The sequence below is a fragment of the Diadema setosum genome, chromosome 9, assembly GCF_964275005.1.
Source record: "Diadema setosum chromosome 9, eeDiaSeto1, whole genome shotgun sequence".
Taxonomy (NCBI): Eukaryota; Metazoa; Echinodermata; class Echinoidea; order Diadematoida; family Diadematidae; genus Diadema; species Diadema setosum.
In genome coordinates, this window is record NC_092693.1 from 6,215,596 (window position 1) to 6,359,774 (window position 144,179).

General features: G+C 38.4%; 3 protein-coding genes across 3 annotated transcripts in view; 2 read left to right on the plus strand and 1 right to left on the minus strand.

Annotated features, from left to right (window-relative positions):
* Positions 1-317, plus strand: part of LOC140232648 (ubiquitin-conjugating enzyme E2 C-like) — a 13,660-nt gene extending 13,343 nt beyond the window's left edge. The window contains exon 5 of the mRNA XM_072312749.1: positions 1-317. This exon is cut by the window's left edge and continues 2,067 nt beyond it. The gene's annotated coding sequence lies outside the window, so the exon portion shown is untranslated.
* Positions 318-9,997: 9,680 nt separating this feature from the next.
* Positions 9,998-98,491, minus strand: LOC140233514 (ran-binding protein 9-like). Its single transcript, XM_072313632.1, has 12 exons — positions 98,290-98,491; positions 59,356-59,467; positions 37,277-37,335; positions 35,430-35,597; positions 33,498-33,520; positions 28,141-28,242; positions 21,233-21,315; positions 20,007-20,119; positions 16,111-16,824; positions 15,421-15,572; positions 13,204-13,315; positions 9,998-10,177 (listed from the first exon to the last, which is right to left on the minus strand). Exons 1-12 carry the CDS (start codon positions 98,483-98,485, stop codon positions 10,047-10,049), a joined length of 1,965 nt encoding a protein of 654 aa, XP_072169733.1. The 5' UTR covers positions 98,486-98,491; the 3' UTR covers positions 9,998-10,046.
* A 13,592-nt stretch (positions 98,492-112,083) lies between these two features.
* LOC140232628 (translin-associated factor X-interacting protein 1-like) lies at positions 112,084-126,079 on the plus strand. The gene is made up of 16 exons (XM_072312729.1): positions 112,084-112,360; positions 114,655-114,796; positions 115,319-115,567; positions 116,190-116,324; positions 116,958-117,122; positions 117,645-117,829; positions 118,607-118,718; positions 119,401-119,462; positions 119,935-120,024; positions 120,504-120,654; positions 121,437-121,565; positions 122,046-122,216; positions 122,833-122,922; positions 123,400-123,552; positions 124,274-124,380; positions 124,995-126,079. Exons 1-16 carry the CDS (start codon positions 112,314-112,316, stop codon positions 125,206-125,208), a joined length of 2,202 nt encoding a protein of 733 aa, XP_072168830.1. The 5' UTR covers positions 112,084-112,313; the 3' UTR covers positions 125,209-126,079.
* The last annotated feature ends 18,100 nt before the right edge of the window (positions 126,080-144,179 follow it).

Here is a 144,179-nt window from a genome sequence, read left to right on the forward strand (position 1 = left end):
TTAAATCTCAAGCGGGAGAAGGGGAGATTTTGCAAAAATGGGCTTTCGGGGGGAGATTTCCCGTCGAAAGAGGGAGAGTTGGAGTCTCTGTGTATGTGATTTTTTTTTTTTTTTTTTTTTTGTATGTAGTATATTTATGTTGGTATTGCAACCTGTAACTCCCACGTGTGATCTGTGCCTAGTGTATGCTATAACTGTTATGTGTGGTACGATTTTCATCTTTTTCATCCTGATTTTGAGTTTGTATTGAATAAATGATCAAGTGGACTCATTTCCAGATTTATACAATGAAAGAAAGCTTGAGCCTCAGTTTTGTATATTTAAAGTTGCAACAATTTTGTTCCAACAATTTGATATGGAGGGCGTTTGGGGCATTGGCGGCCTTCAGAAATTTTCTACAGTACATTACTATGCACAGTCAACTCTGCTTTTATTCTGTCTGTCAGGGCAAAAGAATAAGCTTCATTATGAAATGGCTATATGGATTTTGATCAAATGGTTGGCTGAGAGCAATCATGTGACAAGTCTTTGATTTTGCCTAACATGTCCGGTGGGCATTAGTTTTTGCCATTGACCACCTACTAATGACCGGTAATACCGACCACTCAGATATGTGTATGTCTGTGGCTTGCCGTAATCATGCTCAATGACATCACAATTGCATATTTCAGCAATGCGCACTCAGTCAGTTACAAGTGCACGCTCAATCACCTATGTAAATTACCGGTATATACTCAACAAATTCGTGTTCAGTACAGTACGTGTACCAGTGTGTTTGGTTGGGGCATTTCTTCACACATCTTGGCTCTTTCAAAAGCAAGTGTGTCACAAGTTCTACACGTTGGTGACCGGTATTTACCCATAAAGATAAATGATAAATAATTCATAGAACCATTTTAAAGGGATGGTACAGTATTGGTGGAGATGAGAATTGGGCTTTTAACTTTTTGTGAGATACAGTACCAAGAAAACACTTATGAGATAGTACAGAACATACCATTTTAACAGGAATTCAAAGTTTATTTTATGAAAATCAGGTTTGGAATGATTGAAACATCCAAAAACAAAGTAAAACAAAGCGATCGTAATAAAGTATGGGTCCCACACTTAATTAGAATAGCTCTTTTTTGGATATCTCAGCCATTTCGAAAGCAATATTCATCAAATTAACGTTGAATTCCTCGTAGAATTACATGCTCTTTCATATTTCATAAGAGGTTTCTCATTATCTCACCAAAAAATGTTAGAAACATGAAATTAGGTCTCAACCAAAACTATACGATCCCTTTAAGAATCAAATCATGCACAGGTTTAGAGGTTCATGATGTTAGAAGAGATGCAGGTCACTCTCGGGTATTCACAATGTCGTGCAACATGCATTCGGTTGCACCTCATGCATGTTACACCATTGTAAATACCCTCACGTGCTGCATTTCCACTAACGCCCTCTCACCTACATTATTAGCATACCAATACATCGTACATGTATTGGCCTGTGCACTATGTGACTGCCAGAATCGACTGTGTAACAGTAGGCCCAACGTGTGTATAGTAATACATGATGAAAATATCCTATTAGAAGTAAGACTGCAGCATTCATATGCATATCAACATTCAAATTGGTTCAGGTTCAATGACAGTTACATGTACATGTATTTCCAACATTACTCTGCATGAATATCCAGGATGTGGGTCATACACATTGTGCATGTGTGTGTGTGTGTGTGTGTGTGTGTAAAAGATGTATCTACAGCCAACCTTTAATAACTTGACCTTGCAAAAGTCAAATAATTGCCCAAGTTGAAGGTCTCTTCAAGTCCTCTTTATATTCTATTGATTTCAATCCCTCATAAGTCAAATTTTCTCTCAAAGCTATTTCATCAGTCGAAATAGATCTAAGGTGAGGTTGACTGTATACAATACAGTTGTATATGAACTTGTGTGTGTGTATAATGTATATTCACACATACATGTATATACCTAATACTTATTATATACATACAGATACATAGCATACAATTACATACAGCATACATATAATATATATATATATATATATATATATATATATATATATATATATATATATATGAAGATAAAAAACAAAACTGAAACAAAGTTCATGGTGTATTCACCAACGGTTTTATTTCTGTACACAAATTTTCGAGCTACTCGCTCTTTCTCAAGTGTTGATACTGAGAGAACAATAACAAAAATGTATTTTTGTTATTGTTCTCTCAGTATCAACACTTAAGAGCGAGTAGCTCGAAAATTTGTGTACAGAAATAAAACCGTTGGTGAATACACCATGAACTTTGTTCCAGTTTTGTTTTTTATCTTTTTATCTTGCAAACACGTGGACAACCTACTCATATATATATATATATATATATATATATATATATATATATATATACACTTGTCCTTTAGATGCTTCAACTTCTAATGTAAGGAAGCTAAGAAATGCTACCAGCTACGATAAACATAATATGAGCAAGGGCATACAGATGAGTGCACATGCATTTACGTGTGTGAGGTGTGTGTGTACATTTATGGATGTTTGCATGTACAGTCAGCCTTGCGTAAATTGGCCTCGCATCAAGTCAAATAATCGCCTAAATGAAAGGTCTTTTCAGGGCCTCTTCCCTTTACATTCTGTTGATTTTCTCCGAGTCAAAGCTATTTGTTCAGTCCGAATAGATTCAACTTTGGCAAGGTTGACTGTATGTACCTGTATTTAGGTGTACTTGCCAATGTGCTTCTTTGCTTTCTCTCTCTCTCTCTCCATCTCACTCACATACACTTATATGAATGCAAAAAGAAATACATTTCAACAGCTTATTTCAAGTCATAAACATTTTTAATTTTATCATTTTTTTTCAACTCATATCATATTTCTCATGAGTTTTTTAAATTTCACCCCTTGAATAGCTCCTGTACACTGACATGCACGTAAATAGAAAAAGAAAAAAAAAATCACTCTACACAATTCCAATTTCCTTTTCACAATTAATGAGGTACAGCACTTACAAATCAGTGAAAAAGTGGCCAATTTTGATGGTTTCACCTAACACATAATACAATGATACTAAATTTGGGCAAAATGTCACCAGTGCCGGACAACACTGCCATTGGCTTTATTACATTTTTCTTTTCGGACATTGTGTCCATGATGGGCTCTGAATCACTAATCAACAAGTGTGAGGGGTGCCAGACAAAGAATACCCAGAAAATGTACATAAATTAGAAAGAAAGAAAGAAAGGAAATTAAAAGATGAGAATAATGCAGAACAATGTTTTCTATTGATACCCCACAGGGAAATAAATATTGGTGACTTGAAGTGATAATTGGTAAGATTTTAATGTGCTGATCATTCCTTCAAGATATTCTTTGAAACCAGCGACAGTTCTGGCAAACCTGCACAGTAGCAGAGCAGAGTTGAGAAAGACCTGTCTAGTTTGGAAAAATTACTCGTACCAAGATATACAGTACCTTGGTACAATGTTGTACAAGAATTAATCCTTCTTTGCACCTACAAAGTCCACTACCATTATGCTGTGAGTGAAAGGTAGTTTGTATTTTGCCTGACAACTTTTAACTGACAACTGAAAAGTAGATCTAGTTGTCAACACATTATTCCTTGTCTGAAAAAAAAAAAAAAAATCGCCAATTACAACATACCTCAAAGAAATGAGATTTAACTGAATTTGCAAAAGCCCACTCTGCCTTGCAGCCACATGAGAAATAAATGATGTGGACTAGTAGGATAAATTGTCATTTTTATTGTTCTTTCTCCACTTCATCCTCTTTTCTTTTCTTTTTTTTTTGGGGGGGGGGGGGGGAGATTGAAGATGGTAAATATGGTGGTTTGGATGTACACTGCAATCAATGACGATATTGTCATGGAACACCTTTTCCGGACTGCACCTGAGGGACTGGTGTGTAGAAGTATGACCATAAGGTGTCACATGTTTATAAACACAGCCACTGGGATGGACTCAAAGATTACAACATTTTGCTTTAATAGATAGACACAAATTCATTACCTAATTGAACAGAACAATTGCCTACCTACCAAGCTTCACAATGATTTCAAACCAAACCATACCATACGCATTTCCTCTTTCCGGCTCGTTATTTCTCAGACTTTTATCTACACACAAAATTTCCATGCCATTGATAATAAATACAACATATCTCACTTCCGTGTCCTCGTCACTGAGTGCATTTCCAAACAGAAAAGGATAAGGTACAAGGAAAAGGAAAAGATAGCAACTTCATTTTGGTTATAAAACCCTGACTCAGACTAATAAAAAAAAAAAAAAAGCAAAGTTCATTTGATAGTAAATAGTAATAACATAACAATGATAATAGCAATCCATAGTTTTCTCATATTTTTTTCTCTAATTGTAGCATCATAGTTTGTTGCATTAGCTTTCATCTTTGTCTTTTTCTAACACGAAATTTGTACACGAGAATAGAGAAAATAATGCTCTATATATGTTCATGTCACGATACAGCTGCAATCAGCTCGCGACACATCACTTCCATTCCAGGGCGCACTGACCGACGTAAAATTTTGTAATGTACATTGTACAACATATGCCATCCATACATCTTCCTCCCCTGCCGTGGACATACAAAGCTGCATCGCGTCATTTGGCTGCAAAGTCCAAAACCGTGGCCTGACGAGAAGCCGCTACCACTATCCAAGGCCACGGGGCAAGGCCCACATCATCCGTTTGTCTCCACATGCGCTGACTCAGTGTACTATACAGAAGAATAGCGACACTGCCTCGGTTGGTCCAAACTTTGAAGCAAGCTAAAACGTTTCACAGCAGATGGTACCAACTCCACACGATTCATGCAAAGGAGGCGTTAACAGATGAAGGTACCTGCTGGATGAGACTTGCAAACAGAGATAATGTTACAAAGCACACACACACACACACATACAATGTCTGGTGGAGTATGTGTGAGCTGCCGATAATCCTTCTCTCTGGGTGGCAGTTAAAGCAGTCTTCTCCAGTGTGTTGCCGTATTTCTAACTAAACTTAGCCTGCTCCCGGGGAATGTGGGGTCTGACTAACATGTGTCGAAGCATGCCTCATGGTGTGCTAGAACATGCATCCCAATCCAACAGACAGAACCGTTATCTGCCTGGAAGCCGTCTTTGCTTTAATACTCTACACTTAAACTCTCTGTCTGGGCATTTTTACATGTATTCTTAGTATCTAGACATTACATATAAACATGTCTTTGGAGGCTCCCTGTGTCACACAGAAATACAATAGTCCAATACGCTGCTGAGGTTGAACTAACCTTCCAGTCCATACAAATAGTCTGTGGTGTGGGACTAAGGGCCGTGATCCAATTACAGCATGGCCAATCCATCAAATCTAACCGAATCCTCCCTCCACGAGCTCTTTGCATGTCATGCTTCAAATCATTCCACCATAACAGTGTAAAATTTCACACTGTAAATTTGTTTCATTCTACTGATTGCAGAGAACTACTTCACAAGTCTATAACTTTTCTTGCATGTACATATTTTCATATCCCCCAAGAATTTTTCCATGTGTTCATTTCAGCCCCAGCTCATGAGAGCAAACACCGATGAAAATTTCCCCGTCTCAAAATATTCCACATTCACAGTATAACAGTCATTACTGGCTATTCACTGTGTAATATTTGGTTACAATTCCCAGGCACATGGGTGAATAAACATTTGACCTTGCCTTCATCCAAGGGCTCTCCAAAATTAAAGACAGCCACTCTGGATCACACCCCTTACAAATTCTACAGCAATGTTGTCATATTCATTCAAATGGGACCGTTCACATTTGAAATGTGCATAGATCTATTTTTCATGTTTTACACAGTAAATTTGAGTAAGAGTGGCGTCACAGCTACTCTGCAGTAAACATACCCTGGCGCAGAAATACAGGACTAAGTGCAAGTAAGGGAGAACTGTGTTTACACTGCTGGCTTGTTCACAGAGTGTGCAAAGAGGAAGGGTCTATGAGGGGATGATACTATATCACAAAAGTCTGAATGTGAAAAGGGTAGTGTTGCAAAATAGTCACATCTTTTTATCCACGGACACATGATGAAGCTTGTGATAACATGTCTGTCCCATTCATACTGCACAATGGCCAGCTCAACACAAAAATGAATAATTATCACCTCTCCTGACATGGATAAAATCTACACTTATCTCGCATGATTTTTCTTCTATTTCTCACTACACACCTGGAAATGGAGAACAGTACATAGAAAATGACAGCATACGAATGCTCCTCAGAGGTAACAAAATAACAGCATAGAAAAGTCACAGCTAAAAAATAAATTTGCATTATAAAGAAGATGATAAAAAAACAAGCAAAAAACACTATTAAAAGAAACCGTACAAAACCCACAGAAAGAGAAACAGCAAAATAAAAATGTTTCGAAAAGAAATTCTAAGTCAGAGTTTGAATTAATATCAAAGAACAACCAGAGCTACTGCACTCCTACAAAATGAAAGTCACAGAGGACTACACACAGTAAGAGAATAGCAGCTCGTCACAACAAATCTTTCATTTATTGCCATTCATCAAATAACTTCCATTCCAACTTAACTAGTGACACATTCTCGCATACAAATAAATATCAATCAAGAAGATGGACTGTGATGGGGATTTTCTAACACTGGCCATCGAAGTGGAGTGTGTGCCCGGAACAAGGTCATATGTGATGTGGAAATATGACATGGCATATCTGACGTTCCAATTGCTTTCAGTACTTGATGACGTAGACATGATGGCCTATGACTGAAATGTTGGTCATGCCTTTGGGTTAGACATCTGAGCTGGTTTTTATACTTTCTTACCATGACAGAGATTCAGGCTTCTCAATAATCCCCAAAGAGTAAACTAACTTTGATAATGATGAAGGCTGTGAGTCTATCAGATAAACTCTTCACTGGATGGCATATCCTGTACTGTAAGGGGGAGCAAACAAAAAACAACAACAAAATGCTTTCAATGCCCTTGGCCTCCTGACTATTAAAACTGTCACTGAATTTTCAAATATATGTGCAAACCAAATGCTCAAGTGCACATGATTTGAAAACCACCACAAACAATGTAGCATGACTGTTTGTGACTATTCTGACACACTTGGAACAAATTCCCCCATATTTCCTTGGAACACTTGTGTTTGCTTGTGATTACAATGCGCTCTGATCTGTAACGCATTAACCGTCAGTCTCCCATACTGGATGTCATCACCAAATCAGTGCTGGAAAAGGAGTCACTGCAGATTGGTTTCACACTGTGGTCTCCTCTGGCTAAGGAGTAGGGTCATTTATTTTCACAGGGCAGCAAGCAGATAAAGTTGTTTTTAAAATGCGAGTATGACTACATAGGTGTGTGCACGTGTACATTGTATGTGTGTGTGTGTGTTTGTGTGTGTGTGTGTGTGTGTGAGTGTGGGTGCACCTTCCATCAACATGATTCCCTTATCGTAAGACTTGCAACGTACATGCTCAGATGGTACCCCACCATTTGTCTGTATACTATACACCACCTTCTACTTAATGCCGAGGCAATCCACGATTCCTGAGTCTTCTGCTCTGCCACTAAAACCCCATATCTGGATCGCGTGATTCTTGCTGGCTATTCCAGATCAGCTGGCCTCCAGGTTGACTAGCCCGGATGACACAAAGTCTATGAATTTGAGCTGATCCCCGAGGCAATGTCAGCTATGCTCTGGTCAGCAATGGAGATTCGCGTCCATTCCATGCAACCATACAGTACTTTCTGCAGGCCTTCGTTGGCATTGGGGGCTGAGGGTGACTTTTGAATATATGCACTGATCCTTTACACAGAACACTGATGGTGATAGGCTGGGCACGCCGAAGCTTGATAAACATGAGGAGTTGAATATACTTGGGTTACACAGCTTCCGCTTTTCTTACAGAATGTCTCTCTTCTAGGAATTAAGACGACCTTGCTCTCAGCGTGATCATCAAAGCATACTTGCCCTTTTAGCTTCCACTGCTGCACATATACGCAGAGCATCGACTGACTCCCACTCCTTACTGTGTAACTGCTACTGGACCCACGGGGCGAACTGATGTCACAGTGCCATGAAAAGAACCAAGAGCCAGCCACCTTGCTCACGTACAAACTGTCTCGACACGAGATGATTGTTTGGTTGGCATTCACTGCATGGATTAACTTTCAGTTGCCAACAGCCTGTTGCAAAACACACGTTTAGCTGCAGGAGGTCTCTTGATGGCTTAACGATCCCCGCGAGAGTAGGTTGGGACGACAGCGCTTTCTCTGCAGCGTAGAGGCAGAGGTGTGACAGTCCCGGCATTTTGCGAACTTCAGGACGAGAGTGTCAGAAGTCAGTTCAATTCACATGACAAGATTCATACGATCTGAGGCAGCTCATTTTAGGCGATATTGAAAACGGAGCGAGGCAGGAATACGGTGGAATCTCGGGTAAGGAGAGTATGGCCAATGTGGGGGAACAGGAATAGATACGGGGGGGGGGGGGGAGGAGGGGAAGCGAGTGACATTTTAGGAGGTGCAAAGAGCTCATAGGTAGAACAGTAAAGGCAGATGAACTATGATGGGACAAGAATTTAAGTTTTGGTTTTTTTAACACAAGTAGACATGTCCTTATCCACAATATTGTCGTGTGTGTGTAAACAGCTATATCTGAAATACAGGGAAGCACTTACGCTGCAAAATCTAAACACAAGATGTTCGACTTCCTCACTTCAGGACGACCTTTTCAGCCCATCAACATCTAGTCAGATGCACATACCAACCAATGGTGGGGTAAGTCATTCTGAAAACCATTTCAGAATAATTTTGTGAGGGAATACAGACTGGGATACCTCCAGGTACAGCTATTCAAAAAGTCTACTATCCTGTCTGAATGCAATCGATTCATTGAGATGAAGAGAGCCACTGGCAGAAAGGCAGGTGTGACATCCACAAGTACCTTAACCTGATCATTACTTTTCCTACTTAGATACTGATCAAAAGATTTCTGGGGACATGATCTGTCAAAATGTTGCAAATGTTCACCGGCACACATCAGCTTGGAGTAAAGGGGCTCTAAAGTAAGTGATACTTTTTTCAGTGCTCTGGAATCACTGCTGTTGTGTTGTAAGAGGGGTATTCAACTAAGAATCTACAGTTACACTCGAGAAAGTGATTGTTTACGGAAAGAATGGTTAGGAATGAAAATGGAGAATCAGGATAAAGTGAATATGTAGTGGATAGAAGGAATAAAAAAGTAAATAAAAGTCATTTGAACAAGACAGGGGGAAACTGGAGAGAAAAGGCAGAACCTCTATATTTTCTAAGCATTTCACACACGATCCCAGATTTGCCTACACTTAAGGTTAAATGGACAATGTCACCACCATTTAGAATTTGCAGTCAGTTGGTGTTAGATATCCATTCAAGGACTGAAGACTGCATGCCATGCAGTGAAAATATTGAAGATATTCACACATTGTGATTTCTTGACATGGGACAGTTTCAGGAGAATCCCGACCAACCAGATGACAATATACAGTATGTACAGACCATGCTCACAAGGACTTCTTTCTTGTTATTCTTCAGACACAGAAGAAAACAATGGATTGGCGGCTGACAAATTTGTTACCACGTACAGACAGACCAAACAGCAGACTCTCGAGGAGGGGGAAAAATAAAAATAGAGGAATACAACAGACCCTGGCAATTGGAGGACCCAAAGGACGGAGGGTGATAAATGCATAGGGCAAATTAGAAACAGATTATGGCCGTGCATGAGTGAATGTTGTGGAGGGGATGATGAACTGTGGGGGGGGGGGGGGGTGGAGAGATGGTTGATGGGGAGAAAAGTGGGGGAGGGGACGGAGATGAAGAGGCAACTAGGATGCTGGAGAAGAGGAAGGGTGGGGAGGCAGATGGGGAGGGGGTAATGGAGGGCTGGGGGGGGGGGGGGGGTTATGGGGAGGCTATGGGAAGGCCATGCGGCGGAGGAAAGGCCAACGTTAGTTGAGATAGTGGTCCACTCCTGAGAATGCACAGGACCCCGCGCCGTGCTTGGACATCAGCTTCATGGTCTCCGTCACGTGGCAGAGGGCAAGCTCTAGGGGCGGGTGCTTCGGCATATTCTGGGACTCTGCAGAGAGGGGAAAACGAGAGGGAAGAATGCACACTATTCACACCACAACACAAGTAATATTCAATGCAATGCTGAAGGGGTATTGAACGGTAAACACTACATAACATGACAATGTAATATTCAGATCTTGTGAAGTTGTGTCAATTAACAGGGTGCCATGATACATGACACTCAGTATCCTGTAATTTCCAAGAGCTCTTTACAACACATCTATAGATAACTTTCATTCATATAGCGATATTTATCATCCCTGTAAATATCAGATTTTCTACTGCAGCATGAGGAAGGCCTATGTCATTCTCAGGCTAGCCTGTCCTTGCTTCACAAAGAATATCACTCACACCAAAAATCCTCACACCAACATCATTAGAAGCTGCATGAAGTCGGTTGTGTTACCTAGATAAAAAATGCAGGCCCTGGAGTTTGGAATGACAATTTATATGACACTTTGTGCTGTTTTCCTCCATATAGGCCTTTGCAGCTGCTCAAAAAATGAATGTATCTGACCAGTCAGTTCAAATATTGCCGTAATGTTTATGTTTTTTTAAAAGATAAAATCTTGCTGATAATTTTCATTACTTTTGAATAATACCATGGACATCAGTTTAGGGGAATATCTGCTTAAAAGAGGTGCTTGTTCTCATAAATGTAACTGCTGAAGCCAATGGGCAAGTCAACAAAACATGGTTTCACAATCTATTTGGCAACTTCTAGCCATTCCAATATGATTCTTTATACTTTGCACTAGTTCATGTACTATCACTAACAAACTGGTCATCATTCACCCCACCTCCCCTCACCCCCCCCCCACCCCACACACACACACACATACAAACACCTTCCCATCCTCTGCACATAACCACTGAACATGACTTCAATCTATGTAAAGCTTCACTCCCACTCCTAACATATCTTGCAACAGAGCACATTCATGTCTCTGCAACATGAGCCTTCCTAATACAATCCCGAGCTGTACTTTTATCTCGGGTCCCAAATCATAGGAAGCGACAGCAAGCAGCAAATAGAGTGACTTAGAGGCTGCTGCATAACCAGAGAGCAATTTGTTGTGTATGGTGCAAAAAGGGATTTCATTTGATGTGCACGTTGGAAATTTTTTAGCTATTGCAATCAATATCTCCTTCTGCAGTTGGCTCTCTGGTTTAAACATTGGGCAGACTGCTTTCTCTCTTAACACTTTCACTGCAAGGGACTTTGGACAGTATGTACAATGCTATGGGGATTTTCTTTGTCAATTGCCATTCAAAGCATACAAAGGATACTGTACGAGCTGAAATTTTCGCGGTGGTTTTATTTTCGCGAATTTCGCGAATTGCCTTTGAACCGCGAAAATAACAACGCGGGAAAACAAAACATGTAATGTATCCCGTCCTGTGCTGCGCCTAGCTAGCCTTCAACTTGTCGACTGTGCACGCACGTCGCACGGTACAGCTAGCTATGACTATTTAAAGTGCGTTCAGTCTACTCTTGCAGCTGCATTCTTGGTGTTCGCCTGTCGATGTCCGGCACGAATTTTGAAAGTCCTTGTAAAGTATTTCTTTTTGATATTTGTTTTACTTTCAAATTGAGAAAGTACTAGTACTTACACGTGTGAGGTACTTTTAGTTTAGACAACTATAGTTTTTTCGTGAGAGTTCAAGTAAGTTCAGTTAGACCCTCACAACCGCGAAATTAACAACATGCGAAAATGTCCGAGTAGCAATTCGCGAAAATATCTGTAAGCGAAAATTTCAGCTCGTACAGCAATAAGTATAGCAACTGTCAACACCAAGAATGAATGCCTGCCTGCCTGCCTGCATTTTTAAAACCAGCCACTCATGTTCATCTAAAGTCTCTTTAGTCTATTTTTATGCACAAATATTTCTCTCTTTTCAGTTTACTGTTGTTTTAAGCACTGGTGCTCTGTTTGTTTTTGTTTTTCGTTTCTTGTTTTTTTTGGTGCCACTGTACGTCGGCACAAATTAAAATGTTCCAGTTTCATATATAGGGGTGCTTTCTCTTCACCTACACAACTCAAACAACGATCACCTACAGGTTTCATGTTGTTTTGTATGATAAAGAATATACCCAACAATAACATGAAGAGTTTTGATGACGTCTTCCTTTCACATATTTCATCCAGATTAAAGCCCGCCGCACATTAAACAATTTAGATCAGACGCATGACCTTAAGACCGGAAGTGTGATGTCACCAGCCTTGCCAGTTTCTAGTCACGCGACTGGGTTTTAGTGCCAGTCGTAGAGATTTGACATGTTGAATTTCCACGACCTGTCGTGGGCTTTCAGTCAATCACGATACAGAATTATGTAAAGAATATAGAATTGTACGCAATGCATACTGCATGCAAGCCAGAACGCTTGTAAACACAGTTGTGTAGTCTGATCGTATAGTGTGTGTTGGCAGGTCATACAACCTGGGGCCAGTTTCATAAAACTTGTCATCAATGACAAGTTGTCATAGATGTGACAAGCTACTGAAATCCTTGCATCTGATTGGTTGAGAGCAAATTTGTCATAGAAATGTGGCAGTTGTCACCGATGACAAGTTTTATGAAACGGGCCCCTGGTCTCATGGTCTTGAGGTCGTACGATCTCAGGTCGTATAGTGTGCGGCGGGCTAAGAAACACAATTGATTCTTGCCAACTCTTAATGCATTCATTCAACTACACTTCATGTAAATACATGAAAAAATGCACATAATGTAGTTTAATCACTTTAGACAAAGCTGTAACATACCCTTTTAATAATCTATGCAGCCTAATTTTAATTTTCCTTACCACAAATTACCTCAAGTCATGTCTAAACATTTCAAGAACACAACAGCCAGCACAATCTTTTTTTTTTTTTTTTTTTTTTAGGGGTGGCAAGGGTGGTGGATAAACTAACATATCAAATCAATATAATGACCGCTTGACTGAATTCAACTGGACGACAGCTTCTTTCCAAGCTGCTATTCGTGAGTACCAACGGTTGTGAGTTCACTTGATATATCATGGTATCTCACCTAATATGGCACTATTTAAGGCAGCACAGACTGGTTCTCGTAATAAGGAGTCGAGTTGGTAACCCACGGGACTGTTCCACGGGTCTGCATAGGCTAACAAACTAAATGCATCCTGTGGATGGAGAAAAAAGGTAAAGGTGGAAAAAGATACACAAAAAAAAGCATGAGACATAGAACAGATACACAAGGAAATGTCTTTCTTTTTTTTTTAATAGAACAGTTACAACCACACCATTGTAAACGTTTCCAACACAAACAATCACTTTGACCTAGATATACACTAAGTTCAGCTCAAAGGTCCACTCACTCAAATATGTTTTGAGGGGTAGTGTTTGGTTGGTTCTTGTTTTTCCAGTACTCATTCTGCTTTTTAGAATCATTTGCCCTTGGTAGAAAAAAAACAAGGCAAGTGCCGTAATGTGTCTCGCCCACAAACGTACAACACCTTTTTAAAAAAATTTTGTTCACAAATGGACCTATGGATCAAAAGTTAGGAGTCATAATTAAATGCACAGTACATTGGGCCCTAAAAGTTCATTGACCCCTGCCTGTGACCTTTGACCTCGTGGTGACCATCAACTCCCAAAGGTACATCTACCATCCAAGTTTGGTCATAAAAAATAGACTTACAGATCAAAAGTTATAGCCCATAATCGAAACACGCCCTAAAAACTTAATATTGGGCCCTAAAAGTTCATTGACCCCTGCCTGTGAATTTTAACCTTGAGGTGACCTTCATGCTTGGTAAAAGGTAAAGCTTTGTATGACCACTCTTCCCTCCAAGTTTGATTCAAACTGAAGCCCAGAGTACAGAGTTATTGAAGTTTTTATAACGTTACGGACAGACGATGGACGGACGGACGGACGGACGCCGCAGGCGATCCCTTAGTCTCCCCTCACCTCTGGTGGGCTCGACAAAAAAAACCACAGCTGTCACAGTTGGTTTAGCAGGCTGAACAGGAACACGACTTAGAATTTGTAATTGCTAAGTTCTTTTGGATGTTTGTTTAGCCCTCATACAGTATGATAAGTTTTCAATGTCTAAAGTATGGCACATAATTGCATAAAGAAAGGTGTCACCCAATAGCATGAGACTGATCATCAATTTTTCATCAGCCTTAGACGGAAATCAAACAGACCCTAATGTTTTGTGTGAACCATACTTTAACTAGTCAGATAAAGTTGAGTCAGGAAAAGCTATATGCCAGTCCATCATAAAAGGGACTTTTAGTGCATTAGGTATTTTTGCCAGCACAACACCCCAGCTCTACTCCTCTCTCCCCTAATTAATAACAATAATGACAACAACAACAGCCCTATTCACAATTGTAATCATGATAAAAAGTAATGAAATAAATAACCTGTGCATGCACTGGATCTGTATGACCCCTATATATACTCCATCTAACAACGAAGCATGCTAAGCTTTTACATGGAGCCAATTTTATGCGTTCTTACTTTAATGGCAAAGGACCAGGCATTCAAGCTGGTGTAACGACTGAAATAAATGCAATGTATTCAAGTCAAATGTACCAGCATCTTTATGATTCTCCACCTTGCTCTTGTGTTGACATTGTTTCTCAAGGACACCAAATTTATGAATTGGTGAATTGGAGTATTTGATGCAATGTTCTTCAGCCTACTGTCATGATTGACATGACACCTAACAGTAATGTGTGCACATGCTCTAAAAAACAGAAATTAAGTCTGTCTTGCAGTGCATCTCCAAAATGTTTTGGTGCACATTCTTTTGCAAAAGTACACTCAACTGCATCTTTCTATCATAGCATTCTGTGTGACTAATGAACAAACACAAAAGGTCAATGTCCTATGGTGACTATCATGCTGCTTATATCGCACAAGTTTTGTTACTAAGCCCTCATCTTATGGTCTTGAAATGAATACACTGCATTCGTTTGAATAAACTTTAAATGTGGGAGACAATGTGCAATTGAATTTGTAAGGGAACTGAAATGGACACAGTTGAATAAGAAGTCATGTCCCATTGGATTAGATTTATGGAAATCATGAACAGAAGTAATAATTTTTGCTACAGGTCCAGCAAACAGTGCCAGAGCATTGCTGAAGTTAATGGGCTGCTTTATCATGTGCCAACAGCCATGAACAGCTCTATGGCTCTATAATCTTCACAGTATCTGTGAACGCATTTGAGCCTTCAACCACCTCTGGAAACATTCACTAGGGAGCACGCTATACCTGTAACGCCTTCTCGTTGGCTTCGTTCTTGCCGTTTTCTCTCGTGAGCTTGTCGTAGGTGCACTGGAGCTCCCGGCCAAACTTGAGCATCTGTTTGATGGCCGCGTGGCTCCCCCCACACAGCTGGCGCACCGGAGGTAAGGACGACACTTCTAGAATGTGTATAGAAATACACACAAAGACATGTGAAATTTCCAAACCCAGTCCGCTTAAATAAAACAATATTTGCCCGAGGAATACCTACACATTGATAAGATTGTCTTGAATAAAGAAGGCAATTAAGTACTTATATAAAAAATGTGTATTCAAAATCAAATGTAGTAAAAAGAGCTGCTGAAAACTGCTTACCCACTGAAGGTGAGCCAATGGAGTATCTAAATGACTGAGCATGTTGACAAGTGTTTGATATCATTATCTGGCATGTGTCATAACATTTGACTTGCTCAACAAAGCATTGTAGTTGCCCTAGCCAACCCCTGAGAAGATATAAGGAAAACAAACAGTGAGGTACCAAAAATGAAACACATGAAACATTCTTACATGGCTACTTAACAAAGACCTGCAGTCACGACGAAGACCACGGCTCCATCTTACCTGTCATAACGGCACATGTATCAAGATAACTCATTCTTTTACCCTTATCCCTTGATGCGGTTGCCAAGGGAACATGCAGGCCAAGATGATACTGACCTACATCATCTGTTTCCATGTCCTCCATGGGTGGGCACACACCGTTCACAGAAGAAGTTAATGATTTTCCATTTGTCACAGCATGTCCGTTACTACTACTGCTACGACCGCTCGTCGTCCCATTGGTATGCACACCGTTGGTGTCCAGGCAGTCTACATCCATTTCTATATCTGACTCTGTGCTTATCAGGCGCGAACCGTTCGTGATGCTACCATTTGTCGTCAGATTGAGTGCATTCATCGAGGCAGTCGATGAGTTGGGCATGAGTCCATCTTGCTGCTGTTGTTGTTGTTGTTGCAAGTTCTTAGGACTCTTTGGAGATAGCGGTTTGGAAGTGTTCATGTGGCTACTGTTCCTACTGCTACCACTGCCCCCGACTCCGCTCGAGCTCCCTGAATTGTGCATGTGCATGGGATCTGCCAGTGGTGAGGATATACTGAGGTGTGACGATGACGACGACGAAGAGGAGGACGACGAGGGGACTGTGTCTCTGTGCGGGCTCATGGCGGGGCTGGCGTGCCGGCTGCCCGGTCGCGAGCGGGAGCCGCGCGGTTGGCGGATCTCACTGTCCGTTCCGCTCACCATCTCCACAAACTGCCGACACTTGAGCATGAACTCTAGGTTGGGGTTCTGTTGTAGCAGGGTGGGGTAGAGTCTTTGAGTCGTCTCTATTGCCTCCCCCATGCGACCAGCTAGTACTAGCCTTTGTAGTCCTGTGGTTACATGAAGGAAAGGTTGCAGCAATCAATACAACATATCCACTTTCGGACATTGATACAAAGAATCATATGTTTCACATAATCATACTTGTAAAACCTTACCCTTTCCCATTTTCCCATCCCCCCCCCCCACCTCATGATTAAAGTGGGTGCATTTGATGTGCCTTGATGTGCCAATACATTGTGTAATACAACCCTTCCTAATCATATTATGCACACACAGGGCTGCCAACTCTGCCAATTACAAAACATGCTGATGCACTAAAAAAAAAAAAAAAAAAAACCCAAACAATTACTTATGAAGGCAAAAATGCAATTTTGTGGTTTAAAAAAAAAAAGGACACACACACACACACACACACACACACACACACATACAAAACTGCATATATACCAAGTATGCATGATCGAATTCAGAGAAAGATAAAAAATTCCATGCATATCCTAGTATTATTGAAGAAGAAATGATATAATAAATTTTGTAAAATCATACTAGTTGGAGGATTTGCGAATGTAAGCCAGTTGCACTTCAGATTTGGGTCCATCTATGAGTGATGTGTTGACACATCATTGTAACCACAACGGCTACCATTTGGAGGCACTTAAAAAAAATAGCATTTAGTTAGGATTCCAGAGAGTCCTATATTTCAGACTCGAATGTTGTGAGTGAGGTAAAATATGGGGAAAAAAGGGCAGTTCTACACTTAGATCTTCATACTATAGGGGGCCCCAATGGCTTACAGCGGGAAGTCATTATTAACAAGGATAAACTCATTACTGTAATAACACGAGACCTAGTGAAAGGGGAAAAAGCCTTTTGCTATGACGACCAAAGGAAGGGACAGCACTGTGTACCACTCTGGATCCCACTTGGAATGGCGCTACTGTGTCAGCAAAGAATAGAGATGTTTCTTCCAGGAAAATCTGATGAGCGTCATATGATCTGCGTTCATCGTGCAGAATTTCATACCCAGGGCGACGGATTAGTGCAGGACGATTAGTGAGAGCACAGCTCTCTTCGAATTTCTGTGCAGGACACATTAAATCTCACCAGCTAACCCATCAAGTACCAAACTCTACATTTCTGTGGTTTGTTGTTGTTTCTTTCTATCAAAATTTTACTACTGATTGTTAGTTGTTCACACAGTTAAAAAGAAAATTCTCTTTTATTGCACGGGTTTCTTTCTTCTTTATTTTTTTTTTTTTTTTGGCAGAATTTCTTAAAAACCTCTTTCCTGATAAATAAGTCATTCTTTAACTGGCAAGACATTTCTTCAAAAACAATGTTCCTGTTTCCTTCTCAAATTGGCAAATTTTTGAAAATTCCTTTTGATTTCATGCAGACCGAGTGGATATAAAGGGAACCCATTGCTTTTCATCAAAGATATCTTGATTTGCCTATTCACATTCACAAATGAAGGAAAACGTACATTTTACTCTGCACATGTATTGCTCTTGAAAGGAGGGCTAATACAACTGAGAAAAATCTACATCTTGAAAACTTTTTTTTGGGGTGGGGGAGGGAGGGGGCACACTGTGCTGAAATTGAGATGATCTTGCCATCCAGATGTTGATTATTTGCCTCTTTACTTGTACTCGGTCCTTCTACATCTGCATGGATCGTAAACATAAATAATTCATACATTCTGCTTCCCCACAATGAGTCAGTACACATAAATTACATTCAGGTGGGCACAGGGAGGGACTGTACGTGTAGCATTTGCATTAACCTTCAACGGCCCGAAGTGTCGGAATATGCCTCCTGGGCTTGTCCTAATTTTTCAAGCCGTGCACAGAATGATTAATTCGTTGCCATATTCTCAGCAGGCTTGTGCTTACCACTGTGAAAAATGTCACATAGGCCAATGAAGTACTGGATATATATGTCTCTACAATGGTCTTACACAGCTGAACATAACACATCATTGTGTCTTATCATTTTTTTTTTTGTTCTTGTTGATGCAAAAAAAAAAGAAACTTTAACATCAATGCTTTTCATATACAGATACTGCGTAACACAGTGAATAAAAAGAAGCATGTATATGTGCAGTTTAAAAGAAAAAAAAAAACTTTACAAATTATGAAACCACTATACCGCAATGTAATACACACACACACATGAAGGTGATGCTCCACCTAATAAACTGTTTTGATTTATGAGAAAGAACTCAAGGTAAATTCACCTACTGGAATTGCTGTGTTCAAACATTCTGGAGACACTACTACAGAACTCTCCTTGTAGGTTTTGTCTTCACACTCAAAATGTTATCGTCTTGCTGTACATATGTGGGCTGCACATCCATGGAATGTCAATACAGATGTATCATAAAGGAATGACAACAAAACAACAGAAGCTCGGAGAACTCGAAATTCCCAAAGTGGACTTTAAACCCACACTCAATGAAACTGATTCTGCCAGCGACCATTAAAGGGATCGTATAGTTTCAAATGAGACCCAACTTCAGGTTTCTAACGTTTTTGGGTGAGATAATGAGAAACCTCTTCTGAAATATGAAAGAGCATGTAATTCCATGAGGAATTTAATGTTTACTTGATGAAAATCGGTTTTGAAATGGCCGAGATATGCAAAATAGAGCAATCCTAATGAAAGGTGGCACCCATCTTTTAGTATGATCGCTTTATTTTACTATGTTTTTGGATGTCTCGGCTATTCCAAACCAATTTTCATCAAATACACTTTGAATTTGTCTTAGAATGGTATGCTCTGTACTATTTCATAAGTGACTTCTTGGTATCTCACAAAAAGTTAAAAGCCTAATCCTTGCCTCCACCAATACTGTACCATCCCTTTAAAGGGTGAGCATTTTTCATGGTGCTTTGTTCATGATGAACAAAGCCATGGCTGAAGTTACAACATAGGTAACTGGCGTGATATTTGTAGTAGCAATATGATGAACAAACGGAGGGGCATCATAATATCAGAATACTGTATGCTCAGCACATTACCTCCAGTGTTAATATAACTGGTCAATATTGAACTCACATTTGCCTTTTGACGCTGATACAAATGAAAGTGTTCAGTTTCACTGATTACGCCTCATGACTACACATATCAGCACTTTTAACTGTACTTCAGGTTTTGTACATGCTGTGCCACACATCTGTGTCAGAGTGCACTTCAGGCTGAGACACCCTTCATCTGCCGCCATACTCACTTTGTCTGTTTTTGATTGATATGACTTCTTCTGCTATCGTCTGTCGCGTGCTCTTGGCGAAGCTCTCGGCAGTCGCGCAGTAACCATGGTGGACAAGATACGTTGACACGATTCTGTTTGGAAAGGATGAGAGGAAACCACAATACAAGCATCAGAATCAGTCACAGATGACATTTACCTATTACCAAGAGGACTCTGATGGATCTTAATCTTAGCAGGAACTCTTCTTCATATCTAAGTCACCTTCAATGACTGGAGTTGAATAAAAAAAAAAAAAAAGATTAAGACAATACAAAACTCTCACTAAAATCACAAAAAGGAAGAGAAGAGAACAGGATTTTCGAGTTTCCGTTTCTTTTTGATAAAACAATATCAGTCATGATTACATCTGCCATGCAAACACCGTGAGGCAGTGATACCACTATCCTGCAAATTGTCACTGTTTTCTGAATGGATAAAAATGTTAAAAATTATTTTTCATATTTACGATTTGGAGGTTAGCACTCGTACTCGAAAGGGAATTCATTGCAGAATCATTATAACTCTGATCTGACACAAAGGAGATGACTTTTATTCATGTTAAATTTATTTTTAAGAGACTTGAGACGCAATAATACCATCACTGCACCTATCTTGTGTGTACATGTGATCGAGACCAATATCACATTTTCATATTTTTGTCTCCTTTTTAATGGAACTCTCAGTTTTCTGGTTGTTTGCCTGCACTCCCATCTTACCCAGTGTCGACTTGACCACATGAGTGCAATCAATTTCTCTTTCACTCTGTAGGACGATGGCACACTCAATGCAACTTTGCAGACAGTTTGTTCATCAGCTAGTCACTACTGTGAAGTGAAAGCCCAAGAACAGTTGTGATGCAACAACAAATTACCAACAGCAAAATGTTTTTCACACTTAACAAATTCCTTGATGTTCTTTGTTGCATGTCAGCATGCCCTAAGGCTACAATCATCTGTTCCATGAAACCATGTGAGCCATAGACAAGCACTGAACAAATAATTTGTAATCATATGCATTGGCTTTTCATACAGCCAGGGTGGTGTGTTCAATGAAAATGAATAAAAAGGGAAGAAATGGAAAGAGGTGTTAGCCATTGAAGGTCAGTTCACATAATAAAGTTAATTTGATGGAAAATGTAGCATCACTGTGATTTGAAAGCATATCGTAATGACAGCCTGCACAAGTTCTAATTTTAGACGCCGTACCTGTGTAGAACTGATTGCCACTCTCCCTGGTCATCTGGGACTGGATGTCTCTCTATGGTTGTAGCTGTCTTCATTCTCATCTCCTGTAGAGTTACAAGGAAAAATGACACGTATCCTCAGTTGTTACTATTATCATTATCAAGATTATAATATTTGTCATTATCTTAAATTTTGTATTAATTCAAATTAACTGTATCTTTCTTTCTCTCCCCCCCCCCCATCTGCAATGTTGTACTTCAAATACTTTTGAGAGAAGAAAGAGAGAGAGAGAGGGAGAGAGAGAGAGAAAGGGAAGAACTTACAGGGCAATCAACCACAAACATACATTTGGATTCAGTGAACACAGAAATATGAAAAGTACACACTAATAACGCTGAGGAAAAATGAACGGTCTGTTCAATGAAAGTGGGGAATTTATAAAGTTTTGGTTAAATCTGTGTCATCATTGCTGGATAAGAAGACTACAATAATTTGTGACGTCACAGCAGAGCAAAGGTATTAATTTCACAAAATGTAATATTTCGTGAAAAATAAACATTGATTCCTTACTGATACATGTTAAGTGATATTACTCACATGTTCTTCAATTATGCTAGGAAAATGAAAATACCTTGAATTCTCTTTATATTTTGTTCAGATTGTATTCTGGACTTTTTAACGGATCATTTGATTTTCCTCAAACTTTACTACTTATTATACTGTTCAATGCAGTCACTGAATCCTCACATAAAAACACATTACTTGGGGTAAATTTCCCTTTTAAACAGATGTAAGATAGGCAGACAGAATATGTAAACAGCAATTAGTTAACCAGTTCCTTCCGCAATTCACCGAAAACCTGCAATACCCCCAAACAAGACTCTTTTTGCCCGTCAACAAAACATGGACAGGTTCGTAATCCGCGGCGCCTGTGCAAAAGCAGTCAAGCATTACATGTATTCCCTTTCCAGTCAACTGCATGTGCCATTGAACAATGCAAGATATCGCTCAGATGTGATGTATGAATACAGCATACACTGGGCTCGCAAAATCTTTTGTTATACACAAGAGCACCCAAATGGGGTCAGCAAAAGTCAAAATCTGGTGAGCTCAGCCTCGATAGCTACGTACGTCAATCAGCAAAGCAAGCACACGACTACATTGGCAAAGGTAAAATTCCGCAAAACTGCACACAATTCTGAGACAGAAAAATAACAGATATTGATAACAGAAACTCTACCTTTCCAGTAAAATAATTTTTAAACTCAGTATAGTACTCTCCGACATGAATCTAGGTCACTGATGGTGACAGTCCAGAGTTCATTTTGGGAACCTGGTATACTGGGTTCCTGTCTATGAGTTGACACTAGGGGAACCTGTTACACCAGGTTCCGTAAGAAAAGGGTTAAATAATGGATGAATTGTTGACAGATGTCAAGATTTTGATTTGTATTTCTTGTACTGGTAGAGCTTACAGACAAGAGGAAGGAAATTCATTGTATACTTTGTATTTGGCATTTCGGCAGTCAACATGACTTTGTTTCAGATCTGTGGTTGATATGGAATCTGGCAGCATTGATCGCCTGTGACCTCTGAATCCACCAGGCATTACGCCAATTGGTGCAACCAGTTTGCAAACGAGCACTTTATAACAAAAACAAATGAGTCAACTGCAACTCATTGAAAGTAATTCTCCTTCTGCAACCCTCTGTAGTTAAAAACCAGCTATGTCCCTTAAAGGTCCAGTTTACCTTTGGGAGCAGTGATTTCAAAAATGTTCAAGATATCACATTTGATGCATATGTGTAGGTCTGTTGTATCATAAAACATCCTACCATATGAAATATTTGCAATAAAACCTAAAATATAAGGAGATATCAGGGTTTTTCTCAATAAACCGTAACTGTATACGGTTTTGTCTGGAAACATTTTTATTATAACTATTGTTCACATTTTGTGTATTTAACAACACTTAACATCAATTATATGGATTCAAATTTTGACAGAGGTTGTTTTTATCCGTAACTCACATTTTACAACTATTTAAAGCACTAATGCTGGGTTTTTGTTTCATCTGCAAATGGTAAATTATGCCTTTAAAAGATCAGCTAACACCAAAAATACAAATACATAAAAAGGCAATAAAAACAAAATTTTTATTACTTTATTCATCTCACTATATGGCACACGAAGATGAAACCCTTATGGGAAATCACAAGAAACAAAAAAGCCATGTAAATGTGATGTCCAAAGAAAGGCATCATAACACTGCTCAAGGTTCAAACCTGTAAAGTCAAGAACATTATTCCATTATCTACATTCTGAATATCATATACAATATAAAATAAACAGTCTCACTACACCGTACAGCTGTTAAATGAGTGAGTCGCTGAGGGGAGGGGGGGGGGGGAGTATTCACATTCAACCAATCCTCCACTGCGAGTATTTAGGGATAGAGACCATGTATGGACCATTGGGCTGAGGTTTTTCTTCTACATTTTGTAAGTACATGTGTGTGTGTGTGGGGGGGGGGGGGGGGAGACAGATAATGAAGTCATAGACTAATTGACGGCTTGTAAGAAAAATCTGAGCTGACTTCCTCATCACATTCTGACCATCTAAATGAGTCACTAGCACACTCACTACACTACTTGCCATGCCTCTTATTTATTTTAATATTTATTTATTCATTCATTCATTGCTTTAACTATCTCTTCTAGTCACATAAGGATTTCCATTGTAAGCCACAGCTATCTATGAGGGGATCTCAAGTACAATCTACCTTATTGGAGCAATCACTGAAATCATAGATTTTTTTCAAACAAACAGGGTAAGGGAGGTGAAAGGTGTCTTCAAAAATGTCAGAAAGACATCAGATGAATCTTTTGTACTTTCGTAAAACATATAGCTAAAGCCATGGGGGCGAGCACTACTGTTTCATGGATATAATACAATATCATGTTATTCATGTTTTTCTTCATAGCTCTGTTACATTTAGTGTAGTTAATTTCTGTAATTAGAAAGACAGACATGCCTACAAGTTGTATCTCTGTCTGTCACTGAGGACTCAAACTGTGTATTTTGAGGAGGTGAGGCAGTAGCCCTCTCAAAACAAAAACATGGACAGGTTTGGAAAATAACTACTTCAATGTAGATAAAATCCAGCGCATTCAGTATACATAATAACATTCAGCATAACATGTCAGCCAACAAATACCTTATCAGCATCACAAACTTGAAAGATACCCACCCCCTCCAAAACAACAACAACAAACAAATACAGGTACACACAAAAGGTTTATTAAATATACTCATTCTATACTGTTAATGCTATGATGCAGAACAGGACACATCCTATCCTGAAAACAGCAGTCATCTTTTCTTCAAATTTGATGAAAATTGGGAGGGCATGCAAAAGGGGGATTTTACCTTTGAGACATTGATCTTTGTGGTGGGTGCATTACCGCCATGTCTATCTACAGTGTATACGGTAGGCCTACATTGTAAATCTGCACCCCTACATCACAATTAATCTCACAACATCTTCATCAGTGGAATGACAGGGCAGTCGTTCAAATCCGTTAATGCAAGCCATAATTGCAGTTTCCCTGCCTCTGATTGACACCCGAGCTTGCTTTGGTCGAGAATGAGAAATGTGCCACACAATATTTTTAGTGCCGCAAGCACCGCTGTGCTTCTATAAACACAATCTTGCGCTGTGTCATGATAGAGTATGCAAGAAGCATCATAAATGACAAGGAACCCCCTGCCCCCGTTTACTGCTGTCACTAAAAAGCAAAAATGACTTGCTTGGAATGGCACTGTCTTATTTAGAATCTGATGAGGAGGAAAAGGAAATTACAATTCTGACATTACAGCTTTTCAATATATCTCATACCGTTTCCTCATCTCCCCCCCCCCTAAAAAAAAAAAAAGAAAGAAAAAAAAAAGAAGAATAGCCCCAATTGTGCTGTCATCATCTGTTCTGAGTAAACAATCACTGAGAAGCACAAAATTACTTGCTAAGAATGATACTCTCAATCTCAAGATGAGAGGGAGCTTAAAGGTCCTGTTTACCTTTGGGAGTGGTCAGTGATTTAAAAAATGTTCAAATTTTCACTTTTGATGCATATGTGTAGGTCAGTTGTATCACAAAACATCCTACCATATAATTTTTTTTTTCGTAATAAAGTCTAAAATACATGGAGATATCACTATTTTTCTCATTAAACCATAACTGTAGACAGTTAAGTCTGGAAACATTTAAATTATTGTTCACATTCTGTATATTTAACAATACTTAACATCGATTATACTGGTTCAAATTTTTACTTTGGTAGTTAATGTTTCTATCCCAAACTCACACTTTAGAACTATTTTGAAGCACTAATGCTAGGTTTTTGTTTCATCTGCAATTGGTAAATTATGCCTTTAAAATACTGAGTGTCCATTTTACATTACTGAGTGTACATTTCACATATCTCATGTTACTATCATATCAGCAAAAGTGCTACCACTACCTAATCTCAGCTTGTGATGTATGCAGATCGGAGAAGCTGAGGAATACGGGACAGAGCCACATTTGATGCAATAAAGCATGTCAGCAAGATGCAATCTGTCTCTCTCAAACTTCACGGTAATTAGTACAGTTTGTAAACCAAGGATCAGAGTTTCCTGTCCTTCTGTAATAATATCTCATAGTATGCTGCACTTTTACAGGATTGCTGTACATGAATATGCATTGAACATTAACATACAATTTACATACGTGTCCCTCCTCAACTCTCCTCTGTCTATAAAGCTCTTTTTCTGCCAAGCAACGGTCCCTGCTAGGACTACACACACATGGTGTTAACCTGTTGAAGACGAGTCCCAAGCATACTCGGGCAGGTGTCTATGGGAAATGCGTGTTGTAGCGAAATCAGACCGTCCTCAATGGGTTAAAGCAAACCTTTCTCCCTCACATACATGTACACTGAACTGACTACTTTTTAGATGGTTTTTCTGCAGCATTTTCTCTGAAATACACCCATTATTAGTCCTACACATGTACAACTAATCTTTGGTTTTCGTCCAAAAATTAAGAAAACACGGGCAAACCTGAAACCTTGGCTTATGTTGAGTCTTGGTCTCGTCTGTTCTATGCTGTCTCTACAAACAGCCTGTACACATGTTCTTACTTCTTTTTTTCTTCAAGGACAGCTAAAATTGGGCAAGCTTTGAGTCATCCTGTGATTCCTGCCGTACTCATACACATTTGTGAAGCAATGGGGCTGAATGTTTCTGGGACAGAGCCATAGACAACGTGGCAACCACATGTTCAGCCCTTTTGTGACAAAATTTAGAGTAAACTGAATTATTTTTGTAGCTATATCCCTTCCATACCTTCTTTCCCCCTGGAAGGCAGCTTCCTCAAACTCTCAACAGGCACTTTCACACACACATGAATTGTCCGTCTTCGTATCACGATTCAAAATTTGATTCTAATCGTCACTGCCGTTTACATTTAGCTAAAAAAAACAAACAACAAAAACTATCAGCTGCAAGCCATACACTTAAAATCTCTAGACTGCATATGCTGTACATAATACTGTATACGCTGTTATTTTCGCGTACAGATATTTTTGCGAATGAGGAGGTCACAGGCATGTTGTTTTCGCGAACTGACGCCGATGCTAATGCACGATATGCGCTATTACCCTAGTGCATGGAGACATTTTTGCGTGTTGTTAAATTCGCTACCCAACTGAGATTCACAAAATTTGCGAAAATTGAACCCTCGCGAAAATAACAGCTTATACAGTACCCACTGCAGTGTGACACTGGGAACTTGTGCATACAGCTTCAGTAAGGATCATGGGATTGAAAAAATGCAAGAAGTGATTTTTCATCAATTGCCCTGGGCACAATGGAAAAAGATAGCAAAGTCTATATAAGATAACGAAGTCTTTGCAAACTTTGCTTCTTTATCCACACTGGCAGCCAAACTTCTCAATCTTTAAGTTCTCAAAGTTTGGGTCACTGGTTTGTGATTGCACGAAAAAAAAAAAAAAGAGCACGTCATCTGACAGCTGGTGATTGTGATGTAACAATGCACACATGTACATTACAATGACTGCACGCTTCAGAGGCTACGCCCACAAACAGATGGTTGACTGGTCACATGACAAACTTTGTGAAGTTTCAGTAGCTGTCATTCACACTGCCCAAAGATAGAAAAGATTGGCGGGTTTCGGGAAATTTCCCTAGTTTGAAAGGGAAGTTTGCAAGAAGTTTCGGGGGAAGTTTGCAGTCACACTGGCAAAATTTTGAGATCTTAATGATTGTGATCTTAAACTTCACAATCTTTTGCCAGTGTGACTGCGGCTTATGTGTCATTCATACAAACTGTGCAAGGTACACTATTGTGAGAGTTAAAAAAACAAAAACAGTAAAGCCTGATTTTTGCTTCATGAGGTAGATTGCAATAGCTAATGATTCTATGTGTGTACACACACAAGGATTAATGTTTTGTTTGATGTGTTTAATAATCAGTATTTAAAACTAGTTAACCCGTTCCAAACTGCATTCTGAAGTGCAAATAGACTTAATGCACGGGCCATCAGGTTCCCATACAGAACAGGTTAAGTTATTACCATTTGTTTGTTTGTTTTTTTCTTTGCCTGCAAAAGGGTTGAGGATCACATCAAATGGCAAAGCAACTGTGCTTAGTCAAAGGAAAGGCCACAAAATGTTCTTTCTGCAGACATGGGGTGGGTATTTTTTTAATTTTTTTGAATTTTTTGCTGAGAATTACGATACACTCGAGAAACATGATCAATAGAGGGCGCTCTCCAGCTCATGCCCCCTACCTACTTTCTACCACAATGTGGGCACTCACAGGATTGTATCGTATCATATTACTGATGTAAATGCAGTTAATATCTTACCTGCATGAGATCTTCTATGTTGAACATGAAGGGGCTTTGACCAAAGTTTGTGTCGACCACTTCACCGGGTGTCTGAAGACCAACAGTTGGGTACAGGTTGCTCTGTGAATTACAGAAAATGTGAACAGACACATAGATCATATCACTACTCTGCATACCATGTTTCTTGAAGATCTTTCATATAATTTTCCCGCTACAGCTTTGACTCTCTTCCCATTCCCAAACCCAAAGGAAAAATGTATGACAACTTTATGAACAATGAGTAGGAATACATACACCTAAACCACGAAAACTGCAAATTGAAACGTCCCGAGACCGATATCAGTTACACACAAACAAAAAATATTTATCACAAATGCCACTTCGTTCATCAGACACGCACGCACAGAACCACATGCATTAAGCAGATTGTGAGCATTGAGATCTATCCACAGATAGGAGGTGATAGATGAAACTTTGATGAAAGGTACAAAAGTGACAAGAGAGCTATCAGTAGTGAAAAAAAAAAACAACTGACATAAGGACAAAAGCAAGTCAAGTAAATATAAAACAAAGTCTACTGGGACAAACAACCAAACATACAGAATGGGACTAAAAGCATGAAACAACTGCTTACAGCCATATTTCTCTGAAAAAAAAGAAAAATGTTCTTTCAGTGGTGATCCATTTATTTCCGTCTGGTGTTCTCCATCCTGACAGCTTTCTCCATGAATTGACGAAGATGAAGGAGAAATCTATCAATTCTGGTCAGATGGTGTTTGATCCCTTCCAGATCACATGTAACAAGTGGCGAGATCTGACCGGCAAAATCCTGAAGAATTATCTCCTAGGCCTCACCAACCTCACAGAGAGTCACACCTTCTTCCTGCCACATTGCCCCTTCCAAAGCCCCCTACAAATGAGCGGTTACATGACAACGGGAGAAATTAGCGCCCAGCCAGAATCAGACGGATCAATCCAGTACGTAGCGCTCTGGTGAGCCGGAGTGCCACGAATGGTGGCAGTCATCAAGGGTATGTGTCATGGCGGAACACATTCGCTCTCAAACGCCTCTCTGATCGCAGCATCTTACATCATGTCTCATGGGGGTCGACAAAAAGTTCCAGGAGGTGCTTGGCCCAAAAAGGGGGAATTGAAACCAGGCCGAGAAAAAGGGCACACAGTGACGGGCAGCAATGTTTCATTTCACCACAAATGTTGGAACTAAATGGGGGGGGGGGAAGAATGTGTGTAAACAAAGCAACAATAAGATAGGAGAAAAGCGAGAAGGAAGAGAGAATCTATGGTCTTGCTAAAAATAAAAAGAACAAAGAAAGAAACCTTCCATAAAGAGGAAAGAAATAATTTTGGCAGGCTGTTTTTGAGCCTTTTGTGGCTGGAAATGAGGATATTGGCCATGTTGCAATTAACATCAGCAGCTGTGTCGCAACGCTGTCAGCTGCACATCGAACAAACATGCCTTCTTATCCACTCCATCAAACTACTGAAAATAAAGTCACTCCAGAAATAAGTAATGCCAGCACCATCCTAAAACCTCAAGAAATAAATTGTGTGCAATGTGCGTGACTCGCTTCTCATAGCTGGGGTTCATAATTGATGATTCAACAACATGTATTCAAATGCCACACATGTTAAAAAAAAAAAAAAAAAAAAAATCTCACGTTTTGCTTTACAACAACAATGGGATTTCTACCCACCCATCAGAGCAAAAATAAATAAATAAACACATTAATAAATAGATAAAATATCCCTAAGTAGGAACACCAATTTCAAACCCACCATATTTCTGATTTGAATCTAATTAGATCTCTGTTCAATTCAGGTCCCTAAGAACGAGTGCATGCAATTTGACAACCTTCATGAACTCAAATACAACACACATTATATGTGAGCCATACATTTCAGAAATGATCTGTCACTTTAATATTTCCCTCGTTACAGTGGATGATATCAAGTCAGCAATGGCTACAGAATGCATTTTACATAGCATCCACAATCTAGCCTCATATTTTCATGACAACAATATGAAAATCATGATATATTGAAGTACTGTACCTACAATGCATTCTTGACACACAGACACAACCTGGCCATTGAATGTCACGTTCTGCTCTTCTGTGGCACCATTCGTGACAATTCAATGCAACTCTCACAGTAACGCACCAGCAGAGTCTCCATTTCAACACCACAGAGAAATCCCCCACCATAAACAAGCCACAACACAAGCACGCTTGCAGGAAATATCCATGCACTTCCACAGGAAAGCAGGAGTGGAAAAGGGGACAGCAATACATATAGATGAGAAAATCTGAACTATCCAAACGCAGAGCCTCCCTCCCCGACCAACAAACACGCACACACTTTAATACAAACTTAAATATCCCCACGCTGATGGCTATCACCTTTCATAGTTACTCCCAAGATTCCCTGAAGTGCGAAACGAGCAAATCACACAGAGTTGTATCATACCCGGTGGTTTTGGCATTCAATTAGCAGTATATCTCAACCGATGTGGAAAGCCACAATGCTGATCAATGTGATTGTGAAAGTGCAAACTGATGATATACTCAACCGGGTCTACTTAACATTTCTATATTACAATATTCCTCAAACTTTCAATACACATAAAAATTAGCTTTCTTTCTTTCTTTCTAGAAGACAAAGGCCTCTCAAAAGGAGATTGCATTTGAGATGAATTTAATGCTTGCATTCACACACCATAGCTGGTTAATACTTCAGCAAGAAAGTGAAAAATCCCCAGCTAACCGCCATCCATCCATCGAAATGGAAACTGGAATATGAAGCTACAATAGGATTTCCCTGGGAGAATAAACAAACATTTTAATGCTGGCCAGTCAAAGCTGACAATCTTATTATTCTAGTGACCGATATGATAGACATCTCAGGACTGATACAGCATATAATACCTACTACATCTCCCTTTGCTTTTTGTCTATAGACAATAATGATACTGTATAAGCCGTTATTTTTGCAAGGGTTCAATTTTTGTGAATTTCGCGAATCACTGTTGGACCGCAAATTTAACTTCAAGCAAAATTGTCGCCCATGCACTGTTAGTGCATTTACGACAGCTTTGTGTCAATTCGCGAAAACGTCTCGCGAAAATGTCCATGACTTCCCCATTCGCAAAAATATCTGTACGTGAAAATAACAGCTTAAACAGTATCCATATCATTGGTACCTGATACTGTATATCTTTAATATTGTGGCGAGGATTTCATATTTTTTTCTCAAAGGCCAAAATCAATAACAGTTTAAAACCAATCGACACTCATAGCAATAATTTTCTCAAAAATAACAAATAAACAGCAAGCAAGTGCAATCTGTGAAAATCTGTACCAAAGGGCCAACCACAGAAACCATAGCAGTCGCCTTTATAGCAACATGACCTTTCTCTACAGAGTCATTATGCAATTTGCATTTGAGCAGACCAATTCATGATGGAATGAAGATGTTCTGAACTAACCTACATGCGGAAATGAGTGATTTTTCACAATGCATAGTAGCACACCTGTAATATGCTGAGTTCTAATGGTTGTTTGTGCACTGATAAATGCTGACACCAAATGCTTGTAAAAGAAAAAAAAAATGCGGGGTTGCTTTTTTTTATCATATGTTGTATCGGTAGGGGATCTTTGTGGCTGTTAATGATGACAAAATAATGATAAAATGATAATAAATTGACTGAACTTGTCAAATCACAACACACACAGACTGCTTATTATCAGCATTGCTTGACACACACACACACATACACACACCTACATGTAAACAATAAAATATAGCCCTGTCCAAAGACCCTTTTAACTACACCCACTTGACCATGGTGGAATCATGGACCACAGACTTTGAGCCATTATAAACTTGAACTTTGATTTTGGAGGGGAGGTTTCCAAAATTGGTATATTGTCATCAAATAAAAGCAAGTTCACCTACAAATAAGACGTCTGTGATGTTTGAGCTAGAATAGGTACATACAAATCTACATCTTAAAAAAAGAAGAAGACAGAATCGGACACACTATTCATCATGCATGCCATCATGTCAAACTTCAAAAGAGATGGTACAGTACAGACTTTTTACTGTTTTAAAAAAAAAAAATGTGTCTGTCATCATTTCCTAAAGTAGTACAGAGAACGGGAGAACGCACTTTACAAGGGCACCGGTGTGAATCCTTGACACACTTTGGACTGAATCAAAACTGAAACCTCTCTATCGAAAACAAAAACTAAAACACAAATAATTATACACATATCTATTATTGCAACCGATTGACAAATTGCCCAACTTCGACGTAAATAAGCACTGAATAGATCAGTGTTTTAGTAGTAGCCATGATAAAAAATCATGGGCGTACATACTCGAGCAGGATTCGAACCTACGACCTCCTGATCACCGGACAGGCGTCATCTCCACTAGCCCACCGAGCTTTCGCCGGGCAGCAAGTATTGGTTCTAATCCTTATAGCATGCAGCGGGTACTGCTTTATTATTCAAATTCATGAAATTCTTCCGTTGAGATGTTTTCATTGCAACCGACTGACAAATTGCCCAACATCGACGTAAATAAGCACTGAATTGATCAGTGTTTTAGTAGTAGCCATGATAAAAAATCATGGGCGTACATACTCGAGCAGGATTTGAACCTACGACCCTCTGACCACCGGACAGGCGTCATCTCCACTAGACCACCGAGCTTTCGCCCGACAGCAAGTATTGGTTCTAATCCTTATAGCATGCAGTGAGTACTGCTTTATTATTCAATTCATGAAATTCACTACTAAAACACTGATCAATTTAGTGCTTATTTACGTCGATGTTGGGCAATTTGTCAATCGGTTGCAATGAAAACATCTCGACGGAAGAATTTCATGAATTTGAATATCTATTATTGTTATTATTATTACCATTTTTATACAGTGCATAATACCTTTGGCAAGGTCTCTATGTGCTTAATATGTATAATCTATACATACATGCATAAAACACACATACGCTACACATCAAAGAATAGAACATACAATAACAAAAGGATGCAAGACCATGATAACATAACTAAGGTTCCCAGGAGAATTTTGATCACATGATCTGCCATTTAGTCAAACAGACATAAATGTGTCATCATTTGTCTGACATAAATACATTTTTTTTTTAAGCGGGTGGGGGCTATGCAAGTTTGAGCTGCTCTTCATGCACTTCTGATATCCAAACATCTTACAGTTCACCATTTTGACAACATTATATTATTATGTTTTATTAAATTGCCATTTAAGCATGAACAAATTAAATGAACTGAAAGTGAAAACTGATATGGATAAGTCTGTCCAGTGTACTTACGGGAAGGTCTGTGAATGCGATACCTGTAATGAAAGCAGAGCACACAAAAATAGCAGTCAGTTCATGAAAGGTTCACAAAATGTCATATGGGCAATTTAAAACATTCTAGCACTAATCTGTCTCAAGTTCAGCCTATCATACATGCAAAGCATCCCAATAAATTTGAAGTACCTAGACCTTATTTGTTGATTACATTGGATATAGTGACAAATATGACTTCTGGTCAAGGGACATGAATAAAAAGTTGCATTATACTATCAAAGTTAAAGGTGGCACACTCAGTCGTCCTGGGGCCATTTCATGAAGCTTTTTGTCATTTGTCTGACAAACTGTTAAAAGCTACTGAAATCCTTGCATCTGATTGGTTGAGAGCAAATTTGTCTGACAAAGTTGTCAAAATGCTTCATGAAATGCCCCCTGGTCTTCTAAGCATCTTTAGGGGTGCATTTTTATTCAGAACTTGAACAATAACTGATTCTTCTGCAAAAAATGAATAAATAATAAAATAAATAAATAAAACAAAAAATCCCAAATGTGTGTAATCACCAATTTTCACTGATGGTGGTGGTAGATTTAAAACACACACACACTCCAAAAAAACAAATGTCATCAATGTATCTCATTGAATCTTATGGCTCAGAGACATACTGAACGGTTTTATCATTTCCTTGTCCTGTTTTGTTTTGCTCTGTTTTGAAATGAAAGAGAATAAAATCTATCATCCCTGATGTCTGGACCAGGAGATAATGTTATCATCACATTTACAATCTGAGCTGTAGACAGTCAAAAATCAAGGACACAGGTTGCCAGAGATGGGTTGCAGTGATTTCTGTACAAACAAGTTGCCATTGAGTTGCAACTTGTGGCAGAATGTGCTAGTCACCATAAATGCCACTCTATATTGGACAAAGGCACAGAATGCAGTGGCGGATCCAGAGGGGGGCACACCAGGCACGCCCCGCCTCTTTATATTTTGTTAAAACAAAAGAAATAAAAAGAAAAAATGGGGGACACACGTGCTCCCCCTTTGATTTTGTATTAAAAGGTGTTTCCCCTTTACGGAATTCCTGGATCCGCCCCTGGACTGTTTGTCCCAGTAGCTGCTGCAAGTGGCTGTGACAGAAAGCATGAGGCTCGCCACTGGTTGTGGAAACCTCTATGATTTAAGAGTCATGATATCTTGCTGGTGGTCATGTTGCAAATCCACCACTGCTTTCCCCTCTTTGCCACCTTTCTGCAACCTGCCCAATTTCAGCCACATTTCTGTCAAATGCTAAAGGGATGGTATAGTATTGGTTGAGGTGAGGATGCAGCTTTTAATGTTTTGTGAGCTATTTAGAAACCACTCTATGACATGTTAAAGAGCATACAATTCTAACGGGAATCAAAAGTTTATTTGATGAAATTTGGTTTTAAAATGACCCGAGATATCAAAAAACAAGGTGAAACAGAGCGATCCTAATAAAAGTTGTGGCCTGTTGCATTTTATTAGGATCACTTCATTTGAATACCTCAGCCATTTCAAGATCGATTTTCATCAAATCAACTTTGAATTCCTCACATGCTCTTTCATGTTTCGTAAGAGGTTTCTCATTATCTCACAAACACACACACACACACAAAGTTGGAAACCTGCAGCCCCATCTAAACCAAAACTGTATCATCCCTTTAAGCCTCTGATTGCCCCATACTAGTCTACCACTACCAGCAACTAGTAAAGATTATGCCAGTGCATGTGGACAGGTCATGCATTTACCACCACTGCATTTAGCCTTGATTGTAGGGTGTGGCCTGTCTGCACCCTTTCTTATCCCAAACTGTGTTGAGAGATTAATTCTACCAGTTTGTGAGCTTTATACTTTCTTGTGTCCAAGTCAGAATACACACGGACGAATAATTTCCTGGATGATTGGTGGGGGTGCCTTCACATACCTAGATGAACGCCGTTCTTCGTGTAGAAGCAGGTCCCGTCGACCAGATTGATGCCACAGCCCACGATGTCGCGTGTCGTGAACGTCGGCCCGTACGGCTGCCCGTTTCCCGTCGAGTTGAAGGTGTGCCCGTTGTCGCCGTGGTAACCGTAGGAGTGCTTGTCCCAGCCTGTCGGGGTTTAATGTCCATGGGCAATGGAGTATTGAGCAAGTGAGAGAGTGAGAGTGGGGAGAGTTGACCAACAACAGGATGTGGGCTCAGGCCAGGTGAGAAACATAAACATTTTCCCCCAAGGACTGCCGGATGAAACCGTCAATTTGATATCATGCAAGCATGGAGTGGTAGCAGTACTTTTAAAGGTTACTGATGGTCGAAAGACAATGTAGCATTGTCCCAAGGTTTGAGCTTTTTGTGGTTGTTGTTGTTATATTACAACAACAAGCATTAGGGGTTGTCATACTCATAATTAAGAGGTAACAGATCAATGAACTCTAAGATAAAAGAAGGAATGACGCATCTTTTTGTGTCACTGACTACATGAACTAGACAACGACCATCTTGGTAATATGACTGTAATGTCATTTCATCGATACTGGACACTTTTCTCTGTTTTACGACCAATCAAGAGCTGTCTATAACGGTGCTCTCTATCAAGTGAATTGGCATTGCAGATACGAGAATTGTTCTTTGCTCTCTGCTAGTTTGACAGTGCTTACGTCATCACATGCACGAGGTCTGCTCATGAAAATTTGGAGCTTCCATCGCATGCAATCAGTTTCAAGAAGGAGCACATACAGAGAAGACCCTTTGACAACATAACATCAAATGTTGTGCAGTCTTTCACAATGTTGTAATTCCTGCTTGCAGTGTCGTATGTGCAATCTACAAAAATATCACAGCATGTGTTTTCCCCTTGCCAGCCACTTATACACATTACCAAATATTGAATCGGCTGGAAGGAAAGGACACGAATGAAGAAATCAAACACTTCTATTGACTAAAGGCATTCATGCCTGTGTCAATAGTATCACTTGATCTCTATTTCAACACAATCCCAACCCTACCATTTGTCCCCCATTATTTGTCCCCCATCACACTAAACTCTTGAAAATTACTTCTGATCAATGTTCCTTTGGCTAATTGCCCACCAACAGATTGGTTTCTTCCTGTGCTCTGGACCACTTAATGATACTTTCTCAAAGAAATATATGGAAAAATAAAGGGAACAATCTATCATCACTGTATCAAATTTATACATCTATGCTCCTCTCTCCATTAAACCCCAGTCACATACACAGATCCTCGAGGATCTAGATGATGATCCGGGGAGTTCCGGGATAGTCTCGACCTTGACGGAGCATCGATGAGCGTTGATATGACTGTACACACAGCATCAACACGGCAGCTACACGGATAAAGCCGGAATAGCACGGCGTCTACACGGACCAACACGGCATCTACACGGCAGCCACACGGACCATCCCGGATTGCTCTGCCAACATGGCAGTCCCTGGATGACGCCGGATGTTTTTGACCTCCAAAAGTTGCCGTGTTGGCCTCCCGGCGTCAACACGGATCTCTCCCCGGATCACCCCGGATCAGATCCGGGGTGGTCCGGGGTGGTCCGGGATGTCTATGTGACTGGGGCATTAACTATGACCAACCATGAACATCAAAAAGTCATTATTGTCATTATGCCATTGTCTTTTTATCATAAAGACTACAATTCAAATTTCAAGATCTTATCATTGCTCTTCTACTATATTTCACTCTCAAATGGGTTATTTTCAAATGGAAAAATAATGATACCACAAAAGTTATCACCTCTGAAGAACAATTTCACTCACCTGGTAACCTGCTCATGTTACTTCCAAATTCTTCTGTTGAAAGGCCTATTCCCATATACCTGCCAAGAACAAATGGGAGAAACAGAGAGAATAAAAAAAAATGATGAGTCACCAGACAACATACTGTATACGCCATATATTTCGCGAGTCTAAATTTTCGTGAATTGGGAATTCCAGACGATTTCGCGAGTGGTTAAATTTGCGATCGTGGAGTCCTGTACTGAACGGAGAAGTGTACACGCATACGTCACATTCACATCGGGATCAGAGTCAATATTTTCATGTGTCTTCAATTTCGCGAATAGCACCTGACTTGCGAAATTCGCGAAAATAAAAACCTCACGAAATATTCCGCATATACAGTAACTTACTGCTCATGTCTTCAGCACATCTGGTGCAGAGGAATCACATGGGCTTTACTCAAACAATGATTATATACGGTACTGTATCAAGATGAGAAGTTCTGCAGTCTTGCATTGAGGTGCCTTACATTTGTAGCATGTCATTCTAATGAAAAGGCGTTCGGCAGAATACTGCTAGGGATTTAGAAGCAGTCTCCATAGAGCAGAAATGGTACAGCCGTATTGCAGAGGATATTCAATACCCCGAAGTATTCACTGTTTCAGCCACTATTTCTGTTTTCACTACTGACGACCACATAGCTTGCGGGGGAAGGTAGCCACTTGTTGCTAGCGAGATGCAACAACAAGTCATAACATTGTAGACAAGATGAAATGTTCCATGATGCACGCAGCAGCAGGTATGTCATGCATCTCAGCATGGCCCATCACTCAGCACTGGCACCAGCTAAATGTATACAAGCTGTGATGACTTCAACAGATTTGTGTATTTTCCCACCTCACTTTTTTTTTTTTTTTTTAATCAGCCCACTGTTTTTGTTTCTGTTTTTCTACAGTTACATACTAGCAAAATGCTAGTAGCACACGCTTTACAGAATTTTACTCTTCATTACTGCCAATAAAGGTGTACACTACTATCATTACCCTGACACCCTGTTTATGTACAAGGTCATGTTCATGCCAATGAATTGAGGTCAGATAGAGTTCAGTAGAGTGATATTCTTCACAGTCACATTTTCATGGTCTTCACTGCAGACCCATTTCTGGCGGAGAGGGTAGAGCATGTGACTTTTGGCCGATCAGCGCGTGCACTTCAAACACGCTGAAAGTTGACAAGTCACGTTCGTTGGGCCAGTGCCAAAGAAATGTCCACTGGATAGTGCCATACCTGTCAAGCCTCTGAACTGAGTCACTAGCCATGATACTAGATCCACACCAATAAAATGACTTTGTCTATCCAATGCCCCATCTTTCTGCCTGGGTAAAGGTACTGCATTTTTTTTTTTTTTTTTTTTTTTTTTTTTTTTTTAGGGGGGGAGGGGAGGGGAGGGCAAGGGCTGGAATTTTCTCGTTGTTGTTTATTGGAAAAAATTTCTACAAAATATATCCAATCAGAAGGCTGGACATGCTTTCCAAATTCAAAGTCAATAAAAATATGCAATTTGAGTAGTAAGAACAAAAGTCTTTCCTTTAAGGGACAATGAGCTGATTATTGACACAACCCCCTTCTCCAGGATACATCACTGAACTGAATTGAATTAAGTAAATAAAAGATATCACTATATAAATACAAATAAAAACTGAGTACACAGACTGCTTTCTTGGAGACTGAAACATTCAATGAATTATCAATTACTGTATTATGAGATGTCACATACTGCTCATGTAGAGATTCATTACTAACACAGTAAGTATCTGAGATATTTTGTTTTGTTTATGCTTTTGACTTCAATCTTTATCAAATAATGACATAACTCTAATAAATAATAGTGCAATAATACAATTATAATTATTTCCTTTTTTTTTTTCTTTTTTTAACATAAACTGTGCAAGCAGAAATTTTGCATTTGGACAATACCAGTGAACTTATAGCTCCAATATACCACATGACAGTATTTCTGGGCTCATTTTGATTTATCTTTCACAAATTTTTACATGCTCCTCTTTTCTCACTAGTGAACTAGAGCAAAAAAATTGCAAAATTTAGAGACTGTGAAATACTTCATGTTTACAAATCATGCCCCTAAGTGTCACATGTTTGAGTATTCGAATACACAAACACATCTGGGCCCTGTTTTATGAAGAGTTAAAATTGATTATATAGTTGATTTCAACTGTAAGTCTATGGCAGTCTGTGTGATAAGGAAATTTAAAATCGATTTTATCTTTTGATAAAACGGGGCCCAGGACTCACAAGTATACAAACAAGATCACACTTTGCAATATCCATATTTGAAGGCAGCTTTCAAGATTAACTTTCATTTGTACGATGAAATATTTGGAGGAAGATAATGAATCATTCAAGCCACGAATTTCTGAAATCAATATGTTCACCTGAAGCCTACTTGTGACGGGTATAATGGTAGAGTAAAGTTTCCCCAATCATATACTTGCATACAATTGAATTTTAATAGCAAATGCAGAAAAATAAGCAAATACTCAGTGGATTCCAGTTTTAGGAAAATCAAACAGTCAGTTCAAGGGAGATGACTCTTTTTTTTTTTTTTCTTTTTAAATAGACATGCTTGAGCTACCCTGTCTCAATAGGAACAATACATGTCACAGAAGCGGAATGATACAATGAAAAAAACTTTAAAGGAATTACAAGAGTTCATTTTGCTGGAAATCAAAAGTGCACTTGATCCAGCTCCTCCAAAAAGGCATGGAGAATAATACCATTCGTGTTCAACCATTATCAAACACACCTCAACTACAGTGTCAAGAGAATGTGTACTTTTCATTAAAAAATAAAGGCTTGTGAAAGGCCTTTTATTTTTGTCTCATTCTGTTCTACTGAAAAAAAAAAAAAAAATGTTTTGGAGTTCCAGTCTTTCGAGGGCACCACATGGAATTAACCATCAATATGACCATCGATACAACCATCAAAATTCAACATGCTTTCACTTTTCTAGCGTAATGAAAGAGCACTTGACTAACCGCTTTCAGAAAGCAGAGGGAATAATTACTACTCATAACAGATGTCAGTATTAAGTTGATGGAATGCGTAATTTTCATGAAAAATGATTTTTTTTTTTTTTTGGGTGGAGTTCTCTTTACATTTTCTTTATATTGTTGTCCACACAAGGCGTCATGAACTCAAGTCGTCTCCTTATCCAGTCATTCCAACACCAAAACTTATAAAAATTCATAACTTTTGCATCGATTGTCTGATTTTCCTCAAACTTTCACTAATGTGTTCTACTAATGTTGTTGCTTTCACTCAATCCACATTGCTCTTTGGGTTTGGGTTTCCTTCAAATAGCAGCGGAGAGTGGTATATCATGGTGAACACTGTCTACATAAACATCAGGGAATGGTATACTGTGATTAACACTGTCTACAAGATCATCAATAAATTGTATATTGTGATTAATCTGGCTTGAATCCAAAATAAGGGGGAAGTAAATTATTTGCCTGCCTGATATGGGCCTCTAATAGGCCATTTTCCTGATGAGGAAAAATATTATAAGAAGGGGGTGCCTATTTCTGAAGGCCATACAGCTATAGGCACAATCATTACTTCGAAAATTATACAGCTTCACCCAAGGCACTTTCAAAAGGCTTAAAAACACAAAACAAAATATAATATTGTCAATAATAAAAACACATACATGTAACACTTAGCAGGCAGGATTCTTTCATTGAACTCGCCCCAAAATAACTGTTGTGGTTGTCCAAGCACAAATAAACACGGTGAATTTGACTTACAAACTAACTAGGAAAGATTGCAAAATGTCACACTGTCCCTGACACAGAAAACCTGCTGGGAAAAATTTGTTTGCAACAATGACTATGACATTGACTGTGATATTGCATGGACTAGGTATACCAATGCAAATCAAGCACTGTGCATACATTATGCTCACAGTGGAGATTGTTCCATTTCCATTAAACATAACTTCAATATCACTGTTGTAATTACAGGCAATGGATAAACATAGCAAGAGCAGTGCTCAGATTTCATTTCACTGCGCCAAAGAACCATCAGCAGATTAGATGATCAACTAATTTGCGTCAAAAATGTTTGTTTCAAACCTAGAATATATGTCATGTTGCTCACTAGCTTTCACTTGGCATTATGTTGTTACTTGTTATTGCTGAAATGTTGTATATTATGTTGTTATAATAACATTTTACAATGCAGTTCATCATAACTTGGCCTTTTGGCTACTATTTTGCATGTTTTTCAATAAACTACCATCGATCAATAAATAGCAATAGACCCCCTCACATAAGGTCCATCTTTGAGTACTCTAAAGGAAACAACTGCACTTCTCAGACATGTTAGCAAACAATGAGAGAATGGTAGGGGAAGACAAAATGTACCTGAATGTCACATGAACTTCACCAGGCAATAGTGAATGTTATCATAGCGCAGCAAGTCACGCATATGCTGTCTCTGCTGAACTGTATTCACTCTGTCATTGTATGTGGATGGCAGAAAATGCTATTAAAGGCAAGTTTGCAGGGGACCGGGATTGAGCATTTCAACACCATGTGGTAAATGCAAAAGAGTTTACCTTGGTAATGTTTCCACAGCACAAAGATCCCAAATTTGTTGCTACTGAAACATCTTATCAGTCTGGGGTATATTTTTATCATGCTAAGCCAAGATGCCATTTATATTAGGGGGAAAAAAAGTGCAAATCACTTCTTTTCCACAAAGGAACGACTGTAAAATGGTGTTCACGCTGAGGAAGGGGATCCATATCAATGCGGTTCTGTTTTAAACAAGCACAACTTATCAAGTAGAAGGGAATAAAAATAAATGAAAACATGGGTCAACATGAATGTCTACTGCTTATTTTGAAAAAAAAAAAAAAATTTGATGTCTATTTTCAAACTCTGGATCTTTCCTGGTTGAAAGTTGACTGTTGGGCTATTAAATGCTGGTGGAACACACCTCATGCTACCACCCTTCCCCTTTACATTGACAGTCTACAAGGTCCTCTGCTTGTTATCTTCCCATATTTCATGCTCGACACTGTGGATGCTTGCTGAAACAATAGGCATGCTAGTATAGCCATGTTTTTCTTCAGCTTTGATTTATATCCATAAATAGTCCACGCCACCATACATGCTTTGAGGATGACGTACATGTACGTTGGCACAGGTATGAACAGCAACTACTATCAAGACAGCTGTCACATGCAGAGATCCTGATTTGCTGTACATTTAGAGGTCCCACTTCAGCAGTTGACAACCAGCTACGTGAACCAGTAACAGATTCATTCCATTGGGAAACCACACTTTCACTACACCTGCATGTTTTTGTTTTGTTTTGTCTTTGTTTTATTGTTTTTTAACACCCATTCTGGCCAGCCACTGTCTAGCAGGCTCTCATGCTACAATGTAATTGCAATCCCTGACAGGTTTTAATGCATAGGTTTGCATCCATGGCACCCACACACAAACTACCGATACTGGAAGTTAATTAACTTGTATAATGCAGAGTGTATAGAAAGTTGCTTGCCAAAGAAATGTTTTCTCTTGCCGATAGGAACAAAGACAAGAGGATCGCACAAAGGAAATGTTTTGATTATCTTGTGGCTCATGCTTGTGGTTTTGCTGAATGCCCATAACATTCATGATGTTTTATGGGCTATATAGCTGTCTCTCTTTTTTCTTTTTTCTTTTTATGGAGGGGTGTTATTATTGTGGGGAGGTTTTTTGTTTTTTGGTTGTTGTTTTTTGTTTTTTGGTGTGTGTGTGTGTGTGTGTGTGTGTGTGTGTGTGTGTGTGTATCTTCTTTTTTTTTTTTTTTGGGGGGGGGGGGGAGGGGGCATAATGAGAATCCACATCACCAGACCTTTTATTTTGGTGCTCCCCACCAATATGAGCTTTTTTCTTTGTGCCAATTTTCAAACTCATGTTTTCTTAAAGGGATGGTACAGAATTGGTGCAGATGAGAATTGGGCTTTTAACTTTTTGTGAGATACCAAGGAAACACTTATGAAATAGTACAGAGCATACCATTTTACGAGGAATTCAAAGTTAATTTGATGAAAATCGGGTTTGGATTGACTGAAACATCCAAAAACAAAGTAAAACAAAGTGATCAAAATAAAATGTGGGTCCCACACTTTATTAGAATCGCACTGTCTTGGATATCTCAGCCATTTCAAAACCAATTTTCATCAAATAAACATTGAATTCCTCATGGAATTACATGCTCTTTCATATTTCATAAGAGATTTCTCATTATCTCACCAAAAAATGTTAGAAACCTGAAATTAGGTCTCAACCAAAACTATAAACCTTTAAATTCTGTGTGCTTTTATTTCTGTCATAATTGTGCAATAGAAATGAAAGTACAGTACAATGTAAATGTACTTGGGGTATTCCCAGAGTTCATATTGCATGACTTTGAATTTCAGAGGAACTGATGCAGGAGTCATAATGTTACCGATAATGCCCATTTTATTTACAACACATGACATGAATGCTATGCAGTGACTATTGATACCAACACACGCTACAGACCCTATACATGGTCTCTGTTGTGTGATTACATGCAGGTCAGCAGACTATTCTATTGTATGGAAGAGGACACTGTTCTCATTCTCTAGCAGTGCCCAATGGTTGCAGCCACTCATTACGTCTACATAGTTAGAACCCACTTTGATTTTCAGTACATATTATATTCATGATATGAACATCAAGAATGCCTGGCTCCACCCCCGAATTAGCCTATTTTTGCACTTGAATACGCCATCCATCCTGGCATCAAGGAGGCTGTGAAATCCTTCATACATTCTTGATTCTGGTACTGAACATGCCAGAGAACCTGGTGAATTGCACAATTTCTTCAAATGATGTCATCATATTGCAATCCATGTTGCCCAAAAGTCGTGTAAACGCATGAATCACGCAAGAAATTTGGTTGTGCGTGCTTGTCCGTCAAGAATTTTCGCTGATTTACGCAATGAAAATCACCGATGAATTGCGCAAGAACTACGGAAAGATCACACAAAAATCACCAACAAACCACGCACTTTCAGCGCGCACATACGCACGCAAAGGCCCCAAATAGGGTGAATTCATGGTTGTGCGCGACGACTGAGGTCCACGGAAAACCACGCATAATCTACGCATTATCACTAATGAACTGCGTATGAATCGCGCATGAACGCAATAGCGGCAACATTTCAGTGAACGATTACTGATATTCGACGCATATTTCGCACATTGTACACGTAAGAACTACACAAACTACGCAAAAATTACGTAACTTTTACGTGAAGCCCAGTTTTGAGCTGCTCAAAACCTGGAATCACATAAAGCGCCGATCCGGCGCACATTGGCAGACAACTACGGAGGTTCCACGTCAGACAAACTCATAAAATACACAAATCGCGCATGTATCGTGTAAGGCTCGAATTTCTTACGTGATTCATGCGTTTATGCGACTTTTGGGCAGTGTGACCAGGCCTTAAGCCACACTGTAGGACTCAACCCTCAGTATCAATTAAGACCATACTTGGAACATTCTTCTCAGGATCACAATCTTGATGACAGTCCTTCAGGACCACAGAAGTCTTTGCACTGGCATATTTGAAATGAAATGTGCCATTTAGTCTGTGCAAATTACCTCTTTCTTCCAATACATTTGAATGCTACATCTGAACAAACTTTGTCACTCGTCTGTGTATTACTACAAGCAGTGCCAATCGCATTGTTGTACACAGATTTACCGGTATTTAAAATGTGGTAAGCAATTGCTGGTGTGGGAGAAAATCTTCACCAAGACTAATACCATGGTACTGGCTATTTAAATTTGGTGAGCATGGTGAAAAGTGCCCTCTAGAGCCCGAGTACGGGACAGGGCATGATGAAAGATATTCCTTCCACTTATTTACCTAATGGGCATTTGAACAAGGAAACCAAACTATGTAGGCCTACAGGCAAATGTCCATTCATTTTACTTGCCAATTCATTTTACTTGCCCGACACCAAGTCATTGTTGCCCTTGGCAAGTGGATCAGTGGATTTGTAGCACCCAGTGGTTATCCAAGAAAACACATTTCTGTGGTTAGGTGCTGCATATTTTTGTCTTAATGTTTACAATGCATTGATCATACATTGTATATGATATGGCAGAATAAAGAATTTCTCTATTTAGCTCAATTCTTGTAATGTACCACTGTTCCCTTGTCCATGTGTTCAAACCACTAGTTTCATTCATATATGTTTGGCAAATTTCTATCTCTTGAACCACCTTGAAAAAAAAAAACCAAGGCAAATCGAAATATTTTTGTGTAGCTTTCCTGAATTCCATATTGGCATAGAATCAAGGCAATAAATTCACACATGACAGTGCACTCGAGGCCATACTTACTAGTCATGCTGTCTCATACAATACACACAAATTTTCTTGCGTAGGTTGCCTACATGCAATTTAGTAACACTAGTGAAGCACGGTAGTGCTTTGATCATCACAAATACACACAAAAGACTAACTGAATCTACAGGGCCTTAATACATTTGTATTCCCAGCCCAATATGAATCATGATAATATGCATTATATTCTCTTTTGATACAATTTGTTTGCGTATGATCACAATGCTTAGTTTTACAACATTAACGAGAAATCTTCATTCAAAAAAAGATAAGAAAATCAGTCGCATCTATAGAGGGTGTTTGACTCTCTACACCAAACAGTGGAAACATGATCAGCTGCTGAGGCACTTGCCACACATGATATTCATCCTGTCTAAAATTTGTGAGATTTTTATGAGAAATTCTTGGGTTCTCTTAAATGATTATATGGGATTACTGACAAATGAGAAAGTTTTTTTTTGGGGGGGGGGGGGAAGGGGGGGGGGGATGTGAGTGCTTGCTGGGAAATGGGAGAGCTTGGAGATAGGAGCTGCACTGTGACACTGCTACCCGAGATAGAACAGTGTACTCACAGCTAGTAGAGACTGGGACAGAGACTACACAATGGGTCCCCCCAGCATATTGTGGAAGTCTGGGCATTTATAATGAGAGTGCATTGAGTCGGGCCAGTGAGGGAGCGCTCAGCAATCAAAACACATTCCTGCCACAATGTCCTTGACCTCAAACAGCTGATCTAGCCCAGAACTACCCAGGGAAAAGAACCCAGCTCACAAAAAAAGCTTTCACTAGCAGGGACATGCTTGCTTCCAGAGACCAACAAATTGCAGATACGATGACTACTAAATCTCACTAACAGTGTAAAATTCACAAACCTAACTAAGGACCTCCCAACAATTTTATGAGTGGTTAAATGATGACATAAATGGTATCCCGGGGTACCAAACTAAAATCAGCCATTTTGTTGAATCATTTATTTTTTTAAAAAGGTTGTACCATGGGTGCCAAAAAGAGGAAATTATTTTGGTGCTGGAGCTAGCGCGCGCTAGCCACTGCACTGCACTGCACTAAAGCACACGCTAGTGGTATCGCAGCTTCCATGCACGCATAGTATAACATGCAGTGGCATGGGAATGACTATGTACACGCACACACAGTGCATGCATTTTTCTCTGGCTGTCCTCGAGTGGACGTGAGGTGGCGCTACACAACGCGGTTACCCAGGGTACTACGGTACCCCGGGGTAACGTGAGATGCATCAAATATGCATTTGTGGAGCGCAGTACTGAACACAGAAATGTATGCTTGAGTGTTACATTCATGTCGGAATCTGGTTGTGCGAAATGCGTGAAATTTCCACACTATGAAAATGTCCACCTACTAGTATATTAGGATACTTTCCAATAGGTGTCCATAGTGAACTACTCAGGCCAAACAAGGTTTGGAAATTTTTAAATGATAAAGCTTCACGTGCCTGGAAAACTCTTTAACTCATTCATTTCCTGGTAGATTAGAACAACAAAACCAGAATCTGCTATTGTTCCCAAATATAGACAAAAGGCATGGAGCGGACTGGGTATCAACATGCTGATGAGCAAATTACCTTGAGCTATTCAGCAAGCTGAATGCAGTTGGCTGACCTCAGGGTCAGTTTGCTTGTTCCAAAACATCATGGCTCTAAAGTGCTTGAACCAAACATCACAAACACACACACATATTGTTTTAGTTGCAAAGCCCTCTCATGTATTCAGAATTGCCAAAGTTATTAGGGCATGGTATCAACTCATGTAGAATCATGTACAATCGAAAGAATCATCATGTATGATTGATACATTGTACATGGTAGCATGCATTTTTGTTCTAAACCTTTACAGAATAAGTGCTGCTCACAACTCACTTCAGTTGCACAGCATATGCACTGACAGATTTTAGCATTGTAATATGTAAATTTCAACTACTCTAGCTATAAGATCAATGCCAACTTGCAATAAAATCACAACTCTTTAACTATCAGCCTCTGCTCAATCACTTTGTATGTTTGTTTTTGTTTTTGTTTTTATTGTACCTTCTGCCTATAAATGTTACCCAAGACCAGACCTACCTGATACACACATACCTAATAATTGTATAGTTATATCAAATTCTATAATTTACAAGCTACTAATGCTTTGATGAAAAATGAAAATGTTCATGTATGCACACATATTTGTCACTGAATGGCTGGCAACCAAATTTGACATCCCTTCCACCCCCCCCCCCACCTCCTTCTGAACATGGATACAGCTGAAATGCCAAAGGCATTACTCTGAGAAACATAAGTTTCCTATGATCCTATCGACAAAAACTACGAATGGAGTAACAAATCAAAACAAGTTGAGGCAGTTTAAAGACCAAATGAACCTTCTGGACAAGTCAGTTTACAAGAATATGCCTTTATTAGGAATGTGTCAAATACCTGGCAGATATTACATACAAATGAGTACCAGTATGCTGTCTTCTCCTCATACATCTGATACCCCGTTTAAAAGTCCCCCGAAACATGTCACAACCACGATGGGGACTCTAAATGGTCACAGCACAAAGAATCTAGCATGAGTCTGGCGTGAATGTCGTGCTATACAGACTAGCATGAGTCTAGTGTGCCGTGTTCATGCCAGATGAGGGGACTCTAAAATGGTCTCGGCGTGAACACGGTACACACTTCCAATTGTGGCGGAGTGCGCATATGTGTACATGAAAAACTGCCGCCTCTCTCGAGGAGAAATGCCCGCCCATTGGTTTCCATAGAAACGTATGCCGACCTTGTGCTAGACGACCAGGGGACTTTAGATAGGGTCCCCCGCTCAGCAGTATAAAAAACCTTTTATTTTCGTTTGGCACATCCTCCAGAGGTCCTCCTGAAGTTCTTCAAACGGGGTATAATTTCTCAAGTGCTATATGCACATGTAGAATACTTCTCTGCTGACTGTAAGTCATTGATGGATCAACGCTGACCAGTATAATATCACAGTGCATTCCTGCTGCAAGATACATACAGAGTATCAACTTTCAGCTTTTATGCTACTGGTGTTCACAGATTGCATAGCATTACTGTATACAGGTTTGGAATGGCAAATTTGATGGATTTAAGTTCGGCCATAAAATACTGTTTGTCTTTAAAACCTTTGGCAGGGTGCCTGCCATTTCATTTCATTTACTGCAGGATCAGGATCATATTACAGATCGTGTTTTAACTTGACAGAGAGAGAAAAACAAAAACATAGCCTCTTCCTCCTCATCACTGCACGAAAGATGATCATTACATGAGCTAGTACGCTGTAGTACAGTGCACTTCTGTTATAACAAACACCATTATAACAAACTTTTGGGATTGGGACATACTTACTCGATACTGGAGGTTATTTTCAACGTCTTGTCACCTTTTTTCATTTTTTCATGTTTAATTCATATTTTTTCTAATCACTACAAATCATTTGTAAATCAATTGATCATGTTTGTGATATGATTTAATAAAACATACAAAAAAAAAAATTTTGGATATAATGAAGTAAAATTCAGGGCCCAAAATTATCATCTATATATTTTTTTAACACTTTATTTGTTCAGATATAACCAAATTTTGAAATAACAAAAGAAAACTGCCAGTCCCGAGGACTTCGTTATAATGGGAGTTGCCTGTACATAGCCAAAAGAGAATACGAGTGTACACATTTGTGCTTCATAGAGGATAATAATTACATGATTGCATCATGCAGCTCGGTTACAAGTCATTTTTTTCTCTCAGCACTCTGTCATCTTGCTTGGCAATGACATTCCTGGCATGAAAACATAGAGATAAGCTATTGACAATAACAAAAACTTCCAGTCTTTGTGATACAAATGCAGGCAGGGCAAAAGGGATATCATCCACGTGTAATCCCCCCCCCCCCCACACACACACACATCACAGGTACACTGTATGTATGAGAATGTGTGTGAGCCCCCTATTTCCGTCCCTGCTATGAGGGCCTGTTTGTGTTGGCCGCATAAAGAGCACGGGAAGCACTGTGCACTTGTAAGACAGTGTGTAATTATGAACGCACTGTAAGGAGCGAGGGCGCCGTGCGTTGATGATACACGCTCCCACTTCCCTCCTCGTTGTTCTTCCAGCTGTAGCGCGTACCGAAAAGTAGGTTGGCTAAATATAGCCTGCCCCATCCAGGGCAGTCAGCAAAATGATCTGGATGAAGGGCAAATGAGCTCCCTACCTACCACAGAGGTACTTCGACTTATCCGTAATCTGCACATCGCTTTATTCTTATCCCCTCCCCCCCCCCCCCCCCCCGCTTTTTTGCCTTGGGGTTATTCAGTGTAAAGTGATTTGAGCGGAGAGCTATGGTATTGATACAGGGTTTGCAAGGATGGTCGCAATAACGGATTTGGACATTTCAGGGTTGTTCGTTGCCATTGCCAAGCAAGCTATTTAAGGAATACAAAGGATGCAATGCACTTAATGATCACTTATTGGAGAGTGCAGAGCAAAATTCACTCAATGCTACATCAAAGCAACATGATATTAAAAGGAGAAAGAGAATCGACTTCAAAAAAAAAATATGGATGATTAAAATAAAATTGAATATACCATTTAAAAATAATAATCATGGTCAAATACACCTCTCTATAAAAAAAAAAAACAAAAAAACAAACCCAAACACATCTTTAGAACATTTATTAAAATCAAAGAATTGAAAGATGAAGATTTTGTTGTAATGAATGCAATATTTGAGATAGGTAGCGTACCCCCACAGATAATGAGAGGGAGGTTGGGAGGAAACTAGAGAAAGGAAAAGTTATAAGAGACAGTACTACTGGCTCATGGATATGAAGAACTTAGAGCCAAAATGGCTTCACTCCTTCAGGTCCACCAACTTTCACACAATTCTCTTTGATCCCTCTGATTCAGAATATCCAATGTGAGGATTAAAAATCCCATGAAACGTCTGTTCCCAAGTTTATACACTTTTATAGTATCAGCACTGAAAGGTAATAACATATATCCAATATAGTCAACTAGGTCACTGGCTAAGAGGTTGTCAGTCCTGGACTGTCAGCTGTTAGCCCACAGGGACACGACAGAAGAGACAAAATACATGCACCATAGTCCCACGTATTCATTAGTGTGTTGTGTTATAAATTCATCTCAGACAGGGAATGGCTGTAAACACATTCCAATGAGATGATGAGTTCCCAGGGTGAGGTCAAGCTACAGAGCTTCCTTACTTACCTACAAATTTTCTATTCCTATGCTAAAGATACTGTGTGATAGCATCTGAATTTGTGCCAACATGCGAAGTGTATGCAACTGCTATATAATTCAGACTGTGGGAGAATGAGAGAGGCCCAGTAATTGAAACTACATGTATGTAAGTTGTAAATCATGGCTTCAACATGATTTAATTTCTTGATGAGAATAACTTCCTGCCATTGTTTACAACCTCTGTCTAATTAAGATAGCCAGTTTCATGTTGTAGCCATTAAGAAAGACTGATCTCCAAAACTCATTAGTATTTGCAGCAATCTTTCTGTCAGTCATGTTAGCACTGCTTTTTTTACAGTATGAAAAGAAAAGAATCAAAATTAAACAAGTTATTATCTTCACAAATATAACTTTGAACGTCTTTGCAAAAAATATTCACTATAAATAAACTTGTCAACACTGCAATTTCAAGATACTTCTTTTTCTTCTGTATAAACTAAGCTAGGAGGTTCAAATTTCCTTATAAATGAAGAAACCCTTATCTGCAATGTTTCATTTCTACGGTACACTTTGAGACACTGAAAGAGAAAAAGAATAGAGATGTCAAGGGCAGCTGAGATAAAACACTGTTTACCAATGACATTGATAAGATACTAGGAAGCTTAACTTAACTCTACCAGCCCATTCTATGAGGTAAATAATTTAATCATATACAAGCATTTAAGATCAAATCACAGGAACTGAGAGACCTGTTCTACTGTATGTGATACACCGATCATGGCAGGTGGCACATATACTGGAAAGAAACGGAGACAGATACTGCAAAACGAGATGCGAGCCCAGACACAGGTAATCTATGGCAGACTCTTGTTAAAATTCTCATCGCAAAATCTCGCCAGGGGTACTAAACTGATTGAGGATGAAAATCTTCAAAATAAACAATGACAGTTCGATGCTGCCTTCTCATCTTGGCAGTGATGGTAGGGAGTTTCCTGTGAACATGTGCCTTGTATGAAATTGCTTCATTTTATATTTGCACTGTACTTCTTTGGTTTGGTTTGTAAAAAATTGAAAATTTAGATCATGGAAAAATAGACAAACGGACAGATAGAAAACCTGAAAATATAATGCCTCCTTCGACTCTTCAAGGCGGACAGATGGGCAAACATTCCAACTAGTGACACTCTATGGCAAGGGCATTAAAAAAAAAGTTTTTTGACTGAAGTACATGTATATTGTTATAATATCCCTGGAAGCAAACAAGTAACACAGGTAACCTACATTTAACTCTTCCCAAGTTTTTTCCTAATTAATACATTCTTCTATTGGACTGGGGGAAAAGGGGTGGGTTAGTTGAATACACTGAAGTCGAGTTGAATACACTGAATATTCGCATCTTACGGAAGTCTTCACAGTAAAGGCCCCTGCAGTCTAGAATCACTAGAATCAAACACATACGGCATATATGCACATTTCTACATCTCAGATTGAATCATCACAGCAAAAATCTGCACCATGGTAATTCAGGCAGCCATGCAGATGTCCAGAGGCAGTGCTGCAGAGTGGTTGCACCATACCCATGATCTGGACTTAATGTCTGACGCTACACCTGGAAGCGAGACTAGCAAATAATAATAAAAAGAACATTAACAGAGGTGTATGGTTCAGGTGCACTTACAACTAACCACGACAAGACTCCTTTTGGAATTACTGCTGTCTGATTCGATTTGGGGAGAAATTCACCTCCTTCTCCTCACACAAGGCTAGCCATGAGTAAGAACTCACTATCCGTGACACACATCACCCCACAGATTTGCTGTTCTAGATCTCCCTTATGCCACTGCGAATATTACACACTGAAATCTGTCATTACTCTTCTATACTGAAGTGTTCTCTTGTCATTTCCAAGCATACAACTAACACTCCACTCATTCTGTACCTCATTCTGTTCCCTTCCTATTGACCAATTTTCTTTTAAAAAAACAACATAAAACCAAAACCAATGCAAATGCAAAGCAATGTTTCACTTGCACATTGCGATTTGTGATAAGTATTTTTTAAATCCAAGTTCACTGACCTTTTAACCTTTGACCCTGTCTGATTTCCCCAACATTCGAACTTGACCTGCATCTTTAGGTGATGTACATGTACAAGGCTGTACCTGTGACGAATTGGGTGGTCATAGCTCAAAGCTGTGGAAAGTTACTGAGAGAGTACACCACAATACTATTGTACAATGCTTATCAGGCAAACTTCATTGACCACTTGACCTTTGACCCAATCTGATTTTACCAATATTCCAAATTGACCTGCATATTCCACCTGATGTACCTGTGGTATGGGTTTGGTGGTCATAGCTCAAATCTGTGGAAAGTTATTGAGAGAGTACACCACAACACTATGTGTACAGTGCTCATCGGGTACTAGATTGACTACTTGACCTTTTAACTCGTCACAATTCACCCAAATGAGAAATTGACCAGCATCTACATTGTATAGACCTGTGCAAGTTTGGTGGTCATAGCTCAGATCTGTGGAAAGTTAATTAACACCACAATACCGAGAATTCAGTGCCTATCACCTATCAGGCAAGTTCATTGACCATTTGACCTTTGACCTTGTCAGACTTCACCCCTATTCAAACTTCATTGGCATTTTTAGGTTATGTACATGTATCTGTGGTGAGAGTTGGGTGAGAAAGGTGGTCATGGCTCAGAGCTGTGGAAAGTTAGCGAGATTACAATGAATTAGTTGACGACGACACTGCTGCCGCCCACCGGAAAAGTGACGCCTACAGTCGCTTTCCACTGCATGCGCAAGACAAAAACACAAATGTCTTAGGAACTTAGCAAAGAAGCAACATCTTTCCCTTGTCCTTTCCTTCTTGGTTCTTTCCACAATCAAAACTCAGTCGCCATCTTTGAAGTAATAAGCAAAGTTCCCCCTCTCGCCCCTTCCCCTTCCGACTTCCTCTGGCTAGGATGTGTTGCCTAGAATGGAATTTAATTGCGCAAACATTCAAGCAATTCTGTCCACATCCTCCGCCAAGTAACACGTTTCTATTTTTAGCCCAGGGAGGAGATTCTTCCCCATCAGCAGATCGGGCTAATCCAAAGCAGTTACTGCATCCTCCTTTACTTTCTACCTGCTCCCCCTCCCCCTCCCCCATCCATATAATAACTTATTGGGGCCCTGCATTATCAAGAGTTTCAATTGATTGGAAGATTGCTCAATAAAATATCAGCAATAGACACACAGAGCTGAGGTCAATTTTTATTATCCATCAGAGCTCAGTAAACGTCTCTCTGTATTTATAGGGCCTTTGGATGTTAATGCAAAGTCTATGATCGAAATTGACCCCATGTATGTAATTGCTGTTCTGTACTTTCCCATATTACAGACAAGAGAGAAAGAAAATGCATGTCGGTGTAAAATATCAATGACCTTGTGAAGTCATACGACATGGATGTACATACAGAGTACACTTCCAAACACTTAAATAGAAAATGTGATCAGGTGTACACAACAATAGACATACTGTACTTCTGCATTGAACAGCATACATCCCGTGTACAATACTTCTTCTTCTCGAATGGCACAATGCGCTTTAGTTGATATCCATTTGCTGACTATGGGTGTGTTTATGCTCAATTTGCGAAGGCAGAATCAGCGTTTTGAAACGCTGATTCAAAACGCTGATTCAAAACGCCGTTCAAGGGAGCACTGTTTATGCTCACTTTCTTCGAACCTTGGAAAGAGCGTTTGCGATTGCTTCGCTGACCTCAGCAGAGACAGGTCTAATTGGGGCGCGCGGTTTTTTTTTAAGTTCTGGCCTGAGTGTGTGCATTGTTCATGTTCCGTAGCATGTCTAATATAATTTCGATTGCTTTACTAACATGAACTGTAGACAGTGATGGGAAATACAAGTTTCTATTTCATTGACAAATTGTTGACAAAGTCGCAATGTATGATAATAGTGAGCTCTTCATGCATTAATTCATAGTTATGTCTGTCACCATGTACAGTAATGTACCAACAGGGAGCTTGAAGGATCAGCACCTGCAAATTGTGTTGCACAGCACGTAGAGTTATCGAAAGGTCGGCTGGCCTGGCGCGCTCATTTTCAAGTGAACCGAAAAGGCAATGGGGATGACGTCATTTAAACGCGTTTGTGATGTGAGTTGCATTTATGCTTCCTCGTCAAACGTGATTAGTCAGAAACGCCGATCGTAAATGCATCTTTTCGTGCGTTTTGGATCGGCGTTTTGAATCAGCGTTTCTATCGAAATGAGCATGAATGCAACAGCGTTTTGCACTAATCACATTTCAAAAGCCTGATTTGGGCCCCAAAAATGGAAGCATAAACGCACCCTATGTCTAGTCACCTGGGGCGAACCACGAGGTGTCGGCATAATTTGCCCATTTTTCAGTGTTAACACAAAATACCTAAGTACTATACTTCACTCGTGATCATCTTGTTTATCTTTGAGGCATGCATATATTCCTGACAACAGAGAAGCTATGAAAACATAAAACTACTTGTCTGATTATTAATATATTGATATATTAATAGATCAAAGCAAAAACAAAAACAAGATTTTCTAGCAGCCTAAAAACAACATGGAGAGCTACAAAATTTTGTCATGGATATGGTCTGAACACTATACAAGATTCTCTTATGTGCAATTCATACAATCAGATATGGATGTATGCTATGTATGAGTATTACATGATAAATCTCCACTGAATTGAACAAAATTCAGATTACTCTAAAACACAATATTTTCGCGGCATGAAATTTTCGCAAATTGGAGCCGACTGCCTTTTTCGCAGCATGACAGTTTCGTGAGTTGCCTCTAACATTCAATGCATTTAGTGCAGACAAGAACTTTCACATGTATTTTAATTTCGCAAATCTTGGCTCTCGCGAAATTTGCGAAGTTAAAAGGACTATGTAAAACAAAAATAATCCCAGCCATGTACTTGTATTGCAAAGAGATGTGAAAGGGTACCGCGATGCAAGAACTTTGTTTCTGCAACAAGACAGATACACCACTCATACAAATATCACAACTATTTTCATTTCAAATCAAATGACTCCACAAAAGGACATGTTTGTAAAATATTTTACCAGATTAAAGCTGTTGACGTATAATAATACATCTAGAACTCAATATCATGGATTTAACATCTTGAGCAATGTACAGTATATTGCTGTCCCTGCATGCACTCAATCGTGACTACCGCATGTGCATGGGTGGTAATTTTTGTAGTAGTTTATGTAGTATGTGCGTGCGTGCCACCAATACTTTGATGCTTTTTATGTGACAGCATGCTGCGCAAAGACACAAATTTGTGCAGTGTTAACAGTGACTGAAAAAAAAAAAAAATCAAATTTTTATATCCCACAATGCACTGCGCATGTCATTCCTTGCTATGTGTGCTGGAGTATAATGAATTGGTATTGTGATGTAGCAAGCATACCATTATTCATATACATGCGCATGGCAGCTCTCTGCAAATGATCGTGACCCAAGTTTCAAAATTTTTGAAATTGAGAATGATGTTCAGACGTGACCCAAGTTTCACAATTTTTGAAATTGAGAATGATGTTCAGACGTGACCCAAGTTTCACAATTTTTGAAATTGAGAATGTTCAGACGTGACCCAAGTTTCAAAATTTTTGAAATTGAGAATGATGTTCAGACGTGACCCCCATCACAACCCAAATTTCTATATTTTTACAATGACAAATAATTATAGATTTTCTCTTAATTTGACTTGCCAGCATCAAAATGGCCAAAAAAAAGAAAAAATCAATCCAGTTTTCTGACATATCTTTGGGCATAAATATACTGTATAACTGTAGAAAAGAGTTTACTTCTGCTGCAGCAAACTGTGTAGATTACAAATACACACATGAACTACAATCTAGGGTCATTTCGGTACAGTACAAACAACATTAACTGCCTCCCCATAACTTTTACGAAAATTTGATCTCAACAATAAAAAAAGCACATCTATCCAAGCATCAGCCCTACAATTATGCACTACACTGTCACACTGCCAACTTGTTTACAAACGTAATGCATGAAAGATAGGCATACAATGCAGTTTTGAAATGCAACTTCTTGTGCGCATTCACTCAAGAGGAAAAACTAACATGGAATTATCATGAGCAATAACTCCATTTTTGTTGTTATCGGAGTACTTTCATTAGTCACAACAAGTTTAAAGGTCAATTGATGACTTTATCACCAATTAAAATATCATACAACAGTGCTGCTTTCATTCTGAATGTTTCCAGTGCAGGTGTGACTGTGATACAATCCTTGCTTATTTGCTACTGATGATCAGAGAGCCTTGTACACTTCGGAACACACACGTTTCTAAATAATGCACCGATGGTTTGGTCTACTAATTTCGATGAAAGAAAATTGCTGAAAAAGCTTCGAGCTGACCTAGCACAGCCAAAGTACCCTGAAACTGAGACACATTTTGCTATCACACTCGAAGTTTTAAGGTCAACAGTGATTACCTATGGAGGGACATCACTATTTTATCCAGAATAAACACAAGGGTACCTGATGTGATGATACTGGACAAAGCAATTTCTGCTGCAGCAGGTACCATTTCCCCTAGTTATGAGTCACTAGCTGGTTTTGTTTTCTTTGCTTGTATAATCATTCCCAACCAACTGCACAGATAACTGCCAGGTCATATGACGAACAGATCACTGGGCATATAGTCAACAAAACTAAACAGCAATCAATGAAAGAATGAATTCACATTACTTGTGCTCAATTCACCGTCTTTAATATCCAACTGAATGACAGCTTAACTATATAGATGGATGAAGAGATATCAATATTCAGCCACACTTTACAGAAACTCGACTGACAAGCAACTTATCGTGAACGACACCAAATGGCATGTTTTCCTCGATGGACAGCTTACTCACGACATCAAAACTGCGAGGAGGATCTCAATTAAGAAAAGGGTCTACCAGTCAGAGCGCGTCTGATCACCATCTAGACGGCGCATATTCACGTCGTTATTGAATCACACCACGAATTGTTTGGATGGAAACAATAATTTAGGCTCGCCTTCGCTGCAGCACCTTCTCCTGCTGACTCATCTCGCATGCACATTTGTTCTCTGTGATTACTCATCGCAGAGGATATCGCACGCTGTACATAGTAATTGGGGCCCCACGGCAGAACTTAACAAGTTTTGACAGATATTTGGAACACGAAACTTCACTCTATCAAATCTTCTCCACACTAGCACAAACATTTGTAAGAGGGAACATTGATTGAAAAAAAATAAATAAAAAAAAGGAAATGTTTCTTATCAAAACTTATTTAATGATGAATTGTTTCCTATTTTATTTACACTATTGATCATACAGATTCTAATACCATGAACCCCACATGTGCTAGCAGAGACTACAATACACCTCATAAAATTGGGCAGAAAAACATGTATACACAGATGTCAGCATGTGGGAAAAGTTTATCATTCTTAATCAATTCAATCTATTTGTGAGAGAATCATAAAGAGCATTATGTATGATATGACTCGATCATATTTTCTTCTGTTTAATTCCTAACTTCTTCTTTTTTAATCCAAGTTTAGTGAAATTTATATAGTTCCTTTTTTCTTCCACTCCATATAACCTCACCTTGTATGTAATGGCAATTCATCTTAGTACTAGCTGATATTAGCATGAACTTGATGATGGATTTCTAAAAAAAAAAAAAAGAACATCTTCACACACTGATGCTTCACATGTCTTTAAAACTGAACCAAGTGCAGTCGATGGAGGGACCGAACCTCATATTGCAGAGCACCACATAACAGAATCACCGTTTAAATGCTGTGCTTCATTATATAGTTGTGCCCAGAGAAACTGGTAAGATTTTATTTGAAATGATGAGTGAGGCAATGACAGCTCATACAGTCTGTGAGTGCTGGCACCATAAAATCAATACTGAACAGACAGGACATTCTTCTGGCATCCTAACATGCTAAGTTTGACTTTATGAAGTGAAATTATCCATAATAGTCAATATATACAACAACAACAACAATAACAACAAAATTTATATTCATTGCAAATTGTGTAGTATTTCTACATAGGTAAGTAAGACATGTTTATCCTGAAGTAATCAGAGCATGATCTTTGTACACTGTACTTCTAAAAGGGTCATTCAAATACAATTTCACTCCTCGTGGCTTAGGCTATACTGTGTTTTTACCCTTTGTCTTTTCTCAAGAGTGGTCCTGCTTGACTAGTGCTATTCTCATCCCAAAATGTCAGAGTCATATGAAGTCTTAGTCACTGGGGTGGAGGTAGCACACTTGCTGTACAGGGTACATGGTAAACAACATGACGCACAAACCCCCGAACATGGAGACTTACCCCTCTCTGCCTTTACTGACGATGGTCACTTCAAAGTAGTAGATACCACAGGAGGCTGGGATGGGGTGAGCGGTTGTCACGGATGCTGCATCCTTGTGGGTCTTGCCCATACCTGAGAGATTACAATAACAGGAGGAGAGATATTTGTGATAACTATGATAAGCCAGTGGACTCAAACAGACAGTGAACAATGCACATTTTGCCAGAACTGCTTCCATTCATATTATTGTCATATTTCACATTTCATCACTCACTACAACTGATGACCTAGTCTTGAAGGTGCAAATATACCATGTTTCCATGTTTGGTGTTATGCAGCTGTCATTTGTATGACGCACCTCTTGACCCCCGGGAAATGTGCGTCATGGTCGCGTCAAGTACCACCAATTTGATGACGCGTGGTGCCGTCACGGGAGCAAAATGTCCGTCACAATACTGACCCATTATGTGCGTCATAGTCGGTCATTTAACCAGAGTGTGTCAAAAGGTTCGTTAATGGGACCGTCATGTAATTTTGCGAGGCTTCTTGCATGGGGCATGGTATCCCTCCGTAACAGAATAAAACAAACTCGCGATCGCGAGTCGGCCGAATTCACCGGCTCCTGGAAACGCGAAAATGACACAATTTTCAATCAGTTTTATTATAACATACTGATACTCACTTCATTCTCGTATGTCTTCTTTTTCTATCTGATGTCAGACTAAAGGTCTTTTCAGAAAGTTTGAGTACAAATTTGCTCCAAAACCACACTACCAAACACGATTTGTGATTAAAATCATCACATACAGCCCGTGGCATCGCGAAGCTCGCTATCCTTCAATCGCATTCACTGTAGTGTAGCATCGACCGTCGACCGTGGAACCTGCAGCAAAACCACGTGCGTGATGTCGACCATGTGGTACATGTATACATACAGTACACGCGTACATACGTATACAGAAGGCGAGGCATGGCAGAGGCCAGGCCCCAAAACACATACAAACGATTATGGAACTAACATTACTGAGAGTCTATTAAAACCTGCATTAACTTAAAATAGTAAATTCTATTTAAACACTAGCCATATAAACCATGTACCTAACTTGGGTTTAATAAGGTTCGTGTTTAAATAGGCAGGGGCTTCAATCAAGCTGTCTTCGAATCGGGGAAGGGGGGGGGGGGAGGCGGGAGGTTACGGAAAAAATTACTGTGGCCAGGCCGTAGTTACGCGAAACTAGATAGTTTGCCATAGCAACGTGTATATCAAAACACGCGTTTCTATGGGATGTCCATGAACTAGGGAACGGTTTAGCGAAATTCGAAGTCATTCGAGGTTGAAGTGGTTTTTTCCTACGCATTTTTTTTTTTTTTTTTTGTTGTTCATATCTAAAAAATTCGATTTCTTAATTTTTTTCAACTGGTATTTGGGAGTCTTGTAATATATTTAAAATGTTGATAGAAATTTCTGAATATATTCAGAAAGTACGCCTAGGCGCCTACTGTTTGGATAAACGGTAAACATGCAGTCTACGTTCGATACGAAGAAATCATTACGTCTTTCACGAGGAAAAACATACAAAACAAACAAAAAACACCTACGAACGAATGTTGATAGCCAAAACTTTGATAAGTAATAAGCAGTTATCATGAGCGTGAACTGAAATTAATTGTCATGATTTTGTTGTCTAACCAGGTGATGACTGCATCTCATTGAACCTACTCGTAGTGAATTTCTCTGGGCATACGAGACCTTTTAAGTATTTCTGGCTCAGTTGCATTTTTAATTGACTGATTAATCGATCTTTTTTTATTGTTCAGGGAACATAAGATATTCGATCAAGTACATTATATTCGACTGTTTGATGTTTCCTACTATGCGCCAAAAGAAAGGCTATAGAATCACGATATCTTTGCAATGATTCCTTTAATTCAACTAATGAGCTGGTTCTTCGATCGATATTTCCATGATATTTACACGCTGTTTATTCCAGTGCGCGCATTCTTCCGTCTGGCACGCACCTGGGTGTGGCACATGCTTTTGTGGAAATTTCCACAAGGGGAGAGGGGTGGGGTGTCAAGTTTCTTCGAGCCGAAGAGACTGCATGTAAAACAATCTCTTCGCTCTAATTTATTGTCATTCGTGCTTTCCCCTTATTCTTTGCTGATATTGAACATTTAGATTTAACTTTACGAAGGTTGGTAGCACGTGGTTCTATTTTGTTGTGAGGTGTATGTAATTTCTTTTTTTTATCATTCTTGGAAAGGAAAAGAAGAGTAAGGGGGAAAGAAGAATAAGAGGGAAAGTAAAATGGAACGAACGGCACGTACGCTCAGCATTCACAGTAAGCCGTCTTTTTACACCAGCATAGTTATCATCATCACCATCAGACATCACTCAGACCATTTTAGCCTTTTCCTATCAACAAAAAATAAATAAATAAATAAATAAATAGATAAAAATAAATAACAAATACAAAGTATCAACACCTCCCAACAACACAAATATTTAGAAAAGACAACACACAGCACACTACAGCGGCTGGTATCAAACTTCGTCGCTTCGATTCGAAAAAGTATTGCAGCAAAGCGGAGAAATCGCCGTTACGAAAATAGCAGTGCGAGACACTTGAAAGAATTACGTCAAATACTTCAAAGTATAAAGGGAACGGATAAAGTGATATAAAATGGAAGAAATCGTACCAAACGATGTGTGAGAAACGACAGTGGAGAACGGTAAGTTTAGTAGTGACTAGTAGGCTTAGCTAGGCCCTAGCAACAGTTTACAGCACCGAAAGCTACGCGAAAATAAGGTGAAAATAAATACACATTGGAAACTCGGTATTGCGACAAGATCCTTAGGATCAAGTCAATAAACGATACAAAACAAAGGAAATCAATTCATTTTGACCGGAAAATAGTTTGTTATAAGTATTCTGTTGTGTGAGATCTCCTTTGATAGGCCGAGAAATACATCGAGCTTCCACGATACTCGGGAAAGATTCACCTGCACATACTGCAGTGCACATCAATACACGAACAGAAACTCACCTCTTCCTTGCAGAAAAATGATGCAATAACGTTACAAAAAACACACACAACACTCTAAAAATCATTTCATACTTGGGAGGCAAGGGACAAGCGGATGAAGAAGAAGAGAAAAAGAAGCAGACATTGCACAACGGAACGCTTCTACCCCGATTCGAATCGAAACAGGGTACTGGAGTGTAGTTGCAGCTGGCTACAGTGTGCAGCTAAGCTACTATAACGCTCCCCAGCCGCCGCCCACAACATGGGGATACAGTACCACGGCGATCGAAGTAAACAACCAGGGTCCGTAGCACAGATTCTGTGGTCCGTAGGCGACAGGGATTCACGCGGGCGAAGTTCCGTTCGGTGTACACAGTTCGCAGGCAGCGAATTGCGTGAGCGCACACAGAGCTCTGCAGCATTCCAGTCTGGCACGTACTGCGAATAACATGTGCGTCAAGGGTCAGTCATTTTCACGAAGAGGTGCGTCACCATTTTGACTGGTTAATGCGTCAATGTCTCATAGAGGTGGGTCACTTTTTGTGACGGAGGGTACGTCATGGTACCTAAAAGGTATGACGCACATTGGTACTTTGACGCACCTATCCCGGGGGTCAAGAGGTGCGTCATACAAATGACAGCTGCATTAGAGTGCCTAATGTATGCCTAATACACAGGATTAACACCCCCCCCAAAAAAAAAAAAAATAAATAAATAAATAAATAAATAAATAATAATAATAATAACAATGATAACAAATGAATAATAATAATAATAATAATAATAATAATAATAATAATAATAATAATAATAATAACAATAATAATAATAATAATAATAATAATAATAATAATAATAATAATAATAATAATAATAATCAGCTTCTGAAGTTTCACTGAGAGAACATTTAACTGCATGACATCACATGCTTCATTACAAACATATCACAACATAGGTACTTATACATTTGTATTGCTACCTCAACAGTCACCCTGCAGGCACAACTGGGTGATTGCCATTATTCTATATTTTGTATATATGATTTGCTATACTCAAATATGGGGGGGGGGGGATAAAAGTTTAGAAATTCACTTTTCACTGCTAAGCTAAAGAGCAGTTTGATGAGCTTTGTACATGTATGCATGTTCATTGAAAAGTTGATTTAATATTACATTGAAATGTATGTCATCTGTCTGGCACAGGTAAACAATGTGACAACTGATAGCTCTTCAGTGCAAATAACACCTCTTTTGACTCTTCCTTTCTTCACAAACGTACTATTACTACAACATTCATTTGAATTACTACAACACTCCTTTGGATGGTTTATATGGAATTTAATGATTTTTGTTTTGTATAAGTTTCTACAAAGGGAGAAACAAATCTAAAATCTGGGACTATACTATTGTACAAAGGTATTCTATTACATGTTGGAATATCTAATACATCATTTTCATGCAAATTTTTAGACAGGATTTAGCATTTTTTATTTACATGGATATTTGTCCAGGGGGAAACATCCATGGTGATAGCACTGTAAAGTGTCCCATCCATTGGCTGTTCATTCAAGTATATCTGACATGATATAAACTCTAACAGTACCTGCAAGGGGGCACCCAAAGTTTGAAAAGGTTACTGACACTCGTTCATTGATTGGAAAATGCATTTTCAGCTCGCTAATATTCTCACCATGGAGGTAGACCTCCATACTCTCACATTGCCTTTGAACATACACTGTACAGCGGTGTGTGTCCATTGATTTGCATTCTTTTTCCTGTGTTCTAGCTTCATTAGTGTGTGGAAAAATCCATAGGGCAGCAACCACTCTCAAAAACATTTTTTGACTGAAGGCTATGCCCAAACAAGCACATGTGACAGCATACTGCATTTTCAGGATTTTAACCTTTGACCTTAAAATACCCTTCCTTGACTAAATATTCACAAGTTCTGATGACAATGCATGTATACTTCCTCTATTAAAATGTATAGTTCCTTTTAACATGTCTGATGACCTGTAACCTTCATCTGATGTACAGTATCTGCCAAAGATCATAACTTTCTGAAGGTACATTGATTTGTGTGAATGACATTTATCATGAAGGTGTGGTCTATATTGTGTACTTCCTAATCATATTTTATTACCTACAGAACCCTTCAAGTATGTGTCATGTTATCCCATATTTCCTTGTTACTCCTTTTCCCCACACTGTAAGTTGTCATTATACAACTGTTATGATGTCAAACCTTTTATGATTACTAGTGTGCAGGTATTTTTTTTTTCATTTGTGTTTTATCATTATTGAAGTAAATTTCTTACATTTGATTATAAGCAGTGAACAAGACACTGTAAAACCAGAAATACTTGCAGCATGAAATTTTCACAAATTGGAGCCAACGGCCTTTTCGCGTTGTGAAATTTTTGCGAATTTACACTGGCATTCAATGCATCAGAGTTTAGGCCAGAAGTTTTGTGTGCATTTGATTTTGCAAATCTTGGTTAAATTTCATGCACGCGAAAATGTATGGTTTTACAGTGCATACATGTTTGTTTGATAATCACAATTCCATTCAGCTTCATTCCTTCAATGTTATAACTTAAATATACACCAATGATAATTAATTTCTAACATCACTGGTCTTGCATCAGTACAAGAAATACACACCTCATACTCTAAAACAAGAACACCGTTATCAACAGAAGGCCATGACAGATCCATTGCATTTCAAATCATTTTAATGCAATGCACAATTTGGGCACATACTATATATATATATGCCATTTGAATATTTCATGAGGTTTATTTCGTGAATTTCGCGAGTCAGCTGCTATTCGCAAAATTAAAAACACGCGAAAATATTGACTCTGATCCTTGATATGAATGTGACGTACGCGTACACATTTCTCTGTGCAGTACAGGACTCCACGATTGTGAATTTAACTACTTGCTAAATTGTCAGGAAGTCTTGATTCGCAAAAATTTAGACTCGCGAAATATATGGCATATACAGTACCCTATCACTTACAGGCAGGTATCTGTTAGCACCCTCACAAATGCCAAATCATTTGATACTTACACACACACACACACACACACACACATTTCAATCTCAATATTACATACAAATGCCTGCATAGAAGGCCTACCTTGTGCAACCTTATTCACTGCAATGAACCTTCCACAAAAACTCAATGAAGGTAGTTGAACCTGGGCCCTGTTTTATGAAGAGTTATAACTGATTACATAGTTGATTTTGATTGTATATAAGTCTAGAATATGGCAGTCTGTGTGGTAATGAAATTTATAATCGATTATATCTATCGATGAAACGGGGCCCAGGATAATACTACAGCATGCCACAATTGACTGAGTGGGAGTGTAAACACAGCCCTGCTGCTAAAACCATGTGGCAAAGTGTAAAGCCTTTTCTGGCTCTTATCAGTTTCGGAGCATCTTCCATAGCAATGGGTGCAGAAGCTTGCAACATTCCATCATAGCATGTGCATCGGGGCATGTGATAGCATAACGAGTACTGTCACGGAAATGCACCCTCTAAATCATAGAGTGTTGGGTGATTTGAAACGCTTCATTGAGACCGACACCATTCGCTGGAAGTTGTCACTAACAACTGAATGTGAACGGCAGAAGAGACTCGCCCCAACAAAAAATGGGGAGTGATGTTAATGACTTACTGGTACTGCACACGGATGTGGCTACAGTAACTTCACCAGTATTTCAGTCTCTTGTAAAGAGGTTTATGGTTGAAGATCTTTTTTTAGCACATACTGTTACTGTTTTGAGTGGAGGAATGTTTTAACAATAATATCCCCAACAGTACAATACAACTGTTGGGAGGGAGTATTACAGAAACATTTGTGCAACGTACTTGCTAAGTCAAGTCGATTTCATTCTGCATTACTGTTACTGAAAATTTGTTGTCCTAAGGTCTGCAACCTCTCTGCTACAAGTGCAAAATCGAATGGCGAGTACATGCTTGAACTTCTCCAGCGCTCTTTATTCTTTGGAAAGCCTACACATGTACTGCACAATGGAGTGCACAATGCAAATCAGTTTCCCTCCCCCCCCCCCCCCACAAGAACGACCCAGTGTACGAGTAGTTTCTTTGCTACAAGATGGTTCTGCTGACAGTGAAATTATTGAACGCAATTGGAACAGAACCCTATACTCCCTGTCTTTTGGTTCATCAATGTCAACTTACAAGAGATTTCTAAACCGTTTTGGAAAAGTTGAAATGTCTTGCTGAATTTTGTGTTTTCACAAGCTAAATGATTTACATGTACATATACAAAAACCTGTATTATCTTGGACAGCATGGGAAAAAACAGGGTTCTGCAATATTTCTGTCCAGATTCCCCTTGAAGCATTCCGTGTTTTACTACCTTTAAAACAACAGTTGACTCCCCAACAGTCAGATGCAAATCTGAGGCTTTTGTATCAACATTTCCATAATGTACAAGTGACTATGATTAAGACCCACAGACACTCAATCTTTCTGGAACATACCGTCAATGTAAATAGATGGGACTAGGCTGGCATTAATACAGTTTCTTCATCAGATAATCTCCAATACAAACAGCAGGGTGTATCAACTCAACAGTCATACATCATCTCATGATTTTGCAGAAAATACATAAATACAAGATTGCCAACTAAACACTCCCAGTCCAAATCTGAAGTGTTGCTTCCCTTGGAATTGGTGCAAATTTGCAGTTCATCTCAATATTTCCCTCAGGTCTGCACAATCCCATACATGTTAATGAGCACAGGAAACAGCTGCTGTGAAAGTAACATGTTCAGCACGTATCAGTGAGAGAGTGACTGAGAGCGAGCCGCAGATAGAGGGAGGTGCATTGTGGGATGGCTACTAGCCAATAGAGCAGCTTATTCAACATATACAACGTTCATATACAGCCGAAGACTGAGAAGTGAATGGAAATGACAACGAACGTGTGCACTTTCAAAGCAAAGCAAGGAAGAGAATATTTTGTGATTGAAATGATGTGGACGGGACGGGGAATACGAAGATAATCATCGTAACAGCTGCATAAGTATGAAGCATAGCAGTATGCACCCACAGTTATGCCCAGACAAGATTCATAAATTCTGATGATACAAGATTTATGTGAAATTATGAGATGGACAAAGCCATTGCTATTCCATTTTTCCCATGCAGCAGGAACTGACATTATCGTTTTCACGAACTGTACATAAATCAACCCAAGGTAGTACTATAATGTAGTAGGAACCGAACATGTCACATAAATGACTGTTATTATCTCTTAACATCTGAGCAATAAATGTAACATCACCTTCAAGCACTTAAAGTCACAACACGTTATAACATGGATAGAATCATCTACAAACAGTCATGTTTGTTGACACCCGTTTCGAGAGTCCATTGCTCTTCTCATAAATAAAGGCATCCACCCTGTACACCTGCCCCCCCCCCCCCTTTCCCAATCCTTGAAAGTGTGAAAGGCAATGGGCTGTACTTTCCCAGAGGAGAGAGTCAAGTCTCAAGGTGGAACATTTTACCCTGACAGCCTTGGGGTATTATGCAGCAGAAAGTTTAAAAGGTCAAATGCAGGTCATAGTGCTCAAGTTGACAATGGGACAGAATTAGCCTGGTATCCAGGCTCCAAAATGGTTTTTTCTTTCTTTCTTTCTTTCTTCACTCAACAAGGACATTTGGCAGTTTGGAATTGTTTTTTCTTTTTCTTTTTCCTTTTTTTTTATGTGTCCAGTCTGTCAGATAAGAACCTACAAAATGAGGTTGATAATACTGCTTTTATGTACCACACAGTAAACAGGGAAACACATTGGAATAATAATATTTACTAAGTAAAGTGTTACCCAAACCAATTGAAGCTCCTTGGCAACTGTCAAGATATTCTCCTCAAATGACTTATGTAAATGTTTTGATGACGTGATGCTCAATAACAGGTTGCCAGGCGGAACCACGGATGGAGTCCCTGCACAAATAGCAACGGCTCAGGTAAAGATTAAAAATATATTACGTTCTGACTTTATGATTTCTCAGACATGCCACAGGGATTCTGAAAATTAATTGTACTCGATAAGCCAATATTGAACTTCAGGAAGAATAATTCATTGTTAGTTTCCGATGTAGCAATGAAATACTGAAACAGCATATTAAATCTTTATTTGTTTCCTCTATTACATCATAGAACAGAGATAAGAAATGTTCATTTTACCTAACTTCTTTGATCTATTGAAAAGCTGATCAAAACTACAGCATCTTTATGACGATTCAAAGGTCTGAAACACAGTTTGGGTTTCTTTCTGTTCCTCTCGGTAAAACAGTGAGGAGTAATTTTGCTTGCATCAGTGTATTGATTTAATGCATACAAAAAACAAAGAGACAGTTGGTAATATAGTGTATCACATAACAAAAAATTCATATGCAGCACCATGACACATATAAGTCTAAATCCATTTACTTTGTCTGAATATCATTCATCTATTCATTCATTTGTACTTCCACTCATCTGCAATCTGACAAGGACAAAGGTGTGGACCAATATAATACTGTATAGTGTACATGTATGTCACAGGTAGCAAATACAGCAGAGACTATGTTCATTTTCCAGACAACCGCAAAATGACATCACACATATCTAAAAGCGATACTGTACTACTACATTATATCAGTGGAGAAGGTCAGCCTGTTGTAACAACTGAATACATGGCAAAGACTTTCTAGTACATGCAAGGCCTTTAGTTGTAATGCGTGTGCCTCTATGGATGGACTCATACCACCACCATGTACTTAATTTTTGCGTGCATCTTAATATTGCAAGAGCCAAGATTCGTGAAATTAAAATACATGCCAAAGTTCTTGTCTGCACTGCACTGGATGCCAATGGCAATTTGCAAAAATTTCATTAATATTTGCATGAATATTTCCTGCTTTACAGTACTGTAAAATCACAAATTTTTGCATGCATTTTAAGTTGATGAAAATTGGTTTTGAAATGGCTGATATCCAGAAACAAAGAGATCCTAATAAAAGGTGAGTTCCACCTTTCATTAGGACCACTTTGTTTTACTTTTTGTTTTGTTTTGTTTTTTTATATCTCAGCCATTTCAAAACCAATTTTCATCAAATAAACTTCCGATTCATCTTAGAATTGTATGCTCTTTCATATTTCATATGTAAGTGGTTTCTAATAATCTTGTATAAAGTTAAGAACTGAATCCCCATTGCAACCAAAACTACATTGTATACCATCCCTTTAAATTGCCAATGATATATCCAACGATATTGTTCTCCATTATTCATGTTCCATATAAAGTGTAGTATCTCATACTTTATAGTAATCCAATAATATACTTGTAATCATGACCTTTCTCACATCTTTTCATTTACAATATCCAAGACCATGTGTAAAGCCAATATCATCTTAGTGCCGAGCTGATTTAACAGTTCTTAGTACAGATAGCCTCTTCTTCTGCAAAGCCAAGAAAGAGAGAAATGAATTAAGAGAAGGGGGAAAATGAAGTGAGGGGAAAAGACAAAGCCATTATATCCTAGACTTGCATGTTAAAATCATTCAACAAAAGCTTCTCTTCATCAATTTCTTTTTCTTTTGAATTTTCTTGTTTCTTTGAACCATCTACCCACTGCTAAACGTCTTTGAAACTGTCGCAATATAATGTGTGCTACGCAAGATGCCGCTAGACACTACAGTGAGTGGCATACTGTATGTGCTGAGAATGTCAGCTGATGTACGGAGACGTGTACCTAGCCAGTCATAACATTGGTGCTATCTGCAAAGAGATACCATGCCATGCACACCTCACTGTAACACACAGCCTGCTGCCATCCATGCCTTCTGATGCTAGAATACATTGTACACCCCTCCACGCTACGTGTGGCAAGCAGTACACAGTTTGTATTATGTGGTGGTCATACAATATGCACAAGAATAGTGCACAATGCAGCTTGTGTGAAGAACTGCTTTGTATTGGGGGAAAAAAGAGAAAAATATCAATTAGTTATAATCTGTGTGTGTCCTTACCAGTAGGTTAGTGTATGTACCATTACAAGTGTGCACTATATCTTTCATACATGTACATAATTTACCATTTCCTATGTGTGTATGGAAAGATCAATATTAGAATTCCTCATCCAGTGATATCACATGATTCTATGAAATCACCTACTGTTTTCTATTATATGATGGGAGAAATACCATTAAAAGCAGAGGATGGCATGCGTACTGGGTACACACTGATGATTCTGAATGAGCAAAACATCGTAACCAATCACCACCCTTCAAAATAAACAAGCATAATGAGCATACAGTGTAAGGGGTATACAGAGCAGCACATTACTGTATGTTTGATGACTAAGCAGTTGCAAATTCACAGCAGGACCACAAATACATGTCAGACTTTCAGTGTCATGGTCCCACCTCACAAAATGTGACTGTCATGACTATTAGTATTACAATATGAAATGCACAAGCTGTGCAAAACTGCATACAATGACCATGACAACATTCCCATCTGCAAGTACTGTATTTTACAGAAATCTCACATGGGCCCTTGTTCCATTCATTAGCAAGTAGTACCGTCTTCAGGTGGGATTATTATTACATTTGAAAGCAAAGGACTGATTGTGGGAGGTTAGAGCCCTAGAAGAAGACTGCTGAAAAAAAGAAGACAAGAACAAAAATTAAGATGGTATTCTGCAAGCAACGGACATAATTTTGTGCTTTGTCCTTTTTTGTGACATTTGGTGGACACCGCACAGCATAGTGACACATTGTGTAATTTTCTTGTAAAAGTAAAACTGTGGAAAGGAAATTTGAGATATTTAGCTATTTCATTCATATCTTGTAAATATGCATATTGCATCAAATTTTGGTCAAGCTAATTGCCATAATTTGTCTCTTAGGACCAAATTTTAAAATATCACGATGCTACATGGACATGTCACGATGCTACAGGACACTGTTACATATTGTTTAATAACTTCGTCAAAATTGAGTCTGAATGGCACAAAATTTCCAGGAAAATGTATGGTCTCAATACAAATGTAAAGCCTATAAACAATATATGTATAGCATAATTAGTATTGAGTTATGCTAAAATGTCACACTTTGTGCCCCAACATCATAGAATTACCCACATGCACTTTACAGTTCCAAAACTGGTCTGTGATAATGTGGGATTAGCAGAGTAGGGACCAACACTACATATTTGTAGGTTTTTCTCTTTTTCAGAATGTCCAAGGTCGATTGGCAATGGTTCGCATTTCATGGCTTACTCTTGCACAAACATGATCAGGGCCCCGTTTCATAAAACTTGTCAACAGTGACAAGTTGTCATAGATGTGACAAGTGACTGAAATCCTTGTATCTGATTGGCTGAGAGCAAATTTGTCATAGAAATGTGGCAGTTGTAACTGATAACAAGTTTAATGAAACAGGCCCCAGATGCGATATGCACTCCTTGTTTTCCATGTGGTCAAGGAAGAAAAACAACTTGTATGCTTTATATGATTTGGGTAATTTTAAGACAATTGTTTTAAACTGCATCTATGTTTGTAAGCGTAAAGATATTCTGGCACTCTATATAAGAAAACATTATTTGGACTGGGTGAAGGAGTGGTGTGCAATTCTGAAGTTTGGAGGCAAGACTAACTCACGAATAGTGGAGGAAAATAACAACAACACTGACAAGTGTGAATCAGCCTGAAGTAACTTTTGTAAAGCCTACTGAGATGCAGACCAGCCTGTTATTGAAGCCATTATGGGAAAACAATGTGAGCGCTCGGCTGAGATACAGTCTGTAGCAAACAGAGAGAACTTAAGCTCATCTCTTCTGAAACACCATTGTTCTGAAACCACACAGAGAGTTAACAGGGAATAGCAAACAAAGCATGACCTTCCTCTGAGTCACTGTAAACAGTTCAAAAATATTGTGGCAAGTTTTCAAGTTTACCAACAATAACTCGGATATCAAAGTTCATGCAGATGTGACTGACATATATTTGTACCATTAAAAAAAAAAAAAGTTTTGATGCTTGGATGATTGTGCATTTTAAAGGTTCCGTTTACCTTTGTTTGGGAGCAGTGATTTAAAAAATGTTCAAGATATCACTTTTAATGCTTAAGTGTAGGTCAGTTGTATCACAAAACATCCTACCAAATAGTACCATACAAAATTTTTGCAATAAACCCTAAAATATAAGGAGATATCACTATTTATCTCATTAAGCCATATGTATACAGTTTAGTCTGGAAACATTTTCATTATTGTTCACATTCTGTATAGTTACAATTTGTAATACTTAGCATTGATTATACTGATTCAAATTTTTACATTGCTTATTTCTATCCCTAACTCACATTTTAGAACTATTTGAAAGCACTAATGCTGGGTTTTTGTTTCATCTGCAAATGGTAAATCATGCCTGTAAGAAAAAAGTGGGCACTTCATATGTAATATTTCTTTTGTGTTGAAACTATTAAAACAAAAACATTCAATGAGTCCGTACTTTCTTTTAGGGGGTGGGAAAGGGGGCTCACCTGTTCTTACAGAGCATTCATAAATGTTCTCTGAAGAACAATGGAGAACACAAGTACACAGATGTGAATACATCTTTAGTCAGACTACTGTAAAACCAGAAACATTCAAGGTACACATCTCCCATTATTTTATTTTTATTTTATTTTTTTTTTTAATTCAGTCATTGCCCAACATACTGTACATTTACCCAAGTACATTGTATATTGCTGCTGAATGAACTAGAAAGGTCAGCCCTGCATTTGTAATGGAGTCTGGCACACGATTGTCCACGGTTGCATTTTGAATGTGAAATACTGTTGCTAAAAAGAATAAACAGGATGATATAACACAACATTTCTACTCATATTTCATTTTCACATTTACTATTTGAATCATTACAACAAGGAAGCATTAGGTGAATCACCATAGTGAATGATAAAATTAACAATGTTAAATCTCTAACACAGCTTGTTTAAAAATGTTGTGCAAGGGCAGACAAACATATCACTTATCCCGCCATATCATTTATCCAGATCGGCGTTGGTCCCGACATGGCCCGATAATTAATATTGGACTGTATTGCAGTTCAAGTTTAATGTGTGTGAAAGCAACTTGATACTCAACATTTTTCCCCTATCACAGCACCGACTACATGCAAATCTATGTTCTTGACTGTGCATTTATCATGAAATCATAAAATCATAAATTTCTCAAAAAATCTTGGCAACTAGAAATAGTCAGAGTAATGTGATAGACAGCAGCGGCCAATCTTCTTGGTCCATTGAAAAATACCTCATTAGACATGTCTAATACAAAGTTGTAGTGGACTGCGTGATGTATGATGTCATCTGATAGCCCCCTGGGCTGTGACCCCTGTGACATTTGATACTATGCCGAAGCTTTCTGATTAATGTCTGTCCTTTCTCCATGGGCTAATATAGTACAATGGCTCATTACGTATGTTGCAGAGTCAATGTCATTGCATATAAATCTTTTGGTTGGGTTGCAGACATCTAGTTCTTTATCCTAAATGTAAATACTTCATACTTAGGCACTTGCATACGTATGTACTTGGGCTTTTCCTACAATTTGTATGTCCACAGCCTGCATGCACCCAGGTTTTGATTTTAAAGACTGTACAGCTGGGTTTTGGGCTGCCTCTCCCACTGTCTGGTCATTGCCAAAGTACAAGGGAGATACATGTAGGTCTACATGTACATATTCATCATACACAGGGAAGTCTATAACTTTGACATGCAGCCTCACATGTGTGACCTATTTACACAAAATCACACCGGCCTTCTTTTCCTTTCTCTTTGCTGGCCAGCGGGGAAACTGTAATTGATCAGATATTTTCGCATGCATGAAACTTTCGCGAATTTTGCATGGAGCCAAGATTCGCAAACGTACCTTTAAAATGCACCCCAAAGTCATGGCCTACAAAGTTATGGCTTACACAATGTACTGAATGCCAGTGGAAATCTAGAAAGTTTCATGCAGTGAAAAAGGCAGTAGGCTCCAATTTGTGACTGTTTCTGGTCTTACAGGAGTTATCCATTTTTAATGATGGCAGCATTACAATCTAGGCCTACATGGTACATATGTAAAACAACTCATGAATCGTGGTCTGTCAGACATGCAGTGTAGGCCCTACTGTAATGGCAAATATTACACAAGGTTTTTATTTTTGTGAATTTTGCCAATCAGGCACTATTCACGAAATACATGCAAAAATATCAACTCCTACACCGGACATGCAAAAATATCAACTCTTACACCGGACATGAATGTGACGTGCACACATGCATTTCTCCATTCAGAATGGTACTCTATGATCGCAAAATTGTTGCCAGGTTTCAACTGCAAAAAAATTAGACTCGTTAAATACATGGCCTACATGATGTATACCTTAGTCTATTCCAGTTGGAAATGGCTACGGCAAATGCAGGGACTTCACGAGTGCCAGGAATGGCATTACCATGTCTTGACTAGTTACTGAAGAACACAATGTGTGCCAAAGCAGCTGGAGTTGATGTAAGCACTGTAGCTACTGACTACTACGGTAGTTTAATAGGGAAGATTTGTGTGTGTGTACAATGTATGTGTGTATGTGTGTGTGTATGTGTGTGTGCTTCAATTCATGGTATGTTTAGACTTGTACTTATTCTCTATTCTCTATCATGGGTTTAAACAAAAAACAATTAAACCAAACAACTCATGACAAACATTCGATGTCCTTCATTCTCATGTGTATATTAAATGCACCAAACGGTACCCCGGGGTACTGTATCACCCCAGGATACGTTGTTGTACAGTGCCATCTTGTGTTCGTAAGATGTACAGATACACTGTCATTATGGAGGTCAAAATTTACCAGTCGACAATAAGCCCAATGCTGTTTCAGCCCTGTTATGAAATTTTTGACCGTAATTACAAAAATTAGTAATATTAATAATAATAATGAAACTTTTTTATTTTTTTAATACATCCCACTACAGTTTTGAACACTAACAGTAATTCAGTATAAGATTGTTTTAATCCACTAACTTGTCACATGATTACTTATTTTACGTTTTCTTTTTTTAGGTGATCCGAGTATCCTTCGGATCACCTTCTGTATCTGTACTGATTCTTTCTTTATTTCTCCTCAAAAGTTGTGCAGAGGTTAGCTCAGAAAGTGCATTGCCTATGAATGTCAAACTCATACCATATATGTATCGTGTCCGAAAGACGACAATCGAACTAAAATCAAAGTGATCAGTCGACCGTGACGTCACTATGACGTCATTATATAAAAACACATTTTCATTCATATCTCATTAATGGAATGGAATTTTTCAATGAAATTTACGTCACATATAGCTCAAATTAAGTTGATTCTAATCATGTTTTCAAAATTCATCTATATCGCTAAAACGTGCGCGTACGCACGCGTTAAAATATTTGTATGCTCAAATCGAGCTCAAATTTTTTTTGCACACGTTTCAGACCATTTGGAGCATTTTTTGAAAAATTGAAAAAATCGGACGGACGCGTACGCGCGCGCGCATATACGCATGCACAGCTCATATGCAATAGAAATTTCCCGTTTTTTCACACGGATCGGATGTCTGAAATGTCAAGGAATATTTCTACCAAGTTTCAAGTCAATCCGACTCAATATGACGTCATACGAGCCCGTCAAAGTTGAAATTCCGCGCGCGCGTCAATGGCGATATACAGGGCAACTATGCCAAAAAACCGCCAATTTTAGATCCGATTTTACTCGTCAGGATGGACGGTGACCCCCCATTTTCTTTACATATTCTAAAAGCTGATGAGTTGTACATGTCATTTCGAGGGTTGGCAATGCTGGCAAAATGATTAAAAGATATCAAATTTCTTAATAAAGTAAAAAAAGTAAATTTTCAAAATGACGTCTTCAAATTTCAAGTTCACTCGAGCGTATCTCACTTATCCTTTGCCAATTTTCACACAAATTTCAGTATGTTGTAGCTTATTAAATGCTCTTTCATTAATATAATAACAGCATTTTGATTAGATGACGGCATCACCTCATAAAAATGGATTCAAAGTAATCTTGTAAAATTTGACCAGTTTACGTGTTATCTCTATGGGAGTGCAGTTTTTCTGGAACTGAAAATTGACATGACTATCTTTCTCGAGCACTATCTCATTTATGCTTCGGTGAATTTCTCCCAAATTTTAATATGTTGTAGCTGAGACTTTGGGCTATCGTTAGTGTGCCCTTTATTTTTTCATACGACGTCGGCATCACGTCAAAAAAGTTAGTTGAAATTAAAGCTTATCTTCGATGTATTGAGATATTTCTTCCTTTCTGCAACTTTCTTTGCAATAACTCAAGAAAGACAGCCCCCATCACCCCCATATTTTACACATGTTTAGTTCATGTTACGTACATTATTTCATAAAATAACAACTACTTGATCGGACACCATCTTGGGTATGTAAATTAGGGTCAAAGGTCATAAATATTTCATCCTGTATCTTAGTAAATACATGTTGTATCTTTCCCATATTTTGCACACGTAAAGACCATATTACAAGGATCATTTCACAAAATAACCAGTTTTTGCTCAGATGCCATCTTGTCTGTGCAAAGTGGGGTCAAAGGTCATATGTATTTTTTTCTGTATCTTCGTTATGACGTGTTATCTCTATGGGAGGGAATTTTTCTACATGTGAAAGTTGACATGATTGTCTTTATCGAGCACTAGCTCACTTACCCTTCGGTGAATTTCTCCCAGATTTTAATATGTTGTAGCTGAGACTTTGCGCTATCATTAATGTGCCTTTTGTTCTTCTATACGATGTCTGGATCATGCTAAAAAACTTGGTTGAAAATAAAGCTTATCTTCGATGTATTGAGATATTTTCTTTCTGCAACTTTCTTTGCAATAACTCAACAAAAACAGCCTCTATCACCCCCATATTTTGCACATGTTTAGTTCATGTCACGTACATTATTTCATAAAATAACAACTACTTGATCGGACACCATCTTGGGTATGTAAATTAGGGTCAAAGGTCATAAATGTTTTATCGTGTATCTTGGTGAATTGGAGTCTTGTCCTATCTTTCCCATACTTTGCACACGCAAAGACCATTTTACAAGAATCATTTCACAAAATAACTACTTTTTGTTCAGATGCCATCTTTGGTGTGCAAAATGGGGTCAAAGGTCAAATATACTTCATTCTGTATCTTCGTTAGTGCATACGGAATTCAGTACCAAAGACGGCAGGTCTGACTCCCTTTTCTAAATGAGACGCCAAACATCACATGGCCAATGTCCCCTCAACACAGATGAAACCTGTATGGTCATGCCTATTGGGATCAGGACTCAAATCATTGATTTCCCAATAGATCGGATCACCTAATTTGTCAGTGTTGACAAATTCCAAGTCTAGTTTTTCTTATGGACTGGTAATGCAGGTGCAGTGAAGCTGTCTGTATGTGACTCTGAAATCACTGATGTATCACTGATGTTATGATGCTGCTGCACTGCTGAGCTCATTGTTGCAACAAAATCTTCTTCCCTGAAACACTACAAATTACTTTTACCCATTTCTGATAACCAAGGGTATAGCGCGAAAAAGAAAAATGAATAATTCAACAAAATGGCAGATTTCTATTTGGTACCCCAGGGTATCAAAAACCTCATCACACACAGTAGGCTACCAGAGACATAATTTCATGGTGTAGACATTTTTGCACATGAAACTACCATGAAAAATAAAAGCATGCAACTTGTTTGCTTGTTACATGTAATACTATTTCACATTTTGATGCCACATAATAAAAAAATATACGAAATTAGTCTTACCCAGCTCATGAGCACAAAAACTTACTCACAAGAAAATTTCCACTTTTACAGTACTTGGCTTGCACTTGTTACAAAAAAGATGAAGGGGAGGGGGGAATAGAGTTGACTATGCCCATAACATGTTAACAAGCAAACAATTTGTTGTTTCTTTTTTACATGATTACCATCAGCTTCAGGCCACTGGCACCAACTTATCTGTTCATGCTGGCACCTTGAGACTTTGAACCTTTACCCAACATTTATTACCCATACTCTGAAGGACATTGAACTGCTATACATCTCCAAGCTATCGGTGCCTACACAACAAGCTTTCGTAACTTAAGTTATTTTTTAAGGCAGAGGGGGTTTATCAAAGTACTTTGTTGAATCATCAGTTTTGTTTTTGTAATTGGTTCACATGTGAAGTTCAAAATCAAATATGTTCCAAATACAGTATATTATGTTGTTATGTCAAACATTTTATCTCTGACCACATAACCTACATCAGTGTATAACAAGATTCGGTTTTCCTTCTACAGTACTTACATGTAGTACATTTATCACAATCTCAAGGTATTCAGGTGAACACATGGCAGACTATCCATTCTCACGTCAGAAAGAAAAATAAAGTGCACTGCACTATTCTACAGTGAACTCATACAGTGCACAATACACATCTTTCCAACTAAACAGAAACATACTGTAAACAGCTTTATCTATGTATTTCACATATCTGTATACGATACAACATACACAAGTATCATAATCTATGTGACAAAACCTACATTCAGGTTGTACTTGAAGTTTATGGATTTTCTTTTCTGATTGCCTGATAACAAAATGAACGACCTACAGTAGTCCTAAACAAAACTCTACTTCACACTGGGGTTACGTGTGTATGTACGTGTCTAGAAATAGGGTGTTGCACAATAAGATACACTTAGGACAAGTATTTTTTGACTTAAAAACAGTCTGCATAAGCTTTGAATGCATCACAATTGAAACTGTCTCAAGGGAACCATCTAATATGTATAATGTACTGAAGGCAATGGATCTTGCATGATACCAAACCAAGGCAACTGACTGCAAACACAAATGAACCTTCGTATAGCCTTTGTGCAGGTGCACTGCTCTACAGGTTTGTGTCACTGGTATTCGTGGTCAGTGATGTCATGTTTGTCTTTATTCTGACTTCAAGACCTTCTTTCTGTTTTCCTGCTCATGTCAGGACTACTCTACTCATAAACTTAAGTTTTATTCATTAGTTTCTTTACGCCCCATGATAAATGACTATACAAGCATTTGTTGCTGTTCTACAGACATAGTGTGTGCCTTGCCACATTGATGCAGAAAAGCTTTGGTTCCCACTACTCATTACAAGAGAAAACAAATGTCTGAAATTTCAGACCAGGCATAACAATGAAGTGACTGAGTGCCTTCACAAAAGTTGCTGTAACGTTTCACTGAACACTACACAATTTTACTACAACTAACTGTCAAGCAATGCATTCCGATACAAACTTTGTAGCACTTTAATAACAAAAAAACTGTGAATATGAAAAAAAAAACAGAATAAAAAACAGAATAACAAATACATGAAGTTGTGAACTTATTGTCAAAACAACTCAACTGCACAATGTTACTTGTAACAACAAATTAAATCAACACACAAGCTTGTTTATATCAGAATAATGTGTATAGTTCAATCTGAAGACTTTCTTCCCCTGTGTTATCCTAGTAACAAGCTTTTCCAGCCTGCCATCTGTACACACTAGAAGCATCTCACTACGTGGAATCAAAGGCCGCGTTTGAGCACTCAAGAGCGAATCAAACCAAACCAAGCTACCGGTATACCGTACCCTACCATACCATGCCAGATTCGGAGCGTTGGAGTGCTCTGTGGAGAAAGCGTATCTCATGAGCTATTCTGGGACTCAAGTCAGACAGGTCAAACGTTAAGTACATATGTCGCAACAGGGCCATGCACCTGGCAGGCTTCCGCTACATGTAGATACAGGTGTCCCCAACAAAGAGAATGGACTCTTGCTTTATGAGGTAGTGCGTGCTATATGCCCATTCTTCTCATGCCAACTTCTGGTACGCTATGGTACATTTCTGGAGCACATCGGGAGATAGTCCACTCTTGGCTTGGTATGGTATGGTATGGTATGGTATCGTAAGATACACTCTGGGAGCGTTCAAGCACTCCTCTGATATGGGAATGGTACAGTACGGTACACTTTAGAAGAGCGTTTGAATGCACCCTGGGTACATCCATTAATTGTTGATATGTCAGGCATGCCTTCATGAAAGCTTTCTGGCTATAACAAACAACTTTTGTTCTACAGATACGCATAAAATCTGAATATTCAATCAACTGGTCCACTGAGAAAAAAAAATATTCATTTTGTAGAGCATACATGCACTTAAAAACTTATCTTTTTACTTCAAGGCTTCATAATCTATTGAGTGCTCCAGCTGCAAGATTTTAAAGGACAAGTTCACCTTCATATACATGTGGATTGAGATAATGCAGCAATATACAGTAAGTGGAACATCGCAATGAAAGTTTGAGGAAAATTGGACAATCCGTTCAAAAGTGATGAATTTTTAAAGTTTCTGTGCAGTCACTGCTGGATGAGAAGACTACTGCAGTTGATGATGTCACATGCATACAATGATATAAGGAAAATATAAAGAGAATTCCAAAAATTTCATTTTTTGAAAAAATTACACATTCCCTCAACTTGTAACTAATATATGTTAAGGATAATATTACTCCCCCTGCCTTCTGTAAGAGGCAAGTCATGTGCTCTTCTATTATGCGAGAAAAGTGAAAATATGTTGAATTTTCTTTATAGTTTCTTTATATGGTTGTACACATATGATATCACAAGCTGTAGTAGTCTTCACATCCAGCGATCGCGGAACTGAAACTTCAACATTCATAACTTTTGTCACAAATGTACACACAAGTAGTTATGTACATGTATCAAGGCTGTATGCATGGTTGTTTTAATGTGTATGTACACAGGGTGACCAGATTAATGGAGAACATTCTATATGATATAGATATAGTACATACAGGCTGACCAGATCAGTGGAGAATTTTCTATGTGGTATACAATGTAGCTACAGTACATGTATGCATGTGACAGGAAATACATTATAGCTCACTCAATCTAGAATGATTTAACCCATTCCAGAAAATTCTAGGAAGTGCTGGCTGAGTGAGGCACTGCCCTTGTAGCCCAAGGTGATTGGTAGTTAATTTTGGCAATGATGTTATGCACATATTAGGCAGTGAGTCATCCAGGATTCCTGGAATTTGGACTTGCTAGTATGTTCAGGTATGTGGCCCCAGGTTGGAGAAAGTTACAGAATGTACTAGAAAGGGGTGAATGGATAGTATATAAGCAGGAGAAATTCTGAGGTAGGCAGAGTACCCAACACCTCTGCTCTGAGAGTTACGTCACTTCTGGCTCTGAAGCGACTAGTTATAGTCAGTCCTGTGTTACCTGCTGACCTGCTATACAAACTGTGTTTGTGGAGATAAGGCCTGGGAGACATTTTGCCTGCAGAGAATTAATTTGCCTACATTGGAGATAGACTCCATATTTTAGTGTCAACGGACATTATTACGGCAAAGCTGTGACGGGCTGGATTCCTTGCTGGACATTATAAAGTGAATCATCATTCAACGCATCAACTGGACGTGGTCGTCATAACATTTGGATTCTGCCCGTTTCCTGTGGATTCCGCACGTTTCGCTGTGGACGTACATATCGTGGAATTTACCCCGGATCTATAACGTGGATTATTGCAACCCGTGCCTCTGGATTTACGTCGGAGGAATCATTCATCGGTGCATCAAGGACCATTCATCTGTGCATCGAACATCGTAGTTAGACATCACCAAGGGACTATATAACATCGTGATTACGATTTGGGCTGTAATGCGTGTAAGTGATTTTATTACTGATTTATAATTGTTTCTCTTGATCATTATTGTACTGATGTGAAAACCGATTACGAGTCTGTACCCACAATATCACTGTTAATAAACCGCCTGAACATTAGTTGATTGTTTCTTTTGTGCGATCATTCTCAGAGTGATTTTGGTCGTAACAAAATTGGGGGCTTGTCCGGGAAGTGAATTTAAAGCCAAAACTTAGAATTTGGAACGTTCCGGAAGCCAGAATATTGGTACAGACAAAATACCAGTGAGTTGATTGTTCAATTGTATATGGTGTGTAATACATTGTGACAATGTCAATCAGTACCATGGATGTTCAGGCATTTGTTCAGAGGACAGATTTGTCCCTCAAAGATTTGCAAAGGTTACGCAAATGTGATTTGACTGCTGTTGCACAGCATTTAAATGTTGATGTTCCACAAGGTGTACGAAAGGCAGAGATTCTTGACTTGGTAGCTGGTCACATGGAGCTCAAAGAAGAAACTCAAATTACAGATCAAGCCCAAATGTCTGATCAAACACGGCTTGAGCTTGCTAAAATGGAAATGGAGAAAGAGAAGATGAGATTAGAAATGAAGAAACTTGAAATGGAACAGAAGAAATTTGAGGTGGAGCAACAAGTGAAATTGCGTGAGATGGAATTGACTCATGCACATACTGTTGAAAATCGTGAAAGGGCTCCTCCTGAATTTGATTTGGCCAAGAACATTCGATTGGTGCCAAAGTTTGAGGAAAACAGAGTTGATGCATATTTTGTGTCATTTGAGAAGGTGGCTAACAGTTTGAACTGGCCACAGGAATTTTGGCCCTTGCTCCTTCAAAGTGTGTTTGTCGGCAAAGCAGCCGATGTGTACTCATCTCTCTCTGAAGAGCAATCACGTGACTATGCTACAGTCAAGAAAGCAGTGTTGAATGCTTATGAGTTGGTGCCAGAAGCATACAGACATAAGTTCAGAAATTCGTACCGCAAACCAGGCCAGACACATGTTGAGTTTGCTCGTGAAAAAGAAATGACGTTTGATAGGTGGTATAGATCCCTGAAAGTGGATCAGGATTTTGATAACCTACGTGAGGTTGTTCTCTTGGAAGAATTCAAAAAGAGTGTTGCTTTCAGTGTGAGGTTGCACCTGGAAGATCACAAAGTGACAAGTTTGCATAAAGCAGCCTTCATGGCTGATGAGTATGAGTTGACTCACAGACATGAAAACAGACCACCTTTCAGAAATTTCTCTGGAAATAAGAGAGACAAAAATCAGTCGAGCAACCAACAGAATGCTGGTTCAGGAATGTTGTCGGCACCACAGCCTCAATCTGACAAAGGTTCCAGTACAAGTGCAAATGTCATCAGATGTTTTCATTGTCACAAGAAAGGGCACATAAAGTCGCAATGTTGGAAGTTGCAAAATGGTGCAACGAAGGAGGTGGGATTTGTCATGTCAAAAAGTGTCCTACCCGAAAATAGTGTCCCGTTCAGTGAAACACAGGCCATTGAAAGTCGATCTCCCAAATTCAAAGATAGGCTGAAGCAGGTGGATGAGAGCTATCGTAGCTTTTTGTTTGATGGCGAGGTGACCCCATGTACTTCTGGTGAGGCAGGTAAACCAGTAGTCATCCTGCGGGATACGGGGGCCTCTCAGTCATTGATGGTGGATGGTGGTATGACTTTTCCACCATATAGTGCAGTGAATGCAAAAGTCTTGATTCAGACTGTTGATGGCAGTTATATGTCAGTTCCACTGTATAGAGTGGGTTTGAAGTGTGACCTAGTTTCTGGTCCTGTCACTGTTGGAGTTGTTCCTGAGTTGCCCATGGTAGGCATTGACTTTTTGTTGGGGAATGACTTGGCTGGGGACAAGGTGGTTGCGTCTCCAGTTGTTTCGGATAAACCAGTGGTGGTTGCTGAAACTGAGCAGTTGCAGGAGGAGTTTCCGGGGATTTTCCCAGATTGTGTTGTGACTAGGTCTCAGGCTCGTAGAGCTGTTCAAGATGATGCGGATTCTGTTGATGTGGAGGAGAATTCCGGTGTTTGGTTGGCAGAAACCTTTTTCAAGGATTTGAATGATGGGGTTGCTGTATTAGGCTCCGAGGCTAACAGTGATGGGCTGTTTAGCAAGTCTTCCTTGGTTGAAGCACAGCAGGCAGACTCTGAGTTGAAAGGCTTGTCTCAGACGGCGTGTTCTGAGGCTGAGGCTGAAAAGGTCCCTGAGTGCTATTATGTCAAAGATGGCATTTTGATGAGGAAGTGGAGACCTCCCCATAGGCCAGCTGATGAGGATTGGACGGTGGTCCGTCAAGTTGTTGTCCCTCCCTGTTACCGCGGTGAGATCTTGAGGATTGCTCACGAGTTACCTGTTGGCGGCCATTTAGGCGTCAGAAAGACAAAGGATCGGATCATGAGGCATTTCTATTGGCCAGGGTTGAATGTGGATGTGGCCGAGTTCTGTAAGACTTGTCACACATGTCAGGTGGCTGGTAAACCACAGCATTCAATGAAGCCGGCGCCATTGATTCCGATACCTGCGTTTGATGAACCATTCAGTCGGATTCTGGTCGACTGTGTTGGACCTTTGCCTAGGACTAGGTCGGGTCATAAGTACCTCTTGACAATCATGGATATGTCTACACGGTTTCCAGAGGCTATCCCATTGAGAAATATCACTTCTAAGACTGTGGTAGATGCTCTAGTGCAGTTTTTCACTAGGTATGGGTTGCCCAAGGAAGTGCAGTCTGACCAAGGGTCAAATTTCATGTCAGGCATCTTTCAAGAGGTGATGTATCGTTTGGGTGTGAAGCAGCTGAAGTCGTCAGCTTATCATCCCCAATCCCAAGGTGCGTTGGAGCGCTACCACCAGACCCTAAAGACAATGATTAGGGCATTCTGTGAGGAGTATCCCGAGGATTGGGATAAGGGCATCCCTTTCCTGCTGTTCGCAACGAGGGACTCCCCAAATGAGTCGACGGGTTTCAGCCCATTTGAGTTGGTGTACGGTCATGAAGTTAGGGGCCCACTGAAGCTCATCAAAGAGAAATTCATGACTGAGGATGATGAGGTCCACCTACTTGACTATGTGTCAAAGTTTCGTGAAAGGCTTTCAAAGGCTTGTGAGGTAGCTAGGGAACACTTGAAAGTGTCACAAGACTTGATGAAGAGAAAGGCAGACAAAAATGCGAAAGTCCGAACTTTCAAACCAGGTGACAAAGTTCTTGTACTGCTGCCCATACAAGGTGAACCACTGAAAGCCAAGTTCAGTGGCCCATACTGTGTCAAAAAGAAACTCAATGATGTGAACTATGTGATCAGTACGCCAGACAGACGAAAAGAACAGAGAATGTGTCATGTGAATATGCTGAAAGAATGCTATGACCGAAAGTCAGTTGGTGTGACATAGATAGTGGATAGCACAGTAGAATTTAAGGGTGAAAGGTTTTCACCTCACATCACACATACAGTGTTTAGCTTATCCATTACTGATGTACCGGTATGCAATTTGAGTTTGACATGATTAGCTTAGAAAATTTAAGCAGTAACATTGTAAATGGTATCCATGAAAAGAGAACATGGAATTAATGCAGCTATTCAAAAGGCATGTGATAGTATGTGATTATGGTTATTTGAGTTGGATTTTACCTCACATTCGTTGTAAATAACAATGAGAAATTGTGAAGGTAAAAGAAACCCTTGCTACGGCAAGGCTTTCTTTTTCCCATGGGGGATGGTGTCACAAATGTACACACAAGTAGTTATGTACATGTATCAAGGCTGTATGCATGGTTGTTTTAATGTGTATGTACACAGGGTGACCAGATTAATGGAGAACATTCTATATGATATAGATATAGTACATACAGGCTGACCAGATCAGTGGAGAATTTTCTATGTGGTATACAATGTAGCTACAGTACATGTATGCATGTGACAGGAAATACATTATAGCTCACTCAATCTAGAATGATTTAACCCATTCCAGAAAATTCTAGGAAGTGCTGGCTGAGTGAGGCACTGCCCTTGTAGCCCAAGGTGATTGGTAGTTAATTTTGGCAATGATGTTATGCACATATTAGGCAGTGAGTCATCCAGGATTCCTGGAATTTGGACTTGCTAGTATGTTCAGGTATGTGGCCCCAGGTTGGAGAAAGTTACAGAATGTACTAGAAAGGGGTGAATGGATAGTATATAAGCAGGAGAAATTCTGAGGTAGGCAGAGTACCCAACACCTCTGCTCTGAGAGTTACGTCACTTCTGGCTCTGAAGCGACTAGTTATAGTCAGTCCTGTGTTACCTGCTGACCTGCTATACAAACTGTGTTTGTGGAGATAAGGCCTGGGAGACATTTTGCCTGCAGAGAATTAATTTGCCTACATTGGAGATAGACTCCATATTTTAGTGTCAACGGACATTATTACGGCAAAGCTGTGACGGGCTGGATTCCTTGCTGGACATTATAAAGTGAATCATCATTCAACGCATCAACTGGACGTGGTCGTCATAACATTTGGATTCTGCCCGTTTCCTGTGGATTCCGCACGTTTCGCTGTGGACGTACATATCGTGGAATTTACCCCGGATCTATAACGTGGATTATTGCAACCCGTGCCTCTGGATTTACGTCGGAGGAATCATTCATCGGTGCATCAAGGACCATTCATCTGTGCATCGAACATCGTAGTTAGACATCACCAAGGGACTATATAACATCGTGATTACGATTTGGGCTGTAATGCGTGTAAGTGATTTTATTACTGATTTATAATTGTTTCTCTTGATCATTATTGTACTGATGTGAAAACCGATTACGAGTCTGTACCCACAATATCACTGTTAATAAACCGCCTGAACATTAGTTGATTGTTTCTTTTGTGCGATCATTCTCAGAGTGATTTTGGTCGTAACACTTTTGAACGGATTGTCCAATTTTCGTCAAACTTTCACCTATGTGTTCTACTAATATTGCTGCATTCTCTCAATCGTCATGTTTATGAAGGTGAACTCGTCCTTTAACTGGGGTATACACGTACATAACTGAAACTGAACTACCTCTCTGAAATTTAAAGTAAAAGTAAAAAATAATAATAATAAAATTTAGAAAAAAAAAATTATTTTTTTTTTTATTGTCAGTGTTTCCCTGCTTGCCCGGAGATTGTACATGCATCTGATATCTCATGAACATAGTGTGACCATGAGCAAACGGTTCCCATGTTTAAACCCAAATGAGTCATCAGATCAGGCTACAGAAGATGTCATGTTAGTTTATAAGCAAAAGGGAATTATGGCCGATAACACAGGATATCCACACTGCATAAACTCTTAAAATGATATGTCATATGATGTCATTGAAAGGGGTGGGGTATGAGGAAATGGGAGCTTGATGTTGTTGTCTTTGGTTTGGCTGGTATACTCATACAATTTGAATATGTATCTATGCCACTGAAGTATTTTTTGTAATGTATCAAAAAACATAGTTATATGGGGGTTTTTCAGAAGGGTTAATAGTTTGATGTTCAGCCTGAACTAAAGATTACACACACACACACACACACACACACACACACACACACACACAAACACTTACCAGTGGTATTTAACACAATATAACAGCAGATAGGGGCTAAAAGAAAAAAAAAATAACCAAAGCAAGACCCAAACAAAAATGTCTGTTATTGTTAATCAGGCAATTAATGACTTCAAGATAATTCAAGATACATCCCTCTGGCCCACCATGTTCCCCTGAAAGAGGCTAACAAATTCAATGTGGAAGAGGTCTTGCTTCCTGCCCACAGCAAACACTACACACAAAATACATTCATCACTGCCTCAGTTGACACAAATAAAAATGCAGTAAGAGGATGCAACAAAAACAATTTAGGTGTTTGCTATAACACAAATGACACATTAAAAGTCATTGCTCTATGCAATGACTATGCAAAGAAGATCTCTCCTCATCCCCCACTCAAGAGGTGAAACATTGCATCACATGAAAATGAACTTCACAAATCCAGTTTTCTGAAACTCTCTAGGGGATATTATGTACCCAAGAAACCGTACCCACACCTGCCTAATGATAGCCACAACTACAAGCCTTGAGTACACACGTACACACCCTATGTATATACACTGCTTATTGTCAACACAGTCTGGGGGCTTCACACATATCTTGTACACACATACACACACACATCGAAACACAGTGGTCACCACTGAGATCTAGTTGAACCATAGTTTGCACAGCACAGAGCCTATGCGATCCATGATTGTGAAATTTCAGCCTCTAGACTGTAGACACGTACTGAATAGCTGCCTCTACTCTATCCCATTACTTTTACTACAGTGTATTGCTGGCCAGCAAACCTGTCTCTTTGTGCACTGTATGGTCCTATAAAAGAATGAAATGTACTACCCTGCATGTTTGTACTTATCATTAATTAATTGTTAAAGTAAGCCTATCAAAATACGGTACCTGGTACATGTAATATACATTGTACACTTGCATCCACATACATGTACTGTAATTTCACACATAATAGATACACTCTGCAAATACATAAGGCCTGCATGAACACACACAACAAATACATTACATATACATACCATATGTATATGGTGTACACACAAAGAAAAAAGCAAACCTACAAAATGACTCTGCATTTTACTTACACAAGATTATCTGGTATAATCTCAAGATTCAAAAGATTCATGAAGAGCTTGCATTACAAACACATTAGTACAATCGGCATTGAAAGCATACCATACACTGAGTTAACAGTAATAACATGCATTTTATGACTGCAGAATATTTTTTTTTGTTTTTGTTTTTGCAAAATAGTTTTTTTACCTGTTTTGCTTTGTTCTGTTTCTTAGGAGATAGAAAAGCATAAGGGGATAAATAGGGAAACGTGTACATAAATAGGGATACGTGTACATAAGTACAGACACATGCACACGTAATAAACCAGTTCAGAGTTAGCTCATGTGCACATGGGAACACATGACCTTCCTTTTTTTCTCATTTGATTAGGCAGTTTACTTGTTTACAAAGCAACACGATGCACCATAGGCTTGCCTGACAAAGCAATTTATGGAATTCATCAATCATGTTCAACCAAAGATCAACTTGCATAGACCAGGTCTGTCAATTATCACTTGGGAAAGCATCAATTTCATTATTTTGCATTGAATGTACAGTTAAACTCGCCTAAGTCGACATCGCATATGTCGAATAATCGCGCAAGTCGATAATTTTAAAAAGTCCCGATTTTTCCCCATTGACTTACGTGTATTAATTCACTCATAAGTCGAATTTTTTAAGTCGAATACTCGCATAAGTCGATGAAATTCCAAGAACACTTTCACGGAAAAACCATTGAATTCACTGTGCCTAAGTCGAATAAGATTTTATTGTGTATAAATCACTGTCAAAATCACGAGACGCCAGTTTTTGTTTACATACAGTATATACCAAAAGAAACTGCGTAAGTAAACATTAACGTTTCATTAACGCAAGCGGTTTCACCTGAATCGTTAGTAACGCAAACTAACGATCGGGAAAATTAACGTTTGTAGCAACGATGAGTAACGATCCCTAGCGCAAATTAACGATGTTTCGTTAACATTAACGATAGGTAACGCAAGAACTCACGCGAGATTTTGGTTTTGTAACGAGACCTGGTGAAAGGACGACGTAGCCCCTGCCGAGTGTAGCGATCTATGCCTTATATTTAGCGGAGTCTTTTCGCGAATCGAATCACGATTTCGCGAATGGTTAATTTGCGACCGGGGTCACCAAAAACGCACGCCGGGCCACCAAAAAAGCCGAATGTTTGCATTCAGTTTTGGAAATGAAGCGGTAACAATCGGTTCCATAAGATGCTGAATAAATGTCAGATGTTTGCTCTTTTAATTTTGGAAATGAATAACGGTAATATTCGATTCCGTATAATACTAAAATAAATGTCGGATGTTTGCTTATACTTTTGGAATGTCAGAGATTTGATTTTGCGTTCGGAAATGAATAAGGATAAAAAAAAAAGTATCCGGAAGATGCTGAAATAAATGTCGAATGTTTGCTTTGACGTTCGGATATGAAAAATAATGATATTCAACTCCATACGATGATAAAATAAATGCCGGATGTTTACTTTTACGTTCGAAAGTAAATAACAATTACATTCAGCTCCGGAAGATGCTAAAGTAAATGTCGAATTATCCCTTTGACGTTCGGAAATGAATAACAATAATAATTAACTTCGTACGATGATGAAATAAATGTCGGATGTTTACTTTTACGTTCGAAAGTAAATAACATTAACATTCAGCTCCGGAAGATGCTAAAGTAAATGTCGAATTATCCCTTTGACGTTCGGAAATGAATAACAATAATAATCAACTTCGTACGACGATGAGATAAATGTCGGGTGTTTGCTTTTACTTTCGAAAGTAAATAGCAATAACATTCGGCTCCAGAAGATGCTAAAATAAATGTCAGATGATTGTTTTTACGTTCGGAAGTGAATAGCAGTAATATTCTTCTCCATACGATGCTAAATAACTGTCGGATGTTTGCTTTTAAATTTCGAAATGAATAACAGTAACATTTAGCTGCGTTTGGTGGTAAAGTTAATGTTTGATATTTGCTTTAACGTTCGGAAATGAATAACAATAGTATTCAACTCCGTCCGATGATAAAATGAATGTCTTATGTTTGCTTTTATGTTCGAAAGTAAATAGAAATAACATTCAGCTCTGGAAGATGCTAAAATAAATGTGGAATGTTTGCTTTGGCGTTCGGAAATGAATAACTATGGTATTCAACTCAGTACGATGATGAAATAATTGCCGAAAGTTCGCTTTTACGTTCGAAAGTAAATAGCATGTAACATTCAACTCCTGAAGATGCCAAAATAAATGTCAGATGATTTATTACACTTTCGGAAGTGGACAGCAGTAACATTCGGCTCCTTACGATCTAAAATAAATGTCGGGTGTTTGCTTTTGAATTTGGAGATCGAATAACGGTAATATTCTGCTCCGTGCGATGCTAAAATAAGTAACAGATTGTTTCTTTTACATTTGGAAATGATTAACGGTATCAATCGGCTCATTTAGATGATGAAATAAAAAGCGGATGTTTGCTTTCACGTTCGGAAATGAATAAGGATGATATTCAGCTCCGTAAGATCCTAGAATGAATGTCGGTTGCTTGTTTTTACATTTGAAAATGATTAACGGCATCATTCGGCTCCGGAAGGTGTTAAAATACTTGTAAATGGTGGATGATTGCTTTTACAATCAGAAATAAATAACGGTAACTTTCGGACCGAACGTAGGACCGATTTAGTTTTGCTTGTTTTGTTTTTTTTTTTGTTCGGGCCACCAAAAAATAAAAATCAATCATTTTGGGGCCACCAAAATAAAAGTTAGTGTGGAGCCCTGGCCTGCATCAATGTGGATAAAGTGTCTTGCTGAAGGGCAAATATCGGGCACACCGCTCCAGCTCCCGGCTCCAGAGTAGACAACATACATGTACATTATACATATGTACGTGTGGTGTAACTTTAAGTCGATTTTTTTCGACTTACGTACAAGTCGAAACTCGCCTAAGTCGATGTGTTTTGCTCAGTCCCGAGAAGATCGACTTATGCGAGTTTAACTGTATAAACAATCTTATTCTGTTGATGTTGCCAAATAAAGCCTGCCCACTTTTACTGTCAGGTGGATGTGCTCGCAAGCACCATTTATAAGGATTACGTGAACAATCATTATATCACAGATGCTTATCTCCGTGAAGTTAAAACTTTAGAAACACCCTATAAAGCACCATATACAGTTCGACCTCGATTATCCGGCCTCCTTTTATCCGGAAATCTCTATTATCCGGACTCGTTCACGCAGTGAAGGACTTTTTTTTTTTTTTATCCAAAACTTGAGAAAAAAACAAACAGTGACTTTAATATCTTTTCATGGATCTATTTCACTAATTCCATAAGATGTGCATGATAGGTTTCTCAGTACCTAATGAGGTAAAACATGTATGATTTTCAATTTACAATTTTGCGCAGGCTGGCATAGATTACACCACCGTTGCGGGGTACGCTACCTGCCTAGCTGCCAGTGCACTGGGACAGCAGCTTGGATGGCAGCGATATACATTAACATTGTGTCTCCCATATCCGGCCAATTCGCTTATCCGGATGAGCGCCGGTTCCGACATGGCCGGATAATCGAGGTCGAACTGTAAATGCATTTATTACTTTTATTATTATTATTATCATTATCATTATTATCATTATTATTATTATTATCATTATTATCATAATCATCATCATCATCATCATCATCAACGATCATCATCATCATCATTATCATCATCATTAAAATCAACATGCCCTGCTGGAACAAATTACTTTTTTCTGCTCATGCGCAAATTGGAACCTCGAGCTGGCTTTAAATACAAAGTGTACCACTCTTTATGGCATGCATAGAAATATCAAAACTGTGCCATACATCTTGGAAGCACCTTCTACAAGTTCCAAGTCTGCAACTCTAACTGCATAATATATTCACATATTGCAATCAGAGATAATTCATGACAGTGTTCCCCTAGTGTCAATGACACTTCCACTGGCAATGGAAGTGACATTCCTCGAAAGATGACAGAAATACCAAGAAGGCCAAGCACTCAATGACCGTTTCCTTCCATCAGCTAAAAATGTCACTTGGAACGTCACACAACAACGAGGCATGCATCCTCCTCTGCCTGCAGCACAAGGAATACCCCTCATATTGTTCCCATATCTCCCCTCCTGCTTGCAAAACTCACCACATTGTATGCATATACACAAACAGTCTCAACACACACACACAAACACCATACGCCACATTCTTTGTAGGGTTCACTGTTCCTGTACCTATACATGTAAGGTACAGTGCTGGGACACATGCACCAAACTGTGGGCATCTGTATCAATGCAATGTGGGAAGGCTGCCTGTGTGCACAGAACTTGATAGCAGAGCCTTCAGCTTCATCATCATGATATGTCTGCTAAAACATAATACATGTGATTGGTATCCTATTCTGTAGGCTATACGGTCTGCACTGATTTTTACCACAGAAAGTCATTTTACCGTAAAATAAGCATATTAGTTCCTCACTACACTTGCACCACACGGGCAGTAACTACAGTATACAACCTTGTCCTACATATTTTAGGTTTTTGTTTTGTTTTCATTTCCTACATACTGTACGAGCTGAAATTTTCGCATTGGTTTTATTTTCGCGAATTTCGCGAATCGCCTTTGAACCGCGAAAATAACAACACACGAATATAACAGCGCGTGAATAACTAAGTTCAGTTAGATGCTCGCAATCGCAAAATTAACAACACGCCAAAATGTCCTCCAAGTAGCAATTCGCGAAAAATATCTGTACGCGAAAATTTCAGCTCGTACAGTAGCCCTGGACTGCTATGCCAACATTTACGTTCAAAAGGATAGTCTCACTTGCAGGTTTTCTTTTTTTTTCTTTTTCTTTTTTTGGATGATTTTAATCATATCATTTTAGAAAGCAAACACAGGTAAAAGTTTTCTTGCTGAGTTTTTTCAGAACCACTGGCCAGCTCTAGCTCTAATGACTTCAGATAATGCACCATTGCCATTGGTATCAACATACAAAATTTCTTCAAACTTCACAGGAGATAACAGCACCAAAAAGTTTTGATAAAGGAAAACGGTTGTATAAAGAAAAGATTTACCTCACCTAACCATTTAAGAAGATAATGAACCATCCCATCCACCCCCCCCCCCCCCCTCCATAAAAAATGATAAAGTGTTGATGGAGGAAGCCAGTGGAACTAGAACAAGATTTCACAGAAAGTTAAAGGGATGGTATAGTTTTGCTTGAGATTGGGATTCAGCTTTTAACTTATTGTGACATAATTATGTACAAAACCACTTATGAAATATGAAAGAGCGTACAACTCATAAGAGGAATTCAAATTTTATTTGATGAAAATCAGTTTTGAAATGGCAGAAATATCAAAAAAACAAAGTAAAATGAAGCAATCCAAAAAGATCGGCCACATCTTTTATTAGGACTGCTTTGTTTTGGATATCTCAGCCATTTCAAAACCAATTTTCATCAAATAAACTTTGAATTCCTCCGGGAATCATATGCTCTTTCTTATTTTAACATAGGCTTCTCATTATTTCTCAAAACAAGTTGGACACCTGAAGCCCCTTTCAACCAAAACGTTTTACGGTAATACCTTTAACAACATTCAGACTAACTACTCTACGTTTATACTACCTGGGTTTTGGGGGGGTTTTTTTCTTCTAGGTAGAAAAAAATCAAGCTGCTGCTATCTACAACAAATTGCCTTGATCACAGACTACTAAAATCCCTTATTTCTTTGTTATATGGAAAGTTTTTAAATATACACATGTACATATTGTACACACATTTTCACAAAGATTTAAAAAAAAAAGGAAAAAGAAAAAGCTTTGCCAGACTCAACTCAGAATGCAAACTGATAATTTGAAGATATAACCCTTGCTCAGAGATCAGACAAGTTGTGTGTACTATACCAGACTTATACATTTGTAGATACAGTGAATTCTATATACAATGTACACTGTAAATGCACTGAGCATGTGTGTAATATTCTGTAAAAACTAACATTAATCTTCTTTCTTCTATCTGCCTTGACTAATAATTTAAAGAAAAAATGTTGTTCTCTGATCAAACATGTAACAGGTACAGATAATTCATATGTGAACTGCATGTCGTCACACTCAATTTAAGCATTTATTGTACACAAAAAAAAGAAAAAAAATTGTGGTATCTACAACAGAAGGCTTCAACAACAGAAAAACACTTCCCCCCCCCCCCTCATCCCTCTATGAGCAAACATAAACACATTGAATGCCACAATATACAGTAATGTCTGCTTTGTAAATATACTTCCCAAAGGTTTTTGTTAAAAGAGAGTGCTTTTTTGGTCTCTTGATTCTTTGTGACAGTACATTATATTACTCCTGTTATCCAGAAATAAACTTCTGTACAACTGCATTTAATAGCTCAAGCTTGGTAGTGGAAAATCAATCCCTTCATACAAATGCTTTTGACACGTACAAAGAGTGCTGCACTATTTATATATTAATGAATAGGTTGTGGACCAAAGCTGCTTTTGATTTTGTAGTTGTAAAAAAACAACAACAATATTCTAAGAAGTATAATTGTTCTATTTGCACATATCAGAGGGGAAAAGGTATCATTCATACCATTTGCCAAATTCTAAACTCTGCACCACCTTGGTACATTGAACAAGGTCATCAGACTGCTTTTTGCAGTTTCAGTTATGGGGCAATTCATGTAACATACTACTGGGTAAATTACAGTGACTGCAAAATCTTTTATTCAGAACAATCTAAGGTGATTCTAAAGCCAAATCTTTTGTGGGAGGAAGGTAACAGAGAATATATGTGGGGCTATAAGCATGAAGAGTAGCATATGGAATGAGAAAGGTGAACTATAAAGAGAGAAAAAAATGAGAAAGGAAAGGAACAGACAGGAGAAAGAAAAAAAATGACAGGAGGGCATTATCGAAAAAGTCCTTCAGGCTTACATCAATGAACAAAGGGCTGAGATCTTCAAGTGTAACATCTCATGTTTACTGATCCTGCAAATTTAACAAGTGCAAAGTAAATGAGTCAACAAGTATGAGTATTCAAGTAAAACTTTACTTTAATACAACCAATATACAATGAATACAGTTTTAAATAACTTAGGTGCATTGGATATCAGTCTGATTAAAAAAAAAAAAAAAAACTGCATCATTCAGTGAAATTGTAGCTCTGAAAATTAGCTCAGAGAGAGAGAGAGAGAGAGAAAGAGGATCCACACTGTAATACAGATTTTTAACTTCAACATGCAAATCAACATGCAAATACACAGTATTAATTATATTATCCCCATGGATGATCACTTCCTTGTACGCTTAATTTATAATGACTGCTGTTTTTTATGTATACATGTTTGTTTAAATCCAATCATTTGTGGGACTGCTAATCACACAAAATTCCCCTCAATTTTACCTAAATGTGCAAATAGGCCCTACTTGGTAAAATGCTGTCTCAAACCACATGTACATGTACAATGTACATCACATACACACTCAATCACTCACTCACATACATTCACATAATAATCCCATACTTTAGCTATGACGAACAGTTCAACATATCAGTAGATCATTCTATTGATATGTTCAACATATCACTAGATCATTTACATACTATGTACTTTAACATATCTCTAGATCAAATGCATGTAGTTTAACATATCAATAGATCATTTCACAATTGGCAAAATTCAAACAAAGAGAAAGTTACAGCTATTTGAACCTTATAAATTCACTTACAATGTAGAATGGCACCCCAATGGATGGTTGCTTGAGAACCATCCTCTTAAATTCAAAGCAATGCCTGTTCTGAGGGGGAACAAATCTTTTTTGTCTACATTGTACATAAACATGAATTTTGAAGAATTAATTCAAGCATGAAGGAATACAGGTGAAACACCAATATTTGTTTGTAGCTGTCTTTTTCTTTTCATTCTTGCATTCTACATCTGGAAAGTGAAAGAAATGCCTCTAAACATAGGAACTGTTTAGAAATTTTTATGTACATTCAACAAAATCATTGAAAAGACATAGTGACAAAAATAAAGAAAGTGAGGAAAATCAGCAATCCATTCAACGGTATATTTGTGAGATTTTGGTAGCTATTGTGTACCATACGCCAACCTCTCTCTAGGTGGGTCGAAACTCTAAAACAATTTGTGATGTCACTGCAGGTGCTAGGTGATAAAACATGGCTGCATACTAACCCATTTTTTTATTTTGTCTACTGGTCTGACCTTTCTGTCGGAAAAGTAGGTACCCAGTTTTCCATTTTTTTACTGTCCATACAGTTCAGCCAGCGATCAAGTTCCCCCTACAAACTGTAGATCGCGATCACGGGCGATCAGTGATCGCATACGCGATCAATTGATTGTATGCAATTCGGCATACAATCAATTGATTGCGACATATCGCGTATGCGATCACTGATCACCCGTGATCGCGATCTAGGGGGAACTTGATCGCTGGCTGAACTGTACCTGAGAAAGTTACTGGTCCGACAGTGATTTCTACTGGTCAAGGACCATCAGACTAGTGTCAGTGTGCAGCATGGGATAAAAAGAACTTTACAAAATTTCATTTTCTTCCGACGTAAAAAAAAAAATAAAAAAATAACTTCAAATGTGCAACTACAAGTGTGTGATTCATAGCTCCTGCAGTCAAGGAGGAAAAAAATGTACACAATATAGGAATTACATGTTTTCACTTTTCAGTGAAACACTGAACAGGCCAGGTTTAGAGAATATTTAGTTTTATTTTAAACACAAAATAAAGAGCTAAAGTCGCAAGGAAGGCATGGCAATTCAGAGTTAGAACCCAATCTATTTTTTTTTTTCTTTTTAAAGTGACAAGTAGAAAGCCTCTATATAATGAAAATATATGAAACAAATGGTGGTCCAAAACTGTATTACTGCTATTTACTTGCCACAATTGAACATAGTTTGAGGGTAATGTTGCAGAACCTACTTACATGTAGAACCTATTGATGATGTCATGAAAACTTTTGGGTGAGTCATGTGTTTATGTTTATCAGAGTGCAAGTGAAGAGTCTAAACTTTTACCATGTTCGACGAGAATCTTTCAGGATTTGTGAGATCTTTCTTCTTTTTTTTTTCTTGTCAATAAACAGATAAACTACAAACAAAGCATTCAGTCATGTGTCTTTCCAACTTGATTGATATGGCCGAGTAACTACCAAGAGATGGCGATCCGAGCTAACGAGAAACCTGCACTTGAATGGCAATGCACAGGCCGGCTGCCTGTGCGAATTTTTGTTGATAGACCTCTAGCTCTGCTATGTCGTGTGCACTCTGATGAGGAGCGGGCACTACATACTAGCTGCATTGCAGCGGTGAATCATCAACGATGTTTTGACTGCATTCTCTGCGCCTACCTTTATAGTGCAGACGAAGATTGTGCTGTGACAGCCCGATGAAGGTTGATTTTGTTCTAGGATTCCATGTTCGAGGTAGAGGAGTCTCGTCTTCATTAACTGCTGGATAAAGTCGCCTCAATCTGTCAGACGGGTCAGAATTTTCAGTGTTTTGGTTGATTGCCGAACAGCTTCGTTCACCACTATTCGTCGCCATTTTCGTCGTCACTCGTTCTGTTTGTGGATATTAATTAGTACAGGCCACGCAGCACAGCACGTACGTCATCGGTTTTGCATGCTTTCTATGAAATTGAGCGTAGTCTAGTTGTTAGTCGTTTTATCATATCAGATACACACGGAAGAGTTCAATACGTGTGCATTGGCTCTCAACTCTGATAGGGCGCCTACTACAAACAGGTGGCCGCTAATGCAGGCTTGACCGTATTTGGTGTATTGCACGCAGAAAGTCGGAAGATGATACATGACAAGGTCGATGACGTTTAATGACTTGAGTGTTTATTATTAAGTAACATGGCGGGAGAAATTAAACTATTTACTATTTTCAATCATGCAAAATGAAAAAAAAAATGTTTTATGGGCAGTTTTAAAGTGATTGATAGTTACATATTATATATATAAGAGTTCAACACTCACTTTTTTTTTCCTCTGGTGGTTCGTAGAAGAAGCGTAGTGGCCCAAAATAAAAGGAGACATAAAATTTATTTTGAATCTTGCATAGCTGTCCAATTGGGCCACCAAAAGATAGCCTTTTTTCTATATTATTTTGGTGGCCCAATATCATTTTAGCAGCCCCAAGCCAGGGTCCATGCTCCACTTATGTTGAGTCCGGTATATACATTATTGATCTGCAGTTTATTAAAGTGTTTACGATCAAATTACCCCCTTTCTTCTGTCTTTTCCCTTCTTAGAGTGCATTGTAGAGATGATATTTTTTGTGATATACGCTTTATGAATAAATTGGTTTTTTTTTTCATTACTATACATATCAGCAAATAGATATGACGATTTATTTCACACTGTCAATTGACTTCTTAAAGGGCAATTAAAGGAAACCAAAGGGAAAAGGGAAAACAGCATTATAAGTAGAATATATCAGCCAGAAAGTTTGAGGAAAATCGGACAATCGATTCAAAAGTGATTAATTTGTAATGTTTAATTTGTAAATGTTATATTGTATTGCATTGTATTGTATTGTATTGTATTGCATTGCATTGCATTGCATTGTATTGTATTGTATTACATTGCATTGCATTGTATTGTATTGTATTGTATTGCAATGTATTGTATTGTATTGTATTGCATTGTATTGCATTGCATTGCATTGCTTTGCATTGTATTGTATTGTATTGTATTGTATTGTATTGTATTGTATTGTATTGTATTGTATTGTATTGTATTGTATTGTATTGTATTGTATTGTAAATTGTATTGTACTGTATTGTATGTATAGGTAGGCCCTATACAGTCTCTATTTAAACATCATTTCCAGCAGTGGACATGTCCAGTCCAAGCCCCACCTCGTCATCCTGAGATTTCTTTTCCCAGCATGACCAATTAAGGATGATGTGCAAATATCACATGGCAAATGCTTCAAAACCGGCACAAGGAGCCATTGTTTATGGTACTTTAACTCTCCTCCAAATCTCTCCTGGAAAAGCAATAATTTCTACCACTCCTCCTAATCGAAGTATTCATATTGCACAGAATATGTGAAGCCATATTATGGGTAAAGTGCATAAACAAACACACTGGGTACCCACTAACGTCGTCCTGTTTTTTGTTTGTTTGTTTTTTTTTGGGTTTTTTTTTTTTTTTTTTTTTTTTGTTTCATAAAGTTCACCACAGCACTACCAGTCCTGTTCCCCGAGATGCTGTTGGTAAAATACATGCATCGATATTGATAAACCAAGGTCGTTTAGAGGGCAGCATATTACCAGGGAGGTGGAAGCCCCTTCCACCTCCCTGCACATACAGCAGCAAGTCTTTCACGTACACGTAACAGGGTATCTCATTGGACTTTGTTGGCGACCTGCATGATGATGGCGACTCGAGTCTAAGCGGTCGCCGAGACGTCGCGGAAACATCTCCTAGACGTCTTCGCAGCTTCTCCTGGATTGTAACCAAGTCTCCAAGAAATTGCAATTAAAGAGAATCGAACGTGTTTGATTTTTCTTTTTCTTTCTTTTCAGAGCCTCTTTCTACTTTAATTCCAGTCTCAGCTGTTGCGGAGCCGAGCGTCTCTGCGACGTCTCCTTAGTTGCGGCCAAGTCGCGGAGACTTGGCCACAATGATAATTATCTTTATATTGGTCTGGTAACACTCTTTGTTAGAGTAACAGGATACAATTTTGTGAACATGCACGGGTCCGAGCAGATTGAGTCACCTATGCTATTTCCAATGTTTTATTCTATGTAATTCAATTCACTTCAATTCAATTCAATTCAATTCAATTCAATTCAATTCAATTCAATTCAATTCAATTCAATTCAATAGTTTATTTATTTCCATCAAAGAAAAAAAATTTTCAAACGGTTTGTGGTTGCATACGGTCCCATCTCCCCCCCCCCCCCGTCATACAACATGCTTGTTCCAAATAGAAATTGGCTATGATAGGTTTTAATTCCCTATCACTGGCTTTTCGAAGGGACGCCATCAGAACATTCCCCTATCACTGCATGGCTTTTGGAAGGGAAGCTATACATAGAAAATGAAGGATAAACTAAGCATGTTGATTGCACAGGTTGGGGGAAGAGAAGTTAATAGCATGCACAATAGTAGCATGACATACACGCAACACATGCGGCGAAATGTCCTGCGGGAAAAAAAATGGTAAACATGCACGAGTGTGGGTTGGGAGAATCGGGGCAAACGCCAAGCAGCCGCACGACACCTATTTCGGATTTTTTTTTTTTTTTTTCGGGGGGGGGGGGGTGAAGCTAACCCTATTCGGGACCCTATTTCAAGATTAATCGAAAAAAATGACATCTACCCATAATTAATGATATTTCGGGAAAAAATAACCTCAGATCATGAGCAAAGACAATTAAATTCACTCACTGCATTCCGAGCATCAATGCGAGGACGCACGCGGCCCATATATACTAGTATCCCTACTGATTTGTAGAGTACATTACTGTACACTGATCTATGCGTTTTATTTCTAAATTTATAGCAGAATTTGTTGGTCTACGTTTGTTTGTTAAGCCGTTTAATGTATTGCCATAGTTAATGAGTGTCTTTTCTTCTTTGCCTCTCCTTCCTTTATCTCATTCTTTTCTTCTTACTATATCTTCCTTCTTCTTCCTCCTCATTCTTCTTTATCGTGTGGGGGCGCTGTGACATTTAGTGGATAAAACTCCCGACTCCCGATCGGAGGATCCGAGGTCGAGTCCCGCCCGCGATTTTTTTTTCCGTAACCCTAACGCGTCGAAATTGCCAATTGTGTCACTTGAGCAAAGACTACTTGGCTGGTTTTGTACGCATGCGTTTGGACTTATTAGTGTAGTGCTGTACAGTATGTACACAAGTGGTATGGTCGTCTGCTAACACACAATCAGATTCGAATGTGAATGGCACGCCCTTCAAACATAACAACGGGTTTGTGTGAAGGTGTGTGTGTGTGTGTGTGTGCGTATGTGTGTGTGTGTGTGTGTGTGCGTATGTGTGTGTGTGTGTGTGTGTATATGTGTGTGTGTTTAAAAAAGAAGGTGATTCAGCAGCACAAGTGTGTGCGTAAGGCAGATATGGATTGGCTTGAAGTTACTAAGTAATCAGAAAGCCTTTTCTGAGATATTCATGCAGAATTCTATGTCAAGTAATACGCTACGCATGGTTATATACACTGTAGGCCTATATTGTACTGTGTGTAAGAAAAATACGATTTAGAAGCACAAGAGATAAGAATTCAGCTGCTTATTTTTGTTCAAATTAATTTCATTGTAAACATGGGCCTGATATCGATGAAATTCTAATGAAGAATATCATTTTTTTTAAGTTTTTTTTTTTTTGTGTGTATCATTCTGTTCGCACTGCAAGTACACACTCAACAGTAACACGTTCCCATTAATCGAAGTTCCAGAGGAAAATGAGAAGTGAGGACACAAGTCGTACATGGTAAATTCAGGGAGGTGGGGTCTTCCACCTCCCTGGTAAATTGGAGCTTTATTCGAAGACGTTTCACATGAGCAAGCCATTTAGCAAGTACAGTATATCATTTTACAAAACTCGGCACTCGGTATATCGTGTACAACATAAGCAGGGAGGTGACTCACCTTGCTGGTATATTAGCAGGGAGGTGAGACTAAAATTCTCTCACCTCCCTGGTACACGGGAGGGTGCCTTTTTCAAGCTAAGTTACAAATCACTGGTCACTTTCACTGACAGCGATCACTTGTGTTCAGATTATTTATGGGCTGCCTTACGCGGCAGCCTCAAAAGTGGAGTGAGCGTCAGGTGGTGTCCGTTGACAAGCCACGAATAATTTTTTTTTTTTTTTTGGGGGGGGGGGGGTAGGATAATAGTGCTGATTGATATAATGATGTATACATAGGCCGTGAGGTAAAAGAAATTTCATTTCAATTCAATTCAATTCGATTTTATTGTCCGTTTCTGGAAATTTGTTTTGTTAGCATGCATACAAGTTACATCGATAAAATACATACAATATACAGAGCACACATTTAACATGGATACATGGACATGATAAACACACAAGAGATATACAGCAATATGTCAATGTCATTGTGAGAAATATATAACATTAAAGGAATATTAATCTGTATAAATCAACGTTGTGTTGGGTGTGGTGTGCATTAACATACACAAGTGTGTAAATATGTATCAGATTTTTAATAACTATATAAAACTTTTAAACAATATTAATTAATACATATTTACGTCTAAATAAGTGATTGTATATATAAAAATCTCGAAGGCTATTTACTTGCGTGTGTGTGCGTGTATATGTGTATACGTGTGTGAACGTACAAAAATGTAAGTCTATGTTTTTTGACAAAACCGTATAAATTACATCCATACGATTGTTCTTTTGTTTTTGTTTTACAACAGCTGAGATAGTGTATGATATAGTAATTTGCTAGTCAACTGTTAGGATGGCGTTAACAGCTGTCTGTGAAGGGTTATTGTATAGGATCGCATATTATAACATAAAAAATCTACGGTTTAAAGATGTTAAAAGAAATGACAGTATTCAATGAAACATTGTGCCAACATCCATGTGACGTTTACATGAATGGTTAGTCCAGCGTGGCACGACATAACTACGTGCATGTATAAGGTTGAGCCAACATTGGTTCGAAACCAAGATGTGCTCCACTAGGAATTAATCACCTACACAGTGTTCAAAAATTCATTCTGCCCCCCTCCCCCGCAGAAAAGTGGTGTTTTGATGTGCTCGTCACTTAATTTATGAAGAGCATTTTGATAATTTTCTCCTTCGTAGGCATTTGTAAAGATATAATTGAGAAATTTATTTGAAATGTATTTTCCATGATGTTTTGATGAAGTAATAGAACTGATGTCACAGAGGTTATTTGTAAAATATTTGGAGTGATTACTAAAGAGGATGAATTTAAAATGGAATACAAACATGTATTTTAAAGGTCCTGTTTACCGTTGAGAACAGTGATTTAAAAAATGTTCAAGATATCACTTTTGATGCATGTGTAGGTCATTCCACATCCCACCATATAAAACGTTTTCAATAAAGCATGAAATATAAGGAGATATCACTATTTTTCTCACTAAACCATAACTGTAGACGGTTTAATCTGGAAACATTTTTATTATAACTATTGTACACATTTTGTATGTCTAAAAATACATAACATCGATGATAATGGTTCAAATATTTACATTGGTTGTTTCTATCCCTAACGCACATTTAAGAACTACTTTGAAGCACCGATGCTGGGTTTTTGTTTCATATGCAAAAGGTAAATGATGCCTTTACGTTAGAATATGAAATTTTGCATACATGTACTTTCTTTTCTATTCTCTTGTATAGGAAGTCGCTGGAGACGTCATAGATTGCCTGATTTTCTTGATCGATTATAATTTGTTGAAAATTAGAATGATACCTTTCTTAAGAAAGTTTTCCTCAATCTTTAACCAACAATATTTTCCTATTTGCCAAGAGTTTTTTTTTTTTTTTTTAAAGAAGTTATCTTTAGTTTGGACTTCCCCTTACTTTAGGTTTCAGACCTGTAAATTCATCTATTTCAACGTTTGACGTATCTCAGATCAGCAAAAGTTGTCGATTTCTACAGCCTGGATGCACTAGGATGCATGCAGAAAATGCACAGAAATTGGTTAGGAAAAACATATATCACTAATACTAAAGTAGTCATATGAGCGGTTGAATTGGCAGAAAGGGATGGAACAAACTTTATGAACATCCCAGCTAGCAGACGGAGGTCAAAAAGACGTCTCAATTTGGTCGCAATTACATGGTCAAAGTTGTCGCAAGTCTGAAAATGATCAGAAAATGACGTGATTTCAACGTCTCTTTGAAACGAATTTATCACGTCATGTTATGGACCTCCTGATGTGTTACGTCAGTTTTGCGACGTATTTATTACCTAATATTGGTGACATATTGATGACGTAAAATTTACGTCAATTTTGCGACGTAATTTTTACGTCATAAACACGTATTAATCTACGTTGGTTTGCAACGTATTCATAGCGTTATTTAAATGACGTCTTAATACCGTAACATATACTTTGTTTTACAACGCATTTATGACGTCATATGAGCGACGTATTAACGTGAAATTTTCTTCAGTTTTGCGACGTATTTATGACGTCATATTAGCGACGAACTAAACACGTAAAATTCAAGTCAATTTTGTGACGTATTATTTACGTCGTATTTACGACGCATAAGTGAAGTTAAATTACTGTTGCTTTGCAATGCATTTATCACGTCATATTAATGACGTATTATAACGTGAAATTTAGGCTACATTGTTTTGGGACGTATTTATGACGTTATATTAGCGACATGTGAACGTTATGTTCCCGTCAGTTTTGCGACGTCTTTGTGACGTCATATAATTAGGCCTACGAATTATAGAGTTTTATAGTTATATCAGTTTTTTTTGCGACGTGTTTATCACGTCATATTAATGACGTATCATAACGTTAAATTTACGTTGATTTGCGACGTATTTATGACGTTATATTAACGACATGTGAACGTTATGTTCACGTCAGTTTTGTGACGTCTTTATGACGTCATATAATTAGGCCTACGAATTATAGTTTTGTAGAGTTATAGCAGCTTGTTTTGCAACGTATTTATGACGTATTATAACGTGAAATTTAGGCTACATTGTTTTGGGACGTGTTTATGATGTTATATTAGCGAAATATGAACGTTATGTTCACGTCAGTTTTGCGACGTCTTTATGACGTCATTTTATTAGGCCTACGATAGTTTTATAGAGTTATATTGGTTTGCTTTGCAACGTATTTATCACGTCATATTAATGACGCATTATAACGTTAAATTTATGTTGTTTTGCGACTTATTTATAACGTTATATTAACAACATATGAACGTTATGTTCACGTCAGTTTTGCGACGTCTTCATGAGGTCATATAATTAGGCCTACGAATTATAGTTTTGTAGAGTTATATCAGTTTGCTTTGCAACGTATTTATTACGTCATATCAATGACGTATTATGACGTTAAATTTACGTTGTTTTGCGACGTATTTATGACGTTATATTAGCGACATATTAACGTTACGTTTACGTAAGTTTTTCGACGTCTTTATAACGTCATATAATTAGGCCTACTAATTATAGAGTTTTATAGAGTTATATCAGTTTGCTTTGCGACATACTGTCGTCAGAATGACGACATTATCACGTCATTACTGTCTTCAGAAAGACGTCGAAACTATCAACAATAAGAGGAATTTTTGTTCAAATGGAAGATATAAAAATGACGTCATTATTTAGACTTCAGAAAGGCGCAATAATTGTCGTTTGTTTAACATAAATAAGCAAAGAAAGCAGACATCATTTAGACGTCTTAAACTGACGCCAGAAAGTCGTATTTCTGCTCAAATGGATGACGTCTAAAAGACGACATATTTGTGACGTCTTTCTGACGTCTGGGTTGTTATACAAAGACGTCATAAAGACGTGTAAATTACTAATTTAAAGACGAGACTGACGTCAAAAAAAAATCTTTTAGACGAAAATAAACAAAGATACTGGACGCCATATTAACGTTTCAAACTGACGTCAATATGTCGTATTTTTGCTCAAAAGGAAGTTGTCCAAAAGACGTCATACAAGAGTCGTCTTAATGACATGTAAATCACAATTCTAAAGACAAGATGTACGTCAGAACGTCATGAGCACGTCGTTTACACGTCAATTCATGACTTTTTAACGTATATTGGAAAACTAACAAGGAATACATCTGAAAGACGCCTTTTCTTCAAGAACAAGGGAAATGGACGTGATTTTGACGTCATTTTGAAGTCGTGGCCAGTTGGTTTATCAGTATTTCAGTTTAAGATCTAATAAAGCGCTTGTGAGCACCTCAAGGTACAAATCATGATAAAAATCTAACCTACCCTACTCCTGCAAATGTCCTAAGCCTTATATCTATGTCTACCACCTATTCATATATAGTTGCTAGCATTGTTGTATCAGAAAAATTTGTAATGCTTTATGACATGGTTACTAAAATAGGTCACAGCAGGCTCAATCTTGAAATATATAAATATGTGTTCATAAAACACGCTGAAGTTTGAATAACAAACATTTTTTTTTAACAATAGAGTGCACAATTTCTGACACTTTTATGATTATAACCAGAATGTTTACTTTTTCAGACGTGAACAACGGCCAGCTGTGACCTCGCTTTCATTTTCTTTCAGAATAACTCTTGATTACGATTTTTACGTTAGCATACACAAAACTTTGCAAGTAACGATATACTGCACACCTACCACACCCACACAAACACATAAACACACAAACACACAACACACATTGCACGCACTCGCACATACACACAAAGACACACACACAAAGTGTATGGAAGGTGCAATCATTGCACTTTCAGGCGCCCGCCCTCGAGTTTTCGGTGCAAAGAAAACACACACACACACACGCACACACACACACACATTGCAACATTGCTGATAGATTCCGTACTTTTGTCCAGGCTTGGTATGGAGCTATATAGGACACCATAATATGATGGCTAACATCGTTTAAACGTATATCAGTTTCCTATAAATGCATATCATAAAAACGCGTAAGAAGCGTCTGTGACTCTGAACAGATGCTTGATGTTCCAACTTAATGAAAAGACCTTAAATTTGGCTAATATCGGGTAGATTAATTTTCTTTTGGTTATCCTTCACCATTAGAATAAATGAAATTAATTTGTGCCAAATAACAACACATTATAAAACGATCGTTTCAAGTCGCTTCCACAAATGTGTATTACTCATATACTCATGAACACACCTGGGAATCTGATACCAGTTAATGCCAGGTGATTGTTTCTATATCTAATGTATCGATCATGAAGTTTCATAAAAAGTTACGAGTATAACATGAACTCGAGTTTTGGAGCGCGCTCGGTAACCAGCTAACACGTGTGAATGCGACTAGTGTTCTTATAAACAAACAAACAAACAAATCAGTGTATTAATATTCAATCATTTATCTTCATCATCCATTGAATCGACTAACAATAAGGGTGCTAGGCCATGTGGGCATTGAAGGGAGGGATAGAGTAGGAATATATTGATAGTCGCAATGCTTATTTAGACTGATGAAAATGATGAAGGTGAAAATATGCAAGAGATTTCGTGAAGTTGTTGATGGATTGGTGACATGAAAAAAAAAAGTATTGATAAGTGCAATATGGTGGAGGAAGATTGCTTGTGGTAATTTGTATACGATGGTAATACGAGTAGCAATCATGGTGATGATGATGATGATAAGATGATATCCAGTTGTGAAATGATAGTAATGATGTTTATGGTCGATCCCACAGAACTCTTTTCTGTGATCGATCCCTCAGTTTTATAATCTAATTGAAGCAATGATGGTAGTGATGATTGCTTGATATTAACGGAAACCAAAACCCAAATGAGCAATATGGATTGAGTGAACGCAGCAACATTAGTGAAAGTTTGAGGAAAATCCGACAATCGATGCAAAAATTATTCATTTTTATAGTTTTGGTGTTGTAATCACTGGATAAGGAGACTACTAGAGTCTATGACGTCATGTGTGGACAACAATGTAAAGAAAACATGAAGAGAATTCCACAAAGAAATCATTTTTCATGAAAATTACACATTCCATCAACTTAATTGATACTGACATAAGTTATGTTAAAGGAAGTAATCATTCCCCCTACTTTCTGAAAGCGGTTTTTATAGTATCCCCTTATCCAGTTGTACCAACATCAAAACGTTAAAAATGCATAACTTTTGCATCTTTTACAAAAAATTGTGCGATTTTCCTTTAACTGTCACTGATGTGTTTTACTAATGTTGCTGCTTTCACTCAATCCACATTTCTCTTTGGGTTTGGGTTTCCTTGACTGATGGTCGTTTTGGTAGAGGTAACGAGGCACTTGATGAGAACTATAGGTTTGGCAATGATAAAGTGAACATCAAAAAATATAGACCTATATATCTATATTGATAGATCAATTCAAACCGTACGTGATATTAGAATGAAAATGAGTAAATTGTTGCTGTTTGCTTTATAAACGCTGTTTCAAAATGCCTTTATAAAGGTGATTGAATTAATATATTAATATAGAGATTTTATCGATCGAAATCGATGATTACTCTCCCCCAGCTTCTCTTCCCTCCCCATCTTCATCGTGGATGTTAGTGCATGAGAATTTAATCATAATTATATCTTGATCTACATGAACCTGAACTAAAAAGGAGCCTACTACGCCTTTCTGAATCATTTTTTTAAAGCACAATCATCGTGAGGTTGGAGAAGTATAAACCCAAATTAACCAAGGATCAGGTAGTGTATTCATGTTACCCAATTAGACCTAATACCCACTTCGAATCTGATTCTGCGTGGCTTAATAAACATGATCAATGTTAATAGCAATTGCTGCAGTTGTACGCCTATATAGGCCTATATAATACTTATATCATAATTCATTCCAAGATTAGATTTCCAATTTACTTTTGCAAGATATTGATGAAAACTTCGAGTTTGCATCTTAACAACAATTTGTACTCCATGACTGAATTTCTCTTTTCTAATGTTTTCATCGAGACACTCAGCGATTAGAAACATTGTAATAAGCGCTTTATAAATGATATTTATTATTATCATTAACAGCGCAATTAAGTCTTGCGAGACAAAGGAAAAGTGTCAGCAGACGGCGAACAAAACCACAGGAATACCAGTAGTGTAAGCAGACGGCAAAGCAGAACGCAATGCCGATGGCGAAGTGGAAACACGCACACACACACAACACACACACACACACACACACACACACACACACACATACACACACACACACACACACAAAGCCGTTGTTATGACAGTTCACAAGGCGGCGTGCCATTCTCACATTCTAATCTGATTCTGTGGTTAGCAGACGACCATGGTACTGTATACAAGAAAGCAACACAAGTATCGCAACCAACTACAGTACATGTAGTACACTGATAGTCTTTGCTCAAGTGCCACAATTGGCAATTTCGACGCGTTAGGGTTACGGAAAAAAAATCGCGTCCCGCCCAGTGCTGATACGTCCTTGGACAAGATGATTTTTACCCACCATGTCCCTCTCGACCCAGGTGTATAAATGGGTATCTGGCAACGCCAGGGTAATAACAATGGCAGGGTCCTCTGGTAGAGCAGTGGCAACACTGAAGAGGCTACCCTGGATAAATAAGACCTTTTCTTCTTCTTCTTCTTCTTCTTCTTCTTCTTCTTCTTGTTCTTCTTCTTCTTCTATAATTATTCTTCTTCTTCTTCTACTCCTTTTTTCCTTCTTTTTTCCTTCTCCTTCTTTTTTTTTTTCTTCGTGCTCCGCACATTTACAGCTAACATAATTCGTCGACGATTGGAATCATTTTGGGACTAAGAAATCAGACAATATAAGTTTATTTATTGTGCACTGTCTTTTAACGTGCATACTATTTTATTCTACTTGTGGAAATTAATGAACAATAATCTTATATTTATGTGCTATGTAACGTATATTTTAATGATGTATCATTGATCATGTTTACAGATATTTCAACTTTATTGTTATCAATGTGTAATGATGTTTTGAATCATAAAAGCATATAGTTGACACCTTGATACCGCGTGACATATGTCATGTATTGTATTTCATGTTCTATACTCCTCAGCAGAGCCCTCATTGAAAGTAGTTTTGTAACTGACGAGGCTATACTACTCTGATTAAATAAAACTGGAAATAAATAAATAAATAAATAAATAAATAAAATACTAAAAGAACCCCTATTTCAACGATTTTCGGGATGTTTTCCCCGAATTAGCCTCTAAAGTACACCCCTTTTCCCGAAAAATCGGGAACGCGCTTGGGGTACAGATGACCACCTGTGGGGTGGGGTGGGTGGCACACGACTACAGCGGGATATAATGATCAATGTTATGATATTTGGCACCTTGATCCGTGTAAAGCATAATGCAGATAATATATGTCACAGTTCATTGTATAAGTTGCAATCAACGTTCTTAGTTCATCGTCATCAGACTGGAAGAATCTGAGTGCGGAATCTTGGAATCACCCCCACCCCGATTTTTTCCCCCTTTTTTTTTAACGAGCCAAAAGTGTATGTGTGTGTGTGTGTGTGGGGGGGGGGGGGGGGCTGCACCCCCCCCCCCCCCCCCCAGCCCTCCCGGTTCCGCGGCCCCTGATAATTGTCATTGTTTTAACGCTAATGTTATTCATCCAATGCATCGCACTGTACATAACTATACTACTCGTTTTATTCTGCTCCTTTTATACTTCTTCGTCGTCTTCTTCTTCGTTTGAAAGCTTGTTCATTTGTTTATTATTGGTAATATACATGTAAGCAACGCTTCAATGAATATATCTTAAATGTGCATCAGTCCGCTAATCTACCATGCTGATGAAATAAAGTGTCAAACCGTGTATTGAAAAAATAGAATTGATGACCACTTTGAGCGCGGTAACACCCAGCGAGTGTCAAACGTTGTCGTAATTCATCCCCAAACGCCTGTTGCACAAGCCTAGTATGCAGACGTATCTGTTCTACTGGGTGGGCATATCGCTCTTCTCTTCCCTATTATCAGGAAGTGAGGACAAAGGCCAACATGACAAGTTGGTAGTGTCATTCATCCGAACTTAGGAAAAATATGTTTCTTTATCTAGTCAAAGTACATCTCTTCTCATCGTCGAAAGTAAACTGTAAAGTTAGTTGGGGAATAAAAGGGAATGAAATTATGGGTACGAAAACGATGAGTATTTAGTCAGAATAGATGTGAGAGATGGGGTGATCTCTTACAAAACATATGACCGATGGTCATATTATGCATCGCTATCAGCTATTGGCTAAAACTTGTTGTACCTTCGCAATGCACCAATAAAGCTGTTCCTTTCAAGCGGGGGTCAATATTTTCATGATCGATATTTTACAGACTGAAAATCCATGTATTTGCAATATAAAGATATGATTTTCACACCAGTACATACGTTTATGTTGCAAAGATGATTCTTATATGTTTTCATTTTTTTAAAGGACGAACATTGATCAATACCTTCGCGGCCCGGGAGGGTTGCAGCAGGACTGTGTACATGCTGCCATAACAACGGGTATAGGGTGCGCTACTCGAGTCGTCGGAAGTCGTGTGAGGCTACCTGCTGCCAGAATCTACGAACAAAATACGATCGTTGTTTACTTTTTGAACCCAGAATTAAGTTTATAGACGACATTCGTTGATGTAGACCTATATGCGATTCACGACGGTAAAGTAATTATGTCAGCGAAGGCTTTGGCGAAGCTACCCCCCATTCAGAGGTCGAGGTAAGAACGTAGTTTTCAGTATTGTAACATGTTCGTCGTGATAAACATAGTAGATGGTCTACACGTTTAGCTATGCCGCACGCAGAGCGAAGCTGTTTATACCTTCTTGGTATGGACATCCACGCCGATAGGTTCGGCGTAGTATTGATTCACGTTGCGCTGACACATCTCAGGTTCGTGGGCCATGGGCAGTGCACTGAATGTGTGTATGAAATAGAACTCAACGTCTTATGTACACGCTGTATACACAGACACCTAGGGGGTGTTTCACGAACTTAAAATTTAAGATTGACTAATTATAATGGTATGCTGTGTGTGTCTTCAGTGTTGCTCAACTTTCTAATGAAAATGAAGATTTTGGAGACTTTTTTCATAGGTACCCGTAGCCATTTGCGCTCTCCGTGATTGGCTGCCGGTATTCTGTAATTTACCCGCCATTTATATGATTAATTAAATAACAATTGTCAATGGAATTAGGTGACTCTGTATTCAGTATTCTGTAGGGTGTCTAATAAACATTAATGATAGACCTAGACCTAAGTAATTTGAAGTGGGTGGTGATAAGGCTAGTGAAATTGAACAGGGTCAGGGAAACCATTGGCATAAAATACCATAATTTTTAGTCAACCTTAAATTTCAAGGTCAAAAGTTTTCAAAAGTTCTTGAAGTTTCGAATCTCGTTACCATCCTGTTGAGTCTGAATCTCTGTAACTTAGGTCTAGATCTAGTGAAACAATAGTCAATGCCATCAGTGCGTGGGATGCATTTTTCCCCCTCCCTCTTATAGAAGATCTAACGTTATAGGGCCTATAGGTATATTAGACACTCTATTGTAACACCCAAATTTCACTGTCATGCATCATGTTCGTAATTTACTTAGCAGATGTGTAGAATCTAATAGAACCATGTTTAGTTTGATAGTTTGTTTATAAGTTTGTTTTTCGTCTCTTCGTTATTATTGTTTTCAAAACTTATGGTGCTTAGTCCCGTGCATACCTTTTCGTTCTATACACTAACAGCCATGATACACAGGGTGCTGATAGAAAATACTTTCAGCCAGAGAGTACAGATAGGTCCTCCCTACACCAATCTCTTCCCTAAGGAATGACGTATCTATCCGTTCACCCACCACACACATACACTATGAGTTTAATAGGTAGAATCACATACAGTATGGTAGGGGTCCAACCCACCGACCGGGTCCATAACGACCGACCGCGCATTATAATGGCATTGCGCGTACAGAAAGAAAATGTACGCATGGGACTACGCGCAACGGTGTTCGATTCTTCACTGGGCTACGCTACCGAGTAAAATGTGGCGAAAACAACCAAGTATTCCCTCTAAATTACCGAAATTTAGCAAAATCGAATAAGGTTTATCGATATAACTAGGCCTACCTTTGCTGACTCGTTGTTAGATGTAGAGTATCCTTCCGTAATAAATTTGACGATTTTGACCGCAAAATTGTCACCGCCGCTTGTACGATCGTGCACACATGTTACACATACACATGACATAAACATTTTGTCGCCCACTAGCGCTACGACCGTACGAGTTGATGCAGAAACGAGAAATGAATGTGAAAAAACAAACCGACTCATCTAATTTATTTCAATTACGATGAAAAGTTTCCTAATGAAAATCAAGTCAAATTCATCAAACAGTCCTTCAAAAGTAATATCGAAGGATTCAAAATATATTCAAATATTATTGGGGAAAAAATTACGACTAGAAAAAAACAGCAGCTTGTCGAAAAAATTCGTTTAAGTACGCTTTATACGTATTGTCAATAGAGGGCGGAGTGGTCAGTCGATATGAGCCCGGCAACTGAGTGCGGAAAAAATGACACCCCACGCGTTCGAAGCCGCCATCTAGAGCGCGTACCTCAGATCACATTTTCAGTGCGCGCTTGTGAATCCGGAGTATTTTCTCCACACGTGAGTAAAATTTCAGGCAAATTGTGAGATTTTTCACGTTTCTATTGATAGAAAAACGTTAGGTGTCCGATATTATGAACACCCAACCATACTACATGAAGGAACGACCTAAAGTCTCAACAGGACCACCTACTACTTTGTATACTGTTGATGATGATGCTGACTTATTTCGTGATTATAGACCAGAGTTTCAAGGCTTGCTTGTACTTTTAAATTACAGGACTAGAAACCAGTGAACCAGCCCTGCTTGTTTTGACCCAATTTTTCCCCCTTCCTCTCATTCAAACACACTCACACACACACACACACACACACACACTCTCACTCTCACTCTCACTCTCTCTCTTTCTCCAGTCCCCCTCCAGCAGCAAATGTTAATTCGGTAATATCACCACGAGCCGGTAAGAACTTTGTGGGACTCCATGGCCCAAGCTATCAACTCAGCAATATAGGAGATGGAGCTGTACACAGACTGCCGGAACCCCAAGCACTGAAGGTATGTGACTATCGATGTTAAAACATCAAAGATGTTTCGGTCAGGATTTTTTTTTTCTCTCTTTCTTTCTTCTATTCAAACTTAATTTCTGATTTAGATTGTAGCTCAAGTCCTGCAAAAATTTGTTCTTGGTAGCCTTTGACTTCCATTTTCAAAGATATTTTAAACATGTGAAATGCATAAACATCTTAGACTCTATACGAAGGATGAATACTTTGTAAATTTTCTAAACATTTCAGTGAGTGATAAACAATGTTAATATTGTTGGTTTAAATCGAGTGTGTAAGCATTGGGATATCTCTTTGTATTGTCACAACCATGTATCTAGACAAAGTCCATTAGCGCATGCTACACTCAAGCAACGGGGCAACTACCATTCTGTATATAGACTGTCACAACAGTCTTCATATTATTCTGGCAAGCATTGTGCTTGTAACTATGCTTATGTCATCTATTGCAGACTTGGATTACGCTTTCAATTCCTGTGATGTCAAATTTCTGAATGTTTCTTTCTCAATGTAGCCATTCGTGGATACCAAGGCGGGTAGTCTTGACACATGGCCGGCCCATGCCACAGCCCAGGCAGCAGCGAGGCCCTCTCTTCCCTCATCGTCTTCCCAGCGCCAGCGGGGCCTAGGAGGAGACGACGGAGGACCCCACCAGTCCATGGTGCCCAAGCCAAAGTTTCTCGAGCAGCTGGAGGTGTTCCTCAAGAAGGAGCTGAGGAATGTAGATGGGGGAAGAGGCGGTCCCAATGAGACAAGACTCCAGGTAGGAATTCATATGCAAGGGAGTATGTGCTTAATTATATGCATTCTCTCAGACAAAGGTTATTTAAGCTTAAAGTGCACAATGACTTCTCTGTCTTGAAATGTACTTCAGGTGCACGCCCTAACATGAATATGGTGGAGCTCTGCTTTTCCGAAGCGTTAGGCGTTGTTAAAGTACTAGCAATTGCATATATTGATGTAGTTTTGAGGAATATTCTCTGTAATCAGAAATCTCCATCCTAATTCTTGGTGCTTGCTTTCCCAACTAGGTCTTACCCATAATGCAACGTTTGCTCGAAATACTGTAAAAGTGGATATTTTCATGTGAGTAATTTTTCGCGCCAGGTAAGATGAGTTTCGCATGATTTTAATTCAGCAGAATCAAGAGCGTAACTACTTGAACATATGGCAGGCATAAAATATCCACATGCTGTTATTTTCATGCTAGTTTCTAGTTGTGCGAAATATGCGCAAATTTATGCACCTCGAAAATGTCCACATTTGCAGTATTTCAATTTGAAAGTGAACAAGTGTTTCTCTGTGTGCAAGAGTTTACACATAATTCACTATTTCTAGTACTGGACTTCTCTCCAATGCTCATTTTCACACTGTCATCACACCAGGCATACAGGGAAGTGTTTGAGTACCTGATAGAGGACTTCAAGGCCTACAAACCCCTCTTCTCTGCCATCAAGAACGAATATGAGGTCATGCTGTCACACCAGAGGGAGAAGATCAGGGAGCTTGAACCCTTAAAGGTAACTACCTCCCATCAAATATTTAAGGAGGAAAGGAGCAAAGTACCTCAAAGAGCAAGTTAAGGCAACATGTTCTACATGTAGTGGTTAATGAGTGTTGATGATCATGATTCTAATACACAGTGAACATGGCAAACACTTCCAATAAGGCCTCCTAATGATGAGGAGTCGGACTATTGTATACGGCAAATATTTCGCGAGGTTACTTTCATGAATTTCGCGAGTCAGGTGCTATTCGCGAAATTAAAGGCACATGAAAATAATGACTCTGAACCCGATATGAATGTGACGCGCACATGTACATTTCTCCGTTCAATACAGCACTCCACAATCGCGAATTTAACCACTTGCAAAATCGTCAGGAAGTCCCAATTCGTGAAAATTTAGACTCCCTATATATATATGGCATATACAGTATGGAGGGACCATTTAAGGCACAATTTTAGGTATGCCTGTCTGTGCATTTTAAGTCATTTGCTGATAAATGCCTTTTGTGGTTGATATGATGCCTGCAGCGATAAACTATAAAAGTTGTTTGAGACTAATATCTTACATGAAGATGGGAACCCCAGGGGATATAAAAGATCAACCTATTTTATTTTCCTGCCCTGTCCTTTTTTTGTGTGTGATCAGTCCATGTTGGTGACGGTATCCGAGCAATGTGACCAGAAGGTGATGGCGATGCGGGAAGATGAGCGGCAAGAGATGCGAGACCTCAAGGATGAAAAGATCGCCCTCTTGGAACGCATCGACGCCATGAAGCAAGACAAAATCTCCCTTCAGATGCAGATTGAAAAGGTTTGATAAAGAATAGAATCTTCTTGATTCAGTACCATTGCCATTATTATCAATATTTGAATTATCAGTACCATTATTGTTTGCCATAACTAAAGAAAAAAAGAAAAGATAGGATTGATGCTGTGGGTTTTGAAGGGTTGATTATGCATCAGAAGTGTCATGATGAGCAATTTCTCTTTCTCCTTCCTCAGTTTGTGCACTGTCATCTTGCTGGACAATGAAAGATGAAAATATTCCCATAATCCTGTTTCTCTATCAAATATTGAGCAGAGTGGGAAGGCACACATTTGTACTGCAAATACCCAAGTACCATGTTCCAATAATAACTGCAATTTGCAATTAAAGATGATGTCAAAGTTCATCCATGGCTTCACATCTTTGAGAGGACAAACAGGATTACAAAAAATCTTGCACCACCCACCCCCTCCCCTACTTTTTAATTACATTTGTGTCTGATGACAGTTGGTAGGTGTGATGATTGGACATGAGTGATATTTTCATGTCTCTTCTATCCTTTTGCAGCTACAAGAGAAAATTGGGGAGACATACCAGATGTACCGCGATGAGTGCGATGCCCGCAAACTCCTCGTCTCTGACATCAACGACCTACGGTACCAGCAGGAGGACTATCAGAAGGCCCATGGTAACCAGGAGGCCACACCCGCTGAAGCTAAGGAAGACCCGGTCAAGATGAAGATTGCCCTCAAGTGAGAAACCTCTCTTCCTTTAAGCTGTTGCTGTGATCTTCAGCAGAACATGCAGGGGTTTTCTTTTTTATCTCTCTCTCTCTCCCTCTATCTCAGTCTTCCTTCTCATTTCTGTGATTTTTTAAAGTACTGCTTGAGTCTTGAAATAGCCCATCAACAAAGCGGGAGTGTTGAAAGAGAGTTGGGAATTAACATATTCATTTGTGTGTTTGTTTTACCTCAACAGACTATTATTGTTGTTTTGTAAAAGTCATGTCATTGTGCTCCATGAACCACCCAACAACAAACAAGTAAATAAACAATAGTACAACAGCAACAATGAATATCACGCTGTGAAACTGTGATTTGGGGTTAACTACAGTGATTGTTGTTCACGCAAGAATAATTACACATTAAATGTATCTGCTGACAAAATTCATATTGTAAAGTAAAGTCGTAGGGAAACATGCTTTTATCATACTAGGGTCTCTCAGTTTCATTGAGGGATTTGTGGAAATTAAGCTACATGTATGATCATTTTTCATTTCTTTTTTAAATGTATCTTGGCCATGTTGTCCACCCTGCAATAAACCGCAGTCTTGCTAGGATAATTGTACATTAGCTGTAAATTTCTGACAAATTGGAAGTATGGCCATCACTTCAGTATTTCTATGGTAAAACATACGTCTATCTGCCAGTGGAAGTAGACCTCTTTGACATGTCTGACCTTGTTAGTTGCTCTTTACACTGCTAGTTTGCTGACACGTTCACTGACATTTCCTCCATGGATCTCTGCAGGAGAGCACGAGAAGACCTCACGGATGCGACACAGCGGCTGAACGAGATGATCGCAAACTATGGCGACGTCGTGCCCAGGAGGGATTTTGAATTCCTGACGGCTGACCATCAGGTCTGTATCAAGTTTCAGTTCTGATATGTATGGAAATCCCCAGATGTTCAGATGCCCAATTTTATCCGTGCATGATTTTAAAGACACCGCTTTCTCATGTGATTGATATTAGCGAGCTTTAGATATGTGACATGAGCACTAAGACGATGCAGCGTCTCGGGTTGGACAATGTAAACAGTTGTCTTTTACATGTGCGCAACACCATTTTTTGCCTAATGAACGTTGTCTTAGTGTTCGCCTCATAGATTTAAAACTTGCCTATGCTTCTGTTACACAGAAGAACTTTGCCAGATGAACCATGATGCGCTCAGGCACTTTGCATATTTTTTTCATCATCATTCAATATTTCATTCAGACTTGACCTGGTTGCAAATTAGCAAGTCCACTTGGGTGTAGCAATGTGTCACAGTTCAGCAGATGAAAAGGTCACGGTGTTACAATAGGAATGGGGGGGGGGGATTCCTAATCTCTATTCATAAGCAATGAGTTCAAAAATGTCTGTCACAATCCGCAATGAAAGTGCCAGTGGTAGCCATTTGTGTATATGTGTACCTATCCATGCTGTTGTACAAAATGCAGATATGAGTTTGATTTTTAAATGTTATGATATAGTTTTAATAGAATAAATCACTTTCAATATTTTACATCTTTTGCTGTTTTTTCTCTCTTTGCCTGTTTGCAGAAATTAAATGAAAAGTATGATGCCTTGAATGAAGACCACAAGCAACTAATGGCAGAACATGAGTAAGTTGCTTTCAATTATTATCATTTTTTTTTAATAATGTAGACATCATGTTGTCTCAAACAGATTCAAATGTATGAATGTGTTTACGTAATCATTAATATATAAACAAAGAAATGAATGCATAAAGATGCTTAAGTTTGTCTTCAAGAAAATTGTAGATAGTATTTACCCTTGCATCATTTTAACTGTGTTCATTATAATGGAGTACCCTGTATTGATCCATTTCAGCTATCGAATGTACCATTTCATACTGAGTTTATAAACTTGCATACTTATATGGCTGGTCAAACACCAGCATTGTACTGTTTCTTCTCATTACCCTAAACTTGCTTTGCCAAGAATGCATTTTATTCTTAAACCCCATGGATGGAGTGAAATAAATGTGTGCCTGTGCAGCTTGTGTCGTTGTTTTAATCTTTTATCTGTTGGCAGAATACATTCCACATTCCACTTTTGAAATTTCTCTTTCAGTGCCCTGCTTGAAGTTAATCAGCAAATTATCACACAGAGGGACGACTTTTACCAAGAACTTGAAAACCTGAAGAGGACAGCGACACCAAGGTAGTCTCACTTCCAGTCATTTCTTTTTCTTCTTGGCCATTCAATGATGTAGTCTTTGTGTGAGGAATGCTCTCTATGTATACATTGAGACCAATGGCACTGGCCATCTGTCCATATCAAACCTCCTGTCTTCAAAGGCTGATGACACTTTCCTGAATTCTTTTCAGAGCAATATAGCTAGTCTTGTACCTGTCCACCTCTTTCTGTTCAATGTAGATGTCAGTATGTATTTGTGACATTGATTTTCCTCTTACAAGTTCACCCATGAAATTTACTTGGTATAGAGAGAAACCTACTCTGCAATGATGACATAGTGTGGAAATGTGAGACATCTTTGCTCATGAGCATGAATGGTATACTTTTTAGTTTATGTCTTCTTCTTTTTTTTTTTAATCAGTCTTAGAGAGTTAGAGAATTTGTGAGGATTAAACAGTCCCAGGTACTTAATATTTTTTCTTTTGGCATCACCCATTGTCCAGACCAGACTGGGACCGTTGTGCCGAGGTGCTTGAGGGCGGGGAGGAGAGGTGGTCACAGATCTCCCAGGGGAAGAAGAGTGACCAGCTGGTCACACTGCTGCTGAAGGAGATCATGGGAGACGGCGAAGGCTATGAGTACTTTGAACCTCGGGTCAGCAAGCTGAAATTTCTTTCTCTACCCATGCCTGTTCACGTCCTGTGCATATTTGTTTGCAAGCAGAAACTTCTTTCTCTACCCATGCCTGTCCCACTTCCTGTGCATATTTGTTATTTGTGTTTTTAATCATAATTTCTAACCTTTGTGATGTTTGTATAATCATGTAGCTTATACTTTACTTAGAGGGATGTCATGAATCTGACATGTAAATGGACTCACGGTTAGAATAATGTTTATATCATTTTCCATCTAAAAGAGGGCTGGATAACCCACATTCAGCTGCACTAACTGGTCTCCCATGGGGTCCAGTTGGATGTGAGGCAGAACCACTTGTGCATTTAGAGCCACTCACTTCCAAACAAACACTTTTCAAAACTTATAAAATGTGTTATCTCAGTATGTTGATGAGATAAAGCACATAGAGACATTCATCCATGATGCAGGTTCTATGTGTAGCCATGTGATCAAAACATAAATATTTTTTCTTGCAACAGGGTGATATTTCTAGTTAAGCCTTCAGTTTTGTATTCATTCTAGAACCATGTGCATGATATGGACATGTTAATATATCTGCAGAACTTGCGGAGTTCTGTACATAATGTACAGTATTTTTTTCCCCTCTATCCACCTGAGTATGAATATGATGTTACAAAGTGAATTCTTTGCATGTTATCTGTATCATTTTCCTGGTTAGCATACTTTGTCATTTATTTTCGAAATGTACTTGAGAAGAATACAGCGGTGAAATGACTGAAATCTCATTGTATCAATTGCAGGGTCTTGCCGATGATGTTCCAGTCTACATGCGCTATGAGGGCAAGCTTAGGAAACGCAAGATGGACAAGGTGGATGTGGGAATCCTCATCAAAGAGATTTGGAAGGAAAAGACCAAGCAAAACCAAGAGGTAAGCTCCAAACTGATTCCCCTATGATTCCCTTCACCCTGACCGACTCCATGACTTTTGAGGTCATCTTTCTTTTTCTTTTTTTTGTAATAAGATATATAGCCCATGCACCTCATATCACAATTATATACAAGTACTACAGTTTTCGTGGACATCAGTAGAGTTTAAGATGCTATCCATGAATGAAAAGAATGTTTTCTTCAGCTCTGTAGCTTGCTCTTACTTTTGAATTAATTTTTGTATGCCATATTTAAAACTGATTATTGTCTCGTATGTGTTGTATTCTGAACATCAATTTGTGTATAGTTTATGTTATCATGTATGTCGAAGTATACTGCACTCTTAGCAATATTTATGCACTTTGTACTCATTGAATGTCCAACAACCAAAAATGTGTGTATATTTTTACATGACAACATGTTATCTTGAATTGAATGCAGTCACTGAGGAATGTCTGATCCTTGTTTGTGTATATTGCAGAGAGGCGACGCCCCCTTGGAGCCGATGGACACCTTCCTGGCGACGTTCATGAGGCAGAAGTACCCGGACGAGAAGTCCTGCTTTGAGTGGACCTACATGATGGTCAGCATCCTGGAGGAGAATGAGGAGGACAATCACCTGGCTCTCTTCTACCAGATCCTCAAGGGAGATGTAAGTGTCACCATCTTCATACTTATCACGAAGACCACACCCACCTAAAGTCACCCATCTCGGTTCCTTCCCGAAAGAGGATTTGCAAAGAATGTGATAGTCTGAATAGTTGACAATCATTGACATTTTCCCCATTATACTTATCCCCATTCAAAAGAATACAAGCAGGCACTGTGACCTGCTCTGTTAATCCCTCTTCAATTCTCTTCTCTTCTTAAGAGAAAGTCCACACCCTCCCAAATGCACCCACCTCAGCTCCTCCCTGAAAGAGGAGTTTCAAAGAATTTGAATGACTGAATAGTTGACAATCATTGACATTTTCCCCATTATACTTAATTACTTTGTATTCAAAAGAGTACAAGAAAAGCAGGCACTGCACTTGTTCTGTTCATCCCTCTTCAATTCTCTTCTCTTCCTAAGAGGAAGTCCAAACCCTCCCAAATACACCCATCTCAGCCCCCTCCCAAAATAAAAAGAGAAGTTTCAAAGAATTTTAAATTCTGCTGTCTCTGCAGTCATGATTTTTCAATGAACATATTATCATGACCTTTTAACTTCACAGGAAGTACATACTGTCACTTTCAAAAACTTTTGTTGATTTACATTCTTCTTGCAGATGGATGAGGAAGTGTACCACCAGCAGCTGACAAACCTGGCTGATGTCATGGATGCACTCACAAAGGCAGACGAGGAGGAAGGAGGAGAGGTAATGATCAGTGTTGTCATGGCAACTTTAGTCAATCACAGACAAAGACAAAAAATGCCTTTATGGCAGTATCAATGCTAAGAATTGCTTCAAGCCATGAGTGAGTTTATCAGTTAGAAAACCTCTCTTAGAGGGAAATAAAGCTGAGAGGCATCAATTTTATATGATTGATACAATCTGGGCACCGTTTAATGAAAGTTGTCAGCCCTGACAATTTCAGTAAAGTCCTTGGTTTTTATTGGCTGAGGAGCTCTGGTCACTGGTTATTACCATGGTAATTGTTGCACAAGAAACTAACAACTTGCCAGGGATATTAACAAGTTTCATGAAATGGTGCCTCAATGATATTTCTGTCAGCTCAAATGTGCTATGTTTATAAAATGTGCTTTGCTAATAAATCCATTTTTCAAAGCGTCCGTTCATGTCATTATCAGCTTTACTCATTGTGCTAACGATCAGTTATGTTATTTGCTGCAGGGAACCATGAATAAGGACATCTTTGAACACGCCCTGCGTGAGTTCTTCCCCATCAAGGACGATGACAGCATCCAGGCTCTGGTTGACGCTGCCATCGATGAACTGAAGCCGGAGGATGAGAGCAAGCTGCAGTACCAGGAACTTTTCACAGAGGTAAGGAGGGCTTCACATTCGTATAACCCCATAGACTTATCCTCTTCTATCACATGGTACCTCTGTACAGTTATACAAAACTGATATTGATATACAGGCAAATCCCACCATAACAAACTCCTCTTTTGTTTTGTAAAATTTTGCTATAGCAGAACAGTCAAGTATTCAAGATATGTAGGTTGTGATTTTGGGACCTGAAGTTTTGCTTCATTGTAATGAGATTTTCGTTGAATCATGATCGTTGTAATGAGAGTGCACTGTACTATACGGAGCGTACCTGTTCTCTGCAGTTGTTTGAAAGGAAATGACGGCAAATTACCTACTGAGTATATCACTCTTTATTTCATTCTTTATTTTTTTTCTGAATACACCCAATCATAAAATGAAGTAAAATTTTTCACCATATTCACCAATTCAAGGATTCTTCACCACTTAAGTATCTTGACACTTGATTATGAATTCTGTTGCCTCAAGTAAAAATATAGCTTGAGAGTGCAACCTGCTAACTTACGCTGGTAGGCTAAAGCGTCATTAACCTATTGAGGAAGAGTCCCGAGTATATTCGGGCAAGTACATTTTGTATCTGTGGGAAATGCCTGTTGTAGCAAAATCAGCCTGTCCTCAATGGGTTAATGAAAGTGAATGTATATGGAGTGTAATCTCTCCATCTTGTACCTCCTCTATTCATCCCTCTTGCTGTTTTCTTCTATTCTCTTCTCAGGAGGAGGATGGAACTGTTGGTCCCTTCATCTCCACTCTGAGGACCCAGGAGAAGGCCGAGAAGCTCCAGTACGTGGAGGAGATTCGCAGAGAGCTGGAAGGGAAAGAGTAAGTGTCGAGTCTAGTGACTAACTTCTTGGAGCTGGAGCTTACCATTAAAAAGAAAAGAATCCACGCCTAACATCAAGCATACTTATTTTTTTTTTTCCTTTTATATTTGTTTCGAAAACAATGTTGTCTTCATTATGGCTGTATTTTAAATGAACAGGTAAAATCAGAATTGTTTGGAACAGAACACACATGTCCAGGGATCAAGTGTAATCATTTAATGAGTTGAATGATGTTTTTGTTAATGTTGTGTACTTGTTACTTAGTTATATTGTTCTATTTCCTTCTGTTTGTTATGTTTGTATATTTGGAGACTGTTAAGATGATTTTCATGCTTGAGTGCATGACAATAAATGATTTGAATTTGAATATGAATTGAATTAAAATGCAAGTAATAACCCAGTAATGTGAAATTGAATTGACTAGCTGTAAGTGTTTGCAGAAAGCTATTTTTTTGTATTATTGTAATATTGTAATATTTGTTGTGCATCCAAGTAGCGGTAAATTTCTTTCTTGGCTAGATTTTCTTTAAACTTCATGCTTATCTTTGATATTATGAACTTACTGCTTGATGCTGGACTTACGATTCTGAAATGTTGAACGTCATTTTGCAGGGAAGTGCCGTGGCGCGAGCTACAGATGGCCATCAATGTGGTGGACGCTGAGATTGACCGGCCCCACATAGTCCAGTATGTCTGCCGCGCATTCGATGTCCCCCAGGACAAGATCACCACAGCCGAACCCGTCCCACTGGATGTCATCGTCAGACGCCTGCAGAAGAGCACGGTGCGGCGGATTGGGAAGCTCAACAGCTCCGAGCTGACTTGAGTCCTTAGAGACTGTGTGAAAATGGCTCAAACTATGATGTGACGTTGTTTGGGATTGACATTTGAAACTATTCTGCAATTCATCTTGAATCGGAGACTACACGTGGTAACTAATCCGGGAGACTGTTCTGAGATTCATTGTGCATTGGTAACCGCTTTTAACGATTGTACATGGATTCATAGAGACTAACTCCACCATCACCTCGTCTGTCACCCATGAAAAATGAAAGTGATCAAAAGATGCAGAAGTTAACTGAGCTGTCATGATGTGAAGCAGCTTTACAAAGTTCAAACTCTCTTCTCAGTATGCAATGCTGTTTTCAGTTTGATTTCAAACATACCAAAGTTCATCATAGTATATTAATAAAAGTATGTTAATCCTTTTTTTTTTTAATCAAAGGAACAATAATGCCACCAAGTACAAATGACAAGAAGAAATGTAAGTTTGAGCTCCACAAGCAGAGCATTGCAGTCCATATTATATTTTAGCTGATTGATACGGCTAGAGCAGATTATTTCATTTCTCGTGACAATAAAAGTGAGATGTTATCAGCACGCTCTTGTGTGTACTACATCGTTGCGAGTACAACTTACCATTGGCCAGATGCTCAGAGAGCTTTAGGCAACTTTTTGATCAAGGATTTGTGCCCTGCTCTCATGCTGGGTAGCAGGCACAGAGAGAAATAGAGCATCATTTGCTACCCTTGAGATAAGCAGTAAGAATTTGGGGATTGATATGTTCCGTCCATAGAAGCAGCTTTCTACATCTTCCCAGTAAACATTGTATTGTTGATATGTATATATTGTATAATATGATACACCCATTTCATTATTTTATGAATAAATGACTATAAAATGGATATGGATAATAAAAGGGATGTGTTTTTGTTTTGTTGTTACGATTGTTTAGAACTGCTTCCTCTCTGTTAAGTTTGCATTATATATATATATATATATATATATATATATATATATATATACATATATATATATATATATATATATATATATATATATATACATATATATATATATATAAACACATAGCTTGTAGGGAGTTGTGTGTCAAACATATTCATAAAAGACGATTGAGACAATTTTACAGTCGATTTCATACTTGCACACTTGTGTATATACATGTACATACATAGATACAGATACACATAAACACAGACACACACACATACATGTATATAATATACATATATACATGTATGTATATGCGTGTGTGTCTGTAAATATTTTGTTTAACCATTGTCATCACAACCACTTTTTTTTTTTTTTTTTACATTTTATTAGATAATAAATTATTAAAGATATATTCATAATAACGTACATAACCTGTCAAATAAAGGCTAGAAAAGGGCCCCTGTTGTATATCATAAATTTACATTTCATATCGCTGGAATGTTTGCAAACTAATGAAAAAAAAAAAAAACCCACAAAAACTGCTTCACGTTCAAGTTCACTGAAGTAAAATCAAATGAGAAAAGAGAGTGATATTGATTACAATCACAAGTATGCAAATCAGGTGGAGTGATGATGTCATCACTTCATAAGTCTCTTAACCAGCATATAAATTCTTCCTAAATTTAACGGAATGAGATGATATATTAAGGAATTTCATTCTTATATTGTTTGAATGTTACAAGGGAACAATGATAAATCTTCAAAAGGTGGTCTGGTAATACCTGCTGGATTAAATAACAAAAATGATTTTACTTCCAACTACAGTCAACCTTGCTTAAGTCGATCTTGCAGATGTCAAATAATTGCTCAAGTTTAAGGTCTTTTCAAATTCTCTTCTCTTTATATTCTATTGATTTGAATCCCTTATAAGTGTGGGTTTTTTTTTTCTAAGTCGAAGCTATTTCTTAAGTCTAAATAGATTTGACCTAGGCAAGGTTGACTGTATATACAAAATCAAGTAATAGTTGCTAATTCAATGATAAACAAAATAGTTTTGACTACAAACAAATGGGAATTGTGAGGCTACAACTGTATGCCATCTCTGTTTTTTTAATAATTTGCATACGTGATTGTTACCAATAACAAGTCTGCCAAGAGTCTTTCCTGTTTTTGTGTGATCTTCACTGAACTTCCAATGTTGTATTTTTCAAATTATTACTATTTTTTTTTTACATTCACGTCAATTTGAACAATGATTATGGTTCCCCTTGAAATGTAACTTGACTGACTTTAATTTTAAAAATCAAGCATGGCCGGCGGAACCGTGGGGGCCGTGGGGGCTCGGGGCCCCCACATATTTTGTGCACCATACAAAGGAATACACAAGGTGTCATCACTTTGGGCCCCACACTTTTTTTGACCCGGAAGTACGTAAGTGGCACTAAATAGAAATAGATAGAGATCTTGAAGTGTGAGCGTGGTAAGGCTATGTTTTTTGTTTGTTTGGAACTGAGGACCTTTTTTTTTTTTTTTTTTTTTTTTTGCTCGTTAGCTCATGAAACCCGGAAGTGAAAACTTTTGAAAACGCTCCGCCGGCCCTGTTATGTCTAATGAAATAGAACCCACATCTCACTATCAGCTGCTCTATGGCTTATATAGCGGTTTGCCTTCAGGACTTTTACAATATTACATCATTCAAAAGCTGCAGCTTAAAATATGTTTTTTCTACAAATCTTTCATTTGAAGCCAACAGCTTAGCATTTCAACGTAGAGAAAAAGTAGAGAAAATTGCTGAGGAACATGCACTATGAAGAACGCATCAAACAATCCATGACGTCATCGATGGAGACGAGAAATGTGAGAGTTCGTTATCAACGTCGACTGGGATAGACTTGGCGTCGTAGCCGACATAGAGCACCGAATCCGCGTCTTGATGCAAGCACGCCGGTGAGGGGGACATACAATACTTGCCACCGGTCCGTCTGGGTTGGTCGTCCACTGAAGAACAAGAAGAAAATTGTGATGCTCATTTCTATATCTTCTTAATAGTAGTTTTGGTTGAGATGGGACTTCAGGTTTCCAACTTTTTTGTGTGAGAAAATGAGAAGTAGCTCGAATAATATATGAAAGAGCATACAATTCTAAGAGAAATTTCAAGTTTATTTGATGGAAATTGGTTTTGAAATGGCTGAAATATCCAAAACGAAGGGGTCCCACCTTTTATTTGGACCATTTTGGTTTACTCTGTTTTTTGATATCTCACCCATTTCAAAACCGATTTTCATCAAATAAATTTTGAATTCCTCCTAGAATTGTATGCTCTTTGATATTTCAGAAGCAGTTTCTAATTACATCGCAAAAATTTAAAGTCTGAATCTCCCATCTCAACCAAAACTATGCCATCCCTTTAAAATATTCAACACTGAGACATAAATATTAGCAACATTTTTGGCCACCTATCCACAGGACTTTGTTGATGACAAATTTGTTACCTAAATCGAGCGTTTAAAATTCAAATAAAATTAAAAAAATTGAGAATAAAAAAAAAGTAAGATTCATTAACAAGAATCAAAGACAAACATTTTATATCTAAATGTCACGTAAAATTAAATATCTTTAAAGCATGTGCTTTCCCTCATAGCCATTACCAAAAAGTGGAATATTTACTTTGAGTTGATATACCCATGAGTTCCCCTCAATCACGTTACTGGCTAATTACTCCAACTTTGTAGTTTTAACCGCTCCTTCAATTACGTCAGAGTAAAACTCATGTGTGCTTCCGATCACCTGACAAACGCTCGGAAATGCCCACGAGGTGTGCAATGGTTCTATGAATTTCAAAGGAAACGAACTTCTCACTGTTTGGCTTTATGTCTTTGAGGCTTGATGGAACGATCACAGTGCATTCGTCATCCGGAACCGATCGCAGCTGATCGCGATAATCCAGGGGGAAATTGTGTTGCTCCGCTCCTCGACGCAAGAGGGATATGTAATGCGGTGATGGCGGCATTTCGTTGTATTTGATCATCTGGTAGGCATAACATGGGTAATCTACCCCTTCCGGCGACGTCGTTATAATCCGAATTCTCTTATATACGGTGGATTCTTTTTGTCTGTGCATAGATTGAAAGTCATAGAAGAGAAAAATGAGGCGATCATCTTTTATCATAAGTAAATGTAATGAAATACACACACAAACACACACATATATGTATGATATATATATTTATATATTTATATATATAATATAATATAATACATACATACATATATATATATATATATATATATATATATATATATATATATATATACAATTTCTGTATATATTATATCAATATGACAGAATTTATATACTGACCTGAACGTTTTGGTAGAAAGAAGCCGGTAAACAGAAGAGTTAAAAGTCACATGCATTGTCAGTTGTACTACATGATAACTATTAGTCGGGTACCCCCCTCCCCCCCAGGACTCCTCGAAACTTACATTTTCAGGATCCTCATGACATACCAAAACATAATCAAGATGTTAACAGGAACGAAAAGTGGCTGTTTTAGGTGAAATTTAATGTATTCTATTGTTTTTCATAATTTCTTATGTATTTCTTTGTTTTTCAACTTTTTCAACTTTTGTTTTTTCTTTGTTTTTCTATTGGAAATTGTCACTGATCACTTTTCTACCATAATTAGCACAAAACTAATCAATGAAAGTGATTAATTGTAAAAATAATCAGGTTTTCATGACTTTCATGACAGAGCACCTGTTTTCCATAGGAAATGTACACAAAAGCACAAAATTGCGCCCGTTTTGGGACGACATTCCGTTACAAAAATGGGCGTGACTTCGCAAAAGTATGCGGGTAAGTTGCAAATTTGGTCTCAAAAGTTGCGTGAGACTTGAACAAAACAAAGTCAAGTAAGTTTTGAGGAGTCCTGGGGGTGCATGGTGACCCCACCCCCCCCCCCCTTAGGTACCCTACTATGTAGGCCCTACATGTAAGCACATATATATTACATACATACATAAGGACTGGGGGGGGGGATCCGCCACCCCCCCCCCCCCTCAAAGTTTCGCGCTATAAATCTGTCGGGAGGCTTCTTGACTTTGTTTGGTCAAGTCTCGCACAACTTTTGAGACCAAATTTGCAACATCCGCGTATACTTTTGCGAAGTCACGCCCATTATTGTAACGGTATGTCTCCCCAAAACGGGCACAATTTTGTGATTTTGTGTACATTTCCTATGGAAAACAGGTGCTCTGTAATGAAGGTCATGAAAACCAGATTATTTTTACAATTAATCACTTTCATTGATTAGTTTTGTGCTAATTATGGTAGAAAAGTGGTCAGTGATAATTTCCAATAGAAAAACAAAGAAAAAACAAAAGTTGAAAAAGTTGAAAAACAAAGAAATACATAAGAAATTATGAAAAACAATAGAATACATTAAATTTCACCTAGAACAGCCACTTTTCGTTCCTGTTAACATCTTGATTATGTTTTGGTATGTCATGAGGATCCTGAAAATGTAAGTTTCGAGGAGTCCTGGGGGGGGGGGTGCACCCCCCCCCCCTTAGGTACCCAAGTATATAGCATTGATTTGATTGTTTGTGCTTGCATTGACTTATCTGTTTATGTCTTGTTTACAAGTGTTTGCAATGATGTGTTTTCACTACATCACAGAATAAAAAAATTCAATTTCTTATCGGGTTAAGGCCTACTCCTTGGCTTCCACGAATACAAAATCAACGTGTAAGAGAGGGAATTGTGTATAGCACGAAAGCTTGGCATACACCAATATTTACACAATTCGTTTGTTCAGCATTTGGATTCTAATCTTGATCCATGTCATTTCATTTCTAAGCCGGACATGAACAAAGAACAATGATGATATATGACGATATATATCGTTGTTCTGTTATAGGACCTATATTATTATAATACGGAATAGCACAATGGTTGTATATAAATGGAGTGTTAATAATACTTTTACGATTCTGCAGTAACTTACGTTTTAGTCAGGTGACGGAAAAGATTAAGTGAAATTACAATGGCATCTACCATTTCTAATTCATTTACACCTTTTGCAGTGGTAAAATGGGCGAACGTCTTTTCAAAATCACTGTTTACATGGTCTTTTCAAAATCACTGTTTATGTAATGGGTGAACGTCTTTTCAAAATCACTGTTATGAATGTATGTGCGTGTCTAATTTTTGTATAGTGAGAAAAGTGATCAGTAAAACGGCAATGACATCTTTGATGTGTTTAGAAAGTAGAGTGTGATGGAGTGTTTAGAAACCCTAGAATTTTGCATTAACTTAGTGACTTTAGATATAGAGAGAAAAACGATGGCTATTTTGTAAGAAATTATGATTTTTCATAAATAGTACAGGATACATTTACAAGCATAGCACATAATTATTAAATACGCATAATGAGGTCAAAAATGTATATCGTATTCTTTCTTTCTTGAAGTTTTATGCTTATAAAGGAAAGATGCCCGACAGGTAAACTCCACATACACATTATACATTACACATTATAGTTTTAATCCTGTGTTCGTGAAAGAAATGGAACGGATCGAAGTATCAGGGGTAGACGTACTAGTGACAATAACGTATGGCGGAACAAGTCCTGAGGATTCCTTTCTCGTCGCTGTTATAATTAACTTCAGTTATAATCTATATATGTCCGTCAAACGAAAGATAACAAAAAATTCAAAGTATACATTCATCAATTCATATTGTTGGACAATCTGAAAAACATTTTTTTTTTTTTTTTGGTAAAGTTTTGCCGAAAAAAAGGTCTGCCTCTGCGCTTTCAAAATTATTGATGTATTTGAACATGAAAACAAATGCAAATCAAATCTTGAAGGTCAGAAATAAGCCATCCGTGTTTGTTTCATCAATGATGCTGACCGGCACATGGCAGTTTTCAATATTGAGGGATATTGCATTTGAATCTTATGGGGCTGCATTTTTTTTCAGCTATACAAAATTAATGACTGGATGATGATTAAGTTAAGACACCTAAACCTCTGAAATCTAATGTGACACATCTTCACAGGATAGTAGGACGCCTATCAGGGGATCGGGGAGCCGCCGCTCAATTAACTTTATCGACCAAGAACATGACTGTGGGTGTACAAGAGGCACAGAATGTTGAGAAATTCAAACTGGAAAACAGTACCTGCTGAGGTTAAGGAACTCTGCGTGTTTCACCCTCCAGACCACGCCCCACACACAGTCCCCCAAACTCGATGCGATTGTCGCAGTCCCTCCATGCCACCGACTGGTCTCGGTCCCACCGAAGCATAATTTGTAGTCCTGCCATTTGCAAGCGTTTGAAGAAAAACACATACACAGCAGTAGATAGATCAGAAAGACCACAAACAAGAAGAAGATGAAGAAGAAGACATACACAGGAAATAAAGCAAAACAAGAAACTAAGTGAATGATTAATGCATTTAAGGCTATGGTTTATATATATATATATATATATATATATATATATATATATATATATATATATATATATATATCATAGTTCTTTTATACGCCATATACTGCGAAAGTTATAACTACTGAAATGCGAATTGCGGGTATAGCCGTGAGTTGGCTGGTGTAATTCATTGCTTGCGCGTAATTAAGAGTAAGGCGGTTGATTCTGTGGAAAAAAGAAAAGAAAAGAAAATCGCTGACTCGTGAGTAAAAAGACTCACCGTTCATCACTATATGCTCGTATTCTTCTCAATGTCATACATTGTCTGCGCCATGAATGAGCTGGGTGTTTATTATGCAGTCCCACCACCCTCTCTCACCACCTCTTCTATCTCTTTTTTCCCCCTTGATTAAAGAAATGATCAAGAAGAAGAAGAAAAAGAAAAAGATAAACATCCTCAAAGAAGCAAACCCGCCTAGAACCAAAGGATTTCAGAGGTTCCGTCCCCAGATTCCTCTCATGTCCCCCCTCCGCCCCCGGGGTCGGTCAGTAACACGTAAAGGTCCTATGTATTATGTGAAGTTTAATATGTAATGTGAACAATTCAATTCAATTCAATTATAATTTATTTCCACCAATAAAATGAAATACATATTACAAGGTGATGCATTTATGAATTCAACTGTTAAACAATTTGAAAGGACAAAATAATCACTAGGTATTTCAGTAGAACCTGTACTACAAAATATATGCACCGTCGAATGATAATGTACAGCAAAAAAGAGAAAAGAATAATTCACACTTTGCAATCTTAACAAAAACGATGGAAAAGAGTGATCCGCTATAAAGCAAAGCTTGTCGGACATGGATCACTAAAAGAACAACAACAACAACACAAACATACCAATATATAAACGTATTTATGCTAAATTGTGGTACCTTTAAAACATTTGATAATTGACGTTGGCCTATCTGATGCATATAAAAGCACATCGTTATAAGAGTATGCTTGCTTTAAAGTACGAACGAAATACAAACTCAAGATAACATAATCTATGGAACAGACACTACCCATTTAGCCGTGTGTGTAAACACCGTTGACCAAACAATAATATACAAACACACTCATAACACACTCATAATTCTATATAATGTGAATATAGGATGTACATAGAAAGATATTATTATACAGGCCTACATATACTACATAAGAAGAGGAAGGATGGAATGATATCTAAAATCTGCAAAATAAAAACAACACTTACAAAGCCACTAAAACTAAGAATCAATCATTTCAATTTATCCCGATCCCCCCCCCCCCCTTACAAACGGGTGCTGTTCGTTATTCCGAAGGTTCGTTGATCCGAAACATGCAAAGTCCCTATACCTAGAGGTTCGTTAATCCGAACATTTGTGGCGTTATTCCGAAGGATCGTTATTCCGAAGATTTGTTCATCCGAAAATGAAATTCGGAAAAACGAACCTTCGGAATAAGGAATCTTCGGACTGAAGAGCTTTCGGAATAACGAGCTGTAACCCTTACAAACACCATGCACATCAAAAACGTTTCTTGGACCTTGTCTCTGTCTTATTTTGTTGAAACGACAAAGATAATGATGCATCAGACCTATAATATACAATGGCAATAAACATGATTATGATTAATGTCTATGATCATAAACAGCATCGACAATAATATCAATATTGCTATTTGATGTGTACGCCGTTCAAGTCATGTCTTCTCTAAAGGCATTATTTATACCATTTGCAGATGAAACAAAAACCCAGCTTTAGTACTTCAAAATAGTTCTAAAATGTGAGTTAGGGATAGAAAACAATCAATGTAAAAATGTTAATCAGTATAATTAATGTTATCAATCATGATGTTACAGTATTGTTAAATATGTGAACAATAGTTATGATAAAAATTGTTTCTGGAATAAACCGTCGATACATGGTTTATTGAGAAAAATAGTGATATCTCCTTATATTTCCGGCTTTATTGAGAAATGTTTTATATGGTAGGGTGTTTAGTGATGCAACCTGACGTACATTAATGCATCAAGCTCGGTAATAACTCGAACATTCTTTTTAAAATCACTGCTCCCAATGGTACACAGGAGCTTTAAAGTGAAATACTCACACTCAGCCGAGAAGTGGCGACAAATTCGGCAGACGGAATGACCGCATGGATTCGTTCTTCCAGCACGTCGCTCCCGAAGGTGAAGTACAAAACCGTCTCACCCATGGCCTTGGAGTCCAGTCACGTTTCTGACCTCTCTCCTGTATAGGCCTATTGTGTATACATTTGGTACATGTAATAATAATCTGCAGAAGCTCAAACATCAAACGAAGAGAGGTCTTTCGTAAAGACGCTTACAGATTGAAATTGAAATGACGGATGAACTTAAATGCTCTCTGAATATAGCTTTTTGGATTCAACCGTCATATAAAAAAAAAAAAAATGATCTTGAATGGAGTCTAAATTAATTTGAAATACTTGCAAAAACATCCACCACAGCTGTCAGAAAGCCTGGATGTGAACTGAATTAAAAAACCCGAGTGCTGTAAGCAGCGGAAATTGAAGGATGCATGGCAACAAATGCGATCCCATCACTTATCAATGGATGTACAACTTCTAGATTCTTCAGCTCGCTTGCTCCCTCTCCAACTCACGGCAAATATGTGATGATTTATTATGAAGATAGCTCCGGAGAGTTCTGGTTCGACTGAAAGTGCAGGACATGGGCGCATGATTTATTTAATTGCTTGGGATGATCATTATAATGGGAGTTTTCTGCTTGGCTAAGATAAAATGAATACGGTTACATCTGGTGCATTGAGGAACAGAAAGGCAGCGCTTCAAGTGATCTGAATGAACAAAAGAAACACGTGATGTAGTAAAAAAAGGGGTTTACCATTTTTGATTGGTCACGCAGTCAATTGATACTCGAGTATACAGTCTGTCCCCAGGTGATTGGTCATGTGAATTAACATCTCAGTGTGTGAACAGAAGATCATCACGCGGTATCCATTCTCAGATTATTATGCTGCCGTTATAAAACCGTTCATGCGAATAACACAGCGCGCACCATCCATTTACTCGGATTTCTTACAAAGGAGAAAACGAGGGTGACCGAAAAGAAGAATCAGAAGAACAAGAAGGAATAGGAAAACAATTACACAGTTCATAGAAAAATGACACAAAGCTCGGACAACGTCATTGTAGTTGGTTGCTTATCCGGGCGCTTTAAAAAAAAAAAAAGAGAGAACCAAACAACAACAACAACAACAACAACAACAACAACAAAAACAACAACAACAACAACAACAACAACAACAACAAAAACCAAGAACTCTCAAAACATCATGTTATGAAACAAATTATTCAGCTGTTTGACAAGATTAAATAATTTCGCCCGATAGGCCTATATATAGACATGTAGAGAATTTCCTCTGCTTGCTACAGCAAGCACTGATCCGGAGAACCAGGGAGGTGTGAAAAATCAGTGGCGGATCCAGAGGGGGGCGCACCGGGCGCGCGCCCCCTCTTTATTGCTTGCTGAAACAAAAAGAAATAAAAAGAAAATAAATGGGGAGGGGGCACGTGCACCCCCAATAATTTTATAAATTCGCCTCCCCTTTATGGAACTCCTGGATCCGCCCCCGGAGATGCAGCTCCCTGTACACACACACACAGAGTTTCCATGAACCATGAAGATCAGCTGAAAGTGACCATGACACAAAAAGTCTCGTGATGCACACCAAAAATCCTACACTGGATCTTTGTGCACACACTGAAATGCGCTTTGCAGATATAGTCGATCACACATCAGGGTACGCACTATGCACAACACACGAACATACGCGCGCACACACACACACACACACACAAGCATGTGCTCTGAATTGTTTCTTTGTTTTTCCTCTTTTTTGGGGGGATAAAGGGTCATGTTTCGGTAAAAGGGCATTTTTCTTGTTTCTAATACTTAAAAAAAGATTTTCAGTCAAATTAAAATGAAAACATAATACATGTACAGTCAAGCCCATGTCTAAGCGGTCACCTGTCTAAAACGGCCATCTGCCGTTTAGGCTTACGGCCACTTTTTCGTCTCCCTTGCATGGGTGGCCGCTATAAACAGGTTTGCCAATAAATGAAAAAAAAAAACACAATATTTACAGCAGAATGAAGTAACATGCAATAAGCAAGAATATGCAAGAAGCAGGTAATAATTTCATTGAAATGATCATGAAAAAGAAAATAACAATACAGGCATTGTCTCATATATAACTCATCTCACTTTATAATATTATGTCTCTCATTACCTCCCATCAGGTATATTTGAACTTTATTATGTTTCATTAAAAAAACAAACATATATTTTGTATAATAACAAACTGAGGACAGGGAATCAACGAGTACACAAACTTGTAATACAAAGCATAATAATAACTATAAATGAGACATGGAAACTACAAAAGACCATGGGTCTTATCAGGGTAGTTCCCAACAAGAGAAATAAGAGGAAACGATATTGTGTTACGATCACAACATGAAACAGATGAAAATATTCCAAAAACAGGTACAAACAAAGAAAAGAAAATACATTTTCGTTATAGAATTAAGTAATGGTGATTAATCATATAAACCCATAGAAAACAAAAACCACAACATTATTCATAATCATCGTGTTTTCCATAATGGCAAATGTAATCATCTAGCAAATATCTTTGAAGATTCTTGTTAAAGATTATTTGTAGTTGAAGAATTGGTAACTGTGGTAAAGAATTTAATAATGAGGGTCCAATATGTAATGAGTGTGTGCATTATATACATCTTATCTACTTAAAACAAATGATATTCATTACTATTTCGTGTATCATGACTGTGTTAGCATCTCAGGTAACAAGTCCATTTCATGTTTGAACATATACATAAGAATATTAAACTTATTCAATTGATATTATTCAAAACATTCATTTTCACAAGCAAAGGCATTGACGGCGCTTTATAATGCGAGTTTGTACAAAATCGAATTGCTCTTTTTTGAAGGATAAATGTGTCATGCAAATTTGATTGATGAGTATTTGCCCATACAGCATTACAATAATTCAAACTAGATAAATTTAACTGTTATAACAAAATCAAAGCCTTCATTGATAAAATACCTTTTAGCCTGTTAATTACTCCAATATTTCTCAAATTCTTTTATTCATCATGGCTATTTGTTTTTACAGTTCAAACTGCAGTCAATATAAACCCTTAAAAATTGTGTACATTTTACTCGAGATAATTTTACATTATTCATTTTTATGTCACAAAATTCAAACTCTGAAATCTTTTTCTTACCTTTAGAAGAAATACATATAATTTGATTTTTCGATATTTACAATCAATCATCACGAAACCACTTTGACAATTTAAATAGCTCATTATTCAAATTATTTATCAACACATTTAAATCAAAATGAGAAATCAATAAAGAAGACTCATCAGCATATAGAATAGATTTAACCACATGCGAAATATTACACATATCATGAATAAATATAAAAAATGGCAATGGCCATAAAATAGAACCCTGGGGGACTCCACATAACACATCACAATCATGTGTCCTATAAAGTATCTTTGTATTTGAATGCAACTTTGTATAATGTAACTTTTGTCCTATAATTCAAATAACTTCTGAACCTCTTTATAAATAGGCATGTACTTAAATTAATATATTCATTTTACGCATCTTTCCCCCTCATTTCGTTCAGAGATTTTTAACAGACTTTATTCATGTACACACACACACACACACACACACACGCACACACACACACATTAATATTATTATTTATCCCGTTATGATATACATTATCTATTTCTTATATTGTATACTTCTTCTTTTTTTACAGTGCGTGGCTCTCACTTTTTGCCACACTTTTGTATTACTATACATCATCTTGTTTTTCAATTGACTTTCTGCTTGACCCCCCCTTCGATATGTAGCATTCATCTTGTTACATATTTTTTACCCGAGGCCATCTATAGCCGTCACCACTATAGGTCGTATGGAGTATTATGCACCTGATCTTGTTTGACTTTGCCTCCGCATTAATCTCTATTCTTCACAGGTTGCCCGTCCATGATCTTATAGGAATCATTACTGGTCCTATACCTTTCCTTTTGATTTGCTCACTCTGCTTTGACACCCCTTCCACACTTGATCAGGCCAAATCCACCACCCCTTGTGTTTTCATTGTTCTATGTCCCGAACCATTCCCAGATACCACTTGCACGTGTTACGTTGTTATTGTACCAGTAATTCAGCTGCCCACCTTTCGTGTTTGTCATTTTGCCTCTGACGAAGATTCTGTTGTAAGATCGAAAGCTCAGGCCCGTTTGACTCAATCTGTTCAACAAAATGATCATCAGTATCTGAAATTTTGTAGGGGAATGAAACCTAAATATACATTACGCCCTATGGACTGAGGATACAACAAGATTAGTAAAACACATCCATGAAGTTCGAAGAAAATCGGACAATCTGTTAATCAAAGGTTATGAATCTTTGAAGTTTCGGTGCCACCATATCGCTGAATGAGAACACTGAATTATACGACAGTTCGTGACGTCACTCATGAACAACGATATAAAAAAAAAAATGTTAAGAGAATTCCACAAAATTCCATACTAAAAAAAGAAGAAGAAAAGTACATGTTATTCCCTCGTCTTGGTTTACTGAATGGGGTAATAGAAATTTTTGGTGCCAGAATAACATGGGGCAAAGCGTAACTTTAAGGTCCCATGTCCTTCCTGTCATTGTACCTCTCTTCTGAAATATTAGTTCGTGGTTGCCAAGTTTTGTTACTAATGCCGCTGCTGCTGCTGTTTTTTTTTTTTTTAGTTGTTATTATTATTGTCGTCGTAGTCGTCTTTGTTGTTGTTGCTATAATTTATATGAATAGCGTTCTCATGAGATTTTATTTTGTTTGTTTGCTCTAGTTTAAAGGAAACCAAAACCCAAAGAGCAATATGAATTGAGTGAAAGCAGCAACATAGCGCACCGATCAGTGAAAGTTTGAGGAAAATCGGACAATCGATGCAAAAGTTATTAATTTTTAAAGTTTTGGTGTTGTAATGACTGGATAAGGAGACTACTAGAGTTCATGACGTCATGTGGGGACAAATATATTATAAAGAAGATAAGAGAATTCCACAAAAATTCATTTTCATTAAAATTACACATTCCACCAACTTTATACTGACATAAATTAAGGGTAGTATTCCTCCTTCTTTCTGAAAACAGCTGTTAGTCAAGTGTTCTTTTATTACTCTAGAAGAATGAAAGCACGTTGAATTTTCTTCATATTTTCATCATATTGTTGTCGACACAGTGATTGGGTGGTTGTTGTTGTTGTTGTTTTGTGTTTAGTGGCGTTTTCCATTCTCTTTAGAATATTTACGCCAAACACTGCTCTATAAATTTCTTCCTTTTATCATTTGTTTTTTTCACAAAAGAAGAAAATATTACAATGAGAATCCTTGGTCAGCTGCCGGTGTGGTAGGATATAATGTCCGTCCGGAGAAACACTCCGGGGGACCTTATTTCCGGGTTCGAATTTAGGAAATAGTATCCTAGGACAGAATATCCGTTTCGCAAGGACCTTATCGCCGCTGAGGGGGGATCGAATCGCCGGGTTTATATGAAGAAGCCTATATGGGGGGACCAAATCGTCGTTGAGGGGGGATGGAATCGCCGGGTTTATATTAAGAAGCCTATATGGGGGGACGACCAACAAATCGTCGTTGAGGGGGGATGGAATCGCCGGGTTTATACGAAGAAACCTATTCGGGGGACCAAATCGCCGCTGAGAGGGTTGAATCGGCGGCTTTATACGCAAATTCGGGGGGACCAAATCGCCGCCGAGAAAGAACTGGATAGGTGGGTTTCGAAGAACAAACCTACTAGGCCTGCTGTTAGGACAGAAAATCAGCAGGTCAGAAATATAGTTTACCGCTGAGAGGTTGTTGTTTGATTTGTTTAGTGGCACTAAGTTTCGGATGTGTCCCTCTGAACTGAAGCAATGACAATGATAGGTTTATAGAGAGTCTAACCATTTCCTGTCCCCCTTTTCACTGGCTGTCCATGCTCTCTCTCTCTCTCTCTCTCTTAGATTTTTGAAATGAAATTCAAACTTCTTATCATTCTTACAATACTTAATTGTCAATGAATATAGAGATGAGTGGCTTCCTTGGTACTTGTTGCAGTAATCCCATCCGCAGCTCCAAGGAAGCTATATACCGCCTGCAGGGCCTAGGACCTATATTCATGGTCTGACTGGGACTTGGGACAATTTTAAAATGATGAACAAAAAATGCACCGACCAGGGTAATTCATTCATTTGCAACAAACAATTGATGTTAAAGATAGTGGCTTCCATGAACAAATAATATTTCCGTTTGGTGCCTGTTAAACTATATTTCGTAGTGAAATTTATTTCTCTGCCGCCTGTGGGGCCTACATGTTCATGGTCTGACTGGGACTTGGGAAAAGTTTAAAATGAAAAAAAAAAATCAGTCAAAAATCTTACAATACCAAGGTTAGTAATCAATTTATTTTTACAACAAATAAATATGTTAAAAATAGTAGCGAAATAGTAATATACCTTTTGGTCAGGCGAGTCATTACCATTCTTATCTATTCTTTGCAAATAATGGTCCGGCAAGACTTTTTTCCCTCAAATTTGGCCAATGTTGAATGGATATAATTGCGACATAGTATACATTATCCGCAGAAATTTCGTATAATAAGCCTATTTCTTGTGTAACTTAAGTGAGTGGAGATACTATGCTTTGTGTACATGTTTCTTAAAAATTGTACGTTAGTTTGTTTGAACATTCAAGTAGAATGTTTGAAGTGTTGTCCGTGTACATCTCTCTCTCTCTTTATTATATATTTTTGATATATATATATATAGGAGTACCTCAACATAATATGTTTTACTTGAATTAGACATACAAGGAGAATGATGCAGAGGTGCTCTTTGAGAGGAGATATTTTTTCTTACATTCATCTTATTTACTCAACCCCGGCAAGTGGAATGAAAATTCAGCAACGGATGAGCTCGAAAAAAAAAAAAAAAATGCGAGGAAAAAGGGGGAAATGTTTGCCTTCGTCTACCAATCATCAATAGAGGCTACATTACCTGTCTGCACCGACCCAATCACGATCTGAACTAAAATTAAAACTGATTAATGATGTTCGATTTCCATAGTGTTTCACGTACGAGAAGCAGTGTCAAACTTACTGAGTGGAGATATCGATTCGTTCAATGCATGGCATTACTTGTAGCTCCTCAGTAACTCGAAATTTTCTTCAGCTAATGAAATAATGTCATAAAAAACAACGGCTAACATGACAGCATCATATCAAGATTAATTTTGTTGAGGGCCCTGTTTTCTGAAAAGTTAAAATTGATTATAGAGTTGATTTCAGCTGTAAGTCTATGGCAGTCCGTGCGGAAAGGAAATCTAAAATAATTGATTTCATCTTTTAATAATAATAGAATAACAAAAGGACATTTATATTGCGCAGCTACTATAATAATATACTCCACTGCGCATTACAAAATGACATGCATACAAAAAAAAAAAAAATCAAACAGAAAATACATTACTTAAAGAGATGACTTTTTAACCTGGCCTTAAACTCATTAATTGTAACTGCTTGTCTTACAAACAAAGGGAGATTATTCCAAAATTTTGGTGCAGCGCAGAGACTCCAACTCTCCCGTTTTCGACGGGACATCTCCCGCCGAAAAACCATTTTTGCAAAATCTCCCGTTCTCCCGCCTGAGATTTAATTTCTCCCGCCCTGGCTCTGTTTCTCCCGTTGGAAAGGATTTCTTACTTATTGCTATTGTATGTTGAAAAAATAAACCTTAGATAGCACCAGAGAGCATCTAGAACTATAGGAACTTGGCGCTTCGCACACATCAACTTGGAGTCTCCCGTTTGCTAGGGGTTTCAGGCTGGAGAATCTCCAGATCAGAAGGTGCTTTGGGTTGGAGTCTCTGGCAGTGTATCTTTTGATAACACGAGGCTCAGGTGATTATTACGTTTAGAGTTCAGTTTTGTTTGTATACATTCATCGTTGTTAATAATGTTATGACATTATTTTTTTCCAGGGTTGATACAGTCCTCCGTTCTCCCGTGATACAAGATCGTATTTGGAGACCACACAACTCTTCGTTACAGCATGGAGCTACAAACGAATCGTTTGTACACTGTAAAAACATCGGTGTTCGATTTAACATCATGGGTGTTAAATTTAACACCGATCAATCTTCAATAGAGGACCACACCCACAGGTGTAGAAAATGTATTGTGACAGTGTTAAAAAGTGTTCACCTGGCACTTCGTGGTGTTAATTTGACACTGTAGCTGGTAATATTTTTGACGCTGCGCTAGAGTTAATTCATTAATGACACCGCATGGTGTTGATTTGATATTGTTGGTGTTAATTTCAATGGTATAACACCCTTCCAGCTTCAATAGGAGACCACACCAACTGGTGTTACTGTGGTGTAAATGTATTTACACATTCTTTTTTTTTCAAAAATCAAGTACTTTATCGGAAAATTCTTCATCGTCTCGTTGAAGTTCAGAATTAACAAGAAATTCGATCAGTAACTAAGAAACTATCAAAAAACAAAACAAAACAAAACAAAACAAAACAATTTTATATTTTGAAATGACACCCGGAGGTGTTAATCTAACACCATGAATGAGCACCGGAAATTTAACACCAGCTCGGTGTTTCATATTTAACACCGGACTTTTTGCAGTGTAGCTCCATGGATATACTAATATAGATTGTATTTGTGCGTTTTGTCTGTGACGTGTATGCTCGGAATTATGGGGAAAAAAGTTTCACCCTACTCTAAGAATAAGACTAGGGATATGCTTACAAGCTCAGAGTGCCCCCCTCCAAGATTGTTAAAGGGAAAATGCAGTCTGATCGGTTGAGATGTGGCTTTCATGTTTCCACGTTTTATGATGTTTTCATTTTTTGTTTGAGATAAAACTATCGAGAAATATGAAAGAGCATATTCCAAAGTTAATGTGATGAAACTTGACTTTTAAATGACTGGGGTAAGAAAAACAGGGTGATCTGAACTTTATGAAAGAAAGGACCCATCTTTAATTGCAATTGCAATCGCTTTATTCACTTGATATTTCAGAACCCGATTTACCTCAAATACATTTTAAATTCCTGTTAGAATTGTATGCTCTTTTATATTCATAAAAAAAAACCAAAAACGTTTCTAAGTATCTCGCAAAAAAGCTAAAGGCTGTAACTTCACCTCAACCAATACCCTCGGCCATCATCCCTTTAAGAACTGAATTCTGCCGAATGCTAGTACAGTATGTGAATTTATGGAACAACGCAAGAGTATCAAGGACACTGATTGTTACGTGTCACTCTTGCCCTTTCTCCAAAATGGCGTTTGAAGATGTGGCTGCGTCATACTCATAGAGCTGTATTTACATATCGCATAAATACAGCTCTATGGGCTGCGTCTATCTTTTTGTATCCACTAGGGTGTAGCGACAACAAAACTTGAG

Coding starts and splice junctions, on each gene's coding strand:
- LOC140233514 (XM_072313632.1), bottom strand. CDS start 98,485: ATGGCGACGAATAGTGGTGAACGAAGCTGTTCGGCAATCAACCAAAAC. Junction 37,336..59,355: donor GTCAGTAAAGGCAGAGAGGG/GTAAGTCTCCAT, acceptor TGTTCTTGGCAG/GTATATGGGAATAGGCCTTT. Junction 28,243..33,497: donor TCGCATTCACAGACCTTCCC/GTAAGTACACTG, acceptor TGTAATTCACAG/AGCAACCTGTACCCAACTGT.
- LOC140232628 (XM_072312729.1), top strand. CDS start 112,314: ATGTCAGCGAAGGCTTTGGCGAAGCTACCCCCCATTCAGAGGTCGAG. Junction 115,568..116,189: donor CCAATGAGACAAGACTCCAG/GTAGGAATTCAT, acceptor TCATCACACCAG/GCATACAGGGAAGTGTTTGA. Junction 121,566..122,045: donor AGACCAAGCAAAACCAAGAG/GTAAGCTCCAAA, acceptor TGTATATTGCAG/AGAGGCGACGCCCCCTTGGA.